Source organism: Oncorhynchus mykiss, chromosome 16 (assembly GCF_057628025.1).
Source record: "Oncorhynchus mykiss isolate SJ-2025 chromosome 16, ASM5762802v1, whole genome shotgun sequence".
Lineage (NCBI taxonomy): Eukaryota > Metazoa > Chordata > Actinopteri > Salmoniformes > Salmonidae > Oncorhynchus > Oncorhynchus mykiss.
This window is the reverse complement of record NC_143037.1, coordinates 26,984,674-27,122,886: the sequence shown is the minus strand read 5'-3', so window position 1 is coordinate 27,122,886 and position 138,213 is coordinate 26,984,674. Positions and strand designations below refer to the sequence as shown.

General features: G+C 43.3%; 6 protein-coding genes across 11 annotated transcripts; all 6 read left to right on the top strand.

The window, feature by feature from the left end:
• Positions 1–17,738: 17,738 nt before the first annotated feature.
• LOC110491756 (uncharacterized) lies at positions 17,739–30,622 on the top strand. Of its 2 annotated transcripts, none has more exons than XM_021565447.3 (3): positions 17,739–19,731; positions 20,749–20,955; positions 29,214–30,622. In XM_021565447.3, exons 1-3 carry the CDS (start codon positions 19,728–19,730, stop codon positions 30,245–30,247), a joined length of 1,245 nt encoding a protein of 414 aa, XP_021421122.3. In that variant the 5' UTR covers positions 17,739–19,727; the 3' UTR covers positions 30,248–30,622. The 2 variants fall into 2 exon arrangements, with proteins under 2 accessions (XP_021421122.3, XP_021421121.3); XM_021565446.3 differs by having other exon boundaries at positions 20,746–20,955.
• A 64-nt stretch (positions 30,623–30,686) lies between these two features.
• LOC149976627 (uncharacterized) lies at positions 30,687–33,467 on the top strand. Of its 2 annotated transcripts, none has more exons than XM_090202420.1 (2): positions 30,687–31,299; positions 31,616–33,467. In XM_090202420.1, the coding sequence occupies exons 1-2, from the start codon at positions 31,110–31,112 to the stop codon at positions 32,566–32,568; spliced, it is 1,143 nt and encodes a 380-aa protein (XP_090058546.1). In that variant the 5' UTR covers positions 30,687–31,109; the 3' UTR covers positions 32,569–33,467. The 2 variants fall into 2 exon arrangements, with proteins under 2 accessions (XP_090058546.1, XP_090058547.1); XM_090202421.1 differs by having other exon boundaries at positions 30,754–31,299; positions 31,643–33,467.
• A 7,747-nt stretch (positions 33,468–41,214) lies between these two features.
• On the top strand, positions 41,215–45,994 carry LOC110491757 (uncharacterized). The gene is made up of 3 exons (XM_021565451.3): positions 41,215–42,445; positions 44,321–44,511; positions 44,634–45,994. The coding sequence occupies exons 2-3, from the start codon at positions 44,322–44,324 to the stop codon at positions 45,575–45,577; spliced, it is 1,134 nt and encodes a 377-aa protein (XP_021421126.3). The 5' UTR covers positions 41,215–42,445; position 44,321; the 3' UTR covers positions 45,578–45,994.
• Positions 45,949–62,518, top strand: LOC110491758 (myosin light chain, phosphorylatable, fast skeletal muscle b). 4 transcript variants are annotated; one of them, XM_021565454.3, is made up of 5 exons: positions 45,964–46,604; positions 48,721–48,760; positions 49,297–49,418; positions 58,813–59,119; positions 59,541–62,518. In XM_021565454.3, exons 3-5 carry the CDS (start codon positions 49,338–49,340, stop codon positions 59,969–59,971), a joined length of 819 nt encoding a protein of 272 aa, XP_021421129.1. In that variant the 5' UTR covers positions 45,964–46,604; positions 48,721–48,760; positions 49,297–49,337; the 3' UTR covers positions 59,972–62,518. The 4 variants fall into 4 exon arrangements, 3 of the variants coding, with proteins under 3 accessions (XP_021421132.1, XP_021421129.1, XP_021421133.1); XM_021565457.3 differs by lacking the exon at positions 48,721–48,760 and having other exon boundaries at positions 45,949–46,604; XR_016487200.1 differs by lacking the exon at positions 45,964–46,604 and having other exon boundaries at positions 48,484–48,760; positions 58,813–59,259.
• A 5,115-nt stretch (positions 62,519–67,633) lies between these two features.
• Positions 67,634–74,433, top strand: mylpfb (myosin light chain, phosphorylatable, fast skeletal muscle b). Its single transcript, XM_021565462.3, has 6 exons — positions 67,634–67,943; positions 68,855–68,953; positions 70,608–70,788; positions 72,850–72,928; positions 73,062–73,110; positions 73,584–74,433. Exons 1-6 carry the CDS (start codon positions 67,941–67,943, stop codon positions 73,686–73,688), a joined length of 516 nt encoding a protein of 171 aa, XP_021421137.1. The 5' UTR covers positions 67,634–67,940; the 3' UTR covers positions 73,689–74,433.
• Positions 74,434–75,647: 1,214 nt separating this feature from the next.
• On the top strand, positions 75,648–89,100 carry pgap3 (post-GPI attachment to proteins phospholipase 3). The gene is made up of 8 exons (XM_021565445.3): positions 75,648–76,989; positions 77,632–77,729; positions 84,637–84,789; positions 85,001–85,063; positions 85,833–85,894; positions 86,239–86,375; positions 86,597–86,801; positions 87,135–89,100. The coding sequence occupies exons 1-8, from the start codon at positions 76,776–76,778 to the stop codon at positions 87,196–87,198; spliced, it is 996 nt and encodes a 331-aa protein (XP_021421120.1). The 5' UTR covers positions 75,648–76,775; the 3' UTR covers positions 87,199–89,100.
• Positions 89,101–138,213: the final 49,113 nt, after the last annotated feature.

Below are 138,213 nucleotides of genomic sequence, written 5' to 3'. Positions count from 1 at the left end.
TAGTTGTATAAACATTTACGTACATACACTTGTTTTCACACCATGAAGCTAAATACACCCCTAGAAAACATAGTGTAACAAGCCAAGTCTGGTCATGGAATCCCCCCCCCAATTTTTTGTTTTAGTTTTTTGTCTTTGGGATGAATCAGACATATTTGTTCAATACCCTACCCCTGGTGGACATGGAGTGCTCAGTAGTGTCCCCCACAGGTGCAATTTCTCCAAACGTTGATGATTTGTAAATCAACAATAGATGAACATATCCAAACATTATTTGACATGAAGTTCCGTAAGGGATCCTTTTCAAATAATGTCGGACCCACATTCCAAGCTTGAATATCAAGGACTGAAAAACACATTTCAAAAAGTGCACAACTTCAAACATTGAATTGGCATATGGTGATGCAGTACAACTTTATTGAGTTATTAATGAATGTACATATCATTTTACATGTCAATTAGAATGAAATTGGTGAAGATATAATTGACATTCCTAACCCTAGGATTAGGTGGAAAATACAAAATACGCCATATTTGTAGTTCACAACTTCTGGTTTAGGGAACAAATTGTACGTCTTTTTTTGTTTTTAAATAGGCTATATTATTTTTTATTTTTTTTAACTGATATTGCATAAGCAAACGTATCAAAAAGTATAATACAAATTTGACAGGAAACATATGATACCTACAGGAAGTATCAATGTCAGGTCCCGCGACATAACCGTTCCGGAAGCACCACTGTGGACCACAGCCACAAAGTCATAAACCCAGCCGATTTCTACAATGTATCTTTTTAAAATGTGATTTTTAATCTAACCCTAACCTTAACCACACTTCTAACCTCATGCTTAACTATAATCTTAAATTAGGATCACATTTTTGTTTTCATAAATTTTTACAATGTATATATATATATATACTGAGCAAAAATATAAACATAACATGTAAAGTGTTGGTCCTGGTCCCATGCTTCATGAGCTGAAATGAAAGATGTTGCATACGCACAAAAAGCTAATTTCACTCAAATTTTGGGGAAAAATGTGTTTATCTTCCTGTTAGTGAGCATTTCTCCTTTTTCCTAGATAATCCATCTAAATGACAGGTGTGGCATATCAAGAAGCTGATTAAACAGCATGATCAATACACAGGTGCACCTTGTGTTGTGGACAATAAGTCCACTCTAAAATGTGCAGTTTTGTCACACAACACAATGCCACAGATTCATCAAGTTTTGAGGGAGAGTGTAATTGGCATGCTGACTGCAGGCATGTCCAGAACTGTTCCAGTGAATTGAATGTTCATTTCTCTACCATAAGTGTTGTTTTAGAGAATTGGGCAGTACGTTCAACTGGCCTCACACCCGCAGACCCCGTGTAACCACGCCAGCCCAGGACCTCCACATTCGGCTTTTTCACCATCGTCTGAGACCAGCCACCTGGACAGCTGATGAAACTGTGGGTCTGCAAAAACTGTCAGAAACCATCTCAGGGAAGCTCATCTGTGTGCTTGTTGTCCTCATCAGGGTCTTGACCTGACTGCAGTTTGGCGTCGTAACCATCTTCAATGGACAAATGCTCACCTTCGATGACCACTGGCAAGACAGAGAAGTGTGCTCTTCACGGATGAATCCTGTACCGGACACATGGGATAGATGTTGGCTGCGTTTCCTTTACTCTGCGGTCCAACTCATCCCAAACCATCTCAATTGGTTTGAGGTCGGGTGATTGTGATGGCCAGGTCATCTGATGCAACACTCCATTTCCTTGGTCAAATAGCCCTTACACAGCCTGGAGGTGTATTTTGGGTCCTGTTGAAAAACAAATTATAGTCTCACATTTAGCGCAAACCAGATGGGATGGCGTATCGCTGCAGAATGCTGTGGTAGCCATGCTGGTTAAGTGTGCCTTGAATTATAAATAAATCACAGACGGTGTCACCAGCAAAGCACCCCCACACCATCACACCTCCTCTTCCATGATTCAGGTGGGAACCACACATGCGGAGATTATCCATTTACTTACTCTGTGTCTCACAAAGACACAGCGGTTGGAACCAACAATCTGAAATTTGGACTCATCAGACAAAAGGAAAGATTTCCACTGGTCTAATATCCATCGCTCGTGTTTCTTGGCCCAAGCAAGTCTCTTCTTGTTATTGGTGTCCTTTAGTAGTTGTTTTTTTGTTGCAGCAATTCGACCATGAAGGCCTGATTCACGCAAGTCTCATCTGAACAGTTGATGTTGAGATGTGTCTGTTACTCTGTGAAGCATTTATTTGGGCTGCAATTTCTGAGGTTGGTAATTCTAATAAACTTATCCTCTGCAGCAGAGATAACTCTGGGTCTTCCTTTTCCTCATGAGAGCCAGTTTCATCATAGCGCTTGAGGGTTTTGCGACTGCACTTGAAGAAGCTTTCAAAGTGTCTTAAAGTAATGATGGACTGTCGTTTCTCTTTGCTTATTTGAGCTGTTCTTGCCATAATATGGACTTGGTCTTTTACCAAATAGGGCTATCTTCTGTATACCACCTGTTAAAAAGAAAATTGCTATTGCAACCTCTTTGATTGCAAAGATTGATTGAGACCAAAAGCTCCAGAGAAGTTTCAAGTGTTTATTACCAAGGATGCTGTGAGCTGAGTGCATACATTTAGAAAGTTCACAACACATCTTGTACTCTTCCCTCCTTTTGGTCACCACACTCTTGTAGGTGTCACTTCCCCAGCTATACATTTTATGACCCCAATGAGTTTCCCATATCTCCCCTGTGGAATGTCCATGGTCCTCTCTTTGTTTAGCTAGATGTTTAAAAAATTAATAAAAAATCACCTTTATTTTATTTAACCAGGTAAGCTAGTTGAGAACAAGTTCTCATTTACAACGTCAGAATCACACCCCGTCCATCTTCACTGTCCTGGGCCTGACCCTGCTCTCTGATCCTAGGCAATTTTCTCTTATCTGATTAGGTCAACCTTTCCAAATTAGCATACACACAGTTTCATGGCCTAAACTCCATTAATACTCACAGTAATCATTCACCAATCAGGATACAAACAAACCACAGTTTAACTTGAAACATGTTACATTTTAACAGAATCCATCACACACTTACCTTGTCACAACACAATTGATTGGCTGAAACGCATTAAGAAATTCCACAAATGAACTTTTAACAAGGCACACCTGTTAATTGAAATGCATTCCAGGTGACTACCTCATGAAGCTGGTTGAGAGAATGCCAAGTGTGTGCAAAGCTGTCATCAAGGCACAGGGTGGCTACTTTGAAGGATCTCAAACAAAATATATCTTGATTTGTTTAAAAAAAAAATGGTTACTACATGATTCCATATGTGTTATTGAATAGTTTTGATGTCTTCACTATTATTCTACAATGTAGAAAATAGTACAAATAAAGAAATACCCTGGATTGAGTAGGTGTGTCCAAACTTTTGACTGGTTCTGTATATAGCCACATATGACACAGCCACAATGTCAAAATTAGCTATATTGTCAAAGACAACACAGAGATATCTGTTCGAAGTCCCTGTTTAACATTCTCCCTCTTCTATCATTCTCTCTCTCCCTTTATATGTCAGAGAGTTGGTTGTTGTTTTGATCATAGCCTGTAAAATGTAAAATTTATTTCCTCTAATTGAAATTGTAATAATAATACACGTAATTGCAAGCTGTCATGGAAATTCAGTACTGAGAGAGATTTGGTCATTTCTTCAAACAATCATCTTTATTTAATATCGATTAATTATTGCAATAATGAGGCTGGTCGAGAACGTAGTAGCACTATGCAAATCAGAAGCCAAATGAACGGCTCTTTCACGTTAGAAAATATCCGTTCAAATAGAGGCGTTCGTTCGCGAACGACCCATCACTACTATGTGCGTCTCACCTGAGAAGTACGTGATCTTGACGCGCCAGCCTCTGTTGAAGACCATTGTCCAGCCAAAGAACTACATGTACTTTTGTTTTTAAGTGTCTTTGAGCTTATCTGTATAATGAAAGGCGCTATATAAAATAAATATAATATTAATATGCAAGGACGAACACCGAGCGCACAAATAGTTGTGTTCTGTGTGCAATTGTGCAACAAAAGAATAGGAAATTACCGAAAATGCGCTATGATTTCGATGCAAAAAGTCCTAACTTCTTATTATTAAAACTAAGAAAATAATATGCAACTTTTACAAGTTTTGAAAAACACAGAGTTCATATTCATAACATTATATACGTAATGTTGTTGAAATTTAGCAGTTTTGTTTCCTGTGTCACGGAACAACACATTTTTGGTGGTTGGCCCTTTGACTACTATTGCGGCCTGCTCTAAATCTCCAACTCAGTAGGTGGCAGTAAAACATTGGCTTTTTGCTACAATGTAGCAGCATAAAGACGATTGGCGTCAAGGCAGCAACATTAAGACTTCCAGTTTTCAAATTTAAAAAAAAAAGTCTGTGGTTATACGATATTTGATCAAAAACGAGGTCTGATGGGCTTACGTTGCGAAGTTATTTTGCTTGGCTAATCATTTGGACCGACGTCCAATATGGTGACGGGGATTCCCCCAAGGTCATAAAGTGAGGGTAAGTGGAGGAGGGTGTGTCCTTTTTTTGGAACGCAGATACAATATGGTATTATTTCTTGGATGACTGTGGTATAAATACCCAGCAGCCCTTTCTACTCCACCTATTACGTGGGCCCAAAGCAATACACTTTAGGCCTGTAAATTGCATAGTGGCTTATAGAGAAAAAACTATTCTATGTGCCAATGTAATGTAAAAGTTGGGTTTGGAATACTCAGTAGGGTCTGTAGAATGTATACAGTACCATTAAAATGTTTTGACACACCTACTCATTCAAGGGTTTTTCTTAATTTTTGCTATTGTCTATATTGTAGAATAATAGTAAAGACATCAAAACTTTGAAATAACACTAGGGATGCACGATATATCAGTAAGCATATCGGAATCGGATGATATTAGCTAAAGATGCTAACATCGGCATCAGCCCGATGTCTAGATTAATGCCGATGTGCAAAACCAATGTCAAAGCTGACGTGCATACCTATATAATGTAGGTAGATAACGTAATGACGTCACGAAAAATACAGTGGTACAGAGAACAAAAGCAGAAAAATACTAAGCGCACACTTCCAACAACTAAATAAGTTCAGGTCGAGCATTCATTTGAAAGAGTAAGACAATTTCAGGCAGACAACTCAAAGGTGAAATCCCTTAATGCCAAGATAATGGAATTCATTGCCCTTGGCAGTCAACAGTTCTCTGTCATGGATGATGTTAGCTTTCACCGTTTGGTCGAGCACCCCGAGCACCGGTACACACTACCAAGTAGGCGCTATTTTTCAGATGTTGCCCTACCGGAGTTACACAGTATTGTTGAAACGCACATCCCTGAGCTACTTGCTATGGGCGTCACTGCTATTAGATTCACGACTGACATTTGGACCAGCGATGTCAGCCCCATGAGCATGCAGAGTCTGACAGCACAGTGGGTCGACGAGGATTTCGTACTGAGGAAAGCCGTATTGCATGCTTAATAATGTGCTGGTTCTCATACCGCTGCTGCCATTTCAATGGCATTTGAGAACATGTTTGAAACTTGGAAACATGAATATACTCCTAGCTCCATTCGAACAACTGACTTGAGAAATAAGATAATCAACTGCATCTGCAGCAGACGTGATACCTTCTGTTGTAGCATTGAAACGCCTGCACAACAAAACTGCCGACACAGACCGTGGGGTTAAAGCAAAAGTACTCTACAAGGGCAGTGAACAAGTGATTCGGAGGCATTCTTTCTGAGCTTCTTTACAGTGTCACTGTGCTAGGTACAAGGACCGCTACTTCGATGCAGACAAACAGGGTTTACGTGAAATGTTACAGACACAGCTGGATAAGATGGAAACGGACACAGTGACAGTGCGCAGCGAGGAAGAGAGGCCACTGACAGACAGAGCTGAAACTTCACTGCTTGACATATATGATGAAATCCTCGTTGAGACTGAACAAATTAACAACAAAACAGCAAAGCAAGTATGTGAAAGAAATAGCTTTTGATTATGTTTTACTGTTAATGGGGACATACACTACCGTTCAAAAGTTTGGGGTCACTTAGAAATGTCCTTGTTTTAGAAAGAAAAGCAAAATGTTTTGTCCATTAAAATACCATTAAATTGATCAGAAATACAGTGTAGACGTTGTTAATGTTGTAAATGACTTTTGTAGCTGGAAACGGCAGATTTTTTTATGGAATGTCTACACAGGCGTACAGAGGCCCATTATCAGCAACATCACTCCTGTGTTCCAATGGCATGTTGTGTTAGCTAATCCAAGTTTATAATTTTAAAAGGCTAATTGATCATTAGAAAAGCCTTTTGCAATTATGTTAGCACAGCTGAAAACTTTAGTTCTGATTAAATAAGCAAATAAAACTGGCCTTCTTTAAACTAGTTGAGTATCTGAAGCATCAGCATTTGTGGGTTCCATTACAGGCTCAAAATGGCCAGAAACAAAGACTTTCTTCTGAAATTTGTCAGTCTATTCTTGTTCTGAGAAATGAAAACTATTCAGTGCGAGATATTGCCAAGAAACTGAAGATGTCGTACAACGACGTGTACTACTCCCTTCACAAAACAGCTTAAACTCTCACTAGCCAGAATAGAAAGAGTGGGAGGCCCCGGTGCACAACTGAGCAAGAGGACAAGTACATTAGAGTGTCTAGTTTGAGAAAGACACCTCACAAGTCCTCAACTGGAAGATTAATTAAATAGTACCCACAAAACACCAGTCTCAAAGTCAATAGTGAAGAGGCGACTCCGGGATGCTGGCCTTCTAGGCAGAGTTGCAAATAAAATGCCATATCTCAGTCTGGCCAATAAAAAGAAAAGATTAAGATGGGCAAAAGAACACAGACACTGGACAGAGGACCTCTGCCTAGAGGACAGATTTCCACCGGTCTAATGTCCATTGCTTGTGTTTCTTGGCTCAAGAAAGTCTCTTGTTATTGGTGTCTATTAGTAGTGGTTTCTTTGCAGCAATGCGACCACGAAGGCCTGATTCACGCTGTCTCCTCTGAACAGTTGATGTTGACATGTGTCTGTTACTTGAACACTGTGAAACATTTATTTGGGCTGCAATCGGAGATGCAGTTTAACTCTAATGAACGTATCCTCTGCAGCAGAGGTAACTCTGGGTCTTCCTTTGCTGTGGCGGTCCTCATGAGAGCCAGTTTTATCATATCGCTTGATGGTTTTTGCGACTGCACGTGAAGAAAATGTCAAAGTTCTTGAAATGTTCCGTATTGACTGACCTTCATGTCACTGTCATTTCTCTTTGCTTATTTGAGCTGTTCATGCCAAAATATGGACTTGGTCCCCTACCCCTACCTTGTCACAACACAATTGTTTGACTCAAACGCATTAAGAAAGGAAAGACATTTCACAAATTAACTTTTAACCTTTTCACATGTGAGTTCCAAATATTTCTAACGGTCGCCCCAGCGTGAGTTGTTTTATGCACGTGATGTCAGAATGCACTCACTTTTCCAAAATGTGATTATTACGCAACAGGAGATTAACACGCACCACCTGCTAATTATCTATAGGCTATGTTTCAACTTGCCAATTTCTAATCATTTTCTATCAAGTTGTATTTTCTAACAACAGTTTGAATTGAGGTGTGTTCCACCTCCTCATTAATTCATATAGAAGTAGTCCATTTCAGCGCTGCGGACAATTTATGTTTGAAGCTTTACGGAGATGGGTAAACCTCTCTCTTCCAGGAGAAGCCACCACACTTCACTCATGTTTGCGCAGATCAAGTAAGCAAATATTTGCTCAGTCTTGCACGAATTGGAAAATGTTCTTGCTGGTGCTCACTTTGCCTTCCTTGTTGTTTTACTACACATAATAACTTTGGACATGTGTACGTTCCTATCAAAGTAAGTTCCTTATTTTCTGTATATCATGTTGTCGTTTCTACTGTAGGCGCATACAGTATGCATGTATGTATGTATGTGTAACAGTATAACTTTAGACTCTGCACACATCAACAACAGTCACCCACGAAGCATCGTTACCTATCGCTCCACAAAAGCCGCGGCCCTTGCAGAGCAAGGGGAACTACTACTTCAAGGTCTCAGAGCAAGTGACGTCACCGATTGAAACGCTATTTAGCGCGCACCGCTAACTAAGCTAGCCGTTTCACATCCGTTACATATGTATGTATGTATGTATGTATGTATGGAGAATAATGTATTACAGTTTTATTCACATGTTTTCAATTACTGATGACAAATAATGCATTCCGATTATTGCATATATTGTAATGGACACCAATGATGTGTGTAAAATACTTTTTTGAAGGTTGTACTGATTATATTGAGCTAAGCTATTTGCCAGCTATGTGTGGTGCCATGTTTGTTGATATTATACATGTATTCTGGGTGTTACGTAATATGCCAGACCAAAGATGTTATAATGAGGTGAAGGAATGGTTCACTCATTTTCGGGTAAACTTCGGAAGTGAATGAAGGGAAGTGGATGATCGTATATGACACACCCCCTTCAACATGCATACTACAACCAGACCAAACTCATCTTGTCTCCTCTTATTATCTTTGGTTGATGCGACAAAAACAAGCATGGCGGTGCGCACAAACTACCCATCACCTGATTACTTTCGATTTCTAGAAAGTGTTTTACTCAATTATTTCGATCAATGGTGAGCTCACCCGTGATGTCATTAATTATAAATAGCAATTGCTATTAGATCATTCATATTGTAGTTTCTATCAGCTGAGAGTTATAAAAATATGACCGCTTGTGTTATGTCAATCTTTCCTCAGTTAGTGCTAGGACAAATATAGCCTACATTACTCGGGTTTGGATGATTGTGTTATGCTGTAGCTACTGCTGTGAATGTGTAAACATTGCATCCAAAAATAAACTGCTCACATTCTGGACATAACTTTGTAAGGACTGTGTTTGTGCAAAATGTGTGGCCAGCGCAAATGCTGATTGTGGCGTCATTCGAAACTGGACGTTCTAAATACGCATTCTAATCACACTGATTTGGTCATACTCTACAGGGAACACTGTAGAATGAACACACTTGTGTGTTGGTACCTGTGAAAAGGTTAACAAGGCACACCTGTTAATTGACATGCATTCCAGGTGACTACCTCATGAAGCTGGTTGAGAGAATGCTAAGAGTGTGCAAAGCTGTCATCAAGGCAAAGGGTGGCTCCTTTGAAGAATCTCAAAATATATTTTGATTTCTTTAACACTTTTTTTGGTTACTGCATGATTCCATATGTGTTATGTCATAGTTTTGAAGTCTTCACTATTCTACAATGTAGAAATTAGTACAAATAAAGAAAAACCCAGGAAGGAGTAGCTGTGTCCAGTCTTTTGACTGGTACTGTATATTGTATTATTTTATGAGGCTCTGAATAATACAGAGTGTTGTTGGCCTTTTACTCCACCCATTCCATTCGTCACAATGTGAATCACTATATGGAATACATATTGGCTTATAGAGCGAAAACTATTCTGGGTGCCACAGTAAAAGCATTGTAAGGAATACTCAGTAGCAGTGGAGGGTGCTCAGGGGAGGACGGCTCATAATAATGTCTGTAACGGAGCGAATGGAATGTCATCAACCAAATGGAAATCAAGTGTTTGCTGTATTTTATACTATTCCGCTCCAGCCATTACCACGAGCCTGTCCTCCGCAATTAAAGTGCCACCAACCTCCTGTGCTCAGTAGGGTCTGTAGAATGTACAGTGCCTTGCGAAAGTATTCGGCCCCCTTGAACTTTGCGACCTTTTGCCACATTTCAGGCTTCAAACATAAAGATATAAAACTGTATTTTTTTGTAAAGAATCAACAACAAGTGGGACACAATCATGAAGTGGAACGACATTTATTGGATATTTCAAACTTTTTTAACAAATCAAAAACTGAAAAATTGGGCGTGCAAAATTATTCAGCCCCTTTACTTTCAGTGCAGCAAACTCTCTCCAGAAGTTCAGTGAGGATCTCTGAATGATCCAATGTTGACCTAAATGACTAATGATGATAAATACAATCCACCTGTGTGTAATCAAGTCTCCGTATAAATGCACCTGCACTGTGATAGTCTCTGAGGTCCGTTAAAAGCGCAGAGAGCATCATGAAGAACAAGGAACACACCAGGCAGGTCCGAGATACTGCTGTGAAGAAGTTTAAAGCCGGATTTGGATACAAGAGGATTTCCCAAGCTTTAAACATCCCAAGGAGCACTGTGCAAGCGATAATATTGAAATGGAAGGAGTATCAGACCACTGCAAATCTACCAAGACCTGGCCGTCCCTCTAAACTTTCAGCTCATACAAGGAGAAGACTGATCAGAGATGCAGCCAAGAGGCCCATGATCACTCTGGATGAACTGCAGAGATCTACAGCTGAGGTGGGAGACTCTGTCCATAGGACAACAATCAGTCGTATATTGCACAAATCTGGCCTTTATGGAAGAGTGGCAAGAAGAAAGCCATTTCTTAAAGATATCCATAAAAAGTGTTGTTTAAAGTTTGCCACAAGCCACCTGGGAGACACACCAAACATGTGGAAGAAGGTGCTCTGGTCAGATGAAACCAAAATTGAACTTTTTGGCAACAATGCAAAACGTTATGTTTGGCGTAAAAGCAACACAGCTGAACACACCATCCCCACTGTCAAACATGGTGGTGGCAGCATCATGGTTTGGGCCTGCTTTTCTTCAGCAGGGACAGGGAAGATGGTTAAAATTGATGGGAAGATGGATGGAGCCAAATACAGGACCATTCTGGAAGAAAACCTGATGGAGTCTGCAAAAGACCTGAGACTGGGACGGAGATTTGTCTTCCAACAAGACAATAATCCAAAACATAAAGCAAAATCTACAATGGAATGGTTCAAAAATAAACATATCCAGGTGTTAGAATGGCCTAGTCAAAGTCCAGACCTGAATCCAATCGAGAATCTGTGGAAAGAACTGAAAACTGCTGTTCACAAATGCTCTCCATCCAACCTCACTGAGCTCGAGCTGTTTTGCAAGGAGGAATGGGAAAAAATGTCAGTCTCTCGATGTGCAAAACTGATAAAGACATACCCCAAGCGACTTACAGCTGTAATCGCAGCAAAAGGTGGCGCTACAAAGTATTAACTTAAGGGGGCTGAATAATTTTGCACGCCCAATTTTTCAGTTTTTGATTTGTTAAAAAAGTTTGAAATATCCAAAAAATGTCGTTCCACTTCATGATTGTGTCCCACTTGTTGTTGATTCTTCACAAAAAAATACAGTTTTATATCTTTATGTTTGAAGCCTGAAATGTGGCAAAAGGTCGCAAAGTTCAAGGGGGCCGAATACTTTCGCAAGGCACTGTATATATGGTGTCATTTCATGTGGCTCTAAATAATACAGAGTGTTGCTGGCCTTTTACTCCGCCCATTCCACAATGCATATCAATCTATATGGAATACATTTTTGCTTATAGACCATTTATTTGACCATCAAACATGTTTTAAACCCACATTTAATGCAAATGTCACTTAAATATAAAAAAAAATGTAACCATTTTTTATGTTTAGACTGCCTTTACCATCAGTCCTATTAGCCAACGTACAATCATTGGATAACAAAATAGACGAACTACGATCACGTATATATCTTACTACTGTTTTTAAAGTCCCGTTGGTATCTTAAGTTTCACCGAGTCGTGGCTGAACGATGACATGAATAGCATACAGCTGGCGGGTTTTACACTGCATCGGCAAGATAGAACAGCTGCCTCCGGTAAGACAAGAGGTGGCGGTCTGTTTAAATTTGTAAACAACAGCTGGTGCACGACATCTAATAGTAAGAAGGTCTCTACGTTTTGCTCGCCTGAGGTTGAGTATCTCATGATAAGCTGTAGAACACTATTTACCAAGAGAGTTTTCATCTATATTCTTCATTGCTGTCTATTTACCACCACAAACTGATGCTGGCACTAAGACCGCACTCAATGAGCTGAATACGGCCATCAGCAAACAAGAAAACGCTCATCCAGATGCGGCACTCCTAGTGGCCGGGGACTTTAATGCAGGGAAACTTAAATCCGTTTTACGTCATTTCTACCAGCATGGTCAATGTGCAACCAGAGGGAAAGAAAATCTAGACCATCCTTTACTCCACACACAGAGATGTGTACTAAGCTCTCGCTTGCCCTCCATTTGGCAAATCTGACCATAATTATATCCTCCTCATTCCTGCTTACAAGCAAAAACTAAAGCAGGAAGCACCAGTGACTCGGTCAATAAAGAAGTAATCAGATTACTTAGATGATAAGCTACAGGACTGTTTTTTAGCACAGACTGGAATATGTGACTGAGCTAAAGGGTAGAGCTATCGCTTTCAAGGAGTGGGACTCTAACCCGGAAGCTTATAAGAAATCCTGCTATGCCCTCCAATGAACCATCAAACAGGCAAAGCATCAATACATGACTAAGATTGAATTGTACTACACCGGCTCCGATGCTAGTCGGATGTGGCAGGGCTTGCAAACTATTACGGACTACAAAGGGAAGCACAGCCGCAAGCTGCCCATTGACACGAGCCTACCAGACGAGCTAAATTACCTCTATGCTCACTTCGAGGCAAGCAACACTGAAGCTGTTACGGTGCGTGAATGAGGACCCAAAAGCGAATCAACTTAAACAGAGCTTCTTTAATTACCAAACATAGGTAGGCTCAGATGGACCGGCAGATTCCGACAGGACAGGACAAGGTTACAGCAAACATGACGGCAGTCTGGTTCAGGCATGAATGACACAAACAAACAAGAATCCGACAAGGACAGGAGCAGAAACAGAGAGAGATATAGGGACCTAATCAGAGGGAAAAAGGGAACAGGTGGGGAACGGGGTGAATGGGTAGTTAGAGGAGACAAGGGACAGCTGGGGGAAAGCGGGGGAGAAAAGGTAACCTAACACGACCAGCAGAGGGAGACAGGGTGAAGGGAAAGGACAGAGACAAGACAACATGACAGTACATGACAGTACCCCCCCACTCACCGAGCGCCTCCTGGCGCACTCGAGGAGGAAACCTGGCGGCAACGGAGGAAATCATCAATCAGCGCACGGTCCAGCACGTCCCGAGAGGGAACCCAACTCCTCTCCTCAGGACCGTACCCCTCCCAGTCAACTAGGTACTGATGACCACGGCCCCGAGGACGCATGTCCAAGATTTTACGGACCCTGTAGATAGGTGCGCCCTCGACAAGGATGGGGGGGGGGGGGGAAGACGAGCGGGGGCGCGAAGAACGGGCTTAACACAGGAGACATGGAAGACAGGGTGGACGCGACGAAGATATCGCGGAAGAAGAAGTCGCACTGCGACAGGATTAATGACCTGAGAGATACGGAATGGACCAATGAACCGCGGGGTCAACTTGCGAGAAGCCGTCTTAAGGGGAAGGTTCTGAGTGGAGAGCCAAACTCTCTGACCGCGACAATATCTAGGGCTCTTCGTTCTACGCTTATTAGCAGCTCTCACAGTCTGCGCCCTATAACGGCAAAGTGCAGACCTGACCCTCTTCCAGGTGCGCTCGCAACGTTGGACAAAAGCCTGAGCGGAGGGGACGCTGGACTCGGCGAACTGAGATGAGAACAACGGAGGCTGGTACCCGAGGCTACTCTGAAAAGGAGATAGCCCGGTCGCAGACGAAGGAAGCGAGTTGTGGGCGTATTCTGCCCAGGGGAGCTGTTCTGACCAAGACGCAGGGTTGCGAAAAGAAAGACTGCGTAAGATGCGACCAATAGTCTGATTGGCCCGTTCTGCTTGACCGTTAGACTGGGGGTGAAAGCCGGAAGAGAGACTGACGGAAGCCCCAATCAAACGGCAAAACTCCCTCCAAAATTGAGACGTGAATTGCGGACCTCTGTCCGAAACGACGTCTGACGGAAGGCCATGAATTCTGAAAACATTCTCGATGATGATTTGTGCCGTCTCTTTAGCAGAAGGAAGCTTAGCAAGGGGAATGAAATGAGCCGCCTTAGAGAACCTATCGACAACCGTAAGAATAACAGTCTTCCCCGCTGACGAAGGCAGTCCGGTGACAAAATCTAAGGCGATGTGAGACCACGGTCGAGAGGGAATAGGAAGCGGCCTGAGACGGCCGGCAGGAGGAGAGTTACCGGACTTAGTCTGCGCGCAGACCGAACAAGCAGCCACGAAACGACGCGTGTCATGCTCCCGGGTGGGCCACCAGAAACGCTGGCGAATGGAAGCAAGCGTACCCCGAACGCCAGGGTGGCCGGCTAACTTGGCAGAGTGAGCCCACTGAAGAACGGCCAGACGAGTAGGAACGGGAACGAAAAGAAGGTTCCTAGGACAAGCGCGCGGCGACGGAGTTTGAGTGAGTGCTTGCTTTACCTGCCTCTCAATTCCCCAGACAGTCAACCCGACAACACGCCCCTCAGGGAGAATCCCCTCGGGGTCAGTGGAGGCTACTGAAGAACTGAAGAGACGAGACAAAGCATCAGGCTTGGTGTTCTTAGAGCCCGGACGATAAGAAATCACGAACTCGAAACGAGCGAAAAACAGCGCCCAACGCGCCTGACGCGCATTAAGTCGTTTGGCAGAACGGATGTACTCAAGGTTCCTATGGTCAGTCCAAACGACAAAAGGAACGGTCGCCCCCTCCAACCACTGTCGCCATTCGCCTAGGGCTAACCGGATGGCGAGCAGTTCGCGGTTACCCACATCATAGTTACGTTCCGACGGCGACAGGCGATGAGAAAAATACGCGCATGGGTGGACCTTGTCGTCAGAGAGGGAGCGCTGAGAAAGGATGGCTCCCACTCCCACCTCTGACGCGTCAACCTCGACAACGAACTGTCTAGAGACGTCAGGTGTAACAAGGATAGGAGCGGATGTAAAACGATTCTTGAGGAGATCAAAAGCTCCCTGGGCAGAAACGGACCACTTAAAGCACGTCTTGACAGAAGTAAGGGCTGTGAGAGGAGCTGCCACCTGACCGAAATTACGGATGAAACGACGATAGAAGTTCGCGAAGCCGAGAAAGCGCTGCAGCTCGACGCGTGACTTAGGGACGGGCCAATCAATGACAGCTTGGACCTTAGCGGGATCCATCTTAATGCCTTCAGCGGAAATAACAGAACCGAGAAATGTGACGGAGGAGGCATGAAAAGTGCACTTCTCAGCCTTCACAAAAAGACAATTCTCTAAAAGGCGCTGGAGGACACGTCGAACGTGCTGAACATGAATCTGGAGTGACGGTGAAAAAATCAGGATATCGTCAAGGTAAACGAAAACAAAGATATTCAGCATGTCTCTCAGGACATCATTGACTAATGCCTGAAAGACAGCTGGAGCGTTAGCGAGGCCGAAAGGAAGAACCCGGTATTCAAAGTGCCCTAACGGAGTGTTAAACGCCGTCTTCCACTCGTCCCCCTCCCTGATGCGCACGAGATGGTAAGCGTTACGAAGGTCCAACTTAGTGAAAAACCTGGCTCCCTGCAGGATCTCGAAGGCTGAAGACATAAGAGGAAGCGGATAACGATTCTTCACTGTTATGTCATTCAGCCCTCGATAATCTATGCAGGGGCGCAGAGACCCGTCCTTCTTCTTGACAAAAAAAAACCCCCGCTCCGGCGGGAGAGGAGGAGGGGACTATGGTACCGGCGTCAAGAGCTACAGACAAATAATCTTCGAGAGCCTTACGTTCGGGAGCCGACAGAGAGTATAGTCTACCCCGGGGGGGGGTGGTTCCCGGAAGGAGATCAATACTACAATCATACGACCGGTGTGGAGGAAGAGAGGTGGCCCTGGACCGACTGAACACCGTGCGCAGATCGTGATATTCCTCCGGCACCCCTGTCAAATCACCAGGCTCCTCCTGTGAAGAAGAGACAGAGGAAACAGGAGGGATAGCAGACATTAAACATTTCACATGACAAGAGACGTTCCAGGAGAGGATAGAATTACTAGACCAATTAATGGAAGGATTATGACAAACTAGCCAGGGATGGCCCAAAACAACAGGTGTAAAAGGTGAACGAAAAATTAAAAAAGAAATGGTTTCACTATGATTACCAGAAACAGTGAGGGTTAAAGGTAGCGTCTCACGCTGAATCCTGGGGAGAGGACTACCATCCAGGGCGAACAAGGCCGTGGGCTCCTTTAACTGTCTGAGAGGAATGTCATGTTCCCGGGCCCAGGTCTCGTCCATAAAACAGCCCTCCGCCCCAGAGTCTATTAAGGCACTGCAGGAAGCTGACGAACCGGTCCAGCGTAGATGGACCGACAAGGTAGTGCAGGATCTTGAAGGAGAGACAGGAGTAGTAGCGCTCACCAGTAGCCCTCCGCTTACTGACGAGCTCTGGCCTTTTACTGGACATGAAGTGACAAAATGACCAGCGGAACCGCAATAGAGACAGAGGCGGTTGGTGATTCTCCGTTCCCTCTCCTTAGTCGAGATGCGGATACCTCCCAGCTGCATGGGCTCAGCACCCGAGCCGGCAGAGGAAGATGGTAGTGATGCGGAGAGGGAGGCGACGGAGAGCGCGAGCTCCTTTCCACGAGCTCGGTGACGAAGATCAACCCGTCGCTCAATGCGAATAGCGAGTTCAATCAAGGAATCCACGCTGGAAGGAACCTCCCGGGAGAGAATCTCATCCTTTACCTCTGCGCGGAAACCCTCCAGAAGACGAGCGAGCAAGGCCGGCTCGTTCCAGCCACTGGAGACAGCAAGAGTGCGAAACTCAATAGAGTAGTCTGTTATGGATCGATTGCCTTGACATAGGGAAGACAGGGCCCTGGAAGCCTCCTCCCCAAAAACAGATCGATCAAAAACCCGTATCATCTCCTCCTTAAAGTCTTGATACTGGTTAGTACACTCAGCCCTTGCCTCCCAGATTGCCGTGCCCCACTCACGAGCCCGTCCAATAAGGAGAGATATGACGTAGGCGACACGAGCAGTGCTCCTGGAGTAAGTGTTGGGCTGGAGAGAAAACACAATATCACACTGGGTGAGGAACGAGCGGCATTCAGTGGGCTCCCCAGAGTAACACGGCGGGTTATTGATTCTGGGCTCCGGAGATTCGAAAGCCCTGGAAGTGGCCGGTGGATCGAGGCGGAGATGGTGAACCTGTTCTGTGAGGTTGGAGACTTGGGTGGCCAGGGTCTCAACGGCATGTCGAGCAGCAGACAATTCCTGCTTGTGTCTGCCTAGCATCGCTCCCTGGATCTCGACGGCTGAGTGGAGAGGATCCGAAGTCGCTGGGTCCATTCTTGGTCGGATTCTTCTGTTACGGTGCGTGAATGAGGACCCAAAAGCGAATCAACTTAAACAGAGCTTCTTTAATTACCAAACATAGGTAGGCTCAGATGGACCGGCAGATTCCGACAGGACAGGACAAGGTTACAGCAAACATGACGGCAGTCTGGTTCAGGCATGAATGACACAAACAAACAAGAATCCGACAAGGACAGGAGCAGAAACAGAGAGAGATATAGGGACCTAATCAGAGGGAAAAAGGGAACAGGTGGGGAACGGGGTGAATGGGTAGTTAGAGGAGACAAGGGACAGCTGGGGGAAAGCGGGGGAGAAAAGGTAACCTAACACGACCAGCAGAGGGAGACAGGGTGAAGGGAAAGGACAGAGACAAGACAACATGACAGTACATGACAGAAGCATGTATGAAAGCATCAGCTGTTCCGGACGATTGTGTGATCACACTCTCCGTAGCCGATGTAAGACCTTTGAACAGGTCAACATTCACAAGGCTGCAGGGCCAAACGGATTACCAGGACGTGTACTCCGAGCATGCGCTGACCAACTAGCAAGTGTCTTCACTGACATTTTCAATCTGTCCCTGACTGAGTCTGTAATACCAACATGTTTCAAGCAGACCACCATAGTCCCTGTGCCAAAGAACACTAAGGTAACCTGCCTAAATGACTACCAACTCGTAGCACTCAAATCTGTAGCCATGAAGTGCTTTGAAAGGCTGGTCATGGCTTACATCAACACCATAATCCCAGAAACCCTAGACCCAATCCAATTTGTATACTGGCCTAACAGATCCACAGATGATGCAATCTCTATTGCACTCCACACTGCCATTTCCCACCTGGACAAAAGGAACACCTAAGTGAGAATGCTACCACTCAGCGTTCAACACCATAGTGCCCTCAAAACTCATCACAAAGCTAAGGACCCTGGGACTAAACACCTCCCTCTGCAACTGGATCCTGGACTTCCTGACGGGCCGCCCCCAGGTGGTAAGGGTAGGTAACAATACATCCGCCATGCTGATCCTTAACACGGGGGCCCCCCGGGTGCGTGCCCTGTCCCCTCCTGTACTCCCTGTGCACTCATGACTGCATGGCCAGGCACGACTCCAACACCATCATTAAGTTTGCAGATGACACAACAGTGGTAGGCCTGATCACTGACAACAATGAGACAGCCTATAGGGAGGAGGTCAGAGACCTGGCCGTGTGGTGCCAGGACAATAACCTCTCCCTCAACGTGATCAAGACAAAGGAGATGATTGTGGACTACAAGAAAAGGAGGACTGAGCACCATTCTCATCGACAAGGCTGTAGGGGAGCAGGTTGAGAGCATTAAGTTCCTGGGTGTCTACATCACCAACAAACTATCATGGTCCAAACACACCAAGACAGTCATGAAGAGTGCAGGAGACTGAAAATGGGCATGGGTTCTCAGATCCTCAAAAGATTCAATAGCTGCACCATCGAGAGCATCCTAACTCTTTGCATCACTGCCTGGTTTGGCAATTACTCGGCCTCCAACCACAAGGCACTACAGAGGGTAGTGCGTACGGCCCAGTACATCACTGGGGCCAAGCTTCCTGTCATCCAGGACCTCTATACCAGGTGGTGTCAGAGGAGGGCCCTAAAAATTGTCAAAGACCCCCGCCACCCTAGTCATGGACTGTTCTATCTGCTACCGCACGACAAGCGGTAACGGAGCACCAAGTCTAGGTCCAAGAGGCTTAACAGTTTCTACCCACAAGCCATAAGTCTCCTGAACATCTAATCAGATGGCTACCCATACTATTTGCATTGTCCCCCCCCCTTTACTCTGCTGCTACTCTCTGTTTATTATCTATGCATACTGTAGTCACTTACTGTAGTCACTAACTCTACCTACATGTACATGTTACCTCAATTACCTCGACTAACCTGTGCCCCCACACATTGACTCTGTGCCGGTACCCCCTGTAAATAGCTTCGCTACTGTTATTTTACTGCTGCATTGTTTCATTTAATTATTTGTTATTTTTCACTTTGTCTTAAAACTGCATTGTTGGTTAAGGGCTTGTAAAGTAAGCATTTCACTGTCAGGTCTATCTATACCTGTTGTATTCGGTGCGTTTGAGAAATACATTTTGATTTGAATATGTCGAAAGGGACTTTTATTTTGAACTTTTTTGAAATTCTATGACCCGGAAGTATTTCATTTGTGGTTCTGACGAGACGATGATCTGACAAATGTTGTTTATGTCCAATTTTTCTCTAATCTGTTGTTAAATGTCCCCGTCTAGAGATATCGAATCAAGAATCTGTCGGACACCCTAGCACAAAAGTCGGTTTGTGATTAACTTGTATTTCAGGCGGATTCCATGCTCTAAGGAGTGAGAGGAGAAGTCAGATGGGTAAGGTTCCATTAGTAGTATTTATCCTTCTACGTTATCCGTCGTGAAAATGTAATGTAAATATATGTCATTAACCACGTTTCCATCCACAGTTTTTATGCAAGGAAAGTCCCATAGATAAAAAAAAATCGGCGCAGCTGTGGAAGTTTTGGTGTAATGTTATAAATGCCGACAGATATTTTGTTTTTTTGACATTGTATCTTTTTGTGTCGGTAAAAGTCATTATGATGGAAATGGCGGTGGAAACGCCTTTATGCGCAAATGTTGATATAACCATCAAATCGACGTACATTTGGAGGCACGCGATGATATGGTGTGTGGTCATCCCACTAGTACGACTCGGGAAACCATACAGTTTATTAAGATACATATGAAATAAGTTACGATTAACTTCACATGGTGGTGAAAGTGCACGGTGTTGAGCTTGATGCTGCTTTCCAATAAATATCGAGGGTATTAGTCTAGGGACATGATGTTCGATGCTTGACAAATCCAAATATTATCGCTCTTATCCATAATAATCTCATCATGTAGAATAGACAACCCCCACAGCCTACCCGCAATGTATCTGCGAGTTGCTGGCTATAGAGCGCAGGTGCCAAGACCAGAGTAGGCACATTTGCTATTGTGACAAAACTATCGGTAGAGTTGAAAATGCGATTGAAACACATTGAACTTTAGATTATTATTCGGTTATTATTCGGTACATGAAAATGTAAGTGTAAATGTTGTGTGTAATACGTCATCGCGCACTGATTAAAAAAAATCCGCAATACATCCATTTGGTGGGAAAATTGGCATATTGTCTAGAATATTCGCATGAAAATCTGTCGCCATTTGGATGAAAACCTAGCCACTGCCTTGGAAGTCTTGCACTCCATTTATGGCAACATTGTTGCTTGAACAGAACATATGTAGCAGTTGCATTGTTTCATTCATGTGATACATTTTACACCACGTTTTAACTGTATTTCTAGTGCTGATTTTTAAGAGTTTTGCACCTCATCTATTAAGCAGATGGAAGCCTTCGAAAGATGTCTAAAATTGAGCGTCTGAACGCCCGTGTGGCGAAACTGCTGACGGTGGCGGTGCATGAGGTTCTGCAGGTGGTTAAAGAGACGGTGTCAGAGTATCAGGAGAACACGGCCAGAACTCAAAGAGAGAATGAGAGTCTGAGGAAAATTCTGCAGGAACTCCAGGATAAGATGAAGAGAGAGAACACAGGTGAGTGAGTGCTAGGCGATGTTCCCTTGCGCATTGTACTCTAAACTAGGTCTTCCACCTCAAAGCACAAGAGGATTTTGACACCCACCATCTCAGATTATGAAATTGTTTCTGTTGTTAAACAGATAATATTAGCATTCCTGCAACATTATTTTGTTTAAATGTACTTTTGAGCTTCTTAGAAATTAAGCAAATTGATGGCACCCAAATTGTCCATTTAAATGTATAGGATTCATATTAGAGGTCGACTGATTATGATTTTTCAGTGCCGATACCGATTATTGGAGGGCCAAACAAAGCCGATACCAATTAATTATTTATTTGTAATGACAATTACAACAATACTGAATGAACACGTATTTTAACTTAATATAATACATCAATAAAATAATTTTAGCCTCAAATAAATAATGAAACATGTTCAATTTGGTTTAAATAATGCAAAAACAAAGTGTTGGAGAAGAAAGTAAAAGTGCAATATGTGCCATGTAAGAAAGCTAACATTTAAGTTCCTTGCTCAGAGCATGAGAACATATGAAAGCTGGTGGTTCCTTTTAATATGAGTCTTCAATATTCCCAGGTAGGAAGTGTTAGGTTGTAGTTATTATAGGAATTATAGGACTATTTCTCTCTCTACCGTTTGTATTTCATTAACCTTTGACTATTGGATGTTCTTATAGGCACTTTAGTATTGCCAGTGTAACAGTATAGCTTCCGTCCCTCTCCTTGCTCCTACCTGGGCTCAAACCAGGAACACATCGACAACAGCCACACTCGAAGCAGCGTTACCCATGCAGAGCAAGGGGAACAACCACTCCAAGTCTCAGAGCGAGTGATGTTTGAAACGCTATTAGCGTGCACCCCGCTAACTAGCTAGCCATTTCACATCGGTTACACCAGCCTAATCTCGGGAGATGATAGGCTTGAGGTCATAAACAGTGCAATGCTTGAAGCATTGCGAAGAGCAGCTGGCAAAACACTTACGAGCCTGCTGGTGCCTACCACTGCTCAGTCAGACTGCTCTATCAAATCATAGACTTAGTTATAACATAATAACACACAGAAGTACGAGCCTTAGGTCATTAATAACAAGACGTTTATTCTTTCAGTGAAATACGGAATCGTTCCGTATTTTATCTAACGGGTGACATCCATAAGTCTAAATATTCCTGTACATTGCACAACCTTCAATGTTATGTCATAATTACGTAAAATTCTGGCAAATTAGGCAGACCAAACGGTTGCATATACACTGACTCTGCGTGCAATGAACGCAAGAGAAGTGACACAATTTCACCTGGTTAATAATGCCTGCTAACCTGGATTTCTTTTAGCTAAATATGCAGGTTTAAAAATATATACTTCTGTGTATTGATTTTAAGAAAGGCATTGATGTTTATAGTTAGGTACACATTGGAGCAACGATAGTCCTTTTTCACGAATACGCACCACATCGATTATATGCAACGCAGGACATACTAGATAAACTAGTAATATCATCAACCATGTGTAGTTAACTAGTGATTACGATTGATTGTTTTTTATAAGGTAAGTTTAATGCTAGGTAGCAACTTACCTTGGCTTACTGCATTCGCGTAACAGGCAGGCTCCTTGTGGAGTGCAATGTAATCAGGTGGTTAGAGCGTTGAACTAGTTAACTGTAAGGTTGCAAGATTGAATCCCCGAGCTGACAAGGTAAAAATCAGTCGTTCTGCCCCTGAACAAGGCAGTTAACCCACCGTTCCTAGGCCGTCATTGAAAATAAGAATGTGTTCTTAACTGACTTGCGTAGTTAAATAAAGGTGTAAAAAAAAAAAAAAAACATCGGCCAAATCGTTGTCCAAAAATACAGATGTCCGATTGTTATGAAAACTTGAAATCGGCCCCAATTAATCAGCCGTTCCGATTAATCAGTCGACCTCTAATTCATATAATATTCAATAATATAATATAGTACCTTGCATCTGATTTTGACATTATTTTTTATTTTACAGTGAGTAAGAAATCCCCAAAATTGTCAAGTCACCCATGGTAACTCAACACCCCACCCCAAGAACTAGTATATTGTATCAGTTCTCTCTGTCTGACGTAGTATGAAGTTGTTAGGTTTATGTCCCGTCCTACATCCTGATATTACAAGGTTCTAACCACTAGGTGCTATTACAGTGCCTTGCAAAAGAATTCGGCCCCCTTGAACTTTGCGACCTTTTGCCACATTTCAGGCTTCAAACATAAAGATATAAAACTGTATTTTTTTGTGAAGAATCAACAACAAGTGGGACACAATCATGAAGTGGAACGACATTTATTGGATATTTCAAACTTTTTTAACAAATCAAAAACTGAAAAATTGGGTGTGCAAAATTATTCAGCCCCCTTAAGTTAATACTTTGTAGCGCCACCTTTTGCTGTGATTACAGCTGTAAGTCGCTTGGGGTATGTCTCTATCAGTTTTGCACATCGAGAGACTGAATTTTTTTCCCATTCCTCCTTGCAAAACAGCTCGAGCTCAGTGAGGTTGGATGGAGAGCATTTGTGAACAGCAGTTTTCAGTTCTTTCCACAGATTCTCGATTGGATTCAGGTCTGGACTTTGACTTGGCCATTCTAACACCTGGATATGTTTATTTTTGAACCATTCCATTGTAGATTTTGCTTTATGTTTTGGATCATTGTCTTGTTGGAAGACAAATCTCCGTCCCAGTCTCAGGTCTTTTGCAGACTCCATCAGGTTTTCTTCCAGAATGGTCCTGTATTTGGCTCCATCCATCTTCCCATCAATTTTAACCATCTTCCCTGTCCCTGCTGAAGAAAAGCAGGCCCAAATCATGATGCTGCCACCACCATGTTTGACAGTGGGGATGGTGTGTTCAGCTGTGTTGCTTTTATGCCAAACATAACGTTTTGCATTGTTGCCAAAAAGTTCAATTTTGGTTTCATCTGACCAGAGCACCTTCTTCCACATGTTTGGTGTGTCTCCCAGGTGGCTTGTGGCAAACTTTAACCGACACTTTTTATGGATATCTTTAAGAAATGGCTTTCTTCTTGCCACTCTTCCATAAAGGCCAGATTTGTGCAATATACGACTGATTGTTGTCCTATGGACAGAGTCTCCCACCTCAGCTGTAGATCTCTGCAGTTCATCCATAGTGATCATGGACCTCTTGGCTGCATCTCTGATCAGTCTTCTCCTTGTATGAGCTGAAAGTTTAGAGGGACGGCCAGGTCTTGGTAGATTTGCAGTGGTCTGATACTCCTTCCATTTCAATATTATCGCTTGCACAGTGCTCCTTGGGATGTTTAAAGCTTGGGAAATCTTTTTGTATCCAAATCCGGCTTTAAACTTCTTCACAACAGTATCTCGGACCTGCCTGGTGTGTTCCTTGTTCTTCATGATGCTCTCTGCGCTTTTGACGGACCTCTGAGACTATCACAGTGCAGGTGCATTTATACGGAGACTTGATTACACACAGGTGGATTGTATTTATCATCATTAGTCATTTAGGTCCACATTGGATCATTCAGAGATCCTCACTGAACTTCTGGAGAGAGTTTGCTGCACTGAAAGTAAAGGGGCTGAATAATTTTGCACGCCCAATTTTTAAGTTTTTGATTTGTTAAAAAAGTTTGAAATATCCAATAAATGTCGTTCCACTTCATGATTGTGTCCCACTTGTTGTTGATTCTTCACAAAAAAATACAGTTTTATATCTTTATGTTTGAAGCCTGAAATGTGGCAAAAGGTCGCAAAGTTCAAGGGGGCCGAATACTTTCGCAAGGCACTGTAGGTGATAGCCGTGACACCTCCCTCAATGTTAAAGGGACAGTTCCACCAAATTTCAAAATGATGTTTGTTTCCTTAACCTGTAAGCAGTATATGGACAATGTATGACAGAAATCATGCTTTGGTTTTGTTGTCAACTGTCTCAAATGCTAACTTTTTAGCACATCTAATGCAAGTCAATGGTACCTAATATTATCATGTTTACTCTTAACACCTTAATCATCCTAAAAAAGTGTCTACAATTTGATTGTGTAACTCAATGATGTTAGTTATAGATACTATAGATAGTTATAGATACCACCCTGCATACCACTTCTGGCTTGCTTCTGAAGCTCAGTCCCTGGATGGGAGACCAGATGCTGCTGGAAGTGGTGTTGGAGGGCCAGTAGGAGGCACTCTTTCCTCTGGTCTAAAAAATATCCCAATGCCCCAGGGCAGTGATTGCCCTGTGTAGGGTGCTGTCTTTCGGATGGGACGTTAAACGGGTGTCCTGACTCTCTGTGGTCATTAAAGATCCCATGGCACTTGTCGTAAGAGTAGGGGTGTTAACCCCGGTGTCCTGGCTAAATTCCCAATCTGGCCATCACGGTCACCTAATAATCCCCAGTTTACAATTGGCTCATTCATCCCCCTCCTCTCCCCTGTAACTATTCCCCAGGTCGTTGCTGCAAATGAGAATGTGTTCTCGGTCAACTTACCTGGTAAAATAACGGATAAATAAAAAATGTGGATATGAAGTATGAAAATGCGAATATACAGTTGAAGTCGAAAGTTTACATATGCTTATGTTGGAGATATTGAAACTCGTTTTTCAACCACTCCACAAATGTTATTGTTAACAAACTATAGTTTTGGCAAGTCGGTTAGGACATCTACTTTGTGCATGACACAAGTAATTTTTCCAACAATTGTTTACAGATTATTTTACTTATAATTCACTGTATCACAATTCCCGTAGGTCAGAAGTTTACATGCACTAAGTTGACTGTGCCTTTTAAACGGCTTGGAAAATTCCAGAAAATTATGTCATGGCTTTAGAAGCTTCTGATTGGCTATTTGACATCATTTGAGTCAATTAGAGGTGTACCTGTGGATGTATTTCAAGGCCTACCTTCAAACGCAGTGCCTCTTTGCTTGACATCATGGGAAAATCAAAAGAAATCAGCCAAGACTACAGAAAAGCAATTGTAGATCTCCACAAGTCTGGCTCATCCTTGGGAGCAATTTCCAAATGCCTGAAGGTACCACATTCATCTGTACAAACAATAGTACACAAGTATAAACACCATGGGACCAAATCAATCCCAGAACAACAGCAAAAGACCTTGTGAAGATGCTGTAGGAAACGGGTACAAAAGTATCTATATCCTCAGTAAAACAAGTTCTTTATCGACATAACCTGAAAGGCCGCTCAGCAAGGAAGAAGCCACTGCTCCAAAACCACCATTAAAAAAAGCCAGACTCCGGTTTGCAACTGCGCATGGTGACAAAGATTGTACCTTTTTTCTTATCGTACTCTCTGGTCTGATGTAACAAAAATTGAACTGTTTGGCCAAAATGACCATTGTTATGTTTGGAGGAAAAAGGGGGAGGCTTGCAAGCCGAATAACTCCATCCCAACCGTGAAGTACGGGGGTGGCAGCATCATGTTTTGGGGGTGCTTTGCTGCAGGAGGGACTGGTGCACTTCACAGGATGGAAAATTATGTGGATACATTGAAGCAACATCTCAAGACATCAGTCAGGAAGTTAAAGCTTGGTCGCAAATGGGTCTTCCAAATGGACAATGACCCCAAGCATACCTCAAAAGATGTTGCAAAATGGCTTAAGGACAACAAAGTCAAGGTATTGGAGTGGCCATCACAAAGCCCTGATCTCAATCCTTTAGAAAATGTGTGGGCAGAACTGATAAAGCGTGTGTGAGCAAGGAGGCCTACAAACCTGACTCAGTTATACCAGCTCTGTCGGGAGGAATGGGACAGAATTCACCCAACTTATTATGGGAAGCTTGTGGAAGGCTACCTGAAACATTTGACCCAAGTTAAACAATTTAAAGGCAATGCTACCAAATACTAATTGAGTGTATGTAAACTTCTGACCCACTGGGAATGTGATGAAATAATTAAAGCTGAAATAAATAATTCTCTCTACTATTATTCTGACATTTCACATTCTTAAAATAAGGTGGTGGTCCTAACTGACCTAAGGCAGGGACTTTTTACTAGGATTAAATGTCAGGATTTGTGAAAAACTGAGTTTAAATGTATTTGGCTAAGGTTAATGTAAACTTCCGACTTCAACTGTAGGTACCATTTACTTGCATTGGATTTGTGCTACAAATGCTAAAAAGTTAGCATTTGAAATGGTGGCCAGGTAAACAACCAAAGCAAGGGTTGCTGTCATACTGTTATAAAACCAATATGTAATTTGGGTGAACTATCCATTTAATAAAAATCACATAATAGCAGAAACAGCACTATCTAGTGGTTAGAACCTGGTAATATCAGGATGTAGAATGGGACATAAGCCTAACAATTTCAATTACTAATTTATCTGAATTGGGGGGGAGGACCAAATTCACTGAGAATACATTACATAGAATGAAGAAACAATACTCCGAGCTGCAGTTCTTTACTATTTGTCAGCCGTAGAGAACTGATACTGTAGACTCGTTTTGGGGGTGGGATTGGTGTGGTGTGACCGTGGGTGGCTTTTGACCATTTCTTTGCATTCCTCATGTCTTACTCATTGTTAGAAGAAAGTTGGGTCCAAATAGGACGTCAGGTACTATATTTATTGACTTTTTACAGTGCCTTCAGAAAGAATTCACACACTCCTTGACTTATTACACATTGGGGAAAGGGGGATACCTAGTCATTGTGTTACAGCCTGAATTCAAAATGGATGAAATGCTTTTTTTCTCTCTCACCCATCTACACACAATACCCTATAATGACAAAGTGAAAACATGTTTTCAGAAAATGTTTGTACATTTATTTCCAAATTAAATACAGAAATATTTCATTTAGTTAAGTGTTCACACCCCTAAGTCAATACATGTTAGAGCTGTAATCTGCCAAAGTAGAGCTGCCAAAGGTGATTATGTCTTTGTGTAAGTCTAAGAGCTTTGCACACCTGGATTGTACAATATTTGCACATTATTATTTGAAAAAATTAACAAGGCCACTCAGGAATATTCAATGTCGTCTTGTTAAGCAACTCCAGTGTATATTTGGCCTTGTGTTTTAGGTTATTGCCCTGCTGAAATGTGAATTTGAAAGCAGACTGAACCAGGTTTTCCTCTAGGATTTTGCCTGTGCTTAGCTTTATTCAGTTTATTTTTATCCTAAAAAAAACTCCATAGTCTTTGCTGATGACAAGCATACCAATAACATGATTTAGCCACCACCATGCTTGAAAATATGAAGAGTGGTACTCTGTGATGTTTTGTGTTGGATTTGCACCTAACATAACACTTTTTGTATTCTGGATATTTTGTTGCACACTTTTTTTTTTGTAGTACTACTTTAGTGCCTTATTGCAAACAGGATGCATGTTTTGGAATATAAAAAAAAATCTGAACAGGCTTCCTTCTTTTCACTCTGTCATTTAGGTTATTATTGTGGAGTGACTGCAATGTTGTTGATCCATCCTCAGTTTTCTCCCATCACAGCCATTAATCTCTGTAACTGTTTTAAAATCACCTTTGGCCTCATGGTGAAATCCCTGAGTGGTTTCATTCCTCTCCGGCATCTGAATTATGAAGGACGCCTGTGTCTTTGTAGTGACTGGGTGTGTTGATACGCCCATCCCAAAGTGTAATTAATAACTTCACCATGTTCAAAGGGATATTCAATGTCTACTTTTTTTTTCTTCCCATCTACCAATAGGTGCCTTTCTTTGTGAGGCATTGGAAAACCTCCCAGCTCTTTGTGGTTGAATCTGTGTTTGAAATGCACTGCTTGACTAAGGGACCTTACAATTATCTGTATGTGTTTGGGTACAGAGATGAGGTAGTCTTTCAAAAATCATGTTAAACACTATTATTGCACACAGTGAGTCCAAGCAACTTAAGTTACTTGTTCAGCAAATGTTATATTCCTGAATGTATTTAGGCTTGCCATAACAAAGGGGTTGAATACTTATTGACTCGATTTCAGCTTTTCATTTTTTATGAATTTGTAAAAATGTCTAAAAACATAATTACACTTTGACATTATGGGGTATTTTGTGCAGGCCAGTTACACAATCTCTTGCTGAAATGACATGGAATGACCCAACCCTAACAAGCTCCAGGGGCTAGCCTCTTGTTTGGTCTCCAGGAGATTGAGAACAAACTAAATACAGAAAGACACATTTACATTTCACAATGGACAAATAAAATGGTATTGCTTATGACCACCATCAGCTACCCTCCCCCAGTCAATTGCCTATTACCTTGCTATAAGCCAATATGCATCTTGTTCATGTTCACAGGTGCTGTGCAGACTGTGACTGTCCAACTTGAGCTGCAGAATTGTAAGCAGGAACTTTCCCTGGGGGAGGACACTGAACTCTTCCCGTCTGAAGAGGAGTTGACAGAGATTCTCTCTCCAGAGCCACATGATGGGCTTACCAGCGAAAAACCCTTTGGAGTCCAAACATTTGGCTTTCCTCCTATCAGTTTGAAAAAGAAGAGCAGGTCGTTCCACTCACCGTGTGGCCCAAGGAGCTTGCTGGCCGAGGAACGACCAGAAACGACCACACAGAGCAGAGAGTTGGATCTTAAATCTGAGATAGGACATGATACACATGTAAAGGAACACCACACTCTGGTGGCTGATACTGCGCTGTCAGAAACACTATTGAGTCATATGAACTCCACTCACACCGTTTCAAACTCACTTTTCCCAAACGATTCCCCTCAGGCCTCTCAACCACTGCTGACTTTTGAGGAGATCAAACCAGAACCCGAAGTGGAAGAGTATGTCACATATTCAACACCAAAGCATTTTTATGACTGTGCAGGCTCAAGCCACATTTTACCCCAGACCCAACTCAATCGAGAGCCTCTTCAACCTAACTCAGGGTCTTATGAACTTGTGTACTTCCAGCCTAACCAAAATTGCTCAGGGGAATCATTTGCATTGGGAAACAATGCTGAATCGGCATTGGACAGATTTGAGGAACAGCACAATACCCTCCCGTTTAGGAAATCTTTTGGTGGAGCAGGAGGGTTGAGAATACTCCAGCGACATCTCGGTAGTGAGAAGCGCTACTGCTGTCCTCTGTGTGGCCGGTGCTTCAGTCACGCTGGTGATTTTAAAAAACACAAGAGGGTCCACACTGGTGAGAAGCCATACTGTTGTTCTGTGTGCGGAAAGCGTTTCAGTCAGTCAGGCTACCTAAAAATACACCAAAGGTACCACACTGGAGAGCGACCGTATGGCTGTACCCAGTGTGGGAAACGCTTCAGTCATTCTAGTAATTTCAAGAAGCACCAGCTCACTCACCTAGGATCAGTGCCATAATGTATGAGAACATAAGGGATCTTTGACTGAGAACTATGGCATTCCGTTAATTTAGAGTTGGTCAGATTAAGTGTATGGGGGAAATGTTCTGGAAAGTGAAAGGATAATATCTAACAGGAGAGAATTGCTTACTTTGTGTTTGACTTGACAGTTTTCTGATGTGGACAATATTGTGAAAAGCTGGTATTGACATTTTCAGCACCAAATCTCACTGATAGAAATAATGCGCAAGACCACAAATTACTGTATTATTCCTGACAATGGTGGTGTGGGTCTGGGAATCTTCCTATTTGATATTTACGACTAGTAAACCTCTAAATTTGATTAGAATGTGTAATTCTTGTCATTTTGAATAAACAAATATTTTTCTCCAAACCAAAATGTACGTACTATTACATGTATGTGTTAATAAAATATTCCACTGTTGGGACTACATATAATGAAAATCACTGTCAAAGTGAAACACGAACTTGAGGGCGCGTCCGTTCTGGCAACCGCCCCTTTACGTGACTTGCGGAAGTGACGAGCCCTGTGCTACAACAAAACAGTTCAGCCGTTATCCAGAAATGGACACAGGTGAGACATTTTATGTTGAACTTGCATGTTGATCGCTCAGACGACGACGAAGAAGAAAACATCGGAGCCAAAACAGGCATTGATGTAGTCGGAAGCTAACGTTAGCATGTCAGAGCCTCTGCGTGTTAAGATCTGTAACCTTAGCAGCTAGTTAGCTTACAACAGCTACCATTGGACGGTCATCGATGGCTTCAAAGTAAGCCCTGCCCTGCCTTTTTACATGAAACTTGGACGGTCTCACAGTCATTTACTGCACTTTGTAGTCCTGTAACCTAATTTGTAAATCATGTCGAAAATTGAGCGTCTGAACGCCCGTGTGGCGAAGCTGCTGACGGTGGCGGTGCATGAGGTTCTGGAGGTGGTGAAAGAGACTGTGTCTGAGTACCAGGAGAAAACAGCCAGAACTCAGAGAGAGAACTTGAGTCTGAGGAGGAGACTACAGGAACTTCAGGAAAAGATGAAGAGAGAGAACACAGGTGAGATTCAATGCTTGTTGTTGAAGTAATAGACCTAGTTGACTGTAAAAATGAGGAGGGCCTGACTTTCTGCTCTGAGTCTATTATGTTGGGTTGCTCAGATGAGACTGCTATCAAGTTGGGGGTAGTTTTCCTCAAAAGCACATGTAGCAGAAACTAGGTAAATTCTGATGTTTAGATAGTCCTTTAGTTATTCATCTGTGGGGACAGATGAGAAACGCTGTTGTGATATGCCTGATCAAATTAATACAATCAACAATTGTTACCCTCTGTGGTGTTTGGTGTGGTTTTCTGATACCATCTTTGTCATTGGCAGCTCAACAGTCTGCCCCTGCTCCCACAGCCATTTCAGGTAAAACCGAGCAGGAGGAGGGAAGCGAGGGCAGCCCCTGGCCGCAGGACCCAGAGTCTACACAGTACGAGGACAAACCATTGCTCACCCAGAAACCGTGGAGGAGACTGGAGATCGAGTACAACAACTCACTGGAGCTAGACCCCTTGGAGGACTCCGAGACTGAGTGTAATGTCACACTAACGTTAGCCGAGCGAAGCGGAGCGCCTCCCGAGAGGTTGTCACAGGTGACAGAGGCAGCCCTGACTGTATACATGCCTCATTCTCTGTGTGACGCCGACCTAGACTCCATGCACACTGGACATATGTCCTCCAACATGTTACCCTTAAGCCATCCCAGCTCTCCTCCTCACCCAGGTCTGTTCTCAGGTGAAATCAAAACTGAACCTGAGCACTTGGAATATTCCTCTGCCCCCCAAGAGACCCCAGACCAGAACCCATTTTTTGAGTGCGAAGACTCGAATAGTAGCGCAACACATAATCACAGTGCCCCGGAACCCATGCAGAACAACCCGGAAATGCACGGTGTAGTGCACTACATCAACGCAGAAGGTCTAAACACCTTTGTGGACACGTTTCCCTTCACATGTCACCCAGAGTTGGTCCAGGACGCCAGGCGACAAAATAGGCCTCTGCTTAGGCGTGAGGAGAGCCACAGCTGCATCCTGTGCGGGAAGACGTTCAGCCGGATCGGGAATCTTCGAATCCACCAGCGCTGTCACACAGGGGAGAAACCCTACTGCTGCCTGCACTGTGGGAGACGCTTCAGTCACGCTGGGAACCTGCAGAAACACAAGAGGGTTCACACTGGGGAAAGACCGTATGGCTGCCAACAGTGCGGCAAGACTTTCAGTCAGTCCAGTCACCTTAAGAAGCATCAGAGAATTCACGTTGTCAGGCATCTTAGTGTTGAATAAAGTTTGACTTTCAGATTTTAATTGTCCTTGAATCAAAAGTGAAGTGCATTTGTTGAACTTTGGCCTGTTTGTATGGATGTTGGGGTGATTTTGTGCTGCACCCCCGAAGCATAGTGTGCCACTTACTACATGGTCACAAGGTATAATGTAGACCACACTTTTTGAGAGTGAAATTGGAGCTAGTTTGTGTAACAGCGTTGTCTGACCCTCTCCATGCTCGAACCAGGGACCCTCTGAAAACAACAACTGTCTCCAAAGTATCATTAACTATTGCTCCACAAAAGCTGCAGACCTTGCAAAGCATGGGAAACAACTACTTCAAGGTCTCAGAGCAGGTGATTTCACCGATTTGAACGCTACTGGTGCGCGCCGCTAACTAGCTAGCCAAATTTTACATTGGCTGCACTCAACCTACTTTGACCTCTGGACAAAGCCCAACTGTGTGATCCCGGTCAACAGCATTCATGTAACAGTGTTGCTTCCGTCCCTCTCCTTACTTGAACCAGGGACCCTATGAACACACAACAAACTGTCACCCACAAAGCATTGTTACCGGTCACTCCATAAAAGCGCCGGGCTTTTGCAGAGTAAGGGAAACCTCTACTTCAAAGTCTCAGAGCGGGTGACGTCTACTAGCGCGCACCACTAACTAGCTAGCCATTTCACATCGGTTACATTGGGATCAAACCAGCAACTGGCCTGTAGAGCCAACAACGTGACTGTGACTGCACTAACTGCATTCCCAATAGTCAACTCATGGAAGTGTTTGTAAGATCATTACAATGTGAGTTATCTTAATTGACATAATCAAGCATGGATTAATACACGCTATATGGACTGACAGTGTGTATGCAGCATGTGTTTCATAGATAAGCTGTTCAAATAAATGTATAATTGGTTGATGTGTGACAGCATTTGATACTTACAGGCTCATTGGATAGTTCACCCAAATGACAAAATCACATATTGGTTTCCTTACCCTGTAAGCATAATGTCCTGTGGTTTGTTTAATTGATTCTCCCCTTAAAATAACCCTAATTCATTGGAGTGGATCAGCTTGAGCAACGTGAGGTGTAGAATCACTGATCTACATAGTAGATAATAGTATTCCCTACCAAATAATAGGCTTTGTACAATTAAGTTTTGCCTCCACTGGCTTAGGCGATCCCACAGCCAAACACACAGCCAGACATTGATTGATTGGACACAGCGTATGTCACCTAGAAAAGGACGTTTTAGTAGAAACTTTGTGCACTTGCTCAGCTGGCTGAAAGTATTATTATTAATAGTGGAAAAAGTTTACATAGTGAGATATCTTCCAAGAAAAGATGGGGTGGCAGGTGTTGGACTAGTAACCAAAAGGTTGCAAGATCGAATCCCCGAGCTGACAAGGTAAAAACCTGTTGTTCTGCCTCTGAACAAGGCAGTTAACCCACTCGGCTGTCATTGAAAATAAGAATTTGTTCTTAACTTACTTGCCTAGTTAAATAAAGGTTACAAATCATGTAAAAAAAACAATACCTTCAAATGCTTAGTTGAAAAATAGTTATCATTGAAGCAGCTAAAGTAAGAATGCATTGAAACCCATCTTAATTCATGCAAACCCTTCACATGTGGGAAATGGTCTACATGGATAGGGCTAAATGTACATGTTTGTTACAGAAGAAATATGAAAAGCAGATGCATAACCATGATTTTGGAGTTAATGGGGATATTATTAGACCAAAGGTGAGTACACAACAGTTCACCAGGCACAAGTCTTAATCCAAACATTACATTGATTTTAAATGTGTATTTTATATTTACTGTACTTTTCGCCGCATTTGTTGATAATGAAATCAGAAACTACTCTGGATACATTCAGTAACAAGACTATTACTGGAAAATTGTGGAAGACAAAAGTGACAAGGGTGAAAGGACTAACTGGTCTCCAAGTGACCACACACCTCTCAAGTGTCTACAGTTCCTAATCAATTTCAATGCACTTTTATGACTCAAAGAAGTCTTCAACTAGGTACATTTCTTTTACCTATATGATCTGACAGTGTTAGGCTTTCACAAGGCAATTCAGAGAAACAGATTTGTAATTTTGGTTCACATAGAAAGGAGTCACGAGTACATTCAGGTGCGTGTGCCACAGCAAATGTTCTTCCCCATGAACGAACAGGCTCATTGTGTTCAGAATAACCCAGTGTATGATGACATAACAGACAACAACAACATTGCAGAAGTTGCCCAATTATCGGGAGGGATGGGGGCAACTTCTTGTTGGTGCGGTGCTCAAGTTATCGGGAGGGATGGGGGCAACTTCTTGTTGGTGCGGTGCTCAAGTTATCGGGAGGGATGGGGGCAACTTCTTGTTGGTGCGGTGCTCAAGTTCAGAATGTCTTGTCAGTCAAAATACACAATGCTGTGAATTGCCATGTATAGCATGTTGCTGTACACTACGTTCCAATTTAGGTGTTTATTAGTGTCCAAATGTGCCATTTTCAACCCATATATACGAGTATGAGTGTGAAGGGCTTACATGCTCACGGATTAGAAGGTATCAAAAAGCTGAATGTAAACATTGTTAGCATAGCTTTCACCTGGTTAGTCTGTCATGGAAAGAGCAGGTGTTCTTAATGTTTTGAATGCTCAGTGTATGAACGCTATCTGCCTAAATGTAAATGTTTATAACAATGACAAAAATAAAAGTACAATAAATATAAGTACCTGACGATAGACACAAGGAAGCACAATAGATATACAGGACAACAGTATGTTGTCCTAACTTCCGCGACGCATATAAGGCCCTGCCCCGCCCCCCTTTCGGAAAAGCTGACCACGACTCCATTTTGTTGATCCCTGCCTACAGACAGAAACTAAAACAAGAGGCTCCCACGCTGAGGTCTGTCCAACGCTGGTCCGACCAAGCTGACTCCACACTCCAAGACTGCTTCCATCACGTGGACTGGGAGATGTTTCGTATTGCGTCAGATAACAACATTGACGAATACGCTGATTCGGTGTGCGAGTTCATTAGAACGTGCGTTGAAGATGTCGTTCCCATAGCAACGATTAAAACATTCCCTAACCAGAAACCGTGGATTGATGGCAGCATTCGTGTGAAACTGAAAGCGCGAACCACTGCTTTTAATCAGGGCAAGGTGTCTGGTAACATGACCGAATACAAACAGTGCAGCTATTCCCTCCGCAAGGCTATCAAACAAGCTAAGCGCCAGTACAGAGACAAAGTAGAATCTCAATTCAACGGCTCAGACACAAGAGGCATGTGGCAGGGTCTACAGTCAATCACGGACTACAGGAAGAAATCCAGCCCAGTCACGGACCAGGATGTCTTGCTCCCAGGCAGACTAAATAACTTTTTTGCCCGCTTTGAGGACAATACAGTGCCACTGACACGGCCTGCAACGAAAACATGCGGTCTCTCCTTCACTGCAGCCGAGGTGAGTAAGACATTTAAACGTGTTAACCCTCGCAAGGCTGCAGGCCCAGACGGCATCCCCAGCCGCGCCCTCAGAGCATGCGCAGACCAGCTGGCCGGTGTGTTTACGGACATATTCAATCAATCCCTATACCAGTCTGCTGTTCCCACATGCTTCAAGAGGGCCACCATTGTTCCTGTTCCCAAGAAAGCTAAGGTAACTGAGCTAAACGACTACCGCCCCGTAGCACTCACATCCGTCATCATGAAGTGCTTTGAGAGACTAGTCAAGGACCATATCACCTCCACCCTACCTGACACCCTAGACCCACTCCAATTTGCTTACCGCCCAAATAGGTCCACAGACGATGCAATCTCAACCACACTGCACACTGCCCTAACCCATCTGGACAAGAGGAATACCTATGTGAGAATGCTGTTCATCGACTACAGCTCGGCATTCAACACCATAGTACCCTCCAAGCTCGTCATCAAGCTCGAGACCCTGGGTCTCGACCCCGCCCTGTGCAACTGGGTACTGGACTTCCTGACGGGCCGCCCCCAGGTGGTGAGGGTAGGCAACAACATCTCCTCCCCGCTGATCCTCAACACTGGGGCCCCACAAGGGTGCGTTCTGAGCCCTCTCCTGTACTCCCTGTTCACCCACGACTGCGTGGCCACGCACGCCTCCAACTCAATCATCAAGTTTGCGGACGACACAACAGTGGTAGGCTTGATTACCAACAACGATGAGACGGCCTACAGGGAGGAGGTGAGGGCCCTCGGAGTGTGGTGTCAGGAAAATAACCTCACACTCAACGTCAACAAAACTAAGGAGATGATTGTGGACTACAGGAAACAGCAGAGGGAACACCCCCCTATCCACATCGATGGAACAGTAGTGGAGAGGGTAGCAAGTTTTAAGTTCCTCGGCATACACATCACAGACAAACTGAATTGGTCCACTCACACAGACAGCATCGTGAAGAAGGCGCAGCAGCGCCTCTTCAACCTCAGGAGTCTGAAGAAATTCGGCTTGTCACCAAAAGCACTCACAAACTTCTACAGATGCACAATCGAGAGCATCCTGGCGGGCTGTATCACCGCCTGGTATGGCAACTGCACCGCCCTCAACCGTAAGGCTCTCCAGAGGGTAGTGAGGTCTGCACAACGCATCACCGGGGGCAAACTACCTGCCCTCCAGGACACCTACACCACCCGATGTCACAGGAAGGCCATAAAGTTCATCAAGGACATCAACCACCCGAGCCACTGCCTGTTCACCCCGCTATCATCCAGAAGGCGAGGTCAGTACAGGTGCATCAAAGCTGGGACCGAGAGACTGAAAAACAGCTTCTATCTCAAGGCCATCAGTCTGTTAAACAGCCACCACTAACACTGAGTGGCTGCTGCCAACACACTGACACTGACTCAACTCCAGCCACTTTAATAATGGGAATTGATGGGAAATTATGTAAATATATCACTAGCCACTTTAAACAATGCTACCTTATATAAATGTTACTTACCCTACATTATTCATCTCATATGCATACGTATATACTGTACTCTATATCATCGACGGTATCCTTATGTAATACATGTATCACTAGCCACTTTATACTATACTATGCCACTTTGTTTACATAGTCATCTCATTTGTACATACTGTACCCGATACCATCTACTGTATCTTGCCTATGCTGCTCTGTACCATCACTCATTCATAAATCCTTATGTACATATTATTTATCCCCTTACACTGTGTACAAGACAGTAGTTTTTGGAATTGTTAGTTAGATTACTTGTTATTACTGCATTGTCGGAACTAGAAGCACAAGCATTTCGCTACACTCGCATTAACATCTGCTAACCATGTGTATGTGACAAATAACATTTGATTTGATTTGATTTGATGGCTGTAGGTTTGTGATTCGTCTGTTTTAACATGGGAATAACTGGGAGCTAATGTGACCATTACAATTAGAGCATGCTAGCTAACTCGCTCTTACAGCAATAACATACAAAACACACCCCAGGATGCATCAAATATCTAACAGGTACTGTTCAAAAGTTTGTGGTCACTTAGAAATGCAAAAGAAAGGCAAAAGAACACAGACACTGGACAGAGGAAGATTGGAAAAAAGTGTTATGGACAGACAAATATAAGTTTGAGGTGTTCGGATCATAAAGAACATTTGTGAGACGCAGAAAAAAATAAAAGATGCTGGAGGAATGCTTGACACCATCTGTCAAGCATGGTGGAGGCAATATGATGGTCTGCTGGTGCTTTGGTGGTGGTAAAGTGGTAGATTTGTACAGGGTAAGAGGGATCTTGAGGAAGGAAGGCTATCACTCCATTTTGCAACGTCATGCCATACCCTGTGGACGGCGCTTAATTGGAGCCAATTTCCTCCTATAACAGGACAATGGCCCAAAGCACAGCTCCAAACTGCAATAACTATTTAGGGAAGAAGCAGTCAGCTGGTGTTCTGTCTAATGGAGTGGCCGGCACAGTCACCGGATCTCAACCCTATTGAGCTGTTGTGGGAGCAGCTTGACCGTATGGTTCGTAAGTGCCCATCAAGCCAATTAAATTTGTGGGAGGTGCTTCAGGAAGCATGGGGTGAAATCTCTTCAGATTACCTTAACAAATTGACAACTAGAATGCCAAAGGTCTGCAAGGCTGTAATTGCTGCAAATGGAGGATTCTTTGACAAAAGCAAAGTTTGAAGGACACAATTATTATTTCAATTAAAAATCATTATTGTTTTCATGGAAAGAAAAGGACATTTCTAAGTGACCCCAAACTTTTCAACAGTAGTGTATATCAGGACATGTACATAGTGAACTCGCACACATTGTAAATATGAAAAATAGAATACAGTATTTCAGAACATGACCTACCGCTTGAACGTCAATATCAGACTGGGAAGAATTTAAGTTTGCGATCTCCCCCCTATCTGCAAGCATGACCAATGTCATAATATTAATATGTAAATTCAACCAACCAATGGGAATACATAAACATCTAATACATATTTCTGCAGTGTCAAGTGGAAACATAACCAACCCTGTTACTCTAATTTCCTGTACTTGGACAGAATGTTTTACTACATTAAACAACATCACATTTTGACCACATTGAATGAGGGTAATTGTACATCCTTTTTACCTCATTAGTGATGTTAGTATACACATTTATAGTCAACACAATGACCCAAAATCGATTGCTCAAAACAGAGCAATATCATTGGTTTTGCACTGTTGATTTTATGGTATGGACTGGTGGCCAAATGGCGTGGAAAATTTGAAAGCTCCCTGTATAAAAGACGCTGGCCTCATACCAATTCATGGATTTGAGAGTTAAACTATCACTCAAATAACAACCAATCCTTATCACTGTTGATATCATATGGCGGATCGTGATTTGTTGAAATTAAATAACAAAGCAACTGATTTGTTTCCTTCCCTGTTTTGGCAGCCTTCCAAAACTTCCATCCGACATTCTAGAACACGTGTCAAGCTCATTCCACCTAAGGCCGAGAGTCTGTGGGTTAGTAAAGAACGAATTAGTAAGGAACTCCTCTCACCTGGTTGTCTTGGTCTTAATTGAAAGGAAAAAACTAAAACTGCAGACACTCGGCCCTCCTTGGAATTAGTTTAAAACCCCTGTTCTAGAATTTAGATTACTGTCTTTTAGCAAATTATCTTCTAACCATGTAAATGATTATCAGATTCATTGTGGCCTTTGAATAGTGTTTGTTTAAACAGTGCATACACCTCAAACGTTTGCCCCCGCTCTACTAATTTCAAATTGATATCGATATGAGTGATTAACAAAATAGTGTTTGTTGTGTTTACCTTTCCACGTTGGCGACCCACTTGAAACAAAATGCAACAATCCAAACTGTAGCTGGCTGTCTTCTACAAGTCATCCTCTAACCAGTGATATACAAATTACTCCCAGATTCTGTTTTTTTTTTAGTAAGGTTAGTTTTAACCGGATGTAAGGTGGTGGCAGCATCATGTTGTGGGGGTGCTTTGCTGCAGGATGGACTGTCACCGACAATGATGAGACAGCCTATAAGGAGGAGGTCAGAGACCTGGCAGTGTGGTGCCAGGACAATAACCTCTCCCTCAACGTGAGCAAGACAAAGGAGCTGATCTTGGACTATAGGAAAATGAGGGACAAACACACCCCCATTCAAATCGACGGGGCTGCAGTGGAGCGGGTTGAGAGCTTCAAGTTCATTAGTGTCCACATCACCAATAAACTATCATGGTCCAAACACAGCAAGGCAGTTGCGAAGAAGGCACGACAAAGCCTATTCCCTCTCGGGAGACTGAAAAGATTTGTCACGGGTCCCTAGATCCTCAAAAAGTTATACAGTTACACAGTCAGAGCATCCTGACCGGTTGCATCACCATCTGGTATGGTAACTGTTCGGCATCTTCATCTTTCAATCACCCATGTGGGTATATGCTCCTAAAAACCAATGAGGAGATGGCACATGGGTATTTGCTCCTAAAAACCAATAGGGAGATGGGAGAGGCAGGACTTGCAGCATGCTGAGCGTCACAAATAGAACCAAGTTCTATTTTAGTGTCTGACCACGCTGATGCTTGCTAATGCGTGCGAGCAGCGTGGGTGCAATGATTGAATAACATGTATGTGTACACTTATTTTGCTATGCTCGCGCACGTGACATTTCCGGTCTGGTCGGCATGTAAGAGGTTCTCTGTTCTCTGCTGAGGCCAATAGGGAATGATCGGAATAACATGTGCTTCAGTATGGTTGGCTTCTTAGCGTTCATAGCCATGGTTATCAACTGTAACACAGAAATGGAATGTAAATAACATAAAATATATGTTGTTGTGGCAGCAGCAGAGAAGTACTTGGGTGTATGATATTTTACTGCAGAGGAGTTACAAAGTGTGTTGAACGATAATGTCTCGTCCTCCCAGAATGCCGGCCTGGTGTTGGATCAGATAGGGTCAGGTAGTGGAATTGTGGTGAGGTTTTATTGGTTGTAAGGTTAGATGGTAGGGGAATTCTTCTTCCCTTCCCTTTTTGTGTCACAAAGTGTAATGAATTCACTTTCCAGAACAATAGACGCAACAGATAAATTGGGAGTCTGTGATCATCCTCACACTCCCGTACAGTAGGTGGTGGTGTATGCACCTTTCAGTTAGTTGCGATCCACCAATACAAATTTAAAGAAGAAGAAAATCTGTGACCTGGATTTGTGATGCTCGTTATTTGGTGCGACGCAGACAGGGTGGTGTGAGTGGTGAAACAGAAGAGTCATTGTCTGTCCTTTTGAGTTTTGATGTTGAGTCTTTGCCCGACAAAGTGATGTTAGGATATATAAGTTATCCCGTACAAGCTTTTGTGCCTAATACATTATGTTGTTACAGGTGTTAAGCTCATGGGCATTGTGGCAGCAGTCTGTAGGAGGGAGTTTCCTAGGTGTGAGAAGTGTGCAGAAGGGCATGATACAAAAGAATGTGTAGCATTGGGGAAAGTAATGGTATATGTTAATTGCAGGGGTGCTCATGTGGCTGTGGATCAGAAATGTCCGGTGCGAGAGAGGCAGGTTGAGGTTTCCAGGGTTAGAGTAGTGCAGAAGTTGTCATATGCTGAGCCAGTGAAGAAAGAAGAGGAAGATGGGTCAAGGGGAGGGATCCTGAGAGGAGTGGTGTGAGTAGTAGAGCTGAACCAGTATAGAGGGATAGGCCAAAAAAAGTTATGTTTCAGTAAGATTGGATTTTTTTCATTTATAGCAATGGTTATTAACTGTACTGCAGGGATGGAACGTCAGTTACAGAAAAATGGTGGTGACCGCTGCAGAGAGGTATTTGGGTGTGCGAAATGTGATCTCAGAAGAGTTACAGGGTGTATTGAGTGGTAGTGTCCCATCCTTTCAGGCTGTTGGCCTGAGGTAGGACTAAATAGATTTAAATAATGGAGTGGGTTTTTAGTAAGTGTAGAGAATTTGTTTATTTTATTATTTTTTTTAAAAGAAAGAAAAAAAGTTTAAGGGAGTTGTACTCCAGTCTAGTAGGTGGTGGTAATGCAACCTTTTTTGGATGACAACCGCTTTTCAACCTCATTGAAGAATATCCATGACCTGGAAGTACTTCTTTATTCCTGCCTGCTTCACAGCGGGCGTCACACTTAGAGGCTGCTGCGTGTTTTTTTTCTACCAAAACATGAACCTTAGTTCAATTAGTTAACCTGTATTCATACGAGGATTATTTCGTTTACAATGTACATTTTATCAACATTACTTTAAAAAGTTGTAAGCCAAAGGTTGGACACGTTTTTTTTTCTGGCCACTGTGGTGTACTGTGCTAACTAACGCGTTAGCTGGCTAGCCCATTCCCCATACAAACTTGTCTGTTGTTTTGGACACCGAGTCGGCGGATAAGGGTCAACAAAGAGAGGTATCTATTGTTTGACTTTTTTTGTGTAAAATTGAGTGTCATACACAAAGTGTATCCCATTCACTGGCTGGGTTTCCAACACTAGAGTGTGTTGTCACGATACCAGAATTTCTTTCGATACCAGGTTTAGTAACTCGATACCATGGCACTTGATCCAGACGGATAACTCCGCTAACGTTACTGCTCTGTTTTATCGTCGGATATCTTCAATAGTTCAATATCATTACATTTAAAATTTGATGTCAACATTTTTCATAGACAGCCATGTATGCATCAATTAATAAATTGTACAATCATCATTAATTGGACTGTTTTTACCAATGTAACTACATAATGGTAATCATTTATTTGAATGGTAAATCTCTATTGGTAAACATGGTAAATCAAGATGGCCTAGGCGGCCTATTCACAATACAGGTGTAAGCATATTCAATGAGTAAGTGCATACATTGAGTTATTGTGGTTGTTTTCACTATTCAAATCCAATTGTATTTGTCACATGTGCCGAATACAAGTGTAGACCTTACAGTGAAATGCTTACTTACAAGCCCATAACCAACAGTGCAGTTTTAAGAAAATACTTTAAAATGATTTAATGTGGCTACAGATGACAATCTGTTTTCCTCCCAATTAGGACTTATTTTATTGTACTGATCAACATTTACAATCTCTTATTTTATAAAATCCATTAATGAAGTCATTCATGACAAGGCATATAGGCCATCTGTAAATAGCCCATCCATCTACCTCATCCCCATATTGTTATTTATTAATATTTTTGCTCCTTTGCACCCCAGTATCTCTACTTGCACATTAATCTACTGCACATCTATCACTCGTGTTTAATTGCTAAATTGTAATTACTTTGCCACTATGGCCTATTTATTGCTTACCTCCCTAATCTTACCTCATTTGCACACACTGTATATAGATTTTTTTTCTTCTATTGTGTTATTGACTGTACGTTTGTTTATTCCATGTGCAACTCTGTTGTTTGTGTCGCACTGCATTGCTTTATCTTGGCCAGGTCGCAATTGTAAATGAGAACTTGTTCTCACCTGGTCTACCTGGTTGAATAAGGGTGGAGAGAAAAAAGAGAAAAAAAATGTCCATATAGTCTGAGGGAGACGTTACAGAAGGTGGGAAAGTATCTTTGGATGTGATGCAAAGACGATTAAGTGAATTAATAACGTTTTTGGTGACACAGCTTTGAAATCAGCATATTTTGCATAATGATTTGCATTATATCACAAAGTGCTAGGGTTGTGAATTGTTTGATGTTAGCTTCAGCTGTAAGCTAGCAACAACTGGAAGCTACCGGTATCATCTTGCATTGTATTAGGATTCTAGTCTGTATGGACATTGTTTTGTGAACAGTTTCAACATTTCTACATGCCGTGTTGCATTATTCAAGTGTGGTAACTTCTGTGCAGCATGAGTGGGGAGCTAGCAATGAGTAAATGGAGCAGGTAAGAGGCATGAACGGTGCGCTCACTGCAGAAGGGGACATCGGCTGCGCTGATAGACTTCATCCTCTCAATCATTATACGACGTGAGACACATTTGACAGAAGTACAGAAAGTAACCAATTCTAGTACCGAACCGTTTTTCCATGTTCTAGTATCGAAGTTTCAGTATACTGTGCAACACTACAGAGGTACAACCAAAGAGGGTGACCAACCAATGAGCATTCTCATTGGTTGAGCATTCTGTTCGAATTGGGTAAGCTGCTCAATATGTCATTTAATAACAGTCAATCCCTCCTATCAATATCTAGTGGCAGGTGAATTGACACTGCACTGTTTGCTTATCATGAAAGTAATGCAATGGTTTTTGGTCCTGACCAGCAGACTCCTCTGTTTATGTTCCTTTCAGGATGTCCAAAATTGAGCGTCTGAATGCCCGTGTGGCGAAGCTGCTGACGGTGGCAGTGCATGAGGTTCTGGAGGTGGTGAAAGAGACTGTGTCAGAATACCAGGAGAAAACAGCCAGAACTCAAAGAGAGAATGAGAGTCTGAGGAGAAGACTGCAGGAAATGCAGGACAAGATGAAGAGAGAGAACACAGGTGAGTCAGGATAGTGTCTCAGTGGTGGTGGTGGGTGGCTGGCTGGCCAACATAATCAAATCGATAAGATGCCATTTTCTGCCGCTTGCTCAAGTTCACCCTTTCACTGTTTTGTTTTGCAGCTGCTCAACTTGCAACATTTCCTGCGACTGGTGGCCGTGGAAGAGCGGCCATCGAGAAACCGTCAGAGCAGGGTTGGAGCCCTAGTCTGAGGCAGGACAGCCCAGAGCCCACACAGGTAGATGAGAAACCAGCGCTCACTTTCGAACAGACTGTGAGACTAAGGCAGGAGGAGGAGGAGTACAATGCACTGGAGCTGGATCAAACAGCACACTATGAGACAGAGTGTAACTTTACCTTAACCTTACCCGGGCATCACGAGGAGGTGGCACGGCAATCAGATGAAGCCGTTTCGGTCCACGTGCCTCAGGGTGTGAAAAATGACTCGCACTCAGACTTGAATAGCACTTCACAGGGAAACACCCAGCTTGGCATCAATCTGACTGTTATCAAGACGGAACCCGAGACCACTGAGTGCTCAGCACCCGAACCTTTGACTCTCCCGGAGACGTTTGATTGTGTTGATTTAAGCTGCAATTCCACACGCTACGACCCAACAACGAATGCTCACAAGTCTCATGTGAGCACTGGACCATATAACGAACTCGTATTCGTCCACTCGAGTCACAACAGCGTCGGGAGGAGGTTTGGGTTTGGGAAAAACAGCAGGGACGGGAGGAAACACCATAGGCAACACTTCAGGAGGGATGAGCCGCACAGCTGCTTTGTGTGCGGCAAGACGTTCAGCCGGGTGGGGAACCTGCGTATCCACCAGCGCTGTCACACGGGCGAGAAACCCTACTGCTGCCTTCAGTGCGGCCGGTGTTTCAGTCAGGCCGGGGACCTCAAAAAGCACAAAAGAGTCCACACAGGGGAGAAGCCATACTATTGCGGCCAGTGCGGCAAGAGCTTCAGCCGTGGGGAGAACCTAAAGAGGCATCAGAAGATCCACATCGGAGAGACCTTACACCTGCAGCAGGCATGGAGAGATCAACAGTCAAACTAGGCGTTCAAAGCAATTTTTTTTTAGAAAAAAATATATAAATGCACATGCAGTGCGTGGTACTGAAATTAACATGAGATCTGCAGTGCTGAAAAAGTAAAGTGACTGGGTCATACTCATGGGTGGATTGGCTGTATTATTCAGGTTATCGATTTAGTCAATGGGTAACATGTATTTTGACCATTAGCGGATGGCATACCTTTGATCCACTGGAGTGTTCATTATTCAATAGGCAAACCTCTTTATCACTGGCTTTTGAATAAGAGAGTGCGGTGTAAGCAACAAAAATGTTTTGTACACTGAAACATGTATCTCCTCTGTACACATACAGGAAAGACTTGGATGTTGTGTGACAAATTGAGCATTACAACATTGTGTTCATGATGATTAAAGAGAGAAGTGAGCAAACTGAGGACTTGGGTCAGGACTCTCTTTCTACTTGTCAGAACAAAGAAATATAATTAATTGAACAGGCTTGCAACCTCTAATGCAGAGGAGTAGGCAACCCCGGTCCTGTAGTGCCTATAAGGCATGTCATATTTTTGTTTTAACCTACCTGGAAGCCCGGAGTGGGATACCAAAGATTATGGATATACTGACATGTCTTTCCACCCTAATAATGGAAGTCGTTCACAAAGCAGCACGGTGGGCTGTCTAGCTCCTGCCTATCCTTTTGAATTGGTGGATACAGCTCATTATTGTAATCTATTTTTGAATATTCGATTTGGTTTGTTGACATCAACGGCCAGTATTCAATGGAGAGAGATGCTATGCTACTAGCCTCATGACATGAATATGATTGATTAAAAACATGTCAGTATTATGAAACTTCTTGCTTGGTGGGCGAAACAACGAAAAAACAACTCCTGCTAGAGAGATTTTCCTCCGATTTGGGCGTCTCTTCCTCTTCGGATACGAAGAATGAAGCTGGATTGACTCATGGTTTTCTTAAACTAGTCAGGGGCGTAATCATTACGCTGTTTCTGTTTTGCAAACGGAAAACTCAAGACTTCCTATTCAACCAATTCCGGTAGGTCCCGTCCCGTTTTGTTTGGTTCTTACGCTAGATGGTTTCCGTAATGACGGTGGATATTGATCGCCTGCCTACTGTTAACTCTAGAAGGTTTATGACTGCGGCTGCATGTCGAACTCTTCATTGAGAATGCCGAAACAGATACATTTTCATTTGTGCCGAAATTAATTTAAGGTTAGCTTGCAAATTCAGCAGGCTATGGTGTGAAAAGTCTTAGAAGTGCGGTCTTTATTTTATTATCGTTAATGCCGGTTTTGGTGTGCGTATTAATGCATGAGCACTTTTCCCCCCTCCTATCGATACAATGCGATACAATAATCGTATTAATTCATACAAAAGGTTCTACCGTGTGACATTTTAAATGCATTCTGTCATTACTACATTTGATAGGTATTAACATGACGATTTAACACAAACATTGGATTATAATATTTAATCCGTCATTTTCCTCAAATGAAGGGGATGATGACGCAACCTTTCAGAATAAATGGCGTTCGCCTGACCCGGAGCAGGCTAGGATAGGGCTCAGGTGTGTTGAGTTGAGTCAATCATTGAACTGATCAATTAGCTCAGTTGGTCTGGTGGCTAGTTGGGACAAAACAGGAACAGGGTTATTTTAGTGTTCATCTCAGAATGTCATGCTCTAACGTTATAGTCGTCATAAAGATAGGCCTACCTCATGTTACAAAATAGAACTAGTCTTAGAGTGGGGAATTGTGCAACTCTTAGGCTGTGTTTACACAGGCAGCCCAATTCTGTTATTTTGCTCAAATAGTGGAAAAAAATCCACATTGGACTGCCTGTGTAAACACAGCCTTATGGTGTTTGGTGGTCAGTCACTACTCAGACAATGAAATGGACACATGATAAGCATGTGCCTTTACTGTATTACAAACTCGTGAGGATAGTACATGGCATTTAACACTGCATGGAATTAATTCCCATGACTGTTTCTGCAATCAACATTGACATAAGCAGTTTCATCTAAGTAACTTCCATTGTGGGCATTTGAGGCAATTGCAACACATTCAGAAACTATCACAAATCATTAACTTAATTGTACAGTTCAAAGGATAAACACCTAGTATGATTTCATAGGCTACAACAAGATTGTATGGGGGTTGATGAGATTTGCATAAACCAACAGAGAAGACAATGGGGTATACATCCCCATGACAAAGGAGTCCCTTATCAACATGACCTCAGATCTAGTGTGACCTGACATTGTGAATACAGTTCATTCAATCCAATGCTGGTTTAAGCTGCAATGCTGGTCACACTTGAGTGAAAGTAAAGATGCCTTAATAAAATAAAATGACTCAAGTAAAGTGAGTCACCCAGTAAAATACTACTTGAGTAAAAGTATCTGGTTTTAAAATGTACTTATGTGTGATGGTGGAAAAAGTACTCAATTGTCACACTTGAGTAAAAGTAATACATCAAATTTAAGCAAACCAGATTGCAACATTTATTTTTTTACAGACAGACAAGGACATACTTCCAACACACACTTTACAAGCCCAATATTTGTGTTTAGTGATTGCGCCAGATCTGAAGCAGTAGGGATGACCGCATTGTATTGATAGGTGTGTGAATTGGTCCATATTGCTGTCCTGCCAGAGCATTCCAAATGTAAGAGGTACTTTTGGGTAGAAGGGAAATTGTATGGGAGTAAAAAGTATATATTTTCGTTAGCAATGTAGTGGAGTAAAAGTTGTAAAAAATACATATAGTAAAGTATAGATACCCCAAAAAACGACTTAAGAAGTACTTCAAAATATTTTTACTTAAGAACTTTACACCACTGGCTTTATCAGCATACAGTTGAGGGGCGTGGGCCCATGTTACCTATGAGGCGCTGACGTGGACGGTGTGCTCATTTGAGCGCTCACCTTAGTTACCAGGAAGTGTTTGACAACACCCAGGGAGCTGGTGGGACGGTTTTGTCTAGAAGGGATACAGTTTATGTCACAATGGACTTTTCGTAGCAGGTTAGGATAATTAACGTAACAGATTATGAGAAGTAGGTTAAGGTTAAGAAAAGGGTTATGGTTAGCTAAAATGCAACATTTGATTTTTTACATCAATTTGACAACAACTGTATCCTCTCTAGCCAATACCTGGTGAGCCTTCACACGTTATTCTGCAGAGAGGTAAGTAAAACAACCCCATTTACCCTATGCTCTTTTACTAGGCATACACATGTGTTCCTCTCGATGAAGAGAGGTAGCCTACGACTTTTTAGCCCAATGATATTACCAAACTTCCATTTGCCTTTATTTTACAAATGCGGAAGCAGATACGTAAAGGGGATTTCTCATGATGAACGCTACAGCAGCCTATGCGTTTTTGTTTTACGGATCCCCATAGCTGCAACAAAGCATTACAATTGTATATAATAATTACGGATTGTGAACGGTAGCTAAACAATCGACCGAATTAATTTGCGCATATTGAATGAGCCTAATATTTGTAAAGATGCGTAATTTCACCATCACAGCAATGAAGTATGCAAACGTTGTATTACTATCTCAAAGTTCAAACGCATATGGCGTTAAATCATTAGACAACAAAATCATTTGATAATTAAAAAACATTTGAATATTTTTTTCCAAGGTAAACTCCGCAGTGAGAGAATGTGCTTCAGTGATGTGGTGGGTGCCCTACTAACTTCCTTGTTCTTATGTAGCCCAACTCCAGCTACTCCTATGGTAAAAGCATGGTGTTGAGATGAAGATTACCGGGAAGATCCTCACTCATTTTCAGTCGTGCAGCTCACCCGTCGACAAAGAAGGATACCTGTATAAAAAGGTAACCCGATAACACGCCTTTCTGCATGTCTTGCAGACTAACTTGTATATTCTATAATTTCAGCTATCACAATCATTTGCTTGTCATCCTTGCCTTTTAATTGCAGATTGACTAAATTAGGTGTATCAAATGCCCATTCAAAGCCAATGGTGAAGTCGGGGCAAAACGAAGTGACTTAATTTATTTTAATTTTATTTAACCTTTATTTTAACTAGGCAAGTCAGTTAAGAACAAATTCTTATTTACAATGACTGCCTACCAAAAGGCTAAAGGCCTCCTGTGGCGACGGGGCCTGGGATTAGAAAAAATAAATAAATACAATATAAATATAGGACAAAACACACATCACAACAAGAGAGACAACACTACATAGAGACCTAAGACAACAACATAGTAAGGCAGCAACACATAACAACAACATGGTTGCAACTTAACATGGTAGCAGCACAAAACATGGTACAAACATTATTGGGCACAGACAACAGCACAAAGACCAAGAAGGTAGAGACAACAATACATCACACAAAGCAGCCACAACTGTCAGTAAGAGTGTCCATGATTGAGTCTTTGAATGAAGAGATTGAGATAAAACGGTCCAGTTTGAGTGTTTGTTGCAGCTCGTTCCAGTCGCAGCTGCAGCAAACTGAAAAGAGGAGTGACCCAGGGATGTGTGTTTTGGGGACCTTTAACATAATGTGACTGGCAGAACGGGTGTATGTAGAGGATGAGGACTGCAGTAGCTATCTCAAATAGGGGGGAGTGATGCATAAAACGTTTTTTATAAATAAGCATCAACCAGTGGGTCTTGCGACGGGTATACAGAGATGACTTGTTTACAGAGGAGCAGAGAGTGCAGTGATGTGTCCTATAAGGAGCATTGGTGGCAAATCTGATGGCCGAATGGTAAAGAACATCTAGCCGCTCGAGAGCACCCTTACCTGCCCATCTATAAATTATGTCTCCGTAATCTAGCATGGGTAGGATGATCATGTGAATCAAGGTTAGTTTGGCAGCTGGGGTGATAGAGGAAACCAAGTCTAGATTTAACTTTAGGTAGATGCCAAAAATAAAGGTAATGCCATGACTTAATATGGCGTTGGGCCAGCACGAGCCGGAAAATCTTCAATGCACCGTGGCATAGATTCCACAAGTGTCTCAAACTCTTACTCTTACATCATTTGGTGTTTTGTTGATGGTGGTGGAAACCGCGTCTCGGGCGCCACTCCAGAATCTCCCATAAGTGTTCAATTGGGTTGAGATCTGGTGACAGAGACGACCATGGCATATGGTTTACATCGCTTTCATGCTCATCAAACCATTCAGTGACCACTCAAGCCCTGTGGATAGGGGCATTTTCATCCTATGGGAGCATAGCCATGGTAGCCAAAATAATGGCCTGCCCTGCATTTCTATACATGAAGCATGTATACATGAAGCATGATGAAATGTTAGGGCAGGTGTGCTCAGAGATGGGAAACAATGGAATATGATAGCACATCAGGAGAAGATGAGGGCAAACTCTGATTAAGGAAGGGTGGCAGAGGGGGATGTGGAATATGAATCGGATAGCAGTGGAATAAGGAAGAATGGACCTCTGTCCAAAATAATGGGAAAAGAAGCAAAGTTAGGATTGGAAAGAAGACTCCTAATGTTGAGAATACCTCATATCTGTTGTGAGTCTGGTTTCTGGGAAAATTGGGGACTGAATTGTCAAATCCGTTACAAGTATTTAAGATGGTAGAGAGAGGTGTGGAGTCGGTGGGGGTCACGAGGAGTGGGCTGGTCTTGATTTGTTTGTGCGTTTCTGCTGAACAGAGGAAGCATGTGTTGGGTATCAGCCAAATTGATGGCCATGCAGAGCTAAGGAGAAGAGAAACTGTCAAGGGAGTAATTGCTGGAGTCTCGGAGGGAGTGGGCATCGAGGAGCTGATGAGTGTTCCTGTAGTGGTTGATGCATGGAGGATGAATTGTTGGCTCAAAGGCAAGAAAGAAGACCTTGTCTATTCTTGTTTTTTGATGTGGAGTCCCTCCCGACCTGAGTGAAGCTGGGGTATGTGCACTTTTCTGTAAGAGCTTTTATTTCCAGGCATTTGCAGTGTAAACTGTGTAGAATGTTTGGACATGTAGAGTGTCTGCAGGGGGAGGAATCCAAGATGTAGAAGTTGTAGAAAAGAAGCTCATGGTGCTTTTTTTTTTTGAAGAAGCTGTGAAGTGTTGCAACTGTGGTGGAAAGCATGTAGTATATTTTTGGAGTGCCTGACGAGGTCGAAAAATAATGAAGTTGCCAAAGTCAGGGTCATTGAGAGCATTTCATATGCAGAGGCTGTCAAACGGGTGGAGGGAACTCAAGGTACTCCTAAGGACTCCATGGTGTTGGGTAGGCCTTCAATGCAGACTGCAGTGTTCGTTGGCTTCTACCGGCAGGATCCAAGGATGTTACATGTAAAGAAGGTGGACTTTTTTTTTTATGTAACAGTGATCATTGGCACGGCTAAAGTGGAGGGAAAGTCCAAGAAGATGGACATTATTGGGGCTGCAGCAGAGTGGTTCCTGGAACTAAAATATTTATCAGGGAAGGAGTTGCATGAGACGCTTTCACAAGCAGTGATGCCAGAGAGGAAGAGGCGCAGCGAGAGGGATGTCCACAATCTGTCTTCTCCTGCAGGTGGCTTTTTTTCACTCACGAAGCAAGGACTTTTTGTATGGAGGTCAGTGTCGAATTATATATACGTGTGGCTTATTTGATCAAATAGAAGTTTCGTAATGATTAGGTTGTTAAGAGTGTATTGATCTAAGTCGGACACGTGACATCCTGGTAACTTTGAGAAAAACTACTTTTATATCGGAGTTGTGCCTGGTCGTCACTAGTTGGCGCAGTCATAAAGTCCACCTATTTCTACAATTTAACTTCTTAAAATGTGTTATGCCTAACCTTAAACCTTTAATTGAAACCAAAAAGCAATTATTTTTTTATTTTTTTAATATATATATATTTTTTACAATATAGCCAATTTTGACTTTCTGGCTGTGGTAGCTAGTGGAAACCGTTGTGCCTGTTGTTCACACGTGTCTGCCCTCTCATTGGCTAGAATGGTCCCACCTGATCTTGCCTCCTCCCAACAACCTTCCATTTTTAAACACATTTATTTTCATTGTTAGTGGCCATTATTCACCTTTATTTAACCAAGTAGGCCAGTTGAGAACAAGTTATAATTTACAACTGTGACCTGGCTAAGATAAAGCAAAGCAGTGCGACGACAACAACAACACAGAGTTACACATAAACAAATGCACAGTCAATAACACAATAGAAAAATCTATGTACAGTGTGTGCAGATGTAGGGAGGTAAGGCAATAAATAGGCCATAGAGGCAAAATAATTACAACTTAGCATTAACACTGGAGTGATCAATGTGCAGATGATGATGTTCAAGTAGAGATACTGGGGTGCAAAAGAGCAAGAGTATAGATAACAATATGGGGATGAGGCAGTTGGCTGTGCTGTGTACAGGTGCAGTGATCGGTTAGCTGCTCTGGCAGCTGATGCTTAAAGTTAGAGAGGGCGATATAAGACTCCAGCTTCAGTGATTTTTGCAATTGGTTCCAGTCATTGGCAGCAGAGAACTGGAAGGAAAGGCGGCCAAAGGAAGTTTGGCTTTGGGGATGACCAGTGAAATATACCTGCTGGAGCGTATGCTACGTGTGGGTGTTGCTATTTGTACCAGTGATCAGAGGTAAGATGGGGTTTTACTTAGCATAGACTTATAGATGACCTGGAGCCAGTGGGTTTGGCAATGAGTATGTAGTGAGGGCCAGCCAACGAGAGCATACAGGTCGCAGTGGTGGGTAGTGTATGGGGCTTTGGTGAAAAAACAGATGGCACAGTGATAGACTACCTCCAGTTTGCTGAGTAGAGTGTTGGGAGCTATTTTGTAAATTACATTGCCAAAGTCAAGGATCGGTAGGATAGTCAGTTTTATGAGGGTGTGTTTGGCAGCATGGGTGAAGGAGGCTTTGTTGCAAAATAGGAAGCTGATTCTAGATTTAATTTTGGATTGGAGATGCTTAATGTGAGTCTGAAAGGAGAGATAACAGTCTAACCAGACAACTAGGTATTTGTAGTTTTCCACATATTCTAAGTCAGAACCGTCCAGAGTAGTGATACTAGTCGGGTGGGAGGGTGCGGGCAGCAATCGGTTGAAGAGCATGCACTTAGTTTTACTTGCATTTAAAAGCAGTTGGAGGCCTCGGAAGGAGTGTTGTATGGCATTGAAGATTGTTTGGAGGTTTGTTAGCACAGTGTCCAAAGAAGGGCCAGATGTATACAGAATGGTGTCGTCTGCGTAGAGGTGGATCAGAGAATCACCAGCAGCAAGAGCGACATCATTGGTATATACAGAGAAAATAGTCTTCCTGAGAATTGAACCCTGTGGCACCCCCATAGAGACTGCCAGAGGTCCGGACAACAGGCCCTCCGATTTGACACACTGAACTCTATTTGAGAAGTAGTTAGTGAACCAGGCGAGGCAGTCATTAGAGAAACCAAGGCTGTTGAGTCTGCCGATAAGAATACAGTGATTGACAGAGTCGAAAGCCAGGTCGATGAAGACGGCTGCACAGTACTGTCTTTTATCGATGGCGGTTATGATATCGTTTAGGACCTTGAGCGTGGCTGAGGTGCACCCATGACCAGCTCGGAAACCAGATTGCATAGTGGAGAAGATTGCATAGTGTACGGTGGGATTCGAAATGGTTGGTGATCTGTTTGTTAACTTGGCTTTCGAAGATTTTAGAAAGGCAGAGCAGGATGGAAATAGGTCTAACAGTTTGGGTCTATAGGGGGATGACCGCGGCAGCTTTCTAATCTTTGGGCATCTCAGACGATGCGAAAGAGAGGTTGAATAGGCTAGTAATAGGGGTTGGGGGGGGGGTACTTGGGCATGTTTCTGCAGGGGGTATTGAGATGATGGCCGGGGTAGCCAGGTGGAAAGCATGGCCAGCCGTAGAAAAATGCTTATTGAAATGATTGATTATTGTAGATTTATCGGTGCTGACAATGTTTCCTATCCTCAGTGCAGTGGGAAGCTGGGAGGAGGTGCTCTTATTCTCTGTGGACTTTAGTGTCCCATAACTTTTTGGAATTAGTGCTACAGGATGCAAATTTCTGTTTGAAAAAGCTAGCTTTAGCTGTCCTAACTGACAGAGTATTTTGGTTCCTGACTAACCTGAAAAGTTGCATATCGCGGGGGCTATTTAATGCTAATACAGAACGCCACAGGATGATTTTGTGCTTGTCAAGTCTGGGGTGAACCAAGGGCTATATCTGTTCTTCAACATTTTTTGAATGGAGCATGCTTATTTAAGATGGTGAGGAAAGCACTTTTAAAGAGCAACCAGGCATCCTCTACTGATGGGATGAGGTCAATATCCTTCCAGGATACCCAGGCCAGGTCGATTAGAAAGGCCTGCTCGCTGAAGTGTTTTAGGGAGTGTTTGACAGTGATGAGGGGTGGTTGTTTGACCGCGGACCCATTATGCAGGCAGGCAATGATCGCTGAGATCCTGGTTTTGAAGACAGCAGAGGTGTATTTAGAGGGCAAGTTGGTCAGGATGATATATAAGAGGGTGCCTGCACATGGTTACGGATTTAGGGTTGTACCTGGTAGGTTCCTTGATCATTTGCGTGAGATTGAGGGCTTCTAGCTTAGATTGTAGGACGGCCGGGGCGTTAAGAATGTCCCAGTTTAGGTCACCTAAAATTACGAACTCTGAAGATAGATTGGGGGCAATCAATTCCCATATGGTGTCCAGGGCACAGCTGTGGGCTGAAGGGGGTCTATAACAAGCAGCAACGGTGAGAGAATTGCTTCTGGAAAGGTGGATTTTTAAAAGTAGAAGTTTGAATTCTTTGGGCACAGACCTGGATAGGATGACAGAACTCTGCAGGCTCTCTCTGCAGTAGAGGAATGGAAAAGATGTGTGTTTTTGAACGATGCACCATTCTACCTTGCTGACAATGGGGCCATACTTGCAGACATAAGCAACCATTTACATTTAAACAGTTTCTCCGGCTCAAAATGCATATCAGACAGGCGCATTAAACTTGCGGGGGGTGGATTTGACTCCACCAATAATATACCATGATGAATTTGATGGATTGGAAATGATTTCATAACAAACCCTTAATTCTGTGAGCGAACTTGTAACAAAGTACAGTCACATTTTAACATGGTAAATTCATAAGCACAAATTTTAATTATATAGAACATTACATTTTTCAAATGGTATAAAGTTTGTATTGTGAAGTGACTGGTAACGGTTATATTGGGCTCGACTTTGTGAGTTCAAAGACGACTTTGCTAGTTTTATAAACGTTGAAACTTCTGGTTTCTAGTAGGCTACAGAATTGGAGAAGGGCTGTTTCTATGAACCTGTCAGTAGGCTCAAGCTAATCAAATTGTATTTGTCACATGGGCCGAATACAACAGGTAGACCTTACAGTGAAATGCTTACTTACAAGCCCTTAACCAACAATGCAGTTTTAAGAAAAATGTTTTTAAAAAGTAAGAGAAAAGTAACAAATATTTAAAGAGCAGCAGTAAAATAACAATAGCGAGGCCAATGACAGGGGGTACAGAGTCGGTGTGCGGGGGCACAGAGGTTAGTCAAGGTAATTGAGGTAATGTGTACATGTAGGTAGAGTTATTAAAGTGACTATGCATAAATACTAACAGGGAGTAGCAGCAGTGTAGAAGAGGAGAGGAGGCAATGCAAATAGTCTGGGTAGCCATTTGATTAGATGTTCAGGAGTCTTATGGCTTGGTGGTAAAAGCTGTTTAGAAGCCTCTTAGACCAAGACTTGCTCTTAGACCTAGACTTGCTACTGCACAGCAAGCCTGTGTGGTAGAAAAGTCTGTGACTAGGGTGCATGGAATCCTTGGAATCCAGGAAGCTTGGCCCCAGTGATGTACTGGGCCATACTCACTACCCTTGGTAGTGCCTTGCGGTCGGAGGCCGAGCAGTTGCCATACCAGGCAGTGATGCAACCCGTCAGGATACTCTTGATGGTGCATCTGTATAACTTTTTGAGGATCTGAGGATCCATGCCAAATCTTTTCAGTCTCCTGAGGGGGAATAGGTTTTGCTGTGCCCTCTTCACGACTGTCTTGGTGTGTTTGTGTTTGTTGGTGACGAGGACACCAAGGAACTTGGTTGAAACATGTAGGTATTACAGACTCGGTCAGGAAGAGGTTGAAAATGTCAGTGAAGACATATGCCAGTTGATCCGCACATGCTCTGAGTACGTGTCCTGCTAAGCCGTCTGGCCCCCCGGCCTTGTGAATGTTGACCGGTTTAAAGGTCTTGCTCACAACGGCTATGGACAGCGTGATCACAGTCGTCCGGCACAGCTGGTGCTCTCATGCATGCTTTAGTGTTGCTTGCCTCGAAGTGAGCATTAAAGGCATTTAGCTCGTCTGGTAGGCTCGCGTCACTGGGCAGCTCGTGGCTGGGTTTCCCTTTGTAGTCCGTAATAGTTTGCACGCCCTGTCATATCTGACGAGTGTCAGAGCCGGTGTAGTAGGTTCAATCTTAGTCCTGTATTGATGCATTGCCAGTTTGATGGTTCGTCTGAGGGCATAGCGGGATTTCTTATAAGCATCTGGATTAGTGTCCCGCTTCTTGAAAGCGGCAGCTCTTTGACTTTTGCCCGGTGCAGATTTTTCCTGTAATCCATGGCTTCTGGTTTGGATCTGTACCTACGGTCACTGTGGGGACGACGTCGTCGATGCACTTATTGTTGAAGCCGGTGACTGATATGGTGTACTCCTCAATGCCATTGGATGAATCCCGGAACATATTCCAGTCTGGGCTAGCAAAACAGTCCTGTAGCATAGCAACCGTGTCATCTGACCACTTCTGTATTGACCAAGTCACTGGTACTTCCTGCTTTAGGTTTTGCTTGTAAGCAGGAATAAGGAAGATAGAATTATGGTCAGATTTTCCAAATGGAAGGTGAGGGAGAGCTTTGTATGCATCTCTGTGTGTGGAGTAAAGGTGGTCTAGAGTTGTTTCCTTTTTTTTCTCCCCTCTGGCTGCACATGTGACATATTGATAGAAATGAGGTAAAACGGATTTAAGTTTGACTGCATTAAAGTCCCGGGCTGCTAGGAGCGTAGCTTCTGGATAAGCATTTTCTTGTTTGCTTATGGCCTTATACAACTTGTAGAGTGCGGTCTTAGCATCATTTTTTGATGGTAAATAGACTGCTACAAAAAATATTGATAACTCCTGGTGGATATTGTGGTCTACAGCTCATCATGAGGTACTATACCTCAAGCGAGGAATACCTTAATATTAGACATCCCGCACCAGATGTTATTGTCAAATAGAAACACACAGCTACCCATTTCTAAATATTGAGGAGGGGAGGCAATTTACGTGCGTGGCTGACTGCATTTTGAGACGGAGAAACCGTTAAGTTAAATGGTTGCTTATGTTATCAAGTATGACCCCAACATGGCACAGATTTATGTATTTATATAGAAAATATGACCGGGACAGCAGGTAGCCAGCCTAGCGGTTAGAGAGATGAGCCGGCAACAGGACGGTTGCCAGTTCGAATCCTGGGTGTGTCCGGAAAAATCTGTCTGGAAGTGAGCTGGCAACCAGAAGGCATTGGAAAACCTTCCTGGTTTTTGTGGTTGAATCTGTTTAAAATGCACTGCTTGACTGAGGTGCCTTACAATTATCTGTATGTGTGGGGTACAGAACTGAGGTAGTCATAAAAAAATCATGTTAAACACTATTATTGCACACAGTGAGACCATGCAACTTATGTGATTTGTTAAGCACATTTTTACTCCTGACCTTATTATGAGTAGGCCAGTGACACACAATCTCAATTTAATCCATTTAAAATTCAGGCTGTAACCCAACAAAATGTGGAAAAAGTGAGGTACTTTTCTGAAGGCACTGTTTTAGGAGCGGTGGGATAAAACAGAAGTGCAATTTTTGACGGGCCATGACCCAGTGCACCCCGGTTCAGCCTAGTCGAAACCCCCTCAGTGACAATTGACCAATAAACTGCACAGGCGCACGTATTTGACTGTACATAAAGCAAACTAGTTTTTATTGGTATTTTTGATATGATAAAGATATTTTTTGATACAGTACTAATGCCAGATATGTAAAATGTTCTCTCCAGAGCACATTCATTTGTGCTAGATTTAAGGAAAATAATATTATGTACATATGTATTTTTAATTCAGAATGATTCAACTACAATAACTATTTGAGACTGACATCAGACCTGTTGAACTGTGGACATCAGACCTGTTGAACTGTGAACAACAGATTGTTTTGACAAAACATGCCATTGTACCATTATATACAGGGTGAGAGAAACACTTCCTATCAGAAGCGCTGGTTCATGCTGAAGGCAAACCTGCTCTTCTACAAGGACCGGCCCAACCACCGCGACCTGCTTGGCGTCATTGTTTTGGAGGGCTGCTCAGTGCAGCTGTGCGAGTCTGAGGAGCAGTTTGCCTTTTCGCTGGTGTGGAGCGGTGAACCGGGCCTGCGCACCTACAAGCTAGCCGCAGAGGACCAGCCCAGCCAGGAGAGCTGGATCAGGGCCCTGCTGTCGGCCAACCACGGCTACCTGGCCGCGCTGGTCATGGATCTGGAGAAACAGTACAAAGGTGAATGGGTGCAGGATTTTGTTCCATGCCAGCACTAGGCAAGCTAGATAATTGGGAGTAGATACATCAACAAGGTGTTTGCCTGGTCATGAGAGTAGCTGGAAAACAAGTGGTCAAGCTTGGTCGTTGAGAGCTAGTAGGTAAGTAACCGGATTCAACTAATCATCAAGTCTTCGATTTAGTTGAAACAAGTGTTTTAGTGCTTGGCTGGAATAAAACTCTGCACGTCCTAAATATCTACAGGATCAGGATTGGTAACCGCGTTGAAATGTACTTATGAGTTAGTGGTTCCCGCTACTTATACATGTGATGGTTTTACATATGCAAAGCACCTTCATCAATGTTCAGCTGTGTTTAATGAACAAGTGTCCATGAATGTCCAAGCACCTTTTTTCTTAGTCACTCCTTCATCCTTCCACAGAGGCCATGAAAGCATTTCCTGGTGACCCATCCCAACAGTCTACACTGGCTGGCCCAAACACAGAGAGGCCAACTCAGTCGCTGATTTGGCTGAACTCTGGGACCGCGACCCTTTCACAGTACTTAGGGCCAAGTGTGGGAGCCGGGCATAGCTTTAGCACAAATGAAATGCTACAAGTTCCTCCCATTTCCTCTAAACCAACCAATAAGCGGTCTCCAAAACTCTGGCCCAAGAGAAATGCAAATGTTGTACCTATTAATGTCCCATCCCCACCCCAAGGGGAGTGGTCAGTGACTGGGTCAGGACCCAAGGTGGAATTTAGCGAACTACACGAGGACTTTGGCAAGGAGGTGAAGGAGCTGATTGCTGATTGGTTGAGACGGGGACAGAAAGATGTAATTCAGGAAGAAGACTTAATTGATTTTGGTTGATTCAGCATGGTATGTCACTATAAGCATGTAAACAGTCCATACCAAAGGAGTCTGTACCAATTGCAATAATGGATGCCAACATGAATTAATATTTGTGAATGTAAGAAAATATATAATGATTATTTTAAAATAAATGTTTTTTAGACAGTTTTCCTCTTCCCCAATCATTTGAATTAATATCTATGATTTAAAAGGCAATCTCCCCATTAGAGCCGATAAGCTACAATATTATTACATGTAATGCTGTAATAATACAGCTATTGCATTCAATAGATAATACATGCAATTGATTTGTGAGTTTATGAGTTGTCTTCTTCACATTGGTTGAAATTCACTTAAGCCAGCATGATTCCAAAAATAGTCTAGTTTAGTCAACACAGCAACTCAACCCACACAAATTATGCAGAGGATATGAAACGCTGTTAGATGCAACCTAAAAATGAATACTGTATGGGAAATTCATTAATCTGGTGCCACTGATAACTGAGCACTCCAACACCCCGCTTGGATGTCCACAAATGTTCCTCTTTGGTGACATGAAATCACTTTTTGCTGGCACTGAGCCCCACGGGACTTGTCTGATGTCAGTACTGCTAATGTGCCAAGCGAACTAAACGGTTTGGGGTACTAATTAATATGACCCCACCATCGAAAGCGCTCACGAACACGTAGGCTACATGTTGGTTGTTTTGCTCCACAACAGCCACAAGCTTCACAAGACTCGTCTGAAGGTAACCTGTTACCGGTTTAAAAATATATTTAAGTATTTTATTGCTCCCCCCAAAAAGGGGTTAAATATGGGTAAAAACAACAGAATATCCAGGGCCTGTATCCACAAAGCATCTCAGAAAAGGTCCTAGGAATCTTGTTGAACTGTACCCCTGCACATTGACTCTGTACCGGTACCCCCTGTATATTGCCTTGTTATTTTGTTACTTTTATTTTTTACTTTACTTACAAGCCCATAACACTCTTCCTTGAACTGCATTGTTGGTTAAGATTTTTTTTACTAAATTAACTAAGTATTTCACGATAAGGTCTACCTACACCTGTTGTATTTCCGAGTGGCGCAGCAATCTAATGCATCACTAAAGACCATGGCTCATTCCCAGGCTGTGTCACAACCGGCTGTGATCGGGAGTCCCATAGGGTGGCGCACAATTGGCCCATCTTCGCCCGGCTTAAGGGAGGGTTTGGCCGGGGTGGTAGGCCATCATTGTCATTAAGAATTTGTTCTTAACTAACTTGCCTAGTTAAATAAACATTGAGTTAAATTTGATTTATTTTAGCTGGTAGTCACGACAGTTTGAGGTACCGCAAAGGAAAGATTGTTATGACGCTCATTGACATAGTTGCAAATAATGGGGAATAACTAATCACGGTGAATGTGACTACAACATCTGTTGCAATGGTAAAACATTTGATATCATTTTTGCCTGATACGATCATTTTGCCTACTCATAATTATTGGCTAATATGTTGGCTTACATAACCTTTTTTAAAAGAGGAATTTTGACTATTAATGTTATATCAACACACTCATCACTCACATTTAACAATTCTAAATTGCTTTGACACAGTAGGCATCAAGTCACTTTCCAGTAATGTTGCATACAGCGTTGCATCTAGTGTTTGAATGGTCTATCATTTCCATCAAACACAATCTAAGTTAACATAAGCCCAATTTAGGTATCTTTTTTTAACAATGTGATGTTTCGCTCCAAAGGGATAACTCGAAATAACATGATGTAAGTTATCAAATAATTGAAAGAAAATTTTTATTTATTAGCCTAGTGGTTATATGTATTTAGGCATATGTGAAATAGACCTCCTGTGAAACCATTGTCAAAACCTCAAGAGAAAAGTTGCATGTAAGTCTCTTGATTTATGGATTGATCATATAGAAATATCAAAACATAATTTGAACAACTCCAAAACAATTGCATGTGGTGTAGGAACCACTGACTTGCTGCTTTTTTCTAATTATCAAGACACCTGCTTGTCACGCTTAACTGGTTAGGACAGCTCATGCGGTCTCTGTCGACTAGGTGGGACTCTGAGTTAAGAGGCTTTGTGTATATCTTTTATTTTTTACCCATAACAGTAAGAGTAAAATGTCTGTGTTCTCTCGACCAATTTTCTACTCTGAGAGGCTTTGTCGATGCAGGCCCTGAGCTTTCTTGTATATCTCAGATAAACTACATGATCAAAAGGATGTGGAGACCTGTTCGACGAACATCTCATTCCAAAATCATGGGTTGGTCCCCCTTTTGCTGCTATAGCAGCCTCCACTCTACTGGGATGGCTTTCCACTAGATGTCGGAACATTTCTGCAATGACTTGCTTCCATTCAGCCACAAGAGCAGGTGAGACCTGTCATTCATGCCAGTTTTGAGACCCACATTTTTAGCATAAAATATATATAAATATACATGCCTGTTTTGCATGTTATTTTGGTATTTGTACGGTCACATTTAAGTTTGCAAATAATGTAAAAAAAAAAAAGATGTAAAAATCATTGAATTAATAAAGCCGCATACAAACATGGTCTCTGTTTTGTTTCCTTGAGTAAGGCAGCTCCAAAATGCAGGTGTTTCAGCCGAGCTCAGTGCTTTCTGTGGTGGAGGCGAGCCAGCAGAAAATAGGAGCGTTGTGCCGTGATTGGCTCAGTGTTCTGTCACACATGGGGAAACTACGTCACCAGTCCTTAGTAATGGGAGACATCGAAAATTCTAATCCTCTGCGTCCTGCCATATAGTTACATTAGTAGTGCCCTTCCAAGAAGGCTCAAGGTCATTGGACACAGATTCAATCACATTATACAGTTGAAGTCGGAAGTTTACATACACCTTAGCCTAATACAATTAAACTCAGTATTTCACAATTCCTGACGCTTAATCCTAGTAAAAATTCCCTGTCTTAGGTCAGTTAGGATCACAACTTTATTTTAAGAATGTGAAATGTACGAATAATAGTAGTGAGTGATTTATTTCAGCTTTTATTTCTTTCATCACATTCCCAGTGGGTCAGAAGTTTACATACACTCAATTAGTATTTGGTTGCATTGCCTTTTAAAATGTTTAACTTGGGTCAAATGGTTCAGGTAGCCTTCCACAAGCTTCCCACAATAAGTTGGGTGAATTTTGGCCCATTCCTCCTGACAGAGCTGGTGTAACTGAGTCAGGTTTGTAGGCCTCCTTGCTCGCGCAAGCTTTTTCAGCTCTGCTCACAAATGTTCTATAGGATTGAGGTCAGGGCTTTGTGATGGCCACTCCAATACCTTGACTTTGTTGTCCTTAATCCATTTTGCCACAACTTCGGAAGTATGTTTGGTGTCATTGTCCATTTGGAAGACCCATTTGCGACCAAGCTTTAACTTCCTGACTGATGTCTTCAGATGTTGCTTCAATATATCCATAATTTTCTTGCCTCATGATGCCATCTATTTTGTGAAGTGCACCAGTCCCTCCTGCAGCAAAGCATGCCCACAACATGATGCTGCCACCCCCGTGCTTCACAATTGGGATGGTGTTCTTCAGGCTTGCAAGCCTCCCCCTTTTTCCTCCAAACATAACAATGGTCATTTTGGCCAAACCGTTCTATTTTTGTTTCATCAGACCAGAGGACATTTCTCCAAAAAGTACAATCTTTGTCCCCATGTGTAGTTGTAAACTGTAGTCTGGCTTTTTTTATGGCGGTTTTGGAGCAGTGGCTTCTTCCTTGCTGAGCGGCCTTTCAGGTTACGTCGACATAGTACTCGTTTTTACTGTGGATATAGATACTTTTGTTTCCTCCAGCACCTTCACAAGGTCCTTTGCTGCTGTTCTGGGATTGATTTGCACATTTTGCACCAAAATACGTTTGTCTCTAGGAGACAGAACGCGTCTCCTTCCTGAGAGGTATGACGGCTGTGTGGTCCCATGGTGTTTATACTTACATACTATTGTTTGTACAGATGAACGTGGTACCTTCAGGCATTTGTAAATTGTTTCCAAGGATGAACCAGACTTGTGGAGGTCTACAATTGTTTTTCCTGAGGTCTTGGCTGATTTCTTTAGATTTTTTTTTTGAAGGTAGGCCTTGAAATACATCCACAGGTACACCTCCAATTGACTCAGGCCAATTGACATCATTTATCAGAAGCCATGACATACTTTTCTGGAATTTTCCAAGATGTTTAAAAGCACAGTCAATTTAGTGTATGTGCACTTCTGACCCACTGGAATGGTGATACAGTGAAATAATCTGTCTGTAAACAATTGTTGGAAAAATTACTTGTCATGCACAAAGTAGATGTCCTAATTGACTTGCCAAAACTATAGTTTGTTAACAAGAAATTTGTGGAGTGTTTGAAAAACGAGTTTTAATGACCCCAACCTAAGTGTATGTAAACTTCCGACTTCAACTGTATGAACAGTAGCATTGATTGGACTGATCATGTCAACATCTTACTTTCAAAATCTTAGTTAGCAGTCATCATGAATCAAGTTGACAGTCTACTGACAAATCCATTTTAATCATTGTCATATGAAGAGAAACAATGAAGATTCATTGTAGATAAAAAGGTATTGGTGCTCATCGGTCATTGGACATAAACAGTACACAATGAGTGGTTTGGAATTAATCGGTGACATAGGCTAACTGCAAGCATTACCACTTGCGAAGTCCGGAATAAACGAGCTCAGACTGGGAATACGTTTTGAACGGTCATCCAATTTGGAATTGTAAATCTTTCTTTGACAAAATTAGTATTCAGATCCTTTGCTAAGAAACTTGAAATTGAGCTCCAGTGCATTCTGTTTCCATTGATCATCTTTGAGATGTTTTTACAACTTGACATGATTTACCTGTGGTAAATTCAATTGATTGGAGATGATTTGAAAAGGCACACACCTGTCTATATGAGGTACCACAGTTGACAGTGTCAGAGTAAAAAAACAAGTCAAGAGGTCGAAGGAATTGTCCGTAGAGCTCAGAGACAGGATTGAGTCATGGCACAGATCTGGGGCAGGGTAAGAAAAATGTCTGCAGCATTGAAGGTCCACAAGAACACAATGGCCTCCATCATTCTTAAATGGAAGAAGGTTGGAACCACCAAGACTCTTCCTAGAACTGGCTGCCCAGCAAAACTGAGCAATCGGAGGAGAAGGGCCTTGGTCAGGGAGGTGACGAAGAACCCGATGGTCACTCTGACAGAGCTCCAGATTTCCTCTGTAGAGATGGTAGAACCTTCCAGAAGAACAACCATCTCTGCAGCACTCCACCAGTCAGGCCTTTATGGTTGAGTGGCCAGACGGAAGCCACTCTTCAGTAAAAGACACAAGACCGCTTGGAATTTGCCAAAAGGCAACTAAAGGACTCTCAGACCATGAGAAACAATATTATCTGGTCTGATGAAACCAAGACTGAGCTATTTGACCTGAATGCCAAGCGTCACGTCTCGAGGAAACCTGGCACCATCCCTACAGTAAAGCATGGTGATAGCAGCATCATGCTGTGGGGATGTTTTTCAGCGGCAGGGACTGGGAGACTAGTCAGGATCGATGTAAAGATGAATGGATAAAAATACAGAGAGATCCTTGATGAACACCCCAGTCTGAGGTCCTGAGCAGGTTAAGGTTTACCTTATAACAGGACAACGACCCTAAGCACACAACCAAGACAACACAGGAGTGTTTTCGGGACAAGTCTCAATGTCCTTGAGTGGCCCAGCCAGAGCCCGGACTTGAACCCGATCGAACATCTCTGGAGAGACCTGAAAATAGCTGTCCAGGGATGCTCCCCATCCAACCTGACAGAGCTTGAGATGATCTGCAGAGAATAATTGGGGGAACGCCCCAAATACAGGTGTGCCAAGCTTGTAGCATCCTACCCAGGATTGAGGCAGTAATCGCTGCCAAAGGTGCTTCAACAAAGTACTGAGTAAAGGGTCTGAATACTTATGTGATATTTGTTTTTTATTTGTTATAAATTTGCAAACATTATTAAACATTATTAATATGTTTTTGCTTTCTCATGTGGTATTGTGTGTAGATTGATGGGGGAAAAACGATTTAATACATTTTAGAATAAGGCTGTAACGTAACAAAATGGGGAAAACTAGTTCTGAATACTTTCCGAATGCACCATCAAATCAAATGTATTTATATAGCCCTTCGTACATCAGCTGATTTCTCAAAGTGCTGTACAGAAACCCAGCCTAAAACCCCAAACAGCAAGCAATGCAGGTGTAGAAGCAAAGTAAGGCCTGAATGTTGTGCTCGAATTCACCTTAGGACAGACCCTTCAAAACATACTTCCTTTTGATCTGCTTTGCCATTTATGAATATGTTATTCAATGCATTTCTATGGGCTAATAGCATTAAGGCCAAATTCAATGTTTCATAAAAATATTAGTAAATATTTGTTTATACCTACAGGGATCCTAAAATCACAAATCAAATAGCTAAATGATCCTTGGTATGACCATCTTAAAACAATTCCATATGTTGGCTTCGTAGAAACCCAGCCCCGGGCCCTTAGACTCTAGTTAAAGGGAGAGCCAAAATGTCTCTGAATGAGAACAGGGGGAGGCAGAGGCATTGCTATTTTTGGTCTATCCACAGCTGTTTGTGTGTTTTTTACATTAAAAAAAAAAAAGTACACTCTTTCGAAGTGCTCCTATTTTTCCTCACTTGTCAACGAAGCCTATTACGTTACTTCCAACTGAAACTTCTCCACTGGTTCTTCTCGCAAGTAATGCAATGTGTATGAGGGAGAAAAGCAGAGACTGAGAAGAAAATATATCAACTGAGGCTGGACAGACTTTTGGAGAGAAGGCCCTTGAATATCGAAGAAAGAAACATTTGTGCGGTAGTTTGAGGGGAGAGCGGTATCAGTTCTCACGGCCCCCTGAAACTCTATCTCAATACGCCGCTCCACTGTACACTTCCATGGTAGACAGCCGACCATGGAGCCCAACCATTGAGTGGGTGGTCTGGTGGCCTGCTCGGTCAAGCACTGTCCTGGGCATCTCCAGGGACCAGGAGCAACCCAAATTAGAGCCTCCATGTTGGAAAACCACTTCTGTTCAGTCGTCAAATCAAAATAAAATCAAACAACAAAATGTGTGCTGTTGGGGGTAATCCAGGACTGGAGTTGCAGGAATGTATAGTATGTTTTGGTAATTACTTAGCAATTGCTGCTATATTCTGTTCTGTCTCTTGAATATGTGTGACCTTGTCATTACTGGAATGTTACCAACCCCCTCAGCCAACAGTTTCCACTTGTTATTACTGTCATCCATTCAGTTGGCTTCTTCCACACTAGTAGGGGGTACGTACTGTATACACAGATCTCAACAGGTCAGTTAAACAAGTTGTGACTTTGAAAATAAGTTTTAAAGCCTGCGCTTGAAACACATACTTATGTTGTTTTATGGGCGGTGTAAAGTGTTGTAACAGGAAGGACCTGCAACTGGTAACAGGCATGACATGGATACAATGGATATGCCACAATAGCCCATTGTGTTGTTTGCCGTCTTGGGGTGGATGGAATAAAAGAAAATGAAAAATAGCCACAACAATGACCCTGAGCATGCTATGAATGAAGTGTTAAAGAGAGAAAGGAAGGGCGGTTCAATAATCCCAAAGGCTGCAATAGAGGTTGGTCCATATTGTGTGTGTTGTCAGTGTGACACTGACACCAAAGTAAGACCTGAATGTTGTGCTCGAATTCACCTAATTCCAAGACTCCCTGCGCCTATTTTGGAGTGCCGGAAAGGCGATACCCTGAGCACCCCCTTGCTCCTCCCTCTCTCTCTTACGTTCCTCAGCTCCCTCTTTTCTTGCCAAACTTGATGGTGCAGCTAAAGTTAGCCCCATTGAGCTAGTGTATATAAGGCAAGGGGCCAACACAAACATGTCAGTCACATCGACTTGGCATAGACTTCTCTTCTTGACCAACCAAAACCCCCACAAACTCTAAAGAGATGGTGAGTGTGTTTGCGTTCCTCTCAATGGAGAACAGTTTCTAGGGTCTAGGATTGTCTTTGATAAACTGACAACTTAAAGCATAATTGATAGTAGGATACCAATGCAAACTGGATAATGGCAATGAAATGGACTCTGAATGACATTTTAAAGGATTCTAGAACAGTTTCACAAACTGGTTCGGGACCTATTGGTGGAAGCTGGTTCCTCTCTGGGCAAAAGAGCCAAGACCAAGTCTTGTGGCTTTTATACTCTGGTTTTGTTGAAATGGTGCATCAAAAGGAAATACTTAAAGGATGTTTGGGGACCACTGCTCAAGAGGCCTCGAAGATATTACAGAATCTTAGCCAATTTTGACGCTACAATTGAACAGACCGAGTGCCTTTTATGCAACTCACCTTTTTTTGAAAGCCTTATGCTGATAAAGTGCGACTTGAATTGGTACAACTTATTCAGACAAAAGCCAAAAGCACCCAGGCATCGAAATCTGAAGCAAAGCTAAGCATCCCTCCCATGTTTATTTTTTAATTTTTAATTTGACCTTTATTTAACTAGGCAAGTCAGTTACGAACAAATTCTTATTTTCAATGACGGCCTAGGAACTTGTGACTCATTGAAAGGCGGTTAACAGCTAAAATAGCAGAAGGACACAGATCATCCCTAGAGGTCAATGACAATACCTAGTAAATTCCTAGAAGGGCTACTTCTGGCACAACTGATGTCACTGACAATGACAAGGAATCATTCTCAAAAAATATCTTAGGGATTTCCTCTTGCTACTGTGGAGGTTTAAGACCTTTTGGCCCAAAATGAGCCAGAGTGGCATGGATGGCCCAAACAGGCTGTTACAGTAAAATGTTGGTTGTGTTGACTGTGAGTTAAGTTACATGTCTTGGTCATCGTTTACCCCCAGGCACCCAAGAAAGCCAAGAAAAGACAGCAGCAGGGAGAGGGTGGATCCTCCAATGTGTTCTCCATGTTTGAGCAGAGCCAGATTCAGGAGTACAAGGAGGTGAGTTTTTTTTTTTTTTGGGGGGGGGGGGGGGGGTCAAGTAGTTGTAATAAGTCAGCCGACATAGTTCTTGGGATACATGCCATTGTAACATCTCCACGCATCACATTGTGATCCCATTGAAAGAGGGTTGCAAAAGCCCAAAATAGACAAACAACCCAACGACTTTGTAATAGGCAAGACAAGGACATCCTAAGGCAGGTGGCATCCTCATTGGTGGCGTTCACATTTGACTGTATCTATCACTGTGGGCGTGATGGAAGTGATAGCTGTCATAGAGCTGGACAGACAGACTTGATTCAATAAAGTTTTTTGCTCCATTTGACAATTAAAAAAAAAAAATATTAGAGACGCCAGCAGGAGACAAACGACAGCGGTCACCTGGGACAGGTCACTACCCAGCAAACCGGGAACATTTCCCAGAACATTAGCTAAGATACCCATTAAGTTCTAGTTAGGGTTTTATCTAACATTAGGATGACAACATCCTGTTTTTCAGATTTTTTATATAGTTTTTTATATATATATATCTATCCTTTGAATGTTCTCCTAACATTCACTAAAATGTTGTGCACAACCTCTGTAACAACCACCACAGAACATTCCCTAAATGTTCTCTATTAGGTTTCCAGGTAATTGAATATAATCTACCTGTAAAGAATTAAATGTGTTCAGACAAAGGTTTTGTACAGACATTGTATAATCATCAACACAACTGGACAGTTTTTGTATTTGGAGAACATTTGCTGAAACCTAAGGAATGTTCTGGGAACTTTCACAGAACCAATTTTGGTTTGCTGGGTAGTCCTCCCCAGCACCCCCTCTACGAACCTGTCCCTGTGACACCTACGAGTTGTTCAAATCATGTGGGAATGTTCACATTGAAAGTGCTCTCAGTATTTAGGAGAGCACAACCTAATCAGCGAGGGAGACAAATTACAATCATTTGGGAAACTGATAACAATTTGTATGATTTTTAAGGGGTAAAATGGAAGTGTGTCAGAGTCTTTGGGTATATCCCTGTCTTTGTGTGATTGACTTGGCCAATTGGAGACAGGTGCGGATAAAAAAAAAACAACGGATGGGGGCAGAGGGATTAATCTGGGAAGGGGCGAGGGGGGTAAGGGGAGGTGTGTTAGTGGTGTAATCAATACTGATTCCTTAAATGTCTCTAGGCTTGTCTGATGTCCCGACACCATTTTAACACCTTAAAAAGACAAGTGGTTGGACAGCTGCCAAGTCCACTGTGTGCTCTATAGCCTTCTTGGGTTTCACTGAGTGGCACATGCAGCTATGTGAGGAGCGAGACCTTTTCACATTTATCTTGATGGACTATCTTGGGGAAAATCTTGTGAATTGTGATGTAAATATTCCCACAACTCAAATTTCACAATGCAGTGCACCCTAATGTTGTTCCTTACACAATGTCTATTATCATCGACTAGTCTAATGAATTTTGAAATGAGGAGACTGAGGTCATGGCAATGCATTTCAATAGGGTACTGGGTAGTGTGATAACATTAACTTATGCTTATAAGCAATAGAAACATGACATTTACTTAAGACCGTCATGTTAATGTGATCGATGTCATTTGGATTGCTCCACAGTGAATAATATGGTATCAACTCTCTCGTCTGCTTCGCTTCCTGCTAGGCTTTCACAATCATTGATCAGAACAGAGATGGAATCATCAGCAAGGATGATCTTAGGGATGTGCTGGCCACTATGGGTCAACTGAACGTGAAGAATGAGGAGCTGGAAGCCATGATCAAGGAGGCCAGCGGCCCCATCAACTTCACCGTCTTCCTCACCATGTTCGGCGAGAAGCTGAAGGGTAGGTCAACCTCTAGGAGCGACTTATAGCTTTTTTCACATTACTCAGCTGAACCAAGCCGAGCTGTACTAGCCTGGTAATGCATCCATCATACACGGAGTATACCAGACATTAAGAACACCTTCCTAATATTGAGTTCGTAGAGCACATGGACTCTACGAGGTGTTGAAAGCGCTCCACAGGGATGCTGGCCCATGTTGACTCCAAGGCTTCCCACAGTTGTGCCAAGTTGGCTGGATGTCCTTTGGGTGGTGGACCATTCTTGATACACATGGGAAACTGTTGAGCGTGAAAAACCCAGCAGCGTTGCAGTTCTTGACACAAACAAGTGCATCTGGCACCTACTACCATACCCTGTTAACAAGTAACATAAATAAAGGGATCATACTGTAGCTTTCACCTGGATTCCCCTGGTCAGTCTGTCATGGAAAGGGCAGGTGTTCTAAACGTTTTGTATAAGCTACATAACTTATATTACCTTTTCTTAATGAGAGTGAGCAGTCAGATATTTTAGTCCCTCTTTCTGTACTTTCTATACTTTCTGTATAGGGAATATAAACTAGTTGGATAGTTATATGTCTATATACTGAACAAAAAAATAAACTCAACATGCAACAATTTCAAAGATTTTACTGAGTTGAAAGAAATTCATTGGGCCCTAATCTATGTATTTCATATGACTGAGAATACAGATATGCATCTTTTGGTTACAGATACCTTAAGAAAAAGGTATGGAAGTTGATCAGAAAACCAGTCAGTATCTGGTGTGACCACCATTTTCCTCATGCAGTGCAACACATTTCCTGTGCATAGAGTTGATCAGGCTGTTGATTGTGTCCTGTGGAATGTTGTCCCACTCCTCTTCAATGGCTGTGCGAAGTTGCTGGATATTGGCAGGAACTGAAACACGCTGTCGTACATGTCAATCCAGAGCATCTCAAACATGCTCAATAGGTGACATGTCTGGTGAGTATGCAGGCCATGGAGGAACTGGGACATTTTCAGCTTCCAGGAATTGTGTACAGATCCTTGTGACATGGGACCGTGCATTATCATGCTGATGGCGGCAGATGAATGGCGCGGCAATGTGCCTCAGGATCTTGTCACGTTGTCTCTGTACACGCCATACACGCTATCTGCCATCTGTCCGGCACAGTTGAAACTGGGATTCATCTGTGAAGAGCACACTTCTACAGCTTGCCAGTGGCCATAAATGGTGAGCATTTTCCCACTGAAGTCAGTTACTACGCTGATATGCAGTCAGGTCAAGACCCTGGTGAGGATGACAAGCATGCAGATGAGCTTCCCTGAGATGGTTTCTGACCGTATGAGACTGCTGGTCTCATACGATCCCCGCAGGTGAAGAAGCTGGATGTGGAGGTCCTGGGCTGGCGTGGTTACACGTGATTAGCAGTTGTGAGGCCGGTTGGACGTACTGCCAAATTCTCTAAAACAATGTTGGAGGCGGCTTACAGTAGAGAAATTAATATTACATTCTCTGGCAACAGCTCTGGTGGACATTCCTGCAGTCAGCATGCCAATTGCACTTTTCCTCAAAACTTTAGACCTCTGTGGCATTGTGTTGTGTGACACAACTGCACATTTTTCAGTGGCCTTTTATTGTCCCCAGCACAAGGTGCACCTGTGTAATGATATTGCTGTTTAATCAGCTTCTTAATATGCCACACCTGCCAGGTAGATGGATTATCTTGGCAAAGGAGAAATGTTCACTAATAGGGATGTAAACAAATTTGTTCCCCAAATTTGAGAGAAATAATATTTTTGTGCAAATGGAACATTTCTGGGATCTTTTATTTCAGCTCATGAAACATGGGACCAACACTTTATGTTGCGTTTATATTTCTGTTCAGTATAAGTTTCTTTATAATGTACATATATTTTACATAAAGTTTTGTTTGTTAATAATGAATGCTTCTACTGCTTTTCTTAGTCCATCACTCTTATCCCATCACTTTTCTTAGTCCATCACTTCTTAGTCCGTAACTGTGAGTTTGAGGTAACAGAGTTTAACTGAGGATCCTCTTCTTCCCTTCCTCTTAGGTGCTGATCCCGAGGATGTTATCGTGAGCGCTTTCAAGGTCCTGGACCCCGAGGCTACCGGCTTCATCAAGAAGGAATTGTAAGTTTTCACCCTGTACCCTTTCCTACCATTACTATCCTATAAATTCACTCACAACCTCTTTAGGTAGTCTTAATGTGTGCCCTGGTTAATAATTCTCTCTCTCTTTTCCTACCTCTTTCCTTTCCTCCAGCATTGAGGAGCTCCTGACCACCCAGTGCGACAGGTTCACCGCTGAGGAGGTGAGGGATCTGTCATTCCATCAGTCATTCAGTCATTTAGAGCGACATTTTCTTAGTGCACAATCACTGTTAAAATAGCAAGAAATACCACAAACCTCATTAGAATCTGTGATTTTTAATTTTGAAACGTTTCTTCAGCAATATGCGTAAAAAGGGGCGATTTTAAATACGTTTCGTAAACTGAGCAATACATAAACAATCGCCTTTATAATGAACATTGTGGAAGAAACTTTTTCAAAATGAAACCACACTGATTACAATGAGATTTACAGTATTTCTTGCTCTTTGCACAGTTATTTTGCTCTAGGAATATTTCACCCTTAGAGCAACATGGTGTTTGACCTTTCATGCCATGGTTATTTACAGTAATAATGAATGACTTGTTTCTGTGTGCTGTCTGACACTGGACTTTGTCCATTTCCCCGCAATGTTTCCGAGTTGTAAGCCTCTCCTTCTGTCTTCCTCTCCCTCAGATGTCCAACCTGTGGGCTGCCTTTCCCCCAGATGTGGCTGGCAACGTAGACTATAAACAGATCTGCTATGTCATCACACACGGAGAGGAGAAGGAGGATGAGTGAAATCCACTTTTTCAATCCCTCTGCCTCTCTCCGTCATCCCCTTCACTACCCCCCTTCTCCAACTCTGTGGCCCGCTTACACGCTCCCCTCGCTCTTCTTTCCATCTCCACCCCGCTCACTATGAAAGACTCTCCTTTATCGAGAGACTTTGAGTTGAGAGGGTTGAAGGCTAATGGAGGTGTGCTGTGTGAGAGTATCAACAGTGGGATTATTTGAAAATAAAATCTTGTACCATCAAAACTATTCCTCTCCATCTCCCTCCCTGCCTCTGATTCCTTCTCTTCTTCCTCATTCCTCACTTATATCTCTCCCTGTCGAATCGAACAGTGCATGCATCATACCTACATCATGTATGCCTATAGAGTTCAGTATCTACAGACAAACACTTTTACTCTTGGGTGCTGTGGTGTATGCTCTATTGTTTATCTGAAACAAGTAGCATATTGACCTGCAAGGTCTGTTTTGTCTCGACTTGATGTGAAGTAATAATGTACTGGAAAAAGGGAAACCTTTTTAAAAGGGACGAGTACTGCGCTAAAATAGCTTGCCTACTCCTCTCAATTTCTCTTTCTCATCAATAGAGACAAAAGGAAGGGCGTTTGAATAAGAGTAAAGCATGATTTAGCAGTAGGTGCATTGTAAGAGAGAGAAAGGGAGACAAAATAAATTCTCAACATTTTCTGTCTGAAATCTCTGTAACAAATAAAACAATGATTTTTTAAAATAAAAACCAATGTCTTTCGTACCACCGTGTCTGTTGGTTTAAGTGAGCTTCGGTTAAAAGCCATAGCCCTCACTGGTCTCCTTTCTATTGCTTACTGCACAGCCCTTGGCAATGCTTCCAAGTATGGGTAGCTGCATCCCAATATGGCGACCGGAGTATGGGCGAGTGGGTGTATGGAAAGCGAATCGGCTAATTGGGCAGGTTTGTTGCCACTCGACCCTTCTGCGTGGCTGATTGGGCTGCACCACGAGTCGATAAACTGCCCAGTGGGTGCTTCCCACTGGAGCAGGTGACAGCGCCTCTTCAACCTCAGGAGGCTGAAGAAATTCACCCTGTCACCAAAAGCACTCACAAACTTTTACAGATGCACAATCGAGAGCATCCTGCCGGGCTGTACCACCGCCTGGTACAGCAACTGCTCCGCCCACAACCGTAAGGCTCTCCAGAGGGTAGTGAGGTCTGCACAACGCATCACCGGGGGCAAACTACCTGCCCTCCAGGACACCTACACCACCCGATGTCACAGGAAGGCCATAAAGATCATCAAGGACAACAACCACCTGAGCCACTGCCTGTTCACCCCGCTATCATCCAGAAGGTGAGGTCAGTACAGGTGCATCAAAGCAGGGACCGAGAAACTGAAAAACAGCTTCTATCTCAAGGCCATCAGACTGTTAAACAGCCACCACTAACATTGAGTGGCTGCTGCCAACATACTGACTCAACTCCAGCCACATTAATAATGGAAATTGATGGGAGTTGATGTAATAAAATGTATCACTAGCCACTTTAAACAATGCCACTTAATATAATGTTTACATACCCTACATTACTCATCTCATATGTATATACTGTACTCGATACCATCTACTGCATCTTGCCTATGCCCTTCTGTACCATCACTCATTCATATATATTTATGTACATATTCTTTATCCCTTTACACTTGGGTGTATAAGGTAGTAGTTTTGGAATTGTTAGGTTAGATTACTCGTTGGTTATTACTGCATTGTCGGAACTAGAAGCACAAGCATTTCGCTACACTCGCATTAACATCTGCTAACCATGTGTATGTGACAAATAAAATTTGATTTGATAATTGAATGTTAGTTCCTCTACCATAAGTTGCCTCCAACGTCATTATAGAGAATTTGGTTGGGTGGGGTTCCTGTCTGTAAAAATCCCATTTGTGGGAAAAAACAAATTATGATTGGCTGGGCCTGGCTCTCCAGTGTGTGGGCCTATGCCCTCCCAGGCCCACCCATGGCTGCAGGTCCTAATAAAAGTATTTAAATTGACTGTTTACCTTATATGAACTGTAACTCAGTAACATCTTTGAAATTGTTGCATTTATATTTTTGCTCAGTATAGTTGCATTGACTGTGCCAGGCTGCCTACACCTTTGCCTTGTGATGATTGAAACTCGGGGTGGAATCGGGAAAATAAGACCTGTGCAACACTGTACACCTTTTTTTTTTCCTTCATAAAGAGCCAACCCTGAGGTATGTAGTTGAAATCGTTCGCGACCTATTGAAGTTTGAAGGTCCGAATGTATGGCGAATATCGAAACTCAAACCAATTTTACCACGGTGAAAAACGATTGGAACCATTTCCCTATTTGACCGCTAAATTTTACGAGTATTATTACTCATTCTGTGGTATTTTAGCACAGATAGAACAATGAGACAGATGTATAAATGTGAAGCATCCGCTTGCATTTCCACTCACTACACAATATGGTAGTGAGAGGAAGCCGAAGTGGTAGAAGATGAATCGAAATGGATTTGGGCCGACATTCTGCGCATGTTCTCATCGATGAAACATTTGATCTCAAGGCAGTTTAATATTCCCAAAACCAAAATCTGTTATGAACAGTAGATTTTGAAAATATCGCGTTGTTTTGAAGGTGCGCAAAGACGAATAGAGCACTTTAAAGTAGGCGTTCCCTAACGGAAAAATGCAGATGTCACGCCAATAGGAACTCATGCTTGGCTCTGCCCACTATGACTCATTTGCTCCTATTGGAAACGACCTGCTATGGTCTCTTGGTTTAGTTAGAAAAAATAATCTTTGACTCGAGTCTTTTTTTCGTTATCAACCACCGGCATGCGCAGTGCGCATGTTTATTCACACTTCCTGGTCCGGAATTTGGAAAACTGCACGACAGGAGCGGGGTGAAAAGTACAGCAGTGCATAGTGGACCCATAGGGCAGTGATCCGCAAAGACACTTCGGGACCTACTCAACTACCGCAGGTGGAATGACGTTCTGGTGATCTGGGTATGGAAAGCTGGGCCTTTTGTTGTCGGCTCTGGGTGACATGAAATTTCGCTGCGGTCGCTACCCCGTGCCAACTCTACGACCATGGCCTCGCCACTGCCCCCCTGCACAGCTGTCATATACTCTGCCCTGGCAATCGTCGCTCTTCTCCTGCTCACCGCGACTGCTGTGAATGCCTCCCAAGGCGACAAGGAGCCAGTTTACCAAGACTGTGTCACGCAATGTGTCCGGACCAACTGCACCGGAGCTCGGCTCAGAGGTTTTCAGTCTACACAGGCGCCTTACATGGCGCTGACAGGTGAGGATTTTCTGCCGCTGCCACGTTCTGGAAGTTTAAAAACCAGCTAGCTCGCGCTGGGGAACCAGTCGCCAGCCATCTAACGTTACTACTAGAGCAGCATCCACTGATATCGTAGCTAGCTAACCAATTTCGTTATCAGTGTGGAAATGAGAAATGCTTAAAATGCATATTGCTGTCATTTAAATGCATGTTTGGCTGTTCTGCATTGGTTAGCTGTTCGTATACTCAGACAGACAGTGTTCCATTTTGGTGATCACTGCACGAGGTACTGCGTGAAGTTTTGAAGCCAGTTGAGCATTTGAATTGGTGCTGCTAATGAATTATTTGTGATGCAACAAGCCGTAGCCCATTTGGCTTCTGTCAAATCAATTAACTACAGACTCTCAATGAGATGTTGTGGTGTTGTGTTGGTGTTGTGTTGGTGTTGTGTTCCATCAGATAAGTTGGCTTACTGCTGTAGATTGTCAGGAACGACCACAAGGGACAGAAAGTTGGAGTTCTTTGCTAAGCAAGTGCAGAGTAAAAAAGAAGAGTGAACCCATAGGCTGTTGTATTTGAACACTGCCCATTTTATTTAGTTGTGTGTGCTCTCTTTACTACATGTATTTGTCTAACTCCAACTTTCTGTCCCTTGTCCAGGCTGGACGTGTCGTGATGACTGCCGGTACCAGTGCATGTGGCAAACAGTGGGACTTTACCAGGCTGAAGGCTACAGCATCCCACAGTTCCATGGAAAGGTATGGTTCTATGCATTCTCTGGTCAACCTTACCGTGAGATCCTTAGTGCAGAGTTATCCAGTGTCAATAAATGGCTTTCGGATAACAACCTTTTTCTGCATCTTAGAAAAACCAAATCCCTCGGTTTTAGTGTCAAAGTGGGCACAAAATCTGAGGTGAGTTACCATGAGTGTGAACTGAATAGGTACCTAAACGGTGAGACTGGTCCTGAAGGTTTTAACAATGTTAAACCAAAAAATGTAAATTCCTAGCTTGGGACATCCAAATATTTGGATAGTGACACGCTAAGGACTCTGGCAGGTGTGCTAGTTCAGTGTCACTTTTGATTGTGTGCACATCATGGTTAACCAGCAGACCCAAACATCTAAAGAATAAGCTACAGACCAATCAAAACAAGCTGGTGAGAATTGTACTGAAGCAATTTAAGCAGCTAGGCTGGCTATCTGTAGAGAAACGGGTAATATTAATTCAACTGTTCCACAGATTTATTACTGACTCAGCCCCAGGTACCTATCAAATTATTTGACTTATATTAGAGATTTCTGTTGTATAGCACACTGTATTACTTATACAACTAATATAAGGACAGGACATGAGATGGGAGTAGAAATTAACGTGGGCATTGTTTAATGCGTTTCACAGGAAGAACATTCCAAGCATTTCAACGTAGGTAAGCAAGGGGTTACAGGTGCCCTAAAGGGACAAACCTAGAATATCAATACACAACATATTCCTCCCCCTTTGCCTTTGATCACTCGTAAGGAAAAAGTAAATATTCACTGTTTTGCCTATTGTTTTCTTTTTAATATAAGTTCTCTTAATGTAAATAAATGATATTTTCAGAATAACCTTTTCTAAACTAGGGATAGAGGGTAGACTTGCCTCAGTCCCCAGACTTAACCCAGGGGTGTATTCTGCCCCAATGTCGGAGGTTAGTCTGAACTAAATAGTCAACTTGTCAGGGGGTCGTCTTTCTCTTGCAGGGTAATGACGACATACAGGTGAGTCTACAGTAACATTATCTCTGAGTGAGTGGTGATGGTGTATGCCCAGACTCGGGTGCAAAAGGTACCCTGAGTAGGCACTCTGGCTGGTTCAGGTGAGTCTGGAGCATTTTCCACATTTGTAGGTTGCTGCAGTGGATGTTCAGGTGATAGGTCGTAGTCATGGTAGGTCTCCAGTAGCTGATCTTGGTTTGTCACTTGACATGAGTCATCTCTGAGGTTGGTTCCTGGCAACAGTTGATCTACGTGTCTCCTCCAGATTATGTTTTCCGGTGTGTGAACTGTGTAGGACACAGGCCCTGTTTGTGCAACCACTGTGGCTGGTATCCACTTTGGACCTTTGCAGTAGTTCTGAGCAAGAACTCTCTCTCCAAATCAAATTTATTTGTCACATACACATGGTTAGCAGATGTTAATGCGAGTGTAGCGAAATGCTTGTGCTTCTAGTTCCGACAATGCAGTAATAACCAACGAGTAATCTAACCTAACAATTCCAAAACTACTACCTTATACACACAAGTGTAAAGGGATAAAGAATATGTACATAAAGATATATGAATGAGTGATGGTACAGAAGGCATAGGCAAGATGTAGTAGATGGTATCGAGTACAGTATATACATATGAGATGAGTAATGTAGGGTATGTAAAGCTTCTGTCTTTTGCTTTGCTCTGTCTCCACCTGTGCTCTCTGTTGTTTCTGTACAACCTGTCTCATCTTTGGAGGTCTCAGGATGTCGAGTCGCGTGCGATGCTGTCTTTTCATCATGGCTGACGCGGGTGCCACTTTGGTTGTAGCGTGGGGAGTGTTTCTGTAGGTTAACAGGAAGGTGTTTAGACTTTATCGTTTGGGCAAACCTTTCAGCGAGGCCGTTCGTTGCAGGGTGATACGGCGCTGACTGGATGTGCTGAATTCCATTTGCTTCCGTGAATGACCGGAACTCTTCAGACACCAGTTGGGGGCCATTATCACTAACGAGTTGCGTTGGCAAGCCAAAGCGACTGAAGATTGACCGTAGCTCTTCGATGGTTCTCTCCGCTGAGGTGCTCTTCATCACTGTGACCTCAGGCCATTTGCTGTGTGTGTCAACTACGACTAAGAACATACGATCCTCCAGTGGGCCTGCATAGTCTATGTGGACTCGCTGCCAAGGCTCCTCTGGGAAGTCCCATGGGTGTAGTAGCGCTAGCTGAGGTAGGTTCCTCATCTTTTGACATGCAGAACATGACTTGACCTTGTCTTCGATAGCTGCATCCAGACCTGGCCATCAAAAGTAGCTGCGTGCAATCTCCTTCATTCACACCATGCCACAGTGCCCTGAATGGAGTTCTTCAGGGACCTGCCTTCTCAGTGGCGGCGTTATGATGACTCAAAAACCCCATAGCAAGCATCCAAACTGAACTGTGAGCTCGTTTCTCCTCACTAGGTAAGGTTGTAGGCTGTCCGGATTTCTCCTTTTCCACGAGTGACAATGTCCATGACCTCAGACATCACTGGATCAGTGTGGGTGAACCTTTTCACTTGGACAGATGTAACTGGGGCGTTTGTCACTTCCTTGAAGTAGAAGATTTCAGCCTGGGAGTGCTCAGTGTGTGCGACAGGTAAGGGAAGCCTTGAGAGGCCGTCTGCATTGCAGTGCTGCTCAGACCTTCTGTACTTGATATCGTACTGGTGAGCAGATAACAATAACGCCCATCGCTGCATGTGGCTGTCTGCAAGCGACGGAATGCCGGTGTGGGGACCAAAGATGGAGGTGAGGGGTCTATGGTCCGTCAGCAGTGTGAATCGTCGGCCGAACAGAAACTGATTAAATTTCTTAACCCCAAACACAATGGCGAGTGCTTCACTCTCTATCTGTGCATAATTGCTCTCGGCTTTACTTAAGGTCCGTGATGCAAAAGCAATTGGCCTTTCTTCACCTGATGGCATGATGTGTGAGACAACGGCACCAACGCCATAAGGCGATGCATCACATGCCAACTGTAATGGCAAGTTGGGGTTGAAGTGGGTTAGGGCCTCTGACTGAGCTAAGGCTGTTTTCACTTTCTTGAAGGCCTCCTCACGTCTGTCTGTCCACTTCCACTGTTTGGTTTTGTTAAAAAGTTAATGTAGTGGCTTTAACATGTTAGCTAGGTTTGGCACAAACTTTGCGTAGTATGTCAGTAGTCCTAAGAATGATCTCAGCTGACTCACGTTCTGTGGGGATGGAGCTTCCGCAACGGCCTTCACCTTCGATGGCGCCTTGTGGAGCCCCGAACTGTCGATGACGTGGCCCAGATACTCAACAGAGGTACTCATACTCGCATTTGTCCTTCCGGACCCTCAGACCGTACTCTAATCTCTGTAGTGTAGCGTTCAGGTTTCTCAGGTGCTCCTGCTCGTCTTTGCCGGTGATGAGTTGATCATCGAGGTAACATTGGACCCCAGTGAGTCCGCTCAGTATCTGGTCAATAGCTCTTTGTCTGAAAGGGACAAAACATGCAAAAAATCTTCCTCTTCAGACAGGGTATCACTTTGTTCATCCTCTGTGTGCTCCATTTTATGTACTTCCTGAAGTCGCTTTTCCTTTGTTCAGTACTTTTGTTTGATTGTCTTTTTGTTTTTACACGCATGTTCGATGTGACCCTTTTTTCCACAACTTCTGCAGTCTGTCTTTGCACCAACACTCCTCTGCTTGGTGACCTGGTTTCCCACAGCGATAGCATGGGTTGCCACCCCCTGCCTTGTTTTTTAACCACGTAGACACCTTATGCTGTTGTGCGTCTTTATTTGCCATTTCCATTGACGTACTCACTTCTATTGCCTTCTGCAATGTTAAGTTACTCTCGGTCAAAAGGCGTTTCTGAATTGCCTCGCTGCGCATGCCACACACTATCATGTATAGTGTCGCTCATTGATCGGCCAAATTCAGTGTTCAGATAATTGTTTCAATACAGCCACAAACTGTGAGATTGATTCCCCCTCCTCTTGATTTCTCTTATGAAACTGGAATCTCTCTGCGATCATCAGTGGTTTGGGAGAATGTCCTTTTAAGGTAGCCACAATTTCATCATGTTATTTATCACCAGGTTTTTCAAGCGTTACTAGGCTGGGTAGTAGATTGAATGTTTTTCCTCCCATAACAGTCAAACATGTTGGCACAACGACTTCTGCTTTAATTCCATTTGACAACACAAAGAACTCAAAACGTTTTGTGTAAGAACTCCATTGTTCCACAGATTTATCAAATGTCCCTATATTTCCAATCAATGCAGAAATTTTCGGTTTATTTTTCATTCTCACACTTTTCAGACAGTCCCTTACTCCCAGACCCTTTTTTCCCTTTCTTTTAACTCACGCTAACTTCAGTTTCTCCCGCAGCGAAACTCTTCCTATCCCTCGAGGCACTCGTGGCCATGACATCAAAGGCTAGCTAGCCTGTTGACTCTAGGGGGCACTATTTTCATTTTTGGAAAAATAACGTTCCCAAAGTAAACGGGCTATTTTGTCAGGACCAGATGCTAGAATATGCATATAATTGACATCTTAGGATAGGAAACACTAAAGTTTCCAAAACTGTAAAAATATTGTCTGTGAGTATAACAGAACTGATATTGCAGGCGAAAGTCTGAGAAAAATCGAATCAGGAAGGGACTCTGATTTAGAAAGCGCTGCGTTCCTATTGAGCAGTGAATGAGATATCAACCAGATTCATTTTCTATGGCTTCCCTAATGTGTCTAGTGTCACAATACATAGTTTCAGGCTTTTATTTTGAAAAATGAGCCTGAACGTCAACATTGTGTCAGTGGTCAGCTGGAGTCTCTTAGTGTTTTGTGCGTAACACACAAATGCGGCCATTGTTTCTCTCTTTCCTACTAAGAAGGCATCTGTCCCGGTTGGTATATTATCAAATAGATATTTGAAAAACACCTTGAGGATTGATAAACAACGTTTGCCATGTTTCTGTCGATTTATTATGGAGCTAATTTTGAATATTTTTCGGCGGTTGTCGTGACTGCAATTCCCGGTCGAATTCTCAGCCAAACGTGAAGAACTAACGGAGTTATTTTGGCTACAAAAATAATATTTTCGGAAAAAAGGAACATTTGCTATCTAACTGGGAGTCTTGTGAGTGAAAACATCTGAAGCTCATCAAAGGTAAACGATTTAATTCGATTGCTTTTCTGATTTTTGTAACCAGGTTGCCTGCTGGGCATAATGCCTGCTAGGCATAATGCTATGCTAGGCTAGCGATAAACTTACACAAATGCTTGTCTTGCTTTGGCTGAAAGCATATTTTCTAAATCTGAGATGACAGGGTGATTAACAAAAGGCTAAGCTGTGTTTCAAATACTTCACTTGTGATTTCATGAATATGAATATTTTCTAGTAATATTTATGTCCGTTGCGTTATGCTAATTCGTGTCAGTTGATAACAACGCTCCCGGATCCGGGATGGGTAGTTACAAGAGGCTAGCATCACTCGACTGGCAAGCTCCACGTTTTGTTTGCGTCTTTCTACAGCAAAAAAAAATAAAGAACCAATTTAACTCACAATTTCTGCCGAAATTAATAAAAAATGAAAAGCTGATATTTCTTAAGTCAATAAGTATTCAAACCCTTTTTTTTATGGCAAGCCTAAATAACTTCAGGAGTAAAAATGTGCTTAACATGTCAGTTAATAAGTTGCAAGGACTAACTATGTGTGCAATAATGGTGTTTAACATAATTTTTGAATGACTACCCCATCTCTGTACCCCACACATGCAATTATCTGTAAGGTCACTCAGTTGAGCAGTGAATTTCAAGCACAGATTCAATGACAAAGTCCAGGGAGGTTTTCCAATGCCTCACATGGGTAATAAAAAATTAAAAAGCAGAAATTGAATATCCCTTTGAGCATGGTGAAGTTATTAATTACATTTTGGATAGTGTATCAATCATAGGAGGCTGCTGAGGGAGAATGGCCAGCATCCCAGAGTCGCCTCTTCACTGTTGACGTTGAGACTGGTGTTTTGCGGGTACTATTTAATAAAGCTGCCAGTTGAGGACTTGTGAGGCGTCTGTTTCTCAAACTAGACACACTAATGTACTTGTCCTCTTGCTCAGTTGTGTACCGGAGCCTTGCACTGTTCTGTGAAGGGAGTAGTACACAGCATTGTACGAGATCTTCAGTTTCTTGGCAATTTCTCACATGGAATAGCCTTCATTTCTCAGATTTCAAGAATTGACGTACGAGTTTCAGAAGAAAGGTCTTTGTTTCTGGCCATCTTGAACCTTTAATCAAACCCACAAATGCTGAACCTCCAGGTACTCAACTAGTCTAAAGAAGGCCGGTTTTATTGCTTCTTTAATCAGAACAACAGTTTTCAGCTGTGCTCACATAATTGCAAAAGGGTTTTCTAATGATCAATTAGCCTTTTTTAAATTATAAACTTGGATTAGCTAACACAATGTGCCGGTTACTGATAATGGGCCTCTATACGCCTATGTAGATATTCCATAAAAAATCTGCTGTTTCCAGCTACAATAGTCATTTACAACATTGACAATGTCTACACTGTATTTCTGATCAATTTGATGTTATTTTAATGGACAAAAAATGTGCTTTTCTTTCAAAAACAAGGACATTTCTTAGTGAGCCCAAACTTTTGAACGGTAGTGTATGTTGTGTGTGTTTTATTTAACTAGCAGCCCTTGATCAGTATTAGCCCTGCTAATTCAAGTGGTTCAAGTCCTTGATTAGTTGGATAAGGTGCGCTAGTACTGCAATATATCAAATTAGTGGAACGATTTGGGGGTACTCAAGGAGAGGTTTAGAAATGAACCACTAGGCTATATATATGGGGATAATGAAAGACTAGGAGTCACTCACTCTATTTTGTCTCACTCTTTCCTTCTTTGTCCTGCTCTCTTCTACAGTGGCCATTTGCACGGTTCCTGTGCTTTGAGGAGCCAGCATCTGCTCTGGCCTCTCTGCTCAACGGCCTGGCCTGCCTTCTGATGCTGCTGCGCTACCGCAGCTCTGTGCCACGCCAGAGCCCTATGTACTACACCATCACCGCCTTCTCTCTGGTGTGTTTGACTGTGTTTGTTTCGTGAGTGTGTCGTGTGTAAGACAGAGGTCCACCAAGACTTACACCATTGTAGCATTTTCCTATACATTGTAATGTGTGCATTTGAGTGTACATAACTTTTCAGAAACTTAACTTAACCTTTTTTGCTTATTCATATTAAAATATACTTATGTAAACTTGTTTTTTTAATAACTTCTCTTTTTTTTCAGGTTTCTCTCAATGCTTGGTTCTGGTCCACAGTGTTCCACACCCGGGACACCTATCTCACCGAGGTAATGGTCAAAACCATAACCTAATAATCATAATCAGCCTAATAATCATAACCTACCTAACCTTCATACAGCAAGTGGTTAATACAGCATGTGTTACAATTAGGGTATAGCCATCTGTGACACATAGCATACGTTGAGAAACCAGGGTAGAAATCAATTCCTGTTGAATTGGACACATTTCTCAATAGAAATGCAGTTTCTTTTCTCAATTGAGTGAAATTTGGATGGAATAAAAGCCCCAACCCTGACAATCAGTTTGGATTTGCGGGTAGCTAGAACATACTTTAAGCTACAGTGTGATTCATTCAATGCCAAACCATCTGCCAGGACAAGAGAAAGCTTCCACTCAATCTTTTATAACAAACAGGCAATTAGCTAATCAGATGAACCAAACTCTAGGGTCTAATGACATTGTCGTCTTGTGCTGCCATTAAAATGTATGATCCTCAGATTACATCAGTCCGATTCAGATAGACCTCTCTCTACCAGTCACCAATTTTGTGGTGTTCAATTCACGAGTTGAAAACAACCTATTTATTTTCTATGAACATTTTTTCAATTCATGAATTAGGATGCAGCGTAATAATTCGGATGGAACTGTTAACAGGCATTTGCCATGGATTGTTGTCAATAACTAACTCCTCATCACCAATCCCTTGATGTCGAGGGTGATCTCTTCACTGTTTTTTGTTGTTGGGCAGAACTAACCGTTTTATAAGCAAATATATATATATATTTGCCAATTTGTTTGTATTTACCTTTCTTCAAGAAAATGGACTACTTCTGTGCATCTGCTGTCATCCTCTACTCCATCTACTTATGCTGTGTGAGGTAAGTTTAAAAACAGGCTTTTTTTCCTCAAGAAATATTGTTGATTAACCCCTATGACATACGGTAAAAACACTGAAGGATCATTGACAAAGACAAACTGCATCAGTATAGAATCGACCTCAATAAGCCGTGAGTGATAATATTTATGTTTTATCTTATGTTAATATACATACATAGCTGTTGCGGTTGGCAACAAATATTTCCTTCCATAAAGTGCTTTATTCCTGGGTTTGTTAATAGATGGCTCGTAAACACAAGGAAAATATGAAAGGTGATTATTAACCTCTGTGTGGTTATATTTTAGGACAGTGTATGATATGACATTGACCCTTATATCTCCCCAGGACGTTGGGGCTGAAGAGGCCGGGGGTGTCCAGCATGGTAGGGGTTCTGCTCATCCTGGCCTTCACCTCCCACGTGTCTTACCTGACCTTCGTCAGCTTCGACTATGGTTACAACATGGCTGCCAACGCCACCATAGGTACGTACCTTAACCGTACCTTAATCCATAACAAGCAAAAAATACAAATATTTAATTCTAGTCAATTGTTCCCATGGTAACATTCACTTTAGCATTTCCCTACTTGCGGTCAGTCTCAATCTCTTTCGTTTTCCCTACCACACTATCCCCTACCCCCTCCTCCCTCTCTCTCCTCATTCCCGCCTCTCTCCACCACCTCCTGTTCCCTGTCCCTCCCACAGGCATAGTGAACCTGCTGTGGTGGCTGTGTTGGTGCTGGCAGAACCGGCGGACACTGCCCTACTGGTGGAAGTGTGGCGTGGTGGTGGTGCTGCTCCATGGCCTGGCCCTGCTGGAGTTGCTCGACTTCCCGCCGCTGTTCTGGGTCCTGGATGCCCATGCAGTCTGGCACCTCAGCACTGTGCCTGTGCATTTCCTCTTTTACAGGCACGTATACCTCTTGTCTATCGATCTATTCCAGTGGAAGCTGATAGATAGAGAAATGGGGAGGACAGGCTCATTGTAATGGATACTTGCTCCCACTTACTCTACAGAGCACTTTTTCATGTTTTTGAAAGCTATAAACAGAGCTCACTCATGTTCTTCCTACTCCAAAAGTAGTCCTCGTGGATAATCCATAAAAGGACAGCACTTGAAACCTTTCAATAGCTTCCCCTCAACCTTTACACAACCATCATCCAACATCTAGGCTTGCATTTGTTTTGCACCTCTATTCCAAAACCAACTTTGTCTCTTTTTTTTTTTTCTTCCCCTCGACAGTTTCTTGATAGACGACAGTCTCCATCTACTCAACACAGAGAAGACTGGTGTGAAACTGGAGTAGCAGGAGCTCGTCACCACTTAATCCCACCTCTTTCCTCACTCACCAATCAAGGCAGCCGGACACCAGAATGGGGTGGAGCTCAGTCGCCATGGCTACCTGCACAGCACCTGCGCATCTATGAATTCCATCAAAGTATAGACTTTTTTTTGTTGACCGTTTCATGTTTTTTGGGGGGTTGTTGAAATTATTTGGAGTATTTATTTTTCACATGAGATTTTTCTTGACTTGAATGATGTTTGCATTCAGTAAGCTTTGCCTTGTATAGAGTGAGAAATAAGGCCCCTTTGTCATCAAACTTGATCTAAATACTATATTGATTCATAGAATCCTGGACATTTACACAGTAGACTCAATGCACATTGGGTATCCACCGGCAATCGTACGCATGCATATCGATTTGATTGAAGGCCTCTACAGAATAGGCATCGTAGGCTTGAAGTTAGTCCCATAACAGGCACGGAACACATTAGCTGTGTCAAAATCGGGCAGACATTTTGAAAGTGATCAAAAACGGGCCTTCATTCCTGGGTCATGTTCAATAGGCACGAAACGGAAGAAAGTAGTCTAAAACGGAGAGGTTCCATCTGAACTTGTCCAATGAGAAACGGTGTGCCCTAATTAACATAACCCTCTTGTCCATGAGGTCACGGTTTAAGTTTACATTATAGAAGCTGCAGCCTCCAGATGGCTCCACTACCACCCATAAGTGGAATCCACTCTCGGCACAACACTGCATGTGCCCAAGTCTGTCTGTGCCAAAAGTGGCCTTACATACACAGGGAGAGAGGTGCCCGCTGTCAGGGTGGGGGTGCCAGCATATTGTTCTGGAGTGTGGGGGAAGGAGACCAGGGAGTATGTTTGGAGGCCATTCCAGCTGACTTTTTTTCTCTCTCTCGCCATCTCACCTTTATTTTTGCGCCTATGCTATTTCCATTGCTGCTTCTTTTAGTTGATATTCTTTTAAAATGGATTTTCAAGTGAGAATTTGTATTTGTTGCCATTTAGGATTTATTTGACATTGTGTTGATTGGTTTTCTCGGTTATGATCACTTTATTTATTTTTTTGGGGGGGGTGTGTTATCATTTAATGGAAGTCTTATTTTAATTCACCTTGATTGCCTTTCTGTGTGAGGGGGGGGGGGGGGAAGGAGAGATGGGAGCAGGACAATAGGATATAAGTATAGAGTTGTGGACAGGGGGAGTGTACTGTGCAGTGAACCTATTGTACTTAACAAGTGAGGGTAAGACACAGGGGGTGACTGATGACACCTGGTTTACTGTGTGTGCCCCGCCCCCAGTTTTGGATGTGTTTGGATGCATTGCACCCATGGTCTCAATATCACACACTACTCGATGCTGAGATGCTACCACACCACTCTGGAGAATGTTTTCTCTCCACTTTTGCCTTACATGTATGTAACACCCTGCCTTGTCATTTTGTTGTTTGTGTATGTCCATTACACAATCTGTAGGCTTGGTAACTTATTACCATTTCCTTTGCCACATTTAACCATCTGCCTTTCCTATGTTGCTCTCTAGAACTAAACATTTGGCAACTAAATTGTAATAGCTTGAATTCATACAAAGTATGACTCTCTTTCCATGTGTTTGCTGTGCCATAGTTATGTGCACTTTGTGTATGCATGTAGCCGTGTGTGTGCATTCTAAATTCTGTCCACGCCTTTGTATGTGAGCATGTGAACAATGAAGAGTATGTGTCGCTCATGCCTCTCCTCAAGGTTCTGTTATTGCTGAGAGAGCATATATATATATATATATATATATATGAGACCCCCTGTGTGTGGCTTCACTGAAAGCCAGAGGAAGTGATATGTCGGGGAAGAGGGTTTCAGGAATAGTAACAGAGGACTTAGATTAAAAACAGTTTTGTTCTGAATCATATTATTTGCTTTATTATTTTGTTCCCCATGTGCTTTTTATAAACCATTGACATTCACCTTATGATATTGTCTGAATCCAAAACAAGGCAAGTCAACCCTTTGCTTTAGTCACTGTGGGAGTTATTTTAGTTCACTGGAAGCTAAAATGAAGGCAATGCCAAAACAGGACTCTGTTTCTATACAATATGATCTCAAAATGGAGACATCTCTTATCAACAACATTGTTCCATATTCAATAGCTCACCTGGCCTCAAGATGGCAGTATAAACAACCCAAAAATATGAATAATACCACCTTGTTAGGCTACATATTACCTACTGTGATTGTAAGAGTGAAAACTACTGGTAGTTTATTATTTATAAATGACAACCGTGTACCTATACTTCTGCTCAGTCCAGAAGCAAGTTGATAACCTCTTTGAACAAAGTTAGATATCTCTTCCTGGTGTTGAATCGACCAACCTTAGAATTTAAGGATGTTACAAAAAAGAACCCTGGCCGATATTCAGAGGTGAAATGTTTAGAACAAAGAAATCTGTTTAGATACAATTTAGTAATACAGCTGACACAATCCCTAGTCTACCTGACAGATAATCATAATATCTTCTCCACAATTTCTATCTCAATGTTCTATTATGTGGCACCAACCTGAACAAGGCCTCTGATGTTGTACTACTGTAACTCCAGGAACTGTTCTAATGATCCCTGATGACAACTCACTAAAGCACTTGTGTCCAAAATGGCACCCTATTCCCTACACAGTGCACTATGTCTGTCCCAAATGGCACCCTATTCCCTGCATAGTGCGCGACTTTTGACCAGGGTATGTTTTTATCTGAGATTTACCCCAGTGGTTTAACCAAAAGGCTCATACTTTTCTGTAATAAGACATGGCACATTTTCTGGTTGATGGTTGTCGATCACCAGTCCTCAAGAGTGCCCCACTGACAAGGGTATGTATGGTGAGGTATTGTCTAGTGCAGGGCCCTCCAACCCTGTTCCTGGAAAGATACTGTCCTCTAGGTTTCACTACAACCCTAATCTAGTGCACCTGATTCTAATAATTAGCTGGTTAATAACTGGGGTTAGAGAGAGAACCCACAGGGTCATTGCTCTCCAGGAACAGGGTTGAAGAGCCCTGGGGCCTTATTTATAAACCGTGTGTATGTACAAAATATAACCCAAAATGTGCATGCGCCAGTTCACACAAAAGTTGGTATTTATAAAAATGGAACTTGACTTGAGAATGCTCTCACCTCCCCACAAAATTTAGGCCAGGAGTATTCAACTTTTACCCTACGAGGGCTGGAGACTGCTGGTTTTCTGTTCAACCCGATAATTAATTGCACATACCTGTTGTCCCAGGTCTAAGTCAGTCCCTGATTTATAGGGGAACAATGAAAAAATGCTGTGGAACTGGCTTCAAGGTCCAGAGTTAGGTTTGAAGGGTTTAGACCATGTGTATGCACATCTGCTAATGGTTGAAATATTGTATTGCAAGCTGGCATGTACATATTTTGTGCAAATAGGGGATATGATGATAAGCTTATTCATGATAAACTAAAAACAGGAAAACAGTAACAAGAATGCAATCATTTGCCATTAGTGAGGAGCGAAAATGTGTTTTACTTTTAGCCCCGTATTCAATCCCAGGCTGTGTCACAACTGGCCGTGATCGGGAGTCCCATAGGGCGGCACACAATTGGCCCAGCGTCGTCCGGGTTAGGGGAGGGTTTGGCTTGGGGGGGGCTTTACTTGGCTCATTGTGCTCTAGCGACTCCTTGTGGTGGGCCGGGCACCTGCAGGCTGACTTCGGTTGTCAGTTGAACGGTGTTTCCTCTGACACATTGGTGCGGCTGGCTTCCGGGTTAAGCGGGCGGGTGTTGTTTTGGAGGACGCATGGCTCGGCCTTTGCCTCCTGAGCCCATTGGGGATTTACAGCAATGAGACAAGATCGAAAAAGGGGGTAAAAAATAGGAATCTTTTACTATTTTATTTGCATAACCATTGCAGAATATATTCCTCACCTTTCTGGCTGTGATGGGTTCATATTCCCAAAATGAGCCATAGCCTACAACAAATGACCATGCACATCTCATTTAATTGGATCTAGTAGCCTAGTCATTAGATAGGCTAGTTCAAGTTTTGCCATATTATATGCAGCACATTGTATAATATTTATAATACTGGTATACAGTCGAATTTAACACCTGATCTTTTACATTGAAGTAGGCCTATGTTTAAATTTTTTGTCATGTGCACAAGTACAGTGAAATGCCTTTCTTGCTTGCTCTTTCCCAACAGTCCACTAGTGAATATCAGTAGTACTATAACGTTTTTAAAAAAAAGACAGGTCAAGTAGAACAAAAATACATGAGAAATATTACTGTAAAGTACTGTAATTGCATTTTTTTGAGTAGCCTTGCCCTGTAGTACTATGATTCAGAATTCGCAGGCAGTCCATAATATTTAGGTTGGCGGGAAAAGTCTATATTAAACATTGTTGAATTCAAACATTCTGCTGACAGGTCCACAACAATGCACAGTTTTACAACAGGTCTGATTTATAACGGGAAACATGCATGCGCCAAGTTTATCCATCTCAATATTTTTGTATGTGTGCAGACTTTTCAGAAATTTACGCAACAATTATACATTAGGCCCCTGGTCTGGTGACTCAAAGACAGAAACTCTGTGGTCTAGTAGTGTAATACCTCGCCATTAGCTTGTCAGCGGGCGCTCTTGAGTTCAGCACTAGAAAATAGTGCACTGGTTTTATTCGAGAAGAGACAGGGCAGTACTTTAGAGGTACGTTTTATTTGAATGAATGTTCTGCTAGTTAATCGATGTCAAGACATTTAAGTGGCAGTGTTGGCATGAATTATCTGTAGAAAACGTTACGCTTAGCTATGCAGCTAACGTAAATGTGAAAGAAAGTGTGCATGAACATCACTTAGGCCTACCTGAACCAGAGACGTTGAATATGGCGATTCTCCTTTAAGCATAGGAAGCAGACATTCAACTTGCCATTCACCAGGTTTTCAAGCTTAATAATGTCAAAGTATGTTCGGTACTTACCAAAGAATGGAGTTTTGCTGATCAATTATTGTCAATCCTGCCGTCACAGCTGGTATGTACTTCCAAAAAAGGTCTAAATAAAAAGTTACATGCTACTGGAAAAATGTTATTTTCTGGAAATAATCAAAGTTTATTGCGCCAAATCCACCTTTTCTGCACCTCCAATAAAATCAGTCGTTATTGCCATTGTAGATTTCAACGAGCATACAGGTGCACACCAAGGGGCCAGGGTTCTGGTCTAGAAGCACGGATTCAACTGCTCCTACAGTGTTGTTTCATACTGAAGTTTTTAACTGACGACTGGTCCAGAAAGACAATTTCCATGGATTGCCACAAAGAGAAATCAGATGAGAAATCCTTCTCCATAGATGCTGTATACCACGTTTTTTAAAGACTGGTCCTGTGGTTCTGGAGAAAGGACATTATAACCTCTTTAAAAAATCCAAATAAATCCATCTTTGGGGTTAGTTAGGTACTGGTAAATGTATTCCTTTTATGCAAATGTATGCATTTTTTATTAATTTTAGAGTTCCTAAACTACAATAGTTATGTAATTGTAAGACCTTTGTACAGTTGGTCTAGTGTCTGTAGCTTAAACTGTTAGAGAGCTGTATAACATTTTCAAAACCAAACACTAGGTTGCCATTGACAACCATTGTGTTTTATGCCATTTCATAAAGTTATAATGCGCAGTAATAATGTTTGGTGGCAGGACTTGTGCTATTATCAGACCTTCTGGGAAAAAACCCTGGGAAATAATAAAAAATAAAAAAAGTTTTAAGTGAAATATTTGCTATTGTCTGAATCCCGAAAAACTAACACTAACAAGGCTTTTCAGCATAAGCAGCTTTATTGATCTAATGTACTTCAACAACAGATGTACTCACATTGGATGGGTTTTATTACAATTCAAACCTTCCCTCAAACAACCTATACTCTTAAAGTAGGGTTTACCCCATTAATGTACTTGGTAATGTAAATGTGTTTTTTATGACAATTAGACTAAGCTCATGAGGCTTTTATTAGATATGTTATAATATTCAAAAATCAATGGGTATGTGTAAATAATAAAAAATGTTCTTCCCTGAGCAGGAGGTCAGCGTACCCTCGGCCCAGATGTTTAGATGTTCTGGAGAAGAGCCAGAGTGGTTATTCTCAAGACCAACTCCAGGTATCGTCGACAAGCGGACCCTCGCCAGACCCCAGCACCTCGCTACCGCACGCCCTGATCTGCCCAGATCTGTTTCACCTGTCCTTGTGATTGTCTCCACCCCCTCCAGGTGTCGCTTATTCTCCCCAGTGTATTTATCCCTGTGTTTCCTGTCTCTCTGTGCCAGTTCGTCTTGTATGCTTCCAAGTCAACCAGTGTATTTTTCCCGTTCTCTTTTTGATAGTCTTCCCGGTTTTGACTCCTGCCTAACTCTGGACTACTTTCCCGCCTGCCTGATCATCCTGCCTGCCCTAACCTTAATTCTGCCTGCCTGATCATCCTGGCTGCCCTGACCTTGATTCTGCCTGCCTGATCATCCTGCCTGCCCTAACCTTAATTCTGCCTGCCCTTCGGTACCTTTTGAACTCTGAACTGGCTTTGACCCTTTTGCCTGTCCACAACCATTCTCTTGCCTTCCCCTATTGGATTAATACATATTGTAAGACTCCGCCTCCTGTATCGGCATCTGGGTCTCGCCTTGTGTCATGATAGTAAAAGCACATCGACGAAAGTTTGAATTTGGTCATATGAGGAAATGTGCCTTTACTGCCTTTTGAATTGTGTTTTAATGTCAGTAGTCAATGAAGCATAATGCAAAATATATGCCAAGACCGTTGTGAAATAAGGTGAGCTGTCGCCTGCTTTTATAGGAAGCCTTGAGGTGGTACCACCCAGCATCTCGAAGGGAGTGTGTTTCATACCGAATCCCTCCCTTGAGATGACGTAGAGGCACGTTCTCAAGGTGCTTCTACGTCACAACTTCAATGGTAGAGTTGAACCGCCAGGGGCAAAAAGAGAAATTTACTACTAAAAGACTAACATATCACTTTTGTAACGAAACGTTTAAAATGAAGACCAGAATTGACGTATTTCACTAACTAAGCCTAAAATATTTGATTTTCAAAGTTACTCTTTACGCTGTTTGTTCTACAGACCTACCGCTTCTATCTTTTTGGTCTTTAGCTATAGGCCTACCACTAATATTTTTATTTTCCGTGGGATAGTGCCCCTTGCTTTATATTTAAAATCCAGGTTTTTTATAGGCCTACCATGAACCCATGTTGAGGCTGAGCAAGACCTGTGATAGGAGAGTAGACTATGCAGAACGCTTTGCAGAGTTAATCATTGTTATAGCCTCATTGTTAGAGCCTAGATCTATCAGCATTCAGGATAAGACCCAGATGCAGACAGTTTGAATCGCAGAAGTTTAGTTATATAACAGGAGGCAGGCAAACGACAGGGCAGGCAGAGGTCGGTAATCCAGGGCAGAGTCAAAGGGTACAGAACGGCAGGCAGGGTCAGTGCAGGCAGAGGTCAGTAATCCAGGGCTGTGTCAAAGGGTACAGAACGGCAGGCTCAGGGTAGGCAGAATGGTCAAAACCAGAAGAACTGGAAAACCGGGACTAAGGAGAACAGTACGGAAAAACACGCTGGTAGGCTTGACGAGACAAGACCAACTGGCAACAGACCAGTGGCGATTTTAGCATGTAAATCTTGGTCAGGCAAACTCAACAATAAAAAGTTGGATGCATGCCAGCAAAGAAACTACACAACACTAAACAATACATTTATTGCACTATGGCATAAGGAAACGATGAGCGGATAAGAGGCATTCCGTAATTTCGATTAAAACATGAATAAGGGAGCAACGACGGACGTAGTCAGAAATAACTCTCCCTTTGTTTGGGATCAGCCCAGTGTTTTAGTATACATGTTTGTTTTAGGTGTATTTAAAACCTCTATTGTGTATTCCTACACCTGTCTCCAAATCCTTTATAACAGCGTGACAATGCCAAAATAAAATGCAAAACAGGCAATGTATACATTTTTTGCTAAAAATGTGGGTCTCAAAACAGGTTGGGCTCTATCTTCACTATTATTCTACAATGTAGAAAATAGTAAAAATAAAGAGAACCCTGGAACGAGTAGGTGTGTCCAAACTTTTGACTGGTACTGTATATCGGGGTAGCCTATTAAACTCTTACACTACGAGGTCCGGAGCCTGCTGGTTTTCAGTTCTGCCCGATAATTAATAGCACACACCTGGTGTCCCAGGTCTAAATCAGTCCCTCACTAGAGTGGAACAATGAGAGGGGGAAAAAGCAGTGGAACTGACAGGTACAGAGTTGAGTTTGAGGAATATATATGATAAAGACATTTAAACTTGTTTTTGTTAGAAAGGGATTTTTTATGTATCATGAAAGTGCATATGCCTATAGCTTTACTGCATTTAAAGACCAATTTAACCTTTTGCTGACAGGTGTATAAAATCGTGCACACATCCATGCAATCTCCATAAAATCAAATCAAATCAAATTTTATTTGTCACATACACATGGTTAGCAGATGTTAATGCGAGTGTAGCGAAATGCTTGTGCTTCTAGTTCCGACAATGCAGTAATAACCAACAAGTAATCTAACTAACAATTCTAAAACTACTGTCTTGTACACAGTGTAAGGGGATAAAGAATATGTACATAAGGATATATGAATGAGTGATGGTACAGAGCAGCATAGGCAAGATACAGTAGATGGTATCGAGTACAGTATATACATATGAGATGAGTATGTAAACAAAGTGGCATAGTTAAAGTGGCTAGTGATACATGTATTACATAAGGATACAGTCGATGATATAGAGTACAGTATATACGTATGCATATGACATGAATAATGTAGGGTAAGTAACATTATATAAGGTAGCATTGTTTAAAGTGGCTAGTGATATATTTACATCATTTCCCATCAATTCCCATTATTAAAGTGGCTGGAGTTGAGTCAGTGTCAGTGTGTTGGCAGCAGCCACTCAATGTTAGTGGTGGCTGTTTAACAGTCTGATGGCCTTGAGATAGAAGCTGTTTTTCAGTCTCTCGGTCCCAGCTTTGATGCACCTGTACTGACCTCGCCTTCTGGATGATAGCGGGGTGAACAGGCAGTGGCTCGGGTGGTTGATGTCCTTGATGATCTTTATGGCCTTCCTGTGACATCGGGTGGTGTAGGTGTCCTGGAGGGCAGGTAGTTTGCCCCCGGTGATGCGTTGTGCAGACCTCACCACCCTCTGGAGAGCCTTACGGTTGAGGGCGGAGCAGTTGCCGTACCAGGCGGTGATACAGCCCGCCAGGATGCTCTCGATTGTGCATCTGTAGAAGTTTGTGAGTGCTTTTGGTGGCAAGCCGAATTTCTTCAGCCTCCGCTGCTGCGCCTCCTTCACAATGCTGTCTGTGTGAGTGGACCAATTCAGTTTGTCTGTGATGTGTATGCCGAGGAACTTAAAACTTGCTACCCTCTCCACTACTGTTCCATCGATGTGGATAGGGGGGTGTTCCCTCTGCTGTTTCCTGAAGTCCACAATCATCTCCTTAGTTTTGTTGACGTTGAATGTGAGGTTATTTTCCTGACACCACACTCAGAGGGCCCTCACCTCCTCCCTGTAGGCCGTCTCGTCGTTGTTGGTAATCAAGCCTACCACTGTTGTGTCGTCCGCAAACTTGATGATTGAGTTGGAGGCGTGCGTGGCCACGCAGTCGTGGGTGAACAGGGAGTACAGGAGAGGGCTCAGAACGCACCCTTGTGGGGCCCCAGTGTTGAGGATCAGCGGGGAGGAGATGTTGTTGCCTACCCTCACCACCTGGGGGCGGCCCGTCAGGAAGTCCAGTACCCAGTTGCACAGGGCGGGGTCGAGACCCAGGGTCTCGAGCTTGATGACGAGCTTGGTGGGTACTATGGTGTTGAATGCCGAGCTGTAGTCAATGAACAGCATTCTCACATAGGTATTCCTCTTGTCCAGATGGGTTAGGGCGGTGTGCAGTGTGGTTGAGATTGCATCGTCTGTGGACCTATTTGGGCGGTAAGCAAATTGGAGTGGGTCTAGGGTGTCAGGTAGGGTGGAGGTGATATGGTCCTTGACTAGTCTCTCAAAGCACTTCATGATGACGGAAGTGAGTGCTACGGGGCGGTAGTCGTTTAGCTCAGTTACCTTAGCTTTCTTCGGAACAGGAACAATGGTGGCCCTCTTGAAGCATGTGGGAACAGCAGACTGGTATAGGGATTGATTGAATATGTCCGTAAACACACCGGCCAGCTGGTCTGCGCATGCTCTGAGGGCGTGGCTGGGGTTGCCGTCTGGGCCTGCAGCCTTGCGAGGGTTAACACGTTTAAATGTCTTACTCACCTCGGCTGCAGTGAAGGAGAGACCGCATGTTTTCGTTGCAGGCCGTGTCAGTGGCACTGTATTGTCCTCAAAGCGGGCAAAAAAGTTATTTAGTCTGCCTGGGAGCAGGACATCCTGGTCCGTGACTGGGCTGGATTTCTTCCTGTAGTCCGTGATTGACTGTAGACCCTGCCACATGCCTCTTGTGTCTGAGCCGTTGAATTGAGATTCTACTTTGTCTCTGTACTGTCGCTTAGCTTGTTTGATAGCCTTGCGGAGGGAATAGCTGCACTGTTTGTATTCGGTCATGTTACCAGACACCTTGCCCTGATTAAAAGCAGTGGTTCGCGCTTTCAGTTTCACGCGAATGCTGCCATCAATCCACGGTTTCTGGTTAGGGAATGTTTTTATCGTTGCTATGGGAACGACATCTTCAACGCACGTTCTAATGAACTCACACACCGAATCAGCGTATTCGTCAATGTTGTTGTCTGACGCAATACGAATCCACGTGGTGGAAGCAGTCTTGGAGTGTGGAGTCAGCTTGGTCGGACCAGCGTTGGACAGACCTCAGCGTGGGAGCCTCTTGTTTTAGTTTCTGTCTGTAGGCAGGGATCAACAAAATGGAGTCGTGGTCAGCTTTTCCGAAAGGGGTCTTTCCACCCCTGGTTGCGCAATCGATATGCTGATAAAATTTAGGGAGTCTTGTTTTCAGATTAGCCTTGTTAAAATCCCCAGCTACAATGAATGCAGCCTCCGGATGAATGGTTTCCAGTTTGCAAAGAGTTAAATAAAGTTTGTTCAGAGCCATCGATGTGTCTGCTTGGGGGGGGGATATATACGGCTGTGATTATAATCGAAGAGAATTCTCTTGGTAGATAATGCGGTCTACATTTGATTGTGAGGAATTCTAAATCAGGTGAACAGAAGGATTTGAGTTCCTGTATGTTTCTTTCATCACACCATGTCACGTTAGTCATAAGGCATACGCCCCTGCCCCTCTTCTTACCAGAAAGATGTTTGTTTCTGTCTGCGCGATGCGTGGAGAAACCCGTTGGCTGCACCGCTTCGGATAGAGTCTCTCCAGTGAGCCACGTTTCCGTGAAGCAAAGAACGTTACAGTCTCTGATGTCCCTCTGGAATGCTACCCTTGCTCGGATTTCATCAACCTTGTTGTCAAGAGACTGGACATTGGCAAGAAGAATGCTAGGGAGTGGTGCACGGTGTGCCCGTCTCCGGAGTCTGACCAGAAGACCGCCTCGTTTCCCTCTTTTTCTGAGTTTTTTTTTTTTGGGGTCGCTGCATGGAATCCACTCCGTTGTCCTGTTTGTAAGGCAGAACACAGGATCCGCGTCGCGAAAAACATATTCTTGGTAGTACTGATGGTGAGTTGATGCTGATCTTATATTCAGTAGTTCTTCTCGACTGTATGTAATGAAACCTAAGATGACCTGGGGTACTAATGTAAGAAATAACACGTAAAAAAACAAAAAACTGCATAGTTTCCTAGGAACGCGAAGCGAGGCGGCCATCTCTGTCGGCGCCGGAAGTCGACCATAGACAAACATTGGCAGTAAAATGGCCTGTACAGAAGAGCTCAGTGACTTTTCATGTGGCACCGTCATAGGAGTGCTGAAGCGCGTAGCATGTATAAATCACATGTCCTCGGTTGCAATGCATAGTGCCAACTGCAAAGTTTGGTGGGTGAGGAATAATGGTCTGGGGCTGTTTTTCATGGTCCGGTCTAGGCCCCTTCGTTCCAGTGAAGGGAAATCTTAACACTACAACATTTGAGAACGATTCTATGCTTCCAACTTTGTGGCAACATTTTGGGGAAGGCCCTTTCCTGTTTCAGCAAGACAACGCCCCCGTGCACAAAGTGAGGTCCATAGAGAAATGGTTTGTCGAGATCGCTGTGGAAAAGCTTGACTGGCCTGCACAGAGCCCTGACCTCAACCCCATAGAACACCTTTGGGATGAATTGGAACGCCGACTGCGAGCCAGGCCTAATCACTCAACATCAGTGCCCAACCTCACTAATGCTCTTGTGGCTGAATGGAAGCAATGTTCCAACATCTAGTGGTAAGCCTTCCAAGAAAAGTGGAGGCTGTTATAGCAGCAAAGGGGGGACTAACTCTATATTAATGCACATAATTTTGGAATGGGATGTTCGATGAGCAGATGTCCACATACTTTTGACCATGTAGTGTATTTCACCTTTATTTAACCAGATCGGTCTAATTAAGATGAAAATGGATTAACTTAATTTATATTTTTTTCTCATAATCTTAAATGTAACTAAATGTAATCTACATAATCCCCAAAATAAATTATCATGAGAGGACCATAAACCATAACTAGTAATGCTGCATACGTAAGGACCGACGCCAGAGATGAGAAGCAGGTACGGGGAGTCAACATTTAAAAAAGAACAGACATGAAACAAGACAGGCACATCGTTAGCACACGGGCAAAACAACGACAATCGACAATCAATGCAGCAGTGGGGAACAGATGGGGAACTGACAAATATAGGGGAGCTAATAAACTGATGATTGGGTCCAGGTGATTCCAATAATACGCTGATGCACATGACGGGGAAAGGCAGGTGTGCGTACTGATGGTGGCAGGAGTGCGTAATGCTGGGGAGTCTGGCTCCTTTGAGCGCCAGGGAGGGGGAGCGGGAGCAGGCGTGACAGCATACTCCAAGAAAAGATGACATCTCACCTTTCTGGTAAAAAAGGTGGTGTAGTCACTTTTGAAGTACACAGTACAAATATGATAAAAATATTACATATTTTATCTGATGTATTTCCTAATCAACACAACTGTATGAATAAGACTTGAAATTAAATTTTTATCTGAAAATAGTGTAATATTATACAAAAACTCAAGTTCTTTTGTTCTTCTGACCTCACCAGCAAATACCGACCGTATTACCTCCCAAGAGAATTCTCTTCGGTTATAGTCAGAGCCGTGTATATTCCTCCTCAAGCCGATACCATGACAGCCCTCAAAGAACGACACTGGACTTTATACAAACTGGAAACCACATATCCTGAGGCCGCATTTATTGTAGATGGGGATTTTAACAAAGCAAATTTAAGGAAAATGCTACCGAAGTTCTACCAACACACTGACTGTAGTACTCACGCTGGTAAAACATTGGAATGCCTACAAGGCATTCCCCCGACATCCCTTTGGCAAATCTGATCACGACTCCATTTTACTCCTCACTTCCTATAGGCAGAAACTCAAACAGGAAGTCCCCTTGCTAAGGTCTATTCAATGCTGGTCTGACGAATTGGAATCCATGCTTCAAGATTGTTTTGATCATGTGGACTGGGATATGTTCTGGAAAGCCTCTGGGAATAACATCAACGAATACATGGATACGGTGACTGAGTTCATCAGGAAGTGTATAGGAGAGGTTGTACCCACTGTGGCTATTAAAACCTACCCAAACCAGAAACTGTGGATAGATGGCAGCATTCGTGCAAAACTGAAAGTGCAAACCACCGCATTAACCCATGGCAAGGTGACTGGGAATATGGTTGAATACATACAGTGTAGTTATTCCCTCCGTAAGGCAATCGAACAGGCAAAACATCAGTATAAAGACAAAGTGGATTTGAAATTCAATGGTTAAGACGTTGAGGCAGGGTCTACAGACAATCTTGGACGACAAAGGGAAAATGAGCCACATCGCGTACACCGTCTTTCTTCTGAACAAGCTAAACACCTTCACCCGCTTTGAGGATAATACAGAGCCACAGATGTGTTGCTTTGTGTCTGCGTGCCAAATGCATTTTTCTAGCAGAAGTAGGCCAGACTCCCTTTCCTAAAGGCTACAAGTACAGTGCATTCGGAAATTATTCAAACCCCTTTACTTTTTCCACATTTTGCTATGTTACAGCCTTATTCTAAAATGTATTAAATTGTTTTTTTCCTTCATCAATCTACACACAATACCCCATAATGACAAACCAAAAATAGGTTTTTAGAAAATTTAGCAAATGTGTTTAAAAATACGAAACTGAAATATCACATTTACATACGTATTCAGACCCTTTCCTCATTACTTTGTTGAAGCACCTTTGGCAGCGATTACAACCTCAAGTCTTCTTGTGTATGACGCTATGAATGGGTTGAGTCACTGATGTGATCTTCCTGTCTGGGTTGGCGCCCCGCCTCTGGGTTGTGCCATGGCGGAGATCTTTGTGGGCTATACTCGGCCTTGTCTCAGGATAGTAAGTTGGTGGTTGAAGGTATCCCTCTAGTGGTGTGGGGGCTGTGGTTTGGCAAAGTGGGTGGGGTATCATCGGATGGGCCCCTCCTGTCTCAGCCTCCAGTATTTATGCTGCAGTAGTTTGTGTCGGGGGGCTAGGGTCAGTATGTTATATCTGGAGTACTTCTCCTGTCTTATCCGGTGTCCTGTGTGAATTTAAGTATGCTCTCTCTAATTCTCTCTTTCTCTCTTTCTTTCTCTCTCTCGGAGGACCTGAGCCCTAGGACTATGCCTCAGGACTACCTGGCATGATGACTCCTTGCTGTCCACCTGGCCGTGCTGCTGCTCCAGTTTCAACTGTTCTGCCTGCGGCTATGGAATCCTGACCTGTTCACCGGACGTGCTACCTGTCCCAGACCTATTATTTGACCATGCTGGTCATTTATGAACATTTGAACATCTTGGCCATGTTCTGTTATAATCTCCACCCGGCACAGCCAGAAGAGGACTGGCCACCCCTCATAGCCTGGTTCCTCTCTAGGTTTCTTCCTAGGTTTTGGACTTTCTAGGGAGTTTTTCCTAGCCAACGTGCTTCAACACCTGCATTGCTTGCTGTTTGGGGTTTTAGGCTGGGTTTCTGTACAGCACTTTGAGATATCAGCTGATGTACGAAGGGCTATATAAATACATTTGATTTGATGAGCTTGGCACACCTGTATTTGGGCAGTTTCTCCCATTCTTCTCTGCAGATCCTCTCAAGCTCTGTCAGGTTGGATTTAAATATATTTTTAAATGTTTTACATCACCTTTATTTAACCAGGTAGGCTAATTGAGAACAAGTTCTCATTTACAACTGCTACCTGGCCAATAATAAAGCAAAGCAGTTTGACACAACAACACAGAGTTAAACACGGAATAAACAAACACAGTCAATAATACAGTAGAAAAAGTCTATATACAGTGTGTGCAAATGAGGTAGGATAAGAGAGGTAAGGCAATAAATAGGCCATGGTGGCGAAGTAATTACAATATACCAATTAAACACTGGAGTGATTGATGTGCAGAAGACGAATGTGCAAGTAGAGATACTGGGGTGCAAAGGAGCAAGATAAATAAATACAGTATGGGGATGAGGTAGTTGGATGGGCTATGTACAGGTGCAGTGATCTGTGCGCTGCTCTGAGAGCTGGTGCTTAACTTCTTTGGGATAGGGGGCAGCAATTTCACTTTTGGATAAAAAGCATGCCCAGAGTAAACTACCTCCTACTCAGTCCCAGATGCTAGCTAATATATGCATATTATTAGTAGTATTGGATATAAAACACTCTAGTTTCTAAAACTGTTTGAATGATGTCTGTGAGTATAACAGACAGACAGACATATGGCAGGCAAAAACCTGAGAAAAAATCCAAACAGGAAGTGGGGAATCTGAGGTTTGTCGTTTTTAAACTCAGCCCCTATTGAAGTTACAGTGGGATATTGGTTATGTTGCACTTCCTAAGGCTTCCACTAGATGTCAACCGTCTTTAGAAACTTGTTTGAGGCTTCTACTATGAAGGAGGGCTGAATGAGAGGGGAATGAGTCAGAGGTCTGCCAGCAGCCTCGATCTCAGTCACACGCATTCACATGAGAGGTAGCTCTCGTTCCATTGCTTTTCTACAGACAATGGAATTCTCCGGTTGGAACATTATTGAACATTTATGATAAAAACATCCTAAAGATTGATTCTATACATAGTTTGATATGTTTCTACGACCAGCAATATAACTTTTTGGAATTTTCGTCCGACCTTTCCGCTGGAGTTGCATGCGCGTTTCGATTTGTTTACCAAACGCCCTAACAAAAGGAGGTATATGGACATAAATTATGAAATTTATCGAACAAATCAAACATTTATTGTGGAACTGGGATTCCTGGGAGTGCATTTTGATGAAGCTCATCAAAGGTAAGTGAATATTTCTAATGCTATTTCTGACTAATGTTGACTGCGCAACATGGCGGATATTATTTTGTGGAGTCGTCTGCGTAGAGGTGGATCAGAGAATCACCAGCAGCAAGAGCGACATCATTGATGTATACAGCGAAGAGAGTCAGCCCGAGAATTGAACCCTGTGGCGCCCCATAGAGACTGCTAGTGGTCCAGACAACAGGCCCTCTGATTTGACACACTGAACTCTATCAGAGAAATAGTTGGTGAACCAGGCGAGGCAGTCATTTGAGAAACAAAGGCTGTTTAGTCTGCCGATAAGAATGTGGTGATTGACAGAGTCGAAAGCCTTGGCTAGGTCGATGAATATGGCTGCACAGTAATGTCTCATTGATGGTGGTTATGATATCGTTTAGGACCTTGAGCGTGGCTGAGGTGCACCCATGACCAGCTCTGAAACCAGATTGCATAGCGGAGAAGGTATGGTGGGATTCGAAATGGTCGGTAATCTGTTAGTTAACTTGGCTTTCGAAGACCTTAGAAAGGCAGGGTAGGATAGATATAGGTCTGTAACAGTTGACCAGGGTAGGGGCAATTGACCGGGGTAGGGATAGCCTAGTAGAAAGCATGGCCAGCCGTAGCTAAATGCTTATTGGAATTCTCAATTATAGGGTATTTGTCGGTGGTGACAGTGTTTCCTAGCCTCAGTGCAGTGGGCAGCTGGGAGGAGGTGCTCTTACTCTCCATGGACTTTACATTGTCCCAGAACTTTTTGACTTTGTGCTAAAGGATGACAATTTCCATTTGAAAAAGGTAGCCTTAGGAAAGCTAACTGCATATGTATATTGGTTCCTAACTTCCCTGAAAAGTTGCATATCACGGGGGCTATTCGATGCTAATGTAGTATGCCACAGGATGTTTTTGTGCTGGTCAATGGCAGTCAGGTCTGGAGTGAACCAGGGGCTATATCTGTTCCTGGTTCAAATTTTGAATGGAGCATGCTTATTTAAGATGGTGAGGAAGACACTTTTAAATAATAACCAGACATCCTCTACTGACGGGATAAGGTCAATATCATTCCATGATACTCCGGCCAGGTCGATTTAGAAAGGCCTGCTCGCTGAAGTGTTTTAGGGAGCGTTTGACAGTGATGAGGGGTGGTTGTTTGACCACAGACCCATTACGGATGCAGGCAATGATCGCTGACATCTTGGTTGAAAAGAGCAGAGGTGTATTTGGAGGGCAAGTTGGTTAGGATGCTATCTATGAGGGTGCCCGTGTTTACGAATTTGGGGTTGTACCTGGTAAGTTCATTGATCATTTGTGTGAGATTGAGGGCATCAAGCTTAGATTGTAGGATGGCCTGGGTGTTAACCATGTCCCAGTATAGGTCACCTAGCAGCACGAGCTCTGAAAACAGATGGGGGGCAATCAATTCACATATGGTGTCCAGGGCACAGCTGGGGGCAGAGGGTGGTCTATAACAAGCGGCAAACGGTGAGATACTTGTTTCTGGAAAGGTGGATTTTTAAAAGTAGAAGCTCGAATTGTTTGAGACCTGCATAGTAAGACAGAGCTCTGCAGGCTAACTCCGCCCCCTTTGGCAGCTCTATCTTGTCGGAAAATGTTATAGTTAGGGATGGAAATTTCAGGGGTTTTGGTGGTCTTCCTAAGCCAGGATTCAGACACAGCTAAGACATCCGGGTTGGCAGAGTGTGCTAAAGCAGTGAATAAAACAAATTTAGGGAGGGGGCTTCTAATGTTAACATGCATGAAACCAAGGCTTTTAAGGCTACAGAAGTCAACAAATGAGAGCACCTGGGGAATAGGAGTGGAGCTAGGCACTACAGGTCCTGGATTAACCTCTACATCACCAGAAGAACAGGGGAGGAGTAGGATAAGGGTACGGCTAAAGGCAATAAGAATTGGTAGTCTAGTATGTTTGGAACAGAGATGGGGATTATCGCTGCACAGCTATTTTCAGGTCTCTCCAGGGATGTTCGATCGGGTTCAAGCCTGGGCTCTGGCTTGGCCACTGAAGGACATTCAGAGACTTATCCCGAAGCCACTCCTGCGTTGTTTTGGCTGTGTGCTTAGTGTCGTTGTCCTGTTGGAAGATGAAGCGTCGCCCCAGTCTGAGGTCCTGAGCACTCTGGAGAAGGTTTTCATCAAGGATCTCTCTCTGTACTTTGCTCTGTTCATCTTTCCCTCAATCCTGACTAGATTCCCAGTCCCTGCTGCTGAAAAACATCCCCACAGCATGATGCTGCCACCACCATGCTTCACTGTAGGGATGGTGCAAGGTTTCCTTCAGAAATGCTTGGCATTCAGGCCAGAGTTCAATCTTGGTTTCATCAGGCCAGATAACCTTGTTTCTCATGGTCTGAGAGACCTTTAGGTGCCTTTTGGCAAACTCCAAGCGGGCTTTCATGTGCCTTTTACTGAAGAATGGCTTCCGTCTGGCCACTCTATCGTAAAGGCAATATTGGTGGTGTGCTGCAGAGATGGTTGTCCTTCTGGAAGGTTCTCCCATCTCCACAGAGGAGCTCTGGAGCTCTGTCACCTCCCTGACCAAAGCCTCCTTGACCATTTTGCCAGTAATCAGATTTTCATGTAAATGTTGTGGAACTTATATGATTAAGTATGGAACTTTTTGTGAGAAGATGAAATGTGATCTAGCCTTCTAAATGAGATTTTTTTTTTTCATATGAAGTTTATCCAGTCAGTAACCACACCCACGTGAGCACAAACATTATGCCAAATGTAATGGAAATGCCCTTTTTCCAGAGTGTATAAAAGAACCCGTGACAAAAGATCCATTCCAATGAACACTTCCTCTGGAAGATCCATCTAACAGAAACTCCAAGACAGAGAAGCTACAAAAGACATTGTGACCTCTGGGGACAAACCAGTGACGAGGTTCATTCGTCTACAACAGCAAAACAACTACGCTAAACTTGCCACAGCTTGAGGTTGGAATTCAGTGGTTCTGCGACTCGCAAACACAATAGCTCACTAGCTGACACTGTCAAACAAGCTCGGAATGAACAAGCTTACTGTCATAGGATCCGTTCATCTTACTTTGTCCTACTCACTGAAAACGGGAATGGAAGATCAGTTACAATTCAAACAAATGTTTCTCTCGAACATGTATCCCACCTTCATTACCTACTTGTGCCCTACAGGACACGTTGGCTTGCCTATCGTTTGATGCATCAAAATCATGCAACACTAAGAGCCCTGGCATCTTGGTTTTGAAAAAATACCAGCCTTAGTAAAGTGGAAAATTGACTTTGAGGCCTTTGACTCTACAACTACAATACCCACCAGTTTCTTCAGAGGTTCATAGGTCATCCCTGTAGACTGCCCAAAGCTGGTGCCTTACAGCTGTAGACTTATCATGTAGTTATCAACTTAAGATAGTGCTCTAAGCAACACACCCTGCAAATTAGGAATGGCCTAGATATGACATTAGACCAGGGATGGGCAATTACAGTCCTTGAAGGCCTGATTGGTGTCAGTTTTCCCCAGCCCCAGCTAACACTCCTGACTCCAATAATCACCAAATCATGATCTTCAGTTTAGAATGCAATTTGATTAATCAGCTGTGTTTCCTAGGGATGGAGAAAACGTGTGACACCAATCAGGCCCTCGAGGACTGGAGCTGCCCACCCGTGCATTAGACAATGCCATGATAGGGTCATTTTGCCAAGTCCGTAGACGTGTGTATATAGAATACAGTCCAATTAGATGAGTCAGGTGTGATAACTATAGTTTGTATATCTTTTGTTTTTTTATTCCTTTTCATTTAATTTCCTTTGACACTTAAGGAGTGATATAACCATAAACAAGTTCCCCATACACCATCACTTAGTGCCACAACGCCACTCATTTGAGAAGAAATGTAATTGTGTATTTCGTGAGTATGTGTGTGATTGTTAACATCTGCCTAAGTTACTGCCTAGATTGACCAGACTACAGGTCCGGAATGGCGATTCCAATCCGGATATCCACTGCCCATCCTGGTGGTGGACTGCTACGTTGGCAGAAGGCCTATCAGGGTAAACCACCAGAGTGGGTCCGCAACGGCGATCACCAACCAGGACATCCCCTGGCCATTCTTGTGGGGCTTTGCAGCTTTCAGAAAGCCTCACTGTGTCAACCACTAGAGGAGGGGGGGGGGGGGGGGGGGCACAATGGTCATTTTTATGTTGGTTTGGGGACTGTCATGACTTGCCTTCTTGGTGCCAGATTCCATCACCCCTCTCTCTCTGTCCCCCACCACAGTTTTATGACTGTAGTAAATTCCATTGCAGATACTCTCTCTCCCACTCTGCAGAAACAGAAATTAAAAATCCCTTTGTTACCACAGAGAGATTTTGCAGTACTGTATCATCCAAAAGTGGAGAATTAAACAAAATTTCTAATATAAAGAATTTCGGAAATAGTGTGGGGGACTTAAAGAACAATCATGTCAAATGTATTACTAATTTGTGATGTAACTAATGACAGTATAACAACAACTGTATCTCTGAATGTGTATATTTCCCAGTTATCGGATTTACATCTAAATGTTACATGATTAAATATGAAACTATTTGGGAGAATATGAAATGTGATCTTAGCCTTCTAAATGAGATCATGTTTTTTCATATGAAATTTATCCAGTCAGTGACCACGCACATGTGAGCACAGACATGCCAAACATAATGGAACCGCCCTTTTTCCAGAGTGTATATAAGGACCTGTGAAGAAATGTACATCAGACCAGTACATTGCCGGGTTGCTTCAGGCGTGTAAAATGGTTCTAGCTGTACCCTGAATAATCAACCATTGGGACCAGTACACGGACAGTAAGCTGGATGTGTAAAATGGTTAGACTCTACATTAGACCCACGTTACTGACAGCGTCAGCCGAAACTCTCTCTCAAAGATTAGGACTACACAGGAACATTCAGTCTGCAGCTGTTTAAGTACTTTAGTCTAGTAAACTCAACCGAGAACAACCTGGCGGTACTTTGAAAAATCCATTCGAACTTCCTCTGGAAGATCCGGTCTCACAGACACTCTGAGACAAAGAAGCTACAGCTACAAAAGACATTGTGACTTCTGGGGACCAACCAGAGACTCCTGTCGAATTACTCTCCTCAGACAGACCGGCGATTTCAACAGAGAGACAACAAAGACATACAATCGTAAATATATAAATAGCATTTTTAAATCCGAATGAGCGGTTGTTGGGGAACTAAATATCCATATTTACGATGAGCGTATTATTCAACTGTATGTACGATAGGGGAAGTCCTTCGTCTCTCCTCCCGCTCTTTCTTACATGCCCCTGCCTTTTTATTTTGTAACAAGCCATCATATCGGGTTCGTCCACTAGGGACTTTTCATTGCATTATGTAGTAATCAATGTGTAAGCTATTTTGTTTGTGTGTTTGTGTGATTATTTAGTTAGTTAGGAAATAAATAGTTAAGCCAATTTGTATGTCGCTGATTCATCATTTATGCTAGGGTTCGTACAGATATCTAAGAATTTTTCGACACTCAGAATGAGACTGATAAAGTAAATAAGAATGAATGAATTGACTGTGACTGATGTAAGAGATATTTATGTCTTTAGAGTTTAGTCTGGAGATAGTAACTTGTTAAATAACTTTTCCCGTGGTGCCCTAGATTAGTACTTATTAAATTATTAAATTATTATATGAATAATTTAATAATAATTTAATCATTTAAAATTATTATATGAATAATTTAATTGCGTAATAATTGAATGTGGTATGTAATTATTTGATAAAATAACAGTCAAACACTTTAATGATGGTCATGATACGACAACGGCTACCCAGAAGCCGCAAACACAGACTTTACCTGCTGAAACTCACCGTCCTTTGAAGCACTGATTGATTCTGGTTCGTCCATTTCCCTATTGTCTCTGACATTGCTGGATAACCTTAAACTTGGCTGAACATGAGTTAAAATTAGAACGATGTGACACTGAACTTCAAGGTTTCACTCAAACAACCTCACTGCTCACAATGTGGATTCGCCTAAAACTAACCTTTCAGAACATGTCCATTGTTCACCTTGTGTACAGTCGTGGCCAAAAGTTTTGAGAATGACACAAATATTCATTTCCACAAAGTTTGCTGCTTCAGTGTCTTTAGATATTTTTGTCAGATGTTACTATGGAGTACAGAAGTATAATTACAAGCATTTCTTAAGTGTCAAAGGCTTTTATTGACAATTACATTAAGTTGATACAAAGAGTCAATATTTGCAGTTTTTACCCTTCTTTTTCAAGACCTCTGCAATCATTCAGTTCATTTGCATGGCAAAGAGGGACTTTGCAATTAATTGCAATTCATCTGATCACTCTTCATAACATTCTGGAGTATATGTAAATTGCCATCATACAAACTGAGGCAGCAGACTTTGTGAAAGTTAATATTTGTGTCATTCTCAACTTTTGGCCACGACTGTACATTACCAGCCTCGAAACTGAGCCACTGCTGATCGCTTGGTCTCGTTGATGGTCTGGAACAAGAACCAAGTGTGGTCACACTGACCACACCTGCTCCCCTGACCTTACCAGCTTCCCAAGACATTTAGTGAAACAATGTATTCCACAGTGGAGGGCTGACTTCAGGTTCTCAACCACCCCATGACACCAAGCCAGAAACAAAGAAACTCACTCTTGGAAACTCAGTCACTCCAACATCCCTGGTGGTGGATGACAAGTCATGCCCTTCCACCCAGTCCGAAACAAAAAGGAGGCTTTCTTGGGTGCTGTTGATCCATCACCAGTTGACGAGTACCGCTCCCGGTTGGTGGGCAGTACGTACCAGCCTCAATGAAACTACATTTTTGTCTGGTCCTTCCCTTGAACATGTCACCCTGCTCACACACTTGTTCCACCCTAAATTGGGCATAACCTATTGGTTTGTGTGCCGGACACCAACACCACTCACAGGTGGGTGGTCCCAAAGAAAAAAGGTGGGGTGTTGATAGCCCATCACCACGATGAGCCATACGGGGGTCAAAGTTACGTGTGAAGCCATGCGACAAGTAGGCCACTGGCCACATATGGAACAGGAAGTGGCACAGCACGTAAGGGGATGCGTAATCTGTTGCCAGTTCAACCCTACCAAACCGCTTCACAGAATACCATTATAACGCAATGGTGTATCTTTATCCCTGGAGTTCAATTCAGAGTAGGATGTGATTCTTCTGGTTGATCCTGGCAGTCTGTGCCCTTGTTGAATCCAACCAACCAGATGTACTAACGAGTGGACAACACATTCACCCCAGCGCACACCTGAATTGGGCTGGGTCTGATTGGACCGGCCAGGCAGTTAAGCACTCCCAGTTAGACACTGCTCACATGTTAGCCCAACTCACAAAATGCACCATTACCCAGTCAGAATTAGCAGAGCCCAAACGGCAGAATCAGTTCATTGGAGCCTTCCTTTCAGTAGCAGCAGCAGTAGGGTCACTATCTTCTTTGTGGTACCACTGCCGCCAATAGAGTCAGTCTAGCCACTGTCAAAAAGAATGTCAGAGAACTAACAGATGAGATGCCCCTGATCCAACAGCAGATGAGGAGTCAGGCACTTAGATTGCAACATGTGGGAAAGATGCTCCAAGATGCTATTCTGGTGGTTAACACACACGCTACTCTCATTAACAGAACCCTCATGATTATGCCCATACCTGTGTACAGCTGGTAAGAATGTTAATGGAGGACTTCCTTCGTGAGGTCAGTTCAATTGATAACTTAGCCATGAACAGAATTCCATCTTACCTAGTGGCCATTGCTACGGAGCATGATATTTTGACGTCAACTACAACAGTTACTGTTAAACCACTACAGGTACACTTAGCCTACGGCCTAGGAAGCGAGATTCCCTTCCATGTAGAAACTTTGCACAATGAGGTGGGATTCTTGCTCACACTCCCTGTCATTGACTTAGAGACTATCTACAGGTTTAAAAACTGTACTCAACGTAGGGTTCTGGCAAGACAACACCCATGTGAAAATCAACACACCCTGGTTGTAGCATATGAGGAAGAAAGGACAGACTTTCATCTGACACCCAATCTATTGATGTGCATCAGAACTAAAGACCTTCATTACTCATGCCCTAGCAAACCATTTATTAGGGACAACACTGAACACCTTTGCAGCCGAAACCCCTACCCAGCGATGAGCGCTGCAGTGCAAGAATGACAACCAGGGATGATGTGACCAGCCCTCAGCTGGAGGTAGTAGGAGACAAGTGGCTTGTTACCACACAATTCACCTCCGTTACCATGACCTATGACCATTATGACTCAATCACCCAAATTGCCATCCCAATTGACAGAAGGAGCAATTGTCCACATATAGACGACCTCGCTCTGTACCACCTTCCCGGAGACAGACTGGACACCGAGATCGAAATTCCTGATGTCTTGAATTGGCAGATACCATTTAAGACCAAATTCTTTATGTGGGACCAGAGGTCTCTAGGTCAGCCCTGTAGTATCCCTAAGCTGATGCCCCTTAGGTCCTTATGGCCTTATATGTAATCTACAACTTATACTAGTTCCTCAAGCAACACGTTACAAACTGGCTCGAAGGCCGTAACAAAGAGGGAGACATCGCGGAGATAAAGAAATAACAAACATATTTATTAAACAAAGTAAACTATATTCAAGTAACAATGGTGTGTGTAGTCAGTAGTGTAAGTGAGTGGATGCATACATAGATGGTGATAATGAGGGGTGTTGAGAGGTGCCAAAACAAATTAACACAAAGCAGCCCCAAAATGCCACAACCAGAAACAAGTGTGTCTGCGTGGAAAGAGTCTATTCAATGTATGGGGAAAGGTGTATTTATCCCTGGTACACACCCGAGCCCAGGTGTGTCCCATTTCGCTGACGACCCTGCCGGCTCAGCCCACCAACATCCTACTAAGGAAAACAAGAGCAAAGATAAAGAACTTGGCAGAGTGGGAGAGTCGTCACACACACACCACTGAAGTAGGAACCCCCTAAGTAAATCAAATGAAATGTTATTTGTCACATACCCATGGTTAGCAGATGTTAATGCGAGTGTAGCGAAATGCTTGTGCTTCTAGTTCCGACAGTGCAGTAATCACCAAGTAAGACTCCTTAGACAAGTGTGCTAATAGTCAGTCATCTAAAATCTTTGCTTAGATAGTTCAAGGTGCGGTAACCAGAATGAACATGTTTATTTACCTATTGTTGTAATCCTCAATCATTTTATTTTGTTTTAAATTGCCATGAGCAGCCTGCCATACCCCCACGGGTTAAATGCGACGGCGTCCACGCATGGGAGAGGAAATGTGATGGTGTTGTTAGATTCTAGCTCGAAATGTACTTATTCATGTTACCATACTAGAACTCATGAATAACTTTACCTGTACCTTTTACTTTACCTTTACTTTACTGACTTTATTGTCAAGACATTGTTCAGGACAAGGTGTGGTTTTATTACAGACAGGAAGTGTGGAAGGACCGTAATGACACTGATAGTCTAAAGAACGAAACTAGACTTTATTTTATGCCACAAATGGACATAATGTGCCAGGGTTATCGTGCAGCTGAAGGTCAGTTAAAAACGTTCAGACTAGTCCTACCAAAACCCCAAAAGCCCCATGATGTCGATAACGCTGATGCAACCGTTGCTGATGATGATACAGCAAAAGACAGTGTGGGGGAAGTGCTATCGCATAAGAAGAGGTTCTATTCATCAGTGATGCCCTATAGTACTGCAACTAAAGGAGTGAAGTGGTCAGGGAAAGTTCTAGACACCAGAGCATCAAGAGCCTGGGCAGAGATAGCTTGTTGGGGTAGTTATACTGTGGACAATAGCATGAGGGGTGAATATGGGAACCAAACTATTATTATGGTCAAGCATCAGGGGGAAGAAGAGGCATATTAGCAGATGAAGGCGTACTTACAGACTTGTTCAGGGGCTGTACTAGTGATGGTATGATGAGGGAGTAATGGGGTCAGTCCTACGGGGTGTTAGTGGCAGATTTTGGCAGGTCCGATATCAATGCATTCTATGGAGTTCCAAAAACCAAGGCATTAGGGTTACATGGAATTGGGAAAGCTGAATTCAATGTGACTGAGGTCGGAGATCAGCGTGGCTCATAGATTAAGGAAGTGGGTAATAGAGGCTCTGGGGAACGATACCACTCCTCTATGTGTTGTGATTACAAGGGATAGCTTGTAGAAGAGAAAGGACAACTAACTGTGCACAATATGTAGACTACTACGAGGATAAATTGAATGACACGCATACCCTGATCAAGGTGGTAGTAGCAGGGATAGTGTTGTCATTTCAGATGCTATTGTCTACTTTCAATGAGGGCTTCCGAGTGGAAGGCACAACTTTTGAGAGACTAGCCACAGATCCCTGTAGACAGGAAACCACCTCACTGGAACAGAAGTTCTCTGTGATAGTAGCAGCACATCTGCTGCAGAGTGTGATAAAGAATCATGTGTTTCAGAGTTTTTTTTTATTTTTACAGTTGGACACTCCACACGCCACTAATCTCTCCCCCATTCCTACTAATCCCTCCCCCATTCCTAACAGCCAATAAACACTTGACATACTTCCCAGAAGATTGGGACCAAGTGACGGTAAAAGGAAAGTGTCAGAAGGTTACTGCTTATCAACCGTTGGGAACCAAATTTTACACTATATCGAGGGAGTTTACAAAGGGGTGTGGTGTAGATCGGCCTTGGGATGAGAGATGTGTACCTAAGCTGAGCACAGGGAAGTGTTATACACAGATACCAACAGTAGTAGACCATAGGATGTCATTGGAGATGTTGGTGGCTAGAAAGAAGGGTAAGAGTTGGGAGACTGGTAGGGATTATCTGAAAGATTCAGTCTTAGATCTATTGAACGACTATGGTAATGAGAGATCAGGAGCAGGAGACAGATTCAATGCAATAGCTATTCTCACGGCAGTAGCTGTGGGAACAGTCACTGAAGGAGCGGTAGGAGTTTGCGGAGTCTGAGTCTGGTCTGCAGAGCAAATGAGGAGCATTGAGGAGCAAATGAGGAGCAAATGAGAAGCATTTTGAAATAGTTTTAGCAGGGGTTACCTTGTTAGCATTGCTGGGATATCACCTCCTGAAGGCATTGATGTTGAAACGTGTATAACGTGCTGATTTACCTCAAGTTGAGAGGTACAGTGAATTTAAGGCCAGAGCACATGTATATCGGGTGGCCATGGCGGGAGGAGGAGGAGATGGGGTGGCAAAGTGAGGGTGATATGACGTCATACACCTGCTACCTGACGGGGATGACTGGGGGAAAGCATGAGGAGGTTTTTTTAGGGCCTTCATTTTAATGGATCCCAGCAGAACAGTATCCCAAAGGTATAGAGTCAGGTTTTAAGGGAGGTGGGAATCGTCATGTTATCAAACTTAGTTTCTTGTTAAATATGAATATGCATAGCTTAACACAATACTAATACCTGTCATATTTTGTGTTTCCTTTTGCTTTTCAAGTCATTTGCTATCACTATATTAGGAACCTGAAGGAGGAAGAGAAAGGCACAAGCTCCAGCTGTAATGTCATTATCAGTTGTATAACAGGAGGGGAAATGGCTGTTAGAGGGGGAGTAAAAGTGTGGAGAGTGTGATTTTAAATTGCAGACCTGGGCCTTAAGCTATGGAAGAAGATTACATAGTGAGAGGCCATAAATCTCAGAGGTGTAGACATACGAATCAATTGAGAATCTTAATCATGTTTTCTTTTTTGTTCATTTATAAGTAATTTCAAAGTTTATATAATGTTGAACAGTATGGTGTTACTTTTTAGAAAGGCGGGACTTAGATTCTAGCTTGAAATGTACTTACTCATGTTACCATACTAGAACTCATTACTTTGGAATGTATATGTTGGGGTCAATTAAGGGTAGATGGGAACTAGGTATATGGAAAGTTACTGAGAGTAGAAACTTCATATTCCGTTCCATGTTTCTAAGGAGGGAGACGAAGGGCAGTTTGTCCGTCCATTGTAGAACACCTTGCACTGTGGACATTCCAATCTGTAGAAGACATGAGTGGTTTTGCAGTTAAATGGAGAATGTCAATGGAGAAATGGAGAAAGTCAAGCATTTCATTAACTGCAAAACCACTCATGTCATCTACAGATTGGAATGTCCACAGTGCAAGGCGTTCTACAATGGACGGACAAAGAGACGCCTTCAAGACCGCTTAGAGGAACACAAGTACGCCATACGGGTAGGAAATTAAGACTAACCCATTCGCAAGGCACTACAAGTCCTTACACCATGGCAACCCTGCCTCCCTACAAGCTAGGGGTATTGATCATGTTCCGGCCTCAATTAGAAAAGGGGACCATCTTAAACAGCAAAACCAAAGGGAAAGTTTTGGGATTTACAAACTACAGGTCACTAAGTACACTGGCTTAAATGAAGATATAGATTTCTCACCTTTCCTGTAGGGTTATGAGAGGTTCATTTGCTGTCATCTAGTGGATTTTTTGCTCTATTGCCCTCAGCTATGTTTAGACTGTTGTGGTCCATGTTTGCTGTGTTCTAGTGTACTATAAAATAGATGGCTGTCCTATTCTTAGCGCTTTTCCCAGTCGTATTCAAGGTTAGAAATACCTTTCTTTGGGCATTTTTGATAACATATCTACAGTATTTTACATTTTTTTTAACTTCATTACTCAAAATGACGGCGCCGAAGCAAACTTGACATTTCACTGTGAAAGTGGCTGTATCTATTTTTGTTGGTGATACGGATTCGGACTCGTCCTTGCACTATGAAAAGGGATGATGTCAATGTGAGTGAAATGAGTAAACAGCAGATATATGTTTGGTGTTTGTCGATGTTTGATGCTGTGAAACTTGGGGAATAGCTGTCAGATTAGCAAACCAGGTCATGATAACTGTCTCATGGAAATAGTTGCAGTGTTTAGCTTTAAATAGTCAGCTAACTAGTTTTGTATTGTTTCTACCGATGTAATTCATATGGAAACAGCCAGAACTGCTTGCTATAGCTAGCTAGCTAACTAGTTAGTCTGTCAGGCAAGAAAAGTTGTGTGTAGAGGGAAATTACAGCTGCGCTCATGAAGCATCAACCTCAGCTGTCACTTCTCTAGCCAAACAGACAACCAGCTCACTAGCCACCGAAATGAAAGCTAGAGTAATTTGTTTTTATCTGTTGGGCTGAGGTTATGGTTTGTCATGTTTTCTAGGTGCTTTCTAGGTGCAGATATTCATAGGCTATACATTGCCTCGTTTTCTGTTTATTTGACAGATTAGCTGTCGTGTTAGGGTAGTAGATCAGATTTTTTTATTTGATTTATTTCACCTTCATTTAACCAGGTAGGCCAGTTGAGAACAAGAGCTCGTTTACAACTGCGACCTGGCCAAGATAAAGCAAAGCAGTGCGACAAAAACAGCAACGCAGAGTTACACACGGGGTAAACAAACGTAAAGTCAATAACACAATATAAAATGAGCTTTGAGTAGTCTACAGCAGCATTCTATTGGGGTGATATTGGGGTTTAAAGGGTTAATTACATATCATGATTAATACTGTTTCTGCATTGTCTGCATTCGGGTGCGAACTGGTAGCATAGCCCACTGGCGATTCCTGGTTGATGAAACTATAATTGAATTGCTTTGAAGTGTTGGTGGAGCCGCTCATATTCTCCCTCTCAATTGACACATTACATGACCATAGGTATGTGGACACCTGCTCGTCGAACATTTCATGCCAAAATCATGGGCCTTAGTATGGAGTTGGTCCCCCCTTTGCTGCTATAACAGCCTCCACTCTTCTGGGAAGACTTTCCACTAGATGTTGAAACATTGCTGCGGGGACTTGCTTCCATTCAGCCACAAGAGCATTAGTGAGGTCGGGCACTGATATTGGGCAATTAGGCCTGGCTCGCAGTTGGCATTCCAATTTATCACAAAGGTGTTCAAGGGAGTTAGGGCCAGTCAAGTTCTTCCACACCGATCACGGGGGCATTGTCATTCTGAAACATGAAAAGGTCTTCCCCAAACTATTGCCACAAAGTTGGAAGCACAGAATCGCCTAGAATGTCATTGTATGTTGAATCGTTAAGATTTTCCGTCACTGGAACTAAGGAGCCTGAACCATGAAAAACAGCCCCAGACCATTATTCCTCCTCCACCAAACTTTACAGTTGGCACTATGCATTGGGGCAGGTAGCGTTCTCCTGGCACATGCCATACCCAGAATCGTCCATCAGACTGCCAGACGGTGAAGTGTGATTCATCACTCTAGAAAGTGTGTTTCCACTGCTCCAGAGTCAAATTTAAACCACTCCAGCCAACTTTTGGCATTGCGCATGGTGATCTCAGGCTTGTGTACGGCTGCTCGACCATGGAAACCCATTTCACGAAGCTCCCGACAAACAGTTATTTTGCTGACGTTGCTTACAGAGGCAGTTTGGAACTCAGTATTGAGTATTGCAACCAAGGACCGACGATCCCGTTCTGTGAGCTTGTGTGGCCAACCATTTCACGGCTGAACCGTTGAAACTCCTAGACATTTCCATTTCACAATAACAGCACTTACAGTTGACCGGGACAGCACAAGCAGGACATACATTTGATGAACTGACTTGTTGGAAAGGGGGCATGCTATGACAGTGCCACATTGAATGTCACTGAGATCTTCAGTAAGGTCATTCTACTGCCACTGTTTGTCTATGGAGATATGCTGAGCACTTGTTGACTGCTTTTCTTTCACTCTGTGGTCCAACTCATCCCAAACCATCTCAATTGGGTTGAGGTTGGGTGAATGTGGAGGCCAGGTCATCTGATGCAACACTCCATCACTCTCCTTCTTGGTCAAATAGCCCTTACACCGCCTGGAGGTGTGTTGGGTCATTGTCCTGTTGAAAAACAAATGATAGTCCCAAGCACAAAGCAATTGGGATGGCGTATCACTGCAGTCGTAGCCATGCTGGTTAAGTGTGCCTTGAATTCTAAATAAATCACAGACAGTGTCACCATCAAAGCACCATCACACCTCCTCCTCCATGCTTCACATTGGGAACCACATATGTGGAGATTATCTGTTCACCTACTCTACGTCTCACAGTCACCGTGGTTGGGAACAAAAATGTACATTTTTCAACTCATCAGACCAAAGGACATATTTCCACCAGCTTAATTTCCATTGCTCATGTTTCTTGGCCCAAGCAAGTCTCTTCTTCTTGTTGGTGTCCTTTAGTAGTGGTTTCTATGCAGCAATTTGACCATGAAGGCCTGATTCACACAGTCTCCTCTGAACAGTTGATGTTGAGATGTGTCTGTTACTTGAACTTTATTTGGGCTGGAATTTCTGAGGCTGGGAATTATAATGAACTTTTTAAATTTATTTCACCTTTATTTAACCAGTTAAGCTAGTTGAGAACAAGTTCTCATTTCCAACTGCAACTTTGCCAAGATAAAGCAAAGCAGTTCGACACACAACAACACAGTTACACATGGAACTGTCACGCCCTGACCATAGAGAGCTTTTTTATTCTCTATTTTGGTTAGGTCGGTGTGTGACTAGGGGGGGTGTTCTACTCTAGGTTGTGTATTTCTATGTTTCTATAGGCAGCGATTTCCCCACTGTGTTTTGTGGGATCTTGTTTATGTGAAGTTGCCTGTGAGCACACCATAACTTCACGTGTCATTTATTCTTTATTGTTTTTGTGCGTTTCAGTAAATAATCATGTGGAACCCATATCGCACTGCGCTTTGGTCCGAGTATGCTTACGACGAACGTGACAGAAGATCCCACCACAACAGGACCAAGCAGCGTGCCCAGGGGGAGAGGGTATCCTGGGTTTGGGAGGAGATCAAGGAGGAAAAGACATCCTGGACTTGGGAGGAAATAATGACAGGAGACGAAAGCCTTCCTTGGAAGCAGATGCAAGGAGAGAAGGGAGGACAGCGACAACATAGAAAGCCACATAGAAAGCCCAAACGACAGCCCAAATTTGTTTTTGGGCGGGGGCACACGGGGTGGTCGGCGGAGCCGGGGAGTGAACCATAGCCAGTCTGGGAGAAGAAGGAGAAATTGGAGGAGAGTGAACGGAGAGAGTCCGAGACCGTCAGTGAGTTGATGGAGAAATTGGAGGAGAGAGAAATGAGAGAGTTGTTATGTTGGTGTATGATGCACGACATTCGCCCTAAGGAGCGTGTTATCTGTTTGATGCCACCTGAGTCAGCTCTCTGTACTCGTCCTGAGGTGCGTGCTAGCAGTCTGGTAAAAACTGTGCCGGCTCCACGCACCAGGTCTCCAGTACGCCTCCACAACCCTGTACGTCCTGTGCCAGCTCGCCGCACTCGCCTTGAGGAGTATGTCATTTGTCCGGTACCATGTGTGCCGGCTCTACGCACCAGGTCTCCAGTGCGCCTCCACAGCCCAGTACGTCATGTGCCAGCTCCCCGCACTCGCCGTGCGGAGTGTGTCATCGTTCTGGTACAATTTGTGCCAGCTCTATGTACCAGCTCTCCAGTGCGCCTCCACAGTCTGGTACGTCCTGTATCTGCTCCTCTCACTCACCCGGAAGTGCGTGTCACCAGTCCGGTGCCACCTGTACCGGCTCCATGCACTAGGCCTCCAGTGCACCTTCCCAGTCAGGTACGTCCTGTGCCTGCTCCTCGCACTCAAGTGCGTGTCACCAGTCCGGTGCCACCTGTGCCGTCTCCACGCATCAGGCTTCCGGCGACTGTCCCCAGTCCAGAGCTTCCGGCGACTGTCCCCAGTCCAGAGCTTCCGGCGACGGTTCCCAGTCCGGAACATCCTGCGACGGTCCACAGTCCGGAACCTCCTGCGACGGTCCACAGTCCGGAACCTCCTGCGACGGTCCACAGTCCGGATCCTCCTACGATGGTCCACAGGCCGGAGCCTTCCTCTGCGACGGTGCCCAGTCCAGGCATGGCGTCCAGTCCCGCTCCATGGCCGGAGCCTTCTTCTGCGCCGGTGCCCAGTCCAGGCACGGCGTCCAGTCCCACTCCAAGGCCGGAGCCTTCCTCGGTGTCAGGGCCCAGTCCGTGCATGGCATCCAGTCCAGCTCCAAGCCCGGAGCCTTCCTCTGCGCCGATGCACAGTCCAGGCACGGCGGCCAACTCAGCTCCATGGCCTGAGCCTTCCTCCGCGCCGGTGCCCAGTCCGGGTGCGGCGTCCAACCCAGCTCTATGGCCGGGGCCCTCCTCTGCGCCGATGCCGTGGTCTGGGCGGGGGCAAAGACCCGCACCGGAGCCACCACCAACACTAATCACCCCCCTACCCTCCCCAGTTGGTTTCAGGTTTCAGGTCTGCACCTTTGGGGGGGGGGGGGGGGGTCTCTGATTTGGGATCATATTTAGGCAGCCATTAACCCACTGTGTTTTGTGGGATCTTGTTTACGTGACGTTGCCTGTGATCACTCCATAGCTTCACGTGTCGTTTATTCTTTATTGTTTTTGTGCCTTTCAGTAAATAATCATGTGGAACCCATATCGCGCTGCACTTTGGTCCGAGTATGCTTACGACTTTCGTGACAGGAATAAATGAACATACAGTAGAAAAAAATCTATATACAGTATGTGCAAATGAGGTAGGATAAGGGAGGTAGGCAATAAATAGGCCATGGTGGCGAAGTAATTACAATATAGAAATTAAACACTGGGATGGTAGATGTGCAAAATATGAATGTGCAAGAGATACTGGGGTGCAAAGGAGCAATATAAATTAATAAATACAGTATGGGGATGAGGTAGTTCGATGGGCTATTTACAGATGGACTATGTACAGGTGCAACTTATCCTCTGCAGCAGAGGTAACTATGGGTCTTTCTTTCCTGTGGCGGTCCTCATGAGAGCCAGTTTCATCATAGACCTTGATGGTTTTTGCAACTGCTTTTGAAGAAACATGCAAAGTTCTGGAAATTTTCCGGATTGACTGACCTTCATGTCCTCTTAAGGATTAGCCCATTTTTTTCATTTTTCAGCTAAAATGACATACCCAAATCTAACTGCCTGTAGCTCAGGCCTTGAAGCAAGGATATGCATATTCTTGGTATCATTTGAAAGGAAACACTTTGAAGTTTATGGAAATGTGAAAGGAATGTAGTAGAATATAACACAATAGATCTGGTAAAAGATATTACTAAGAAAAAAACAACATTTATTTTGTATTTTTTTTGTACCATCTTTGAAATGCAAGAGAAATGTATGTATTATTATTATGTATTATTCCCAGGTGCAATTTAGATTTTGGCCACTAGATGGCATCGGTGTATGTGCAAAGTTTTAGACTGATCCAATGAACCATTGCTTTTCTGTTCAAAATGTTGTATCAAGACTGCACAAATGTGCCAAATTTGTTTATTAATAACTTTTCATGTTAAAATTGTGCACTCTCCTCAAACAATAGCATGGCATCCTTACAACCTCATGCTAATCGCATAGCCTACGTTAGCTCAACTGTCCCGAAGAAGTTTAAGTGATGATGGACTGTCTTTTCTCTTTGCTTATTTGAGCTGTTCTTGCCATAATATGGACTTGGTCTTTTACCAAATAGGGCTATCTTCTAAATACCACCCCTACCTTGTCACAACACAACTGATTGGCTCAAATGTATTAAGGAAAGAAATTCCACAAATTAACAAGGCACACCTGTTAATTTAAATTAATTCCAGGTGACTACCTCATGAAGCTGGTTGGACGAATGTCAAGAGTGTGCAAAGCTGTCATCATCGCAAAGGGTGGCTACTTTGAAGAAACTCAAATATAATATATATTCTGATTTGTTTAAACACTTTTTTTGCTAATACATGATTCCATAAAAACTCAGCAAAAAATAAACGTCCTCTCACTGTCAACTGCGTTTATGTTCAGCAAACTTAACATGTGTAAATATTTGTATGACATAACAAGATTCAACAACTGAGACATAAACTGAACAAGTTCCACAGACATGTGACTAACAGAAATGGAATAATGTGTCCCTGAACAAAGGGGGGATCAAAATCAAAAGTAACAGTCAGTATTGGGTGTGGCCACCAGCTCCATTAAGTACTGCAGTACCACATAAGGGAGGAGGATGTCTTCCCTGTACTGCACAGTGTTGAGATTGCCTGCAATGACAACAAGCTCACTCCGATGATGCTGTGACACACCGCCCCAGAACATGACGGACCCTCCACCTCCAAATCGATCCCGCTCCAGAGTACAGGCCTCGGTGTAACGCTCATTCCTTCGACGATAAACGCAAATCCGACCATCACCCCTGGTGAGAAAACCGCGAGTCGTCAGTGAAGAGCACTTTTTGCCAGTCCTGTCTGGTCCAGCGATGGTGGGTTTGTGCCCATAGGCGTTGTTGCCGGTCATGTCTGGTGAGGACCTGCCTTACAACAGGCCTTCAAGCCATCAGTCCAGCCTCTCTCAGCCGATTGCGGACAGTCACAGTACGGACATTGCAATTTATTGCCCTGGCCACAACAAGCATAGGAAACAGTGTTTAAACCCTTTACAATGAAGATCTGTGAAGTTATTTGGACTTTTACGAATTATCTTTGAAAGGTCCTGAAAAAGAGACGTTTTCTTGTTTTGCTGAGTTTAGTTGCACTTGAACTCTCACGCCCAACTCGGAGATAGACTACTGAAGTTGAAGCAGAGGATTTTGTTTGTGAATAATGAATCATTCCCCAAAATATGTGCTTTTAATACAAAAGGTAGGCTAACGCAAACAAAGCAGTAAGCGGACCGTTTCTAAATAATCTGTGGGACAACAAAAATACAATATTTTAATCCCAAAGTCGTCTGGTTGTCTGCCTGCTCCTACCAGCAGACCGTGCTACAATGATCTCTGTCGGGATTGCAGGACCTTCAATGCTGCATGCATTTTTTTGGTACCCTTCCCTAGATCGACACAATCCTGTCTCGGAGCTCTACGGACAATTCCTTCTTCCTCATGGCTTGGTTTTTGCCCTGACATGCACTGTCAACTCTGGGACCTTATATAGAAAGGTGTGTGCTTTTCCAAATTATGTCCAATCTATTGAATTTACCACAGGTTGACTCCAATCAAGTTGTAGAAAGGATGATCAATGGAAACAGGATGCACCTGAGCTCAATTCCGAGAATCATAGCGAAGGGGCTGTATACTCATGTCAGTAAGGTATTTCTGTTATGTATTATTTATATATTTGCAAACATTTCAAAAACCTGGTTTTCGTTTTGTCGTTATGGGGTATTGTGTGTAGATTGCTGAGGATTTTATTTGATCCATTTTAGAATAAGGCTATAATATAACAAAATGTGGAAAAAGTCAAGGGGTCTGAATACGTTCTGAAGGTATTGTACATGCTCATCATGTCTTAGCAGGATCAAATGGTGACAGGGGTCCCAACAGGGTCCGACAGCCAGGGAAGACCAGTCTACCGAGCTCAGGTGATTTTTGCAGTATATTAACAATATCAGTGAACAATACAATGTTCCATCTTGAATTGATAAGTAGACCTACAGTAGCTACAGGACAGCAGCTTAAAGCTACAGTCTGGGATCTGGGAATAATGGTAATTTCAATTACTGAACCATTGATTCTATTCTCAGATAAAATGATTTATAAATGTACACCAAGGTAATTCTTTGTCATGCCTCATCTTATGAGAATCAGATGGTGACAGGAGTCTCATCAGGGTCAGGCAGCCAGCGAAGACCAGTCTGTGACGGAGCTGAGGTTAATTTTTGCAAACACAACACTTTATTCTCACTGTGCAGCAAACACTGGACAAGCCACATGCTATTTTAAAGCAGTCTGACAAACCTCCAAAGTTGATTTACAAACTGTATCAAGGGTTGATAGAGGCTTTTCCCAATTACACAAAACATATAAAACAAAAATGTGATGAAGACCTGGTAGAAGCTATTGATGATGATGAATGGATACAGATATGTTTCAATGCCCAGTCATGTTCATATCATCTCCAACTTAAATTACTGCAGTTTAAGACCAGCCATAGCATGCACTATATGCCAGTGAAACTGAATGACGTACACTCAGAAATGTAATTCCTGTGCTGGAGACGTAAAACACAAAAAGGGAAATATTTCCATATGTTATGGTCTTGTGAAGGCTGGCTAAATTCAGGCAAAGAGTATGCTCTTTTACCTCAGCATGTCTACAGATTCTCCCTTCTCCTTGTTTTTGTTTGCTTGGAAATGTTGATACTGGAGACCTATCTGAAGAAACAGTGTAATCAAGCATTTATAGCGACTAAGAAAAGCATTGCCATTCATTTTTAAGTTGGCTATCCTCCCACAATGTCAAGTTATGTATTACTAGTTTTGATTTATTACCAGATTAAGGGTATAATGGGCAACTTTCATAAGGTCTGGATGCCTTATCCGGAATACAGTAGGACTAAAGGAGTCTGTATTGAAAACATGCCCACGTCAGGCTAGATATCTATTTAGGCAATCCCTAGCTGCTGGGCTGCTCAGAACTGGTCCTGGGGTCTTCCATCCTGTTGGGTGTCACTCTGGCCTTTGCCTAACACATCCGAAAGCAATAATGAATGTTTGACTAAGATCCTAAAGCTGAGTGGGGTGTTGGGTTGGGGCGCTGCAGGGTGGTGGACCCTTAGGGACAGAACAGGGTGAACCAGCTATATTGTCAAAAGAGAGATACAGTACTATTAGGCCTATAAGATTAATTATATGGAGGATTTGCAGTTTTTGTGTTTTTTTTTGTCCAAACCTTTCCCCTTGTGGATTTTTTTTATTTAAAGGTGGGACCTGGGAAGGAGCATGTGTTGGGAGAGAGTTGAGTTATTGGATAGACTGGTGGGGGTCGGGCATGCAGGCGGCTTGGGCTGGCTGATCAGTCTGGCTGAAATTAGATATAGAGGATGTCTTAATAAAGACAATCAAAATCTCTTTGTATTTTTGAAAGAGTTGTTCATTTGTTAGGCTATTGGTTAAAGGTGCAACGCAATAGGTATTTTTGAATTACCTTTGATCTAGTTCAGTCTTAATCACTTAAACATATTTAATAATGATCTCTTACCTAGCTTGATAACTGTGGGCATATTTGCTTTTATTTTTTTTTCTAAGTAGAGACGGCATATTGAATTGTGCAAAAATTCAGGAAATTAGCTTTAGACCCCCAGACAGGTTATGTTTCCCCCACTTCTAAAACCAAAGTGGCGCCCCCTACCTACAGTTAAAAGCCTACAAGAGTTGTAATATTGTAGTCGACAAACATAAGAGGATTGGTGCAGGCTACTGTGCCACTCGCTATTCAGGTAGGACGCAATTTTAGAACTTACATTTATCTATTTATTTTTTCATATTTACAAAAATTAGTTTTATCATTAAAAATGTAATCATTGTTATTATTGTACGCCTATTTATTAATCGAAACCAGTTCTTTAAATATGCCAAACATGTTTTGTTTAATTCTGTGGAGACATTTTCTTTGGCTAAATTATTTTTTATATTTTTTATTGTGTGATACATATTTAGTTTAAGATAGGTTGTAAAAATAAATAACAGTAGGCTGTTGCTGTTATTTGTTGGGTACAATAGGCACTAACCTTTCTTGGTAATTGCTGCAATATAGCTTGTTCAAAACTTTTGTGAAGTTTAAACCAGTTCACAAGTGTTTTGTTTCATTCTGTTGAGCCATTTTCTTTGCCCAAATTAAGTTGCAACTGTAATGTTGTGTTTGCTGCGATATAATAAATATCTTGCTTGTATTTTCCTATAAACCATGGCTTGACTTTTGATATTACATTAATAAAGTAAATAAACTTTTGTGAAGGTGTGGTGTGGCTATTACTAAGCTTTAGCTACGGCATGCCTATGATATGAAGGCGCTCCAACTGACTCCAGCATTTGAACTTTTAGGCCCTGTCACGAACCTCGCCGAAGATGGTGCCTCTTCCTGTTCGGGCGGTGCTCGGCGGTCGTCGCCGCCGGCCTATTAGCTGCCATCGATTCCCTTTCCGTTTGTTTTGGGTTATTGGGTAATTGGGTACACCTGTTTTGTATTAGGGTTTGTTTGTAGGGTATTTAAGGGCACTAGGCCCGCTGGGTATTTGTGCGGGCTTGTTTTTGTTACTCTGTGTTTGATGGTGTGATTTATTTGTGTATTTATTCTCCGGCCTATTTTGTCCTGTGTGTTGGCATGACTGTTTTGTTGCGCTGGGGAATAAATTTGAAAAACGACTGAACCCTGCTCTCTGCGCCTGATTCCACCCACCACACCTAGTTGAGCGTAACAGAAGCCCGCACCTTTTGAAATGGAGTCAGCAGGAGCAGCGACCACCCCTCTCCCCACTATGGAGGAGCGCGTCCATCACCACACAGCTGTCCTCCATCGGATTGGTACCGCGATGGACCAGATGATGGAGAGGATGGAACGATGGGAGAGGAGTGGTCTCCCGACGTCTACCCCAGCTCCCCCACTGCCGACACCACCTACTCCACCTACGTCGTCCTCTGGGTCCGGCGCACTGCGTCTCTCCCCCCCGAGGGAGTACGAGGGAGCGGCGGCTGGGTGCCAGGGATTTTTGCTCCAGCTAGAGCTCTACCTGGCTACCGTGCGTCCGGCTCCCTCGGGTGAGGAGAGTGTGAGCCTCCTCGTCTCCTGTTTAACGGGCAGGGCCCTGGACTGGGCTAACTCGGTCTGGAACAGTCCAGACTCGGCTCGGGACAACTACCTGGAGTTCACCCCCCGTGGTGGTGTTGGGGGTTCCCTGGCTGGCTATTCACAATCCCCTTATTTCCTGGAAATAGGGGGCTCTTAAGGGGTGGTCAGACGAGTGTTCAGAGAGGTGTTTAGGAGTTTCCATCGGTGCCACGATGGTGGAGAGTCCAGACCAGGTTTCCACCGTGCGCATTCACCCCAGAATATGCCGATTTGGCTATCGCTTTTAGTAAGAAGAAGGCGACCAAATTACCACCCCATCGACGGTGGGATTGCGTGATAAACCTCCAGGAGAACGCTGCACTTCCCCGGAGTCATGTGTACCCACTGTCACAGGAGGAGACGCTGGCTATGGAAACATATGTCATGGAAGCTCTGAGACAGGGGTACATTCGGCCCTCCATGTCACCCGTCTCCTCGAGTTTCTTTTTTGTGAGGAAAAAGGAGGGAGGTCTGCGTCCGTGCATTGATTATCGAGGTCTCAATTCGATCACAGTGGGTTTTAGTTATCCGCCACCTCTCATCGCTACGGCGGTGGAATCATTCCACGGAGCGCGTTTCTTCACAAAACTGGACCAAAGGAGCGCGTATAATCTGGTGCGTATTCGGGGAGGAGACGAGTGGAAAACAGCGTTTAGTACCACATCAGGCCACTATGAGTACCTCGTCATGCCGTATGGGTTGAAGAATGCTCCAGCCGTCTTCCAATCCTTTGTAGATGAGATTCTCAGGGACTTGCACGGGCAGGGTGTGGTAGTCTATATTGATGACAGCGCATGTTTCCCTGGTGCGCAAGGTTCTTGGGCGACTGCTGGAGCATGACCTATACATCAAGGCTGAGAAATGTGTGTTCTCCAAACCAGCCGTTTCCTTCTTGGGTTATCGCATTTCCAGCTCGGGGATGATGATGGAGTGTGACCGCGTTAACGCCGTGCGTAATTGGCCGACTCCGACCACGGTAAAGGAGGTGCAGCGGTTTTTAGGGTTTGCCAATTACTACCGGAGGTTTATCCGGGGTTTTGGCCAAGTAGCGGCGCCCATTACCTCACTGCTGAAGTGGGGGCCGGTACGTTTGCGGTGGTGAGCAGAGGCTGATGGAGCCTTCAACCAGTTGAAGGCACCTTCCTAGAGGGAAGTTACAGCCCCTCCCGGTTCCACAACGGCCATGGTCCCATCTCTCGGTAGATTTCCTTACTGATCTTCCCCCATCTCAGGGTAACACTACCGTTCTGGTCGTTGCGGATCGGTTCTCTAAGTCCTGCCGTCTCCTCCCATTGCCTGGTCTCCCTACGGCCCTACAGACTGCAGTGGCTCTATTTACCCACGTCTTCCGGCACTATGGGGTTCCAGAGGATATCGTCTCCGATCGGGGTCCCCAGTTCACGTCTCGGGTTTGGAAGGCGTTTATGGAGCGTCTGGGGATCTCGGTCAGCCTTACCTCTGGTTATCACCCCGAAAGTAATGGGCAGGTGGAGAGAGTAAACCAGGAAGTGGGCAGGTTTCTGAGGTCGTATTGCCAGGACCGGCCAGGAGAATGGGCGAGGTACGTCCCGTGGGCAGAGTTAGCCCAGAACTCTCTTCGGCATTCGTCCACGAATATGTCGCCATTTGAATGTGTACTGGGCTACCAGCCGGTCCTGGCTCCGTGGCATCAGAGTCAGACCGAGGCTCCTGCGGTGGAGGAGTGGGTACAGCGCTCTAGAGAGACCTGGCGGGCAGTCCAGGATTCTCTCAGGCAGGCCAGTGAATGGCAGAAGAGAGACGCTGACCGCCACCGCAGTGAGGCCCCGGTGTTCGCACCAGGGGACAGGGTCTGGCTCTCGACCCGAAACCTGCCCCTCCGCCTGCCCTGCCGGAAGCTGGGGACGCAGTGTGTGGGGCCATTTAAAGTCCTGAGGAGGATAAACGAGGTGTGTTATAGATTGCAACTTCCCTCTTATTATCGTATTAACCCCTCGTTTCATGTGTCTCTCCTCAGGCCGGTGGTAGCTGGTCCCCTACAAGACAGTGAGGTACCAGAGGTCCCTCCACCCCCTCTGGACATCGAGGGGTCCCCGGCGTACACAGTACGAGCTATTCTGGACTCGAGACGCCGGGTGAGGGGCCTGCAGTACCTCGTGGACTGGGAGGGGTACGGTCCGGAGGAGAGGTGCTGGGTACCGGGGAGGGACATTTTAGATCCTTCCCTCTTGAGGGATTTCCATCGCCTCCACCCGGATCGCCCTGCGCCTCGTCCTCCGGGTCGTCCTCGAGGCCGGGGTCGGCGCTGCGGGAGCCGCGCGTCAGGGGGGGAGGGGGGGGGGGGGGGGGGGGGTACTGTCACGAACCTCGCCGAAGATGGTGCCTCTTCCTGTTCGGGCGGTGCTCGGCGGTCGTCGTCGCCGGCCTATTAGCTGCCATCGTTTCCCTTTCCGTTTGTTTTGGGTTATTGGGTAATTGGGTACACCTGATTTGTATTAGGGTTTGTTTGTAGGGTATTTAAGGGCACTAGGCCCGCTGGGTATTTGTGCGGGCTTGTTTTTGTTACTCTGTGTTTGATGGTGTGATTTATTCGTGTATTTTTTCTCCTGACTATTTTGTCCTGTTGTTTGGACTGGCAACTTAGATACCCCCTGTGTGTTGGCGTGACTGTTTTGTTGCGCTGGGGAACAAATTTGAAAAACGACTGAACCCTGCTCTCTGCGCCTGATTCCACCCACCACACCTAGTTGAGCGTAACAGGCCCACAAGAGTTATTCCTATAATCAAACAATATAATGCTTATCTTTATACAACACATTCTGATAGGAAATGAATGAGTTTGCCTTATTCTGTATGTCTATATCTCTATAGCAGACACAGTAGCCTAGCCTATCTGTATAAAGTATAAAGAAATGCATGTTGGTGTCTTAGCACGCTGTCGGCATATCTCTCTCTCGGGCTAGGCCTAAGCTTGTCTTCCTTTACATATACACTACCATTCAAAAGTTTGGGGTCACTTGGAAATGTCCTTGTTTTTGAAATAAAAGCAATTTTTTTGTCCATTAAAATAACATCAAACAAACACCACACAAGTCCACAACTGGCAGCTTCATTAAATAGTACTCGCAAAACACCAGTCTCAACGTCAAAACAGTGAAGAGGCGACTCCGGGATGCTGGCCTTCTAGGCAGAGTTGCAAAGAAAAAGCCATATCTCAGACTGGCCAATAAAAAGAAAAGATTAAGATGGGCAAAAGAACACAGCCACTGGACAGAGGAACTCTGCCTAGAAGGCCAGCATCCCGGAGTCGCCTCTTCACTGTTTTGACATTGAGACTAGTGTTTTGCGAGTACTATTTAATGAAGATGCCTCTTGAGGACGTGTGAGGCGTTTGTTTCTCAAACTAGACTAGGCACTAATTTACTTGTCCTCTTGCTCAGTTGTGCACCGGGGCCTCGCACTCTTCTTTCAATTATGGTTAGAGCAGGTTTGCGCTGTTCTGTGAAGGGAGTAGTACACAGCGTTGTGCAAGAGCTTCAGTTTCTTGGCAATTTCTCGCATGAAATAGCCTTCATTTCTCAGAACAAGAATAGACTGACGAGTTTCAGAAGAAGGTTCTTTGTTTCTGGCCATTTTAAGCCTGTAATTGAACCCACAAATGCTGATGCTCCAGATACTCAACTAGTCTAAAGAAGGACAGTTTTATTGCTTTTTCAATCAGAACAGTTTTCAACTGTGCTAACATAATTGCAAAAGGGTATTCTTAATGATCAATTAGCCTTTTAAAATGATACACTTGGATTAGCTAACACAACGTGCCATTGGAACACAAGTGATGGTTGCTGATAATGGGCTTCTACACTTATGTAGATATTCCATGAAAAACATTTACAACATTAACCATGTCTACACTGTATTTCTGATCAATTTGATGTTATTTAATTGGACAAAAAAGGCTTTTCTTTCAAAAACAATGACAGTGACATTTAATCCTAGTAAAAATTCCCTGTTTAGGTCAGTTAGGATCACCACTTTATTTTAAGAATGTGAAATGTCAGAATAATATTGTTTATAGAATGACTTATTTCAGCTTTAATTTCTTTCATCATGTTCCCAGTGGGTCAGAGGTTTACATACACTCAATTACCATTTGGTAGCGTTGCCTTTAAATTGTTTACCTTGGGTCAAATGCTTCAGGTAGCCTTCCACAAGCTTCCCACAATAAGTTGGGTGAATTTGGCCCATTCCTCCTGACAGAGCTGGTGTAACTGAGTCAGGTTTGTAGGCCTCCTTGCTTGCACACGCTTTTTCAGTTCTGCCCACAAATGTTCTATTGGATTGAGGTCGGGGCTTTGTGATGGCCACTCCAATACCTTGATTTTGTTGTCCTTAAGCCATTTTGCCACAACTTTGGAAGTATGCTTGGGGTCATTGTCCACTTGGAAGACCCATTTGCGACCAAGCTTTAACTTACTGACTGATGTCTGGAGATGTTGCTTCAATATATCCACATAATTGTCCTACTCATGATGCCATCTATTTTGTGAAGTGCACCAGTCCCTCCTGCAGCAAAGCACCCCAACAACATGATGCTGCCACCCCCATGTTTCACGTTGGGATGGTGTTCCTCGACTGGCAAGCCTCCCTCTCTTTCCTCCAAACATAACGATGGTCATTATGACCAAACAGTTCTATTTTTGTTTCATCAGACCAGAGGACATTTCTCAAAAAAGTACAATCTTTGTCCCCATGTGCAGTTGCAAACCGTAGTCTGACTTTTTTTTTATGTCAGTTTTGGAGCGGTGGCTTCTTCCTTGCTGAGCAGCCTTTCAGGTTATGTCGATATAAGACTTGTTTTACTGTGGATATACACTGCTCAAAAAAATAAAGGGAACACTTAAACAACACAATGTAACTCCAAGCCAATCACACTTCTGTGAAATCAAACTGTCCACTTTGGAAGCAACACTGATTGACAATAAATGTCACATGCTGTTGTGCAAATGGAATAGACAACAGGTGGAAATTATAGGCAATTAGCAAGACACCCCCAATAAAGGAGTGGTTCTGCAGGTGGTGACCACAGACCACTTCTCAGTTCCTATGCTTCCTGACTGATGTTTTGGTCACTTTTGAATGCTGGCGGTGCTTTCATTCTAGTGGTAGCATGAGACGGAGTCTACAACCCACACAAGTGGCTCAGGTAGTGCAGTTCATCCAGGATGGAACATCAATGCGAGCTGTGGCAAGAAGGTTTGCTGTGTCTGTCAGCGTAGTGTCCAGAGCATGGAGGCGCAACCAGGAGACAGGCCAGTACATCAGGAGATGTGGAGGAGGCCGTAGGAGGGCAACAACCCAGCAGCAGGACCGCTACCTCCGCCTTTGTGCAAGGAGGAGCACTGCCAGAGCCCTGCAAAATGACCTCCAGCAGGCCACAAATGTGCATGTGTCTGCTCAAACGGTCAGAAACAGACTCCATGAGGGTGGGATGAGGGCCCGACGTCCACAGGTGGGGGTTGTGCTTCAGCCCAACACCGTGCAGGGCGTTTGGCATTTGCCAGATAACACCAATATTGGCAAATTCGCCACTGGCACCCTGTGCTCTTCACAGATGAAAGCAGGTTCACACTGAGCACGTGACAGACGTGACAGAGTCTGGAGACGCAGTGGAGAACATTCTGCTGCCTGCAACATCCTCCAGCATGACCGGTTTGGCGGTGGGTCAGTCATGGTGTGGGGTGGCATTTCTTTGGGGGGCCGCACAGCCCTCCATGTGCTCGCCAGAGGTAGCCTGACTGCCATTAGGTTCCGAGATCCTCAGACCCCTTGTGAGACCATATGCTGGTGCGGTTGGCCCTGGGTTCCTCCTAATGCAAGACAATGCTAGACCTCATGTGGCTGGAGTGTGTCAGCAGTTCCTGCAAGAGGAAGGCATTGATGCTATGGACTGGCCCGCCTGTTCCCCAGACCTGAATCCAATTGAGCACATCTGGGACATCATGTCTCGCTCCATCCACCAACGCCACATTGCACCACAGACTGTCCAGGAGTTGGCGGATGCTTTAGTCCAGGTCTGGGAGGAGATCCCTCAGGAGACCATCCGCCACCTCATCAGGAGCATGCCCAGGCGTTGTAGGGAGGTCATACAGGCACGTGGAGGCCACACACACTACTGAGCCTCATTTTGACTTGTTTTAAGGACATTACATCAAAGTTAGATCAGCCTGTAGTGTGGTTTTCCACTTTATTCATTTTGAGTGTGACTCCAAATCCAGACCTCCATGGGTTGATAAATTTGATTTCCATTGATAATTTGTGTGTGATTTTGTTGTCAGCACATTCAACTATGTAAAGAAAAAAGTATTTAATAAGAATATTTCATTCATTCAGATCTAGGATGTGTTATTTTAGTGTTCCCTTTATTTTTTTGAGCAGTGTATATACTTTTGTTCCTGTTTCCTCCAGCATCTTCACAAGGCCCTTTGCTGTTGTTCTGGGATTGATTTTCACTTTTCGCACCAAAGTACGTTCATCTCTGGGAGACAGAATGCATCTCCTTCCTGAGCGGTATGACGACTGCGTGGTCCCATGGTGTTTATACTTGCATACTATTGTTTGTACAGACAAACATAGTACCTTCCGGCGTTTGGAATCTGCTCCCAAGGATGAACCAGACTTGTGGAGGTCTACAATTTTTTTTCAGAGATCTTAGCTGATTTCTTTTGATTTTCCCATTTTTCCAAAGAGGCGCTGCATTTGAAGGTAGGCCTTGAAATACATCCACAGGTCCACCTCCAATTGACACAAATGATGTCAATTAGCCTATCAGAAGCTTTTAAAACCATGACATCATTTTTAGGAATTTTCCAAGTTGTTTAAAGGCACAGTCAACTTAGTGAATGTAAACTTCTGACCCACTGGAATGGTGATACAGTGAATTATAAGTGAAATAATCTGTCTATAAACAATTGTTGAAAAATTACTTGTGTCATGCACAAAGTAGATGTCCTAACAGACTTGCCAAAATTATAGTTTGTTAACAATAAATTTGTGGAGTGGTTGAAAAACTAGTTTCAATGATTCCAACCTAAGTGTATGTAAACTTCCGACTTCAACTGTATGTGTAAAGGTAGCAACACTAACGATTAGCCACAACAGTGGCTTTTAAGGTTCACCTTCATAATAAATGTCCTGCATTGAAATTGATGCAACCGGAGCACACCCAGCATGTTAACATTAGCTAGATAGCTAGCAATATGTGTCAACACACTATGATTAACTTAAGTTCCTTTTCAACGTAGATAAACACTAGCTAACTTATTAGTGTTAGCACGGATGGAACAATGACCCAGATGTTTCATTGGAAGTATAAATGTGAATCATCCAGTTGGAGTTTCCTCTCCCTGCCAAATATGGTGGGGAGAGGAAACTCAGTGGCCTGCAGTGGCAGAGTAGGGCGTGAGAGGGAACTGGACTGACATTCTGTCTATTTTCTCAATGATCAAACATTTGATCTCACAATAGTTTTCTGTTTGTAAAACTAGAATATGTTACAAACAGAGTGGACTAAGTTTTGTAGACTTTACTCCTTGACAAAGTTTTAAAAAAATGCGTTGTTTAGAAGGAGTGCAACAAAAAAATACTGTTGTTTAAAAGGAGTGCAAGTCCGAATAGAGTTGTAGCTGTCTACATACCACCACAGACCAATGCTGTAACTAAGACTGCACTCAATGAGCTGTATACCGCCATAAGTAAACAGGAAAACGCTCACACAGAGGCGGAACTCCTAGTGCCCGGGGACTTTAATGCAGGGAAACTTAAATCCGTTCTACCAAATTTCCACCAGCATGTTAAATGTGCAACTAAAGGGAAAAAACTCTAGACCACCGTTACTCCACACAGAGATGCGTACAAAGCTCTCCCTCGCCCTCCATTTGGCAAATCTGTCCATAATTCTATCCTCCTGATTCCTGCTTACAAGCAAAAATTAAAGCAGGAAGCACCAGTGACTCGGTCAACAAAAAAGTGGTCAGATGAAGCATATGCTAAGCTACATGACTGTTTTGCAAGCACAGACTGGATTATGTTCCAGGAATCTTCCGATGGCATTGAGGAATACTCCACTTGCTTCATAAATAAGTGCATTGATGACGTTGTCCCTACAGTGACTGTACGAACATACCCCAACCAAAAGCCATGGATTACAGGCAACATCCGCACTGAGCTTAAGGATAGAGCTGCCTCTTTCAAGGAGCGGGACTCAAACCAGGAAGCTTATAAGAAATCCCGCTATGCCCTCCGACGAACCATCAAACATGCAAAGTGTCAATACAGAACTTAGGTCGAATTGCACTACACCGGCTCCAACACTCGTCGGATGTGGCAAGGCTTGCAAACTATTACAGACTACAAAGGGAAGCACAGCTGAGAGTTGCCCAGTGATACGAGCCTACCAGATGAGCTAAATTATTATATGCTCGCTTCGAGGCAAGTAATACTGAAACATGCATGTGAGCATCAGTTGTTCCGGATGACTATGTGATCACGCTCTCCATAGCCGGAGAGCATGTCAACATTCACTAGGCCAAAGGACCAGACTGATTACCAGGATGTGTACTCCGAGCATGCGCTGACCAACTAGCAAGTGTCTTCACTGACATTTTCAAGATCTCCCTGTCTGAGTCTGTAATACCAACATGTTTCAAGCAGACCACCACAGTCTGTCCCTGTGCCCAAGAACCCTAAGATAACCTGCCTAAATTACTATTGACCCGTAGCACTCACATCTGTAGCCATGAAGTGCATTGAAAGGCTGGTCATGGCTCAATTCAATTCAAATCAAATCAAAATCAAATCAAATCAAATGTATTTATATAGCCCTTCGTACATCAGCTGATATCTCAAAGTGCTGTACAGAAACCCAGCCTAAAACCCCAAACAGCAAGCAATGCAGGTGTAGAAGCATGGGGACAATTCACCACCATTATCCCAGAAACCCTAGACTCACTCCAATTTGCATACTGCTCCATTGCACTTGTGGTGGTTAATTTCTTTACTATCAAATGAGAGACAAACTTATCACACAAGTCAGAGTTATACTTAAACAAAATCTTTATTTACTTATTAATAAGGGAGCAGGTCAATACAACGCACGCATATAAAGTTCATTGATTGAGTGCTCTAATGTAATGACGGCTGGTCGACGAATCACCCTCCGATGATTCGTTGAGAACCCAGAGACAAAAGTACAAAGGCATTTTATACACGATACACCCCTTTCAACCTACATGACGAACAACAGATGTATAGAATGGGTCACAAGGTTAAGATTTATGTGAAAGATACTTATAATTCACAGCAGACAGTGTCTGCTATAAAAACAGTTATCTTTGTGTAGAGACCAGGGTCTGGCCCTGGGGACATCTCTCTTATGGAACAGAAACATTAACTCATGCTCTGGAATGTGGTCTCTTCAGGTTTTATCACCCAAAATACATCATAAATCTCCTGTCAGGGTTATCTCCCAGAGGCCCATCCTCAGTAGAACACACACAAATAAGCGTTTTAACAACCCCTTAAGCTGTTGCATAAAATAACCATTTGATACAATAAAAGTATTATAACATAATATTGTAATTTCCACCATACATTCCACACTGCCCTTTCCCATCTGGACAAAAGGAACACCTATGTGAGAATGCTATTCATTGACAACAGCTCAGTGTCCACACCATAGTGCCCTCAAGCTTATCACTAAGCTAAGGATCCTGGGACTAAACACCTCCCTCTGCAGCTGGATCCTGGACTTCCTGATGGGACGCCCCCAGGTGGTTAGAGAGGTAACAACACATCCACCATGCTGATCCTCAACACAGGGGCCCCTCAGGGGTGTGTGCTCAGTCCCCTCCTGTACTCCTTGTTCACTCATGACTGCATGGCCAGGCACAACTCCAATACCATCATTAAGTTTGCCAATGACACAACAGTGGTAGGCCTGATCACCGACAACAACGAGACAGCCTGTAGGGAGGAGTTCAAAGACCTGGCCATGTGGTGCCAGGACAACAACCTCTCCCTCAACGTGATCAAGACAAAGGAGATGATTGTGGACTACAGGAAAAAAGGACCGAGCATGCCCCCATTCTCATCGACGGTGCAGTGGTGAAGCAGGTTGAGAGCTTCAAGTTCCTTGGTGTCTACATCACCAACAAACTAACATGGTCCAAGCACACCAAGACAGTTGTGAAGAGGGCACGACAAAACCTATTCCCCTCAGGAGACTGAAAAGATTTGGTATTGGATTGGACTGCTGAGGACTGGGGTAAAGTTATTTTCTCTGATGAATCCCCTTTCCGATTGTTTGGGGCATCCGGAAAACAGCTCGTCCGGAGAAGACAAGGTGAGCACTACCATCAGTCCTGTGTCATGCCAACAGTAAAGCATCCTGAGACCATTCATGTGTGGGTTTGCTTATCAGCCAAGGGAGTGGGATCACTCACAATTTTGCCTAAGAACACAGCCATGAATGAAGATTGGGACCAACACATCCTCCGAGAGCAACTTCTCCCAACCATTCAGGAACAGTTTGGTGACGAACAATGCCTTTTCCAGTATGATGGAGCGTATTGCCATAAGGCAAAAGTGATAACTAAGTGGCTCGGGGAACAAAACATCAATATTTTGGGTCCATGGCCAGGAAACTCCCCAGACCTTAATCTCATTGAGAACTTGTGGTCAATCCTCAAGAGGCAGGTGGAGAAACAAAACCCCACAAGTTCTGACTCCAAGCATTGATTATGCAATAATGGGCTGCCATCAGTCAGG

Coding starts and splice junctions, on each gene's coding strand:
- LOC110491756 (XM_021565446.3), top strand. Junction 20,956..29,213: donor GATGAAGAGAGAGAACACAG/GTGAGTGAGTGC, acceptor TCATGTTCACAG/GTGCTGTGCAGACTGTGACT.
- LOC149976627 (XM_090202420.1), top strand. CDS start 31,110: ATGTCGAAAATTGAGCGTCTGAACGCCCGTGTGGCGAAGCTGCTGACG. Junction 31,300..31,615: donor GATGAAGAGAGAGAACACAG/GTGAGATTCAAT, acceptor TGTCATTGGCAG/CTCAACAGTCTGCCCCTGCT.
- LOC110491757 (XM_021565451.3), top strand. CDS start 44,322: ATGTCCAAAATTGAGCGTCTGAATGCCCGTGTGGCGAAGCTGCTGACG. Junction 44,512..44,633: donor GATGAAGAGAGAGAACACAG/GTGAGTCAGGAT, acceptor TTTGTTTTGCAG/CTGCTCAACTTGCAACATTT.
- LOC110491758 (XM_021565457.3), top strand. CDS start 49,338: ATGAAGATTACCGGGAAGATCCTCACTCATTTTCAGTCGTGCAGCTCA. Junction 49,419..58,812: donor AAGGATACCTGTATAAAAAG/GTAACCCGATAA, acceptor CATTATATACAG/GGTGAGAGAAACACTTCCTA. Junction 59,120..59,540: donor TCTGGAGAAACAGTACAAAG/GTGAATGGGTGC, acceptor ATCCTTCCACAG/AGGCCATGAAAGCATTTCCT.
- mylpfb (XM_021565462.3), top strand. Junction 68,954..70,607: donor AGATTCAGGAGTACAAGGAG/GTGAGTTTTTTT, acceptor GCTTCCTGCTAG/GCTTTCACAATCATTGATCA. Junction 72,929..73,061: donor GGCTTCATCAAGAAGGAATT/GTAAGTTTTCAC, acceptor CCTTTCCTCCAG/CATTGAGGAGCTCCTGACCA.
- pgap3 (XM_021565445.3), top strand. CDS start 76,776: ATGGCCTCGCCACTGCCCCCCTGCACAGCTGTCATATACTCTGCCCTG. Junction 77,730..84,636: donor TCCCACAGTTCCATGGAAAG/GTATGGTTCTAT, acceptor TCTCTTCTACAG/TGGCCATTTGCACGGTTCCT. Junction 86,802..87,134: donor GTGCATTTCCTCTTTTACAG/GCACGTATACCT, acceptor TCCCCTCGACAG/TTTCTTGATAGACGACAGTC.